Source organism: Petromyzon marinus, chromosome 41 (assembly GCF_048934315.1).
Source record: "Petromyzon marinus isolate PM22_M1 ecotype Great Lakes invasive population chromosome 41, UKy_Petmar_22M1.pri1.0, whole genome shotgun sequence".
NCBI classification, from domain to species: domain Eukaryota; kingdom Metazoa; phylum Chordata; class Hyperoartia; order Petromyzontiformes; family Petromyzontidae; genus Petromyzon; species Petromyzon marinus.
The window spans coordinates 7,852,741-7,972,024 of NC_133707.1; the positions used below are offsets into that span (position 1 = coordinate 7,852,741).

General features: G+C 46.7%; 2 protein-coding genes across 4 annotated transcripts; both read right to left on the reverse strand.

The window, feature by feature from the left end:
• Window positions 1–11,342: 11,342 nt before the first annotated feature.
• RRP12 (ribosomal RNA processing 12 homolog) lies at window positions 11,343–43,671 on the reverse strand. The gene is made up of 34 exons (XM_032969367.2): window positions 43,417–43,671; window positions 41,721–41,950; window positions 41,288–41,371; window positions 40,535–40,611; window positions 40,065–40,170; window positions 38,816–38,932; window positions 38,553–38,691; window positions 37,912–38,039; window positions 36,860–36,958; window positions 36,045–36,136; window positions 34,636–34,747; window positions 33,344–33,444; window positions 32,112–32,226; window positions 30,947–31,089; window positions 30,158–30,279; window positions 29,402–29,466; window positions 28,545–28,707; window positions 27,405–27,562; window positions 26,441–26,508; window positions 25,390–25,483; window positions 24,153–24,311; window positions 22,995–23,075; window positions 22,074–22,182; window positions 21,188–21,295; window positions 20,515–20,672; window positions 19,624–19,715; window positions 18,737–18,922; window positions 18,074–18,246; window positions 17,091–17,219; window positions 16,151–16,203; window positions 15,337–15,415; window positions 15,103–15,179; window positions 14,341–14,423; window positions 11,343–13,624 (listed from the first exon to the last, which is right to left on the reverse strand). The coding sequence occupies exons 1-34, from the start codon at window positions 43,553–43,555 to the stop codon at window positions 13,519–13,521; spliced, it is 3,945 nt and encodes a 1,314-aa protein (XP_032825258.2). The 5' UTR covers window positions 43,556–43,671; the 3' UTR covers window positions 11,343–13,518.
• Window positions 43,672–50,645: 6,974 nt separating this feature from the next.
• Window positions 50,646–112,055, reverse strand: LOC116950892 (uncharacterized). Of its 3 annotated transcripts, none has more exons than XM_076073345.1 (5): window positions 111,923–112,055; window positions 109,233–109,330; window positions 106,347–106,498; window positions 95,378–97,098; window positions 50,646–59,523 (listed from the first exon to the last, which is right to left on the reverse strand). In XM_076073345.1, the coding sequence occupies exons 2-5, from the start codon at window positions 109,326–109,328 to the stop codon at window positions 56,060–56,062; spliced, it is 5,433 nt and encodes a 1,810-aa protein (XP_075929460.1). In that variant the 5' UTR covers window positions 109,329–109,330; window positions 111,923–112,055; the 3' UTR covers window positions 50,646–56,059. The 3 variants fall into 3 exon arrangements, with proteins under 3 accessions (XP_075929460.1, XP_075929459.1, XP_032824930.2); XM_076073344.1 differs by having other exon boundaries at window positions 111,823–112,042; XM_032969039.2 differs by lacking the exons at window positions 106,347–106,498; window positions 109,233–109,330; window positions 111,923–112,055 and adding an exon at window positions 99,738–99,882.
• Window positions 112,056–119,284: the final 7,229 nt, after the last annotated feature.

Here is a 119,284-nt window from a genome sequence, read left to right on the forward strand (position 1 = left end):
CCGTGATTCGAACCCGGGCGGCAAGATTCGTAGTGCAGTACCCAATTCCCTTCACCCCGACCTGTTTCACCCCTACCCTACCCTACTATGGTGCACTGCTTTCGCATCGTAATTTCTGCGAGTATAAACGACGTGCAAATCGGAGGTGCGGGGGAAGGACAACCAACTGAACACAAAAAGCAGTCAAATATAGATTCAGTTCTCAAGAATTTAGTTTTCACTCTATATTATTTTTAAGTGGATAGCTCCAGTGGCTTTCTTAATATCGGGAGGGCGTTCCAGACGGCTCCTGAAGCGCATCTCAAAGCGTGCGATGATTTACAGCAAACTCAATTTTGTTTAATTCCCATGGAACTTTGGTATCTGATCACACCGCCGATACACTTTGTTTAGTTTTCTACTGGAGTGATTAATTATAATGGCATCGCGAGTGCAACAATGGCTGTTTGTGAAAAGCCCTGGAATTGCATTCCCTTGGTACAAACGAGACTCTCGCATGCCATCATTCATCTGCCCGTTGTGCGCGTCCGTGTGCTGTACGAGCGAGGTGGAACCGTGGCCTAGTGGTTAGCGTTCTGCACTATGAACCCGTCCACCTGGGTTCGATTCCCAGCAACGGCTAACGTCAGTGGCGACTCTGCCTTATGTGGGTACCTGGTGCAGTGTAAACATCAGGACTGGGGAGACGAAAGTGGCCGGGCGTGTTGATGATCGCACCACCCTCGTGTGCGCTGTGCTGACCTTCACAGATGCACGCTAACAGCACTTGCCCCAGTGGCCTATGTTGCCTTTATCTTTGTGTGCGTTTGGTTTTTGCCTTTCCCCCCAAACTACAGGTAGTCCCCGACTTACGATATTTTCGACTTACGATGGTCCGACTTACGACGGGGTCGTCGTAACGCATCTCCATCGTAAGTCGGGGACTACCTGTATATTCCAACTTTGTTATCAGCACGCTGTCACGAGGTGACGAAATTTCCAATAAAAGTTCAGTAGCTCGCAGTGAACGACCTCGTGTCAGAGTATGACACCGTATCGTTGATGTTATAGAATTACTTCGTGTGTCACTTTCTTAGTGATGCTGATGTAGAGGAGGTTGAGCTGAATGATTGCGTTCAGGAGTAGTGGCGTGTACCGCTGCGAGACCTCCGTTGTGTTTGTGAATCGGGGCATTGAGCCGTTATAGGTGCCGGAGTCACTTCTGGGTGACCCACAGTCGCTCAACGGAGAGTTTTTAATTTTAAATTTCTGCATCATTGAGTATCCGCATCAGCTGCTGCCATGTGGTTTGTCCAGTACATAGAGTGCAGGGCTTATGGCCCAGAAGCTTCACGGAAGATCAAAGCCAGGGAACTTCTGCGTTAGATCTTTCATGAGCTGTTTGTGTCATCTTGTGAACTCCATTTGGCTTTCTGAGAACTTTAATGGACTTCTTGATCGTTTTGTTTTTTTCGCATGTAAAACTGTATCTTTTTTTCTCAGGGCTGGAATTTACTGTGGTGGTTAGCACGCTGCGCTACGAACATGGCGACCCGAGTTCGATTCCCGCTCACGGCTAACGCCAGTGACGATTATCTGAACTGGTGCTGGGCCTCCTCTAGATCGACTCGGCCTCAAAAGAGTACCTGGTGTGTGGTGTGTAAACGTCACCACTGAGGAGACAAAGGCGGCCGGGCGTGGTGCTGGTCACCCACCCCCTCGTGTGACGTTCCGACCTTCATATGTGCTCGCTAACAGCACTTGCCCCAATATTCTGTTCAGGGATATTTATCCGTATCCGCGTGGGTATTACGCCCCTCTCTCTCTCTCTCAATCCTCATCACTTCTGTATTTTACGAGATTACAGACACCTTACGTAATGCCACGTGGTCTCGTTAAATCGAAAACGCTGGAACTCACACGGTCAAGACGCCCGCACTCTAGAATTCACGCCGCAAATCAATGACACTGCACAGGAAACATTAATGGACATGTTAACAATGCCCTTTATTTATCCAGGAAATCTTAACCGATTCCCAAGACTTATTTTCAAGAGGGCCCTTCTACATTGGGATGTTTGACCAATTCCATGAATGCTTGTTTGGCTTCGTGTCGAAGGAAACCCGAGTACAGTACCTGGAAAATTTAGGGGGGTAACACTTGAAGCTCCAAACAGATGGATTCAAGAATCCAATGCTGGACTGCTATCAATTGGCCACTTTACAGCCCAATTGCCTACAATTACCTCTCATTATTCCCAGGGAGTTTCATATCCAAGTGCCAACCAGGCTCAACCTGCTTAGCCTCCAAGATCTGACAAGATCAGGGACAACAATGATGAATTGACTCAGGCACAGAAACGCCGCATATGTTTCAATAATTCTTGCAGAATAGCAACGTCGAGTGCAGTGATTGTGTGGGCAGCTCTGCAGAACAAAACAAAAAACCCTTGTTCGCACATAATATCCTTCACAGTGCCCTTCCAAACGGCCTGCCCCCCCCCCCCCCCCCACACCAACTAACATCACTTGCCCCACGTAATGTATTTGCTCTAGCCCACGAGTCTCGTTTGAGTCTCGACGCTCATTAACAGGAGGGTCGTGCTATGCGACGTAGGACCAATCCAATTTTGAGTGGAGTGGTGGCGCAGCGGTTAGCGCACTGCTGTAAAAACCGAGCGACATGCGTTAAATTCCCAGCCACGGCGAGTGATATCTGAAAAGGTCCTGGTTACCCCGCTGATCAGCATGGTGAAGTATGCTCAAACAACCCCCATGACCAACATGGAGGTTGTTATGGGGACAGCATCATAATTTTAATAGAACAACAAGTACATTGTGTCCTTGAATTCAGATGTGAAATGGAGAGAATACACATTATTTGATTTGAAGTTTTCGTGACTGCAGGAATCCATACTCTCTAGTTATTTCGGTACAGTCATGATGACGGACACGCTTTTGTTGCGACCGAAACGTCGTGTTCTTTTATTATTATTTTTTCTACCTACGTGACTTTACCGAAAGAACCAGAGGGTGTGGAATACACACTGAAGAGTGGACTTCACCGAAATTGCACTGCGCAGAATATCATAATCGCCATCAACATAGATCATCAGCATTGGCATCATCAATTTGCATCGTTGTGAATATCATCAACACCGGAATCGTAATCATTACGAGCATCGCCATAAGATGAAGAGAGGCCAAGACTACTTGCTGTACTGCCTGCAAGTGTGTCCCATGCGGGCTCCAAATGGCTGTGACTCAGCAACGTCACCTTCACGAGCGACCAGTGTTTCCATATCCATATTGAGCGACTCTGGGAGACAGGCAGAGTGGCCGATATTTGATTAAAGGGGACATGTGCGTTCTGGTGCTACGCATTGGTTGCGCACACAGACACGGGTACACGTACACCACAACAACACCGGTGTTATCGATCATTGTGGGAGCGAGCATGTCAGAGCACGCGCGCGTACGAATGCGATTATCTTTTGTCCCTTCAACAGTGGATAGAGAATGCATGATGATCATGACTGTCATGATGATGATGATATGCACAATGATGATAATATTCATGATGGATGACGATGATGATGACGATGACGAATATGTATGACATTCAGAACTGTTACTGACGATTACAGTGATGGTGATATAATCAACTATGAATATTTATGACAAGGATTATATTCACAATGATGACGATGGTGGTTACGATACAGTTCATAGCCATTATGATTATGGTAATGATTTTCACAAGGATCATTCATGACTGCACAAGGGTCCAAATGCCACCACCCTCCCCCCTCCCTCCACCCCCCACCCCAACATGTTTGTGACCAAACGTGCCATACACGTGCAATGGTTGTATCAGATTAGACAACTTTTGAGCTCCGGGCATATCAAGAATACACGAAACATCTTACTTTAAATCCAGCAACTATCCTAAAATATTGCTCCGATTGGGGGGAAAGGGGATCTTTTGACTTCTGTTGGAATAACTGTCCTGATAGAATTATTCCTGGGAAACCCAAATAACTAATTAACATGTTTATGTATATATAAAATAATCACACTCCAACACAGAAAGAGGGATGGGAAATTACATGCAAAGAATGTGATGTAGAATTCAGCAATTTTAATAACGGCGTAAATAATAAACCATGTGCCGTCGCGCTTACAGATTACACGCTCACGTGAGATCGTGGATAAGACCCAACAACTCCTGCCCAGAGAACAGTCCCAAATAGCACAATGAAGCGTAAGAAATCAACTCCATTGCATTAATATGGAAGGAAGTAATTGGCTTCAAGAAAGGTTTCCCGGGTACGTTTTGTATTTGCTCATTTCCTTTCGGATAGGAGCACCCACATTCTAGAGCGCCATTTCCTTTTTTTTTTCAAAGCCAAACATTAACATTTGGTCGAAGATCGTCCTTTCATCACCGCGGTGCGATAAGTCTGACCGTGATAAGGCAAATCAATAGGAGCTGCCTCCACTTGCTTAGTAAGTAGCAGTGGAGTTGGAAGGCCTGCATGACAGATACACAGGGTAGGAATGACCAATGCACAACTAAGGAATGGATAATAGATTAATATACATATGCAGTATATTCACTGTGAATCTGGGCTTGTTCAGAAAGTAGGTTCATATAGTTGAACCAAGTGGGAGAACCTGGGACAACTGGTACAGGTGTGAACTTGAACAATTTGTGAAGTACAACTGGAGAGAAACCTTAAACTGTGAAAGCCGCAATGCAGCCGATTAAATACCACAGCTAGGAGGAGGCAATGTTGTTCTTGGATTCCGCCAGATCATTTTTTTTATTTTGGTGATCATATTCAGAGCCATTATTTATTGTTATGATTATCATTAAAATCATCACGATGATGATAATATGAACAATTATGATGAGGACGACCTTACAAACATATACTTAATATTTGCGAAAAAAAATTTTCAGGATCAAAAATGTCCCTTTTGTTTGCTTCACTTTTCTCATCCCCGCATTCCTTTATGAACAATTCCCACAATTCCTACACCGTTATTATTTATATATATTATTATTATGCTTGTTTACCAAGGAAAGCCCGAGACTCATGACTCAGGAGGGTCCTGTCCAGTTGTTTTTTTCTAATAGGTAGCGCTGATTGTTAAGGGTAATCCGAATTGAGTAACTATTTTCCAAAATAACTTCCTCTCTTACTCCAGTATCAGTGTGCACAGCTATTGCGTTTACAGGCGGTGCGTCTGCACCAGGGCATATGTGGACCCTAGGGGCACAGGCGTTGTGTTATGAAGGAGGAGGGAAATTTGATAGGAGCCACATGTCATACCTTGCACAAGGACCCATGCCAACGACGTTATGCCACTGTCACCTTGCCCTCCCATTTCTGGGCTGCTCAATGACCTGGGAAGTTATTCTGCTCCTGCTATGCTAGCTGAAGTCCATCATTCAATAGGTTACGTAACTTTCATTTGTTAAACCAGGGGATAATTCAACAGACCAGGGGAGTCTCATTTGCAAGAGTGACCTGGGGCATTCGTCTGCCAGTAGGGGGCGATGACTGCTGCTATGGATAATCCCAAATGAGCAATTTGGCGAATTTGGCGAATTTGGCAAATGTGGACCTTGTTGACGCTGGCACACAATGGCGCACCCTTGCAAATTATGTCACGGGCTCTTTTAACACGCACCGTGAAGCAGACGGCACGTAGTATTGTTTTGGTTATTACGCCCGGAGCAATAATCAGAGCGGCTTCTGGATTCGGACCGGAACCTTGCTCATCTCGACAAGGAACATGAACCATCACCAAAACGACTTTTTGCTGGCCATCGAACAATGACGGTCACCGCATCGCGCGCTTTCAGATGCGCTTCTGCAGCCGTCTGGAACGCTCTTCCTATATTAGGAAGCCACTGGAGCTTCGCACTTTTAAATCATCTAGATTGAAAACGAATTTCTTTAGAGCGCCTTTTTGTGTTTAGTCTGTTGTCCTTCCCCCGCACCTCCGATTAGCACAGTGGGCTACGTACGGCGCCAAATAAGTTTAACATACGTACATACATACTACGAACCTCTTGCAACAAGCGGTGAACTATAGTAATAGGTTTTACCCTTTAAACTGGCACAAAAAACTGACACCTTTATTCAAGGCATCATGTCTGCAATAACCACAACACAAGCAGTCAACATGCAAACAAAAAGACAACTCTGATAATGATATTCACTGTCCTTGAATTTGATTGGTCCACACCCGAGACGGCTTTCTTTAGAGCCCTTAGTCTCCACTGGTGTTGGACCAGAAGACGCCAAAAGGCGTACAACTCAAAAACAGCGCACTATCAGAGTATTGAGGGCTCGGGGTGAGCATTTACATTATGAGACCTCCTTTGCCAGTAACAAGATATAGTAATAGGTTTTTACCCTTTTAACTTGCATCAAGCGGTGAACTCTTGCATCAAGCGGTGAACTCGTTGCCACTGCGAGGCCGCCCGCGTCACCGCTAAATGCCTGTGGATGTCTCGGTGCCCCAGACAGTCACAGGGCAACCGCGCCACTTGAAATGTGAATTCACTGCGGGCTCTTTGGATCACGCAGCGACGTTTTGTTGTTGCTTCATCACGGTGGGCTGAGCACACGTCTCAAAGGCTCAAGCGGCCAGCTGCAAACAGCACTATTGAGGCAATGAATGGATAAGAATTCATACAATTTTCTTAAAATTGAGCAAGGTTGTTATTATTGTTATTATAAGAGCCTGGGAAAAGAGCCGATGGGAGGGAATTCCAAAGTCGAGCAGTGCGAGCGGAGAAGTGGAGAGTGAAAATGACGTCCACCTGCAGCAGTGTGGTGGTTGAACGCGATCTCTCTGCCCACTGCTGCAGTGATGCTGGCAATGAGCGTGTGCTGCGAGTCATTCGAATCAGGTTACTTCAGTTACAATGTCAACAGAACACGAATACAACGTCGCCATCATAATACACAGATTGATAGATCAATAAATTGCAGGCATGAACGCAGCGTGTGTGTTGGCAAGACTTTGGGGGTCCTTGGTGCCGTGTATGAACAATAGCACTCTGGGAGACAAAGACGGATGGGCCTGTTACTTGCCCGACCACCACCCCCTCATGAGCCGTATTGGCCTTAATAGACGCTCGCTAACAGCACTCATGCACTCCATATGAAGCAACAGAAACGAGGCGGATCTGCCTCTGTTCTGTAAACGGTCTCAATATCATTGTGATGTCCTGCAAATGCGGTATTGGAATATAAGGAGTTGTATGCGTTACCAGTTCAGACTCTGTGCCAGGATAGTGGACGACATGCACACACAAGTCTACACGTACAGCCCTTTTGTCAATCCACTGCTGGACGAGGGCCTCTATGGGCCATATTGGTTTGTAGGGGCGGGTCATTTGACCAAACCTTCATCACGCTCAATCAGTAAGGCACCACATCTAGAGATGAATTATACGTTGTGATCGTACTGCGTTAGCAGTGGTGTACAAAGCACAAATAACATTCGACGAAAACCAATCCCTCAATAACAGTGACCTTAAAAAAGAAGGAATATATGATAGGCGATGTTTAGAGTAATTAACCTTCTTCTGTACAGCAGAGATGCCATATGTGCTGTGCAAAACGGACATTGCCTGTAATATACTGTACTCATTCTCTTTAGGGCAGTCATAGCTATAAATATACAAATGCATGCACCATATGTGTACACACATATGGTGCATGTGCAAACACGATAAATCATTACCCCAAAGGAACTTCAAGGAAGATGTAGCCAACCAAAATTCATACAGAAACAGTACAAACATGTGCATGCTTACGCATATACGTGCGTGCATACATACATACATGCACATAAGTACATGCATAACATTTTGCATGGACACACATACAATGCACACCACATGATCATCATAATATAGGTCACTCAATGCCTCATTTAAACATACATGCATACATAAAGAGTCAAACATATACGTGTTTATTACGTACACAGTAAAACACAAGTGCATATGTGTGAATACACATGCGAACGTATAAATGCGCACATATACACGCATGTCGTATGGGAGTGTCAAATACAATGACATGCACAATGAAACACATTCATACGTGTACTCTCATTATTACGTGTGTGTACACGCATGCACATACACACCATCTTGTGTATACACATGCTTGGACATACACCTATGCGCACACACATACGCCTTCTTGTGTACGCGTGCGTCAGACAGTCAAATATGTATACATACATCATTATGTATGTGTACTTGTGTGTATTACGTACACACGCATTTACACACTCACACACACACACGTTGCTCAGATGAACACACACGTCCACATGCAGGCTGCTCAGGTGCAGTCAAACGCAGTGAGGTGCAAGCAAGGTGAGACACTCGGAGCCCTTCACCTGTGTCATTATGTCGGGACTCCCGAGTCCTTGCGGTGGAGTCACGTCCATGATCGATCCTGCGGCTTCTGCAGTCTCAGTCTCACCAAAGTCTGTCTCCCTCCCTTACACCACCACCAGAAACAGCACCGCCGCCAACCACCACCACCACCACCTGCGCTCTGTCCCCTCCTTCTCTTCTTCCCCGATGCCGCAGCCCGATGATGATGATGATGGAACCGGAGCCAGGAATTGCGCACCGAGAGAGACGATGGAGACCTGACGAAGTGGCTGGCCAGCTGGCTAACTAACTTGCTATCGATCCGGCTGGCTGGATAGCTGATTAGGATGTATGTCTGGCTATCTGGCTGGATGTTTGGCTAACTGGATGGCTAGGTAGCTGGCAGGCTAAGCTAGCTATCAGGCTGGCTAGCGGGCTGGCTAGCCAGCTAGCTGTATAGCTGGCTAACAAGCTGTCCGTCTGGCAGCCTGTCTGTCTGGCTATCTGGAATGTTGTCTGGTTTGTCGAATGGAAGAGGGAGACACTCACTCACCGGTGTCTCCCGCGCACGCAAACGGCACGGAGAGACGGGCGCAACCACGGCGTGCGACCGGCGCGCAGCCGATTTTGGTCTGCCGAGAGGAGGCGGAGTCACGGCAGTGGTGGTGGGAGCGAGGGTGCGGGATGGGTGACGTGAGGTGGTACGATGAGATGTGACGGGGTGTGTGGAGACGACACAGGGGGTTGGTATATGATGGAATGGGGTGTGATGGTGTGCATTAGACTATTGGGTGTGGTGTGTGAGAGAATGGGGTATGATGGTGCGTTAGACTATTGGGTGTGGTGTGCTAGAGAATGGTATGTGATGGTGTGCGTTAGACTATTGGGTGTGGTGTGAGAGAATGGTTTTTGATGGTGTGCGTTAGCCTATTGGGTGTGGTGAGAGAATGTTTTTTGATGGTGTGCGTTAGCCTATTGGGTGTGGTGTGAGAGAGAATGGTATGTGATGGTGCGTTACACTATTGGGTGTGGTTTGCGAGAGAATGAGATGTGATGGTGTGTTAGACTATTGGGTGTGGTGCGTGAGAGAATGGGATGTGATGGTGTGTTCGACTATTGGGTGTGGTGTGAGAGAGTATGGGATGTGACAGGTGTTAAGACTATTCCACAGCTGCACCTAATTTACCTTTATATTGAGATGGTGAAAGTACAAAAGTGGGCCCAAGCCCACTTACCTACTGTTCTTAAATCAATGTCTCGATCTTACCCATGATCTCTAATTCATGTGACCTCTTTCTGTCTCAGGGTAATTCCAAGCAAGACTGCACTTTTCAGGTTTTGCACCATTATCTTCATCGATGTCCGTGTTTCTGAGCCACCTTTTAGCAGCACAAAGCACATGATTCAAAACATACTGCAGGGCAGTTATTTAAACCCACTCCCAACTCGTCCTTCCCACACATTTAATCATTTATATTCCAGTTCACCCTCATCAAGAGTACACATACTCTTGGTGTTTTTCAGTCGTGTCCCTCCAAATAGATATCATTCGTTTCAATTGTTAATGACTTTAGTTCATATTCATCTTCAGACTTGCTTCGGACTATTCATGCTTCATTGTCGTTACTTTATCCTATGTTTTGCTTTTGTAATATTGGTGACCCAGGTCGCTATTGTAAACGAGGCTCATCCTGGCCTCTTGAGTTCTCACTTATTTAAATTCCAACTAATTTATGCTTATAGATCGCCTTCACTCCAGGTGCTGACCATCGTAAAAACCCGGTGACAGAACAGAATGATTCAGATGGTAGGGGGCGTGCTACAGGCATTGCGGAATGAATGACAGCGATAGAGGGGCGCTTCGGAATCACGAGAGGGTTGGGGAGGGGACAGGAAGGAGTAGAAGGGCGAGATGAGGGAAAAGAATGGACAATATAATTTTAAATAAACCAAGGCCTAAACAGTTAAAACATCGCAAAACCATAAATACGTAAAACATTTATAAACTATGGCAGCTATACTGAGATATTAAAATGAACGTGCCATGCTGTCACACAAGGTATGCAGTGACCGCAAATTTTTCACAAAAAATGTGGACGCGAGGAACAATGGATGAATGGGAATGGAGAAACTGTGAACCTCGGAATTTTTCTCGGAGTCATTAAACCGTTCAATGGGAGCAATATAACGGGATGGCGGCGTGTTAAGACTGGGATTTGTGCGCTCGACTGATAACCGGAATGTTATGGCGAGATCGTGGACGACGGTATGTTGGTGAATTCGTTCGGCTGGCTGGAATAATACATGAAGATGTTGTGTAACTTGGTGAATGTGTTACACGGGACTCACATGGTTGCACAAGTGAGGTTTAAGTGTGGCCGGTGTGTGCATAAGAATTGTGAAAAAAGATTTGGACAATTTTTTTAAGATAACCGAATATAGACGTTAAAGTTATTTTGTAACCGAACGTAGCCAACCGTGCTAATCGGAGGTGCGGGGAAGACCTTTAACGCAAAAATATACAAGCGCGTCTTCTCTGATATGAAATGATTGTATATTACTTCATCAACCCAGTTCGAGCAACAATGCCACATCGCAAATGCCCTCTTGTGGTCAAGGATGATTGAGGCTCGTAGGTGTCCTTAATACAACTAATTATTCCTCGCATTATTCAGACATTTGCTAATTACATGCTATAACTCCTGATACGTCAGTTGAGGATTATTTTGACCATACTTCACCAAAATGACCAGTTAAGGGTGAGGGGCCAGGACCATTTAAGATTTTGGCCAGGGTTGGTGAATCGAACCTAGGTTGGCTGGTTCATGACACATTTCTCCGACTTCGCCAAAAACACACCGCTCTCCTGCACCCATTGACACACGGTGGTTTAACACAGGCAGCAAACGGCATGAAGGTTTGCTGAGGAAGGAAATCAGCCAGTCTTCGTATACTATACGGAATTTATTTCTAAACTTGAACTGTACACAATGAATGCCCTCACATGCAAAAAATAGATGTCAAAAAGGAATTGGTAAAACATGCAAGATGAAGAAAACTCGCATCTTGGTACAACACATGTTTTAGAAAATATGAAATACTGTAAAGTGACAAAGACCTCAAGGGGGTGTTTAAATACTGGAATAAAATAATACGCGGTACATCGGAAGACTCCCGCAGGCACTACATGACAAAACCAAAATATAAATAAAATGACCAAAATTTACTCTTGCTTTAATTATCGATGAAAGCTACCATTCCAAATTGTGTTCTCGCAATTGAGGCTTCCCAGCCCACCGCAGTAAACGTTTCCAGTTACACTCGATCAATGAAAAATACCCTGGCAGCAGTTGCGGATACTTGATGCTCAAATCGCAAATTGAAACATCTCCGGTGTGCGACTGTGGTCACCCAGAATAGGCTATGGAACATATAACGGCTCAAAAACCCGATTCACAAATACAATGAAAAAAACATCACAGCAGCGATACAAGACTCTGCTACTCCTGATCCAATTATTTAGCTCAACCACATCAATGTAAAATTGTAGTTGCTCTACCTCAACATCAGCCAAAAAAATCATGAAAACGATTGTAAAACACGACGAAGACCAACTGCGGTGGAGTGGGTGAGGAGAGACGTTTGTGATACCCAATGCATAATCGCCCCAATTAACATTAACCTGAAAAACACCGCAATATGGACACGTTTGTGCGTTTGTACATTTGATTGTTTGCATGAGCAATGTTTACACCAGATGTGGAACCTATTCCTTTGAGGGCCCAATAGGACTTTCAAAGAATTTTGGAGGCCGCAAATATTAGTTCGCAAAGCTTTGTGTGAACTAATAATAACGCAATAACGTGCGTGTCGACCCAACACAAACAGGCCAAAAGAAAGAACCAAAGAGTATGAATTCCTGCAGTCACGAAAGCTTCAAATCAAGATCGTTTGGGGGATGTTTTGAAGTTGTAGGCTTCAATGTGGCTATGGGCCGTATGAAATGTAAGTCTAAGTTATCCACCCCCAGTTACAGCGGAGTGGCTACGATGCATATATGCAAGGCCCCTTTGCCAATACACTGCTCGATGGCCTCCTGATGCCGTGCCAGTCATTGGGGGTTGTTTGACCATACTTGACCACCATACTTGACCAAAATGGTCAATGCGGGTTGATAGAGGCCTAGAATCAGTTCAAGTTTCACTTGAACTGATTTTAGCCATGGTTGGGAATTGAACAGCGGTTACCGGGTTTCCAGAGGGTAGTGTTCTGCGTAATAATATGAAATAATTGGGTTGAATATGTGTCATTAAGCCCGCCACCACTCAACACACCCAATTAGTAAATTATGTAACGTAAACAAAAGATGCCCATTTGTTACGAGTACAGCACAACGGTGTGTTGTAGAGTAAACCCACTACAACATTTACAATTCGAGTACAACATTTCGCCAGTAATTACAATGAGACTCATCAGGCGACAGCCAGAGTTGTAAAGAAATCCTCCTGTATCGGTCTTAAATAGAGATAAATGTGATGTCGTCACTTGTGAGCCAATTAGGTGTGAAGACCAGAGGAGGAGGGTTAATGTATGCATATAAATTACAATAAATTACCTACGTGTAAAACAAATGTATATTAATGCAACTTATTTATCCAGGAAAACCTTACCAAGTCTCAAGGCTCCTGCAATTCCTTTTTGAATAGTATTCTGCATGTGGGAGAAAACGGGAGGGTGCAGAGAAAACCTACGGATACCTGGGGGATAACACTCAAGTCTTCCCAAGAGGGATTCACGAGACCAGGCGCTGTACACAGCCATCTCCTGGCCACCTTGCAGGCCAATTTGATTGTCAGGTGGTGGTTTTGCTTTATAGGTGACCATGTATGTTTGTTCCAACTTCTTTCGTACCGCACGTAGCCAACCGTGCTAATTGGAGATGCGGGGGGAAAGGCAACAAACTTAACACAAAAAGCGGTTGTCAAGAAAGGAGTTTTCGATATAGATTTTTCTACATGTGAAACGTCAAAAGAACCAGAAATACTGACAAATCTGTAGGGGTGGCAATCCGCCTGTCGAAGTCGTTACAGCGTGTAGGGGGGGGTGAGGGTTTAATTGGGTTTATTTATGTTTCTTGTTTCTCGTATTCTGCCTTTTGCCCTTGGCAGCTCCCTTCTTCGTGGCCTTCACCAGGCCCTTGAACTGGCCCTGCATCTTCGCTCTTTTTCTGCAGGAAACGATCGTGAGACAGGGACGACACAAGGACACATGCACCCGTACATTACTAACACGAGCATGTAAAATGCATTTCATCTCCTTTTGGGCCGTTTCTCTCGGACGCCCAGATCGTCTTTTTAAAACTCGATGTACTGTAACGCGCAAGTTAATTTAGCGTTATTGATGGGAATACATATTACAAAGTCAATGATCAGATTGTCGACGCACACGTTTAAATGTCAAATACGATACAACCCTTGCGCGTCTTCGTATCTGTAAAACTCTACCATGTAGGGGACTGCTGAGCCCTGCCGCTGGTGCCTTACGATTGGTTGCTGATAAACCAATGACGTCGCAGCGCCACCTCTTGCTGTGCGCGCGTGGGAACATTTGCGCTGGCCAATCGGTTCAACCCTTATTAAAATCTGTCTGGATATATTATAATTAACAGGTTTATGTTTGGGTTAGATTGCGTAACCCATCACCACCGAACACAGCCAAGTAGTAAGGTTTGTCATGGAAACAAAACGTGCAAATTAGTTACTGCTTCAGTAAACCCACGCCATTTACAATTTGAGTGTGAAATTCCGCTGGAAATTATAACCAGCTTCATCGGGTTATTAGCCAGAATTGAACTGATTAACAACAGCCTTACCACCACCCCTCAATTGCAGATGAATACAAATTTACAAAACCACAATGGTCATTTTTTTTTCAATGGCACACCTTCGGTTCAGCTGTCCCTTGTCAAGCGGGACGTAGGCATAGGGATCCGGTTTTCCCTTCCTCTTCACATCTCCGGCTGCTCGCTGTGGGTCACAAGAAACGAGCACGTACGTACCCACACGCACACGCGATCTCACGTTAGCGCGAAGCAAGGGGGGGTATACACGCAATGTGCATGGCTGGATTGAATTACACACCATTGATTTTCTGATCGACTCATATGCCATCCACTCTTTGCTAATAGTGGCCATCTGCTATTGTATGCAGATCATTTGCCAGCCAAGCCTATCATGCCAGGTAACTTTAGTAGCCCTGATCGACTCAGCCTTAAATGAGTACCTGGTACGCTGTGTAAACACCAGCACTGAGGCAGACAAAGTGCGTCCGGGCGTACTGTTGGCCACTCGCCCCCTCGTGTGCTATGCTGGCCTTCGTAGGTGCTACTTGCTAACAGCACTTGCCCCAACAGTCTGTTAAGGCTAGAGGGGGTGGTGGGTCTTTGTCTTCGGTATGCGAGTGTGCTTGCGTCTGTACGAACCTTCAAATGCATGGGCATGTGAGGACGAGCGTATGAACATCCAAGTCTGCGAATTTGTGCGTGTAAATATGCAAGTGTGAGAGCATGCGGAAAGTTGCGTGAACAGGAGCATGCGAGAGCGAGCGAGTGTGGTCCGCACGTAAAGGCGCAAGCGTGTGTCCGACCGAGAGGGCAAGCATGAGAGGGAGCACAATCATGCCAACGAGCGTGTGTGCAAAACTTGCCTTGGATTTATACGCGGCTCCAAATCCGGGAGCCTCTTTCTTCCCACGCACGGCACGGTGGATACCACTACCACCAGCTGCAAGCAGAGAAATGATTCAGCTCACGGCATGGACCCCAAAGAGGTGTAGAGCCTCAGTGGTCGATCCCCAACCCCCCCACCAAGTGTCAGAGAACAATCGAGCAAACCCCAAGGCCTTCCAGTGGAAACCAACGCTGAGGAGGCGTTAACGCACCTTTGTATCTGGGTTCATCAGCGCCATCGTCTCCGTCATCGTCCTTCGCCGCCAGCTTCCTCTTCCTGTTGCTCGAATTCTGCATGGGACAGCAAACCGCCGCCACGGGCCGTTAGCGATGGCATCGAGATGGGCATCCACCACACAGTGGTCACCCGCCATCGTCAGCAAACTGTCGGAAATGTGCCAAAAATCTCTTGTATATTTTCTTTAAAGACAAGTCTAGAAACTACATTAGGGGCTGTAATACGGTCTTCCCTAGCTTTATGTGCTGTATATGCGGCGAGCCTATTTGTACCGAAAATCCGCTGTATGATGCGGTTTGAATTAATTTTTTATGTGGCTATGCGGTTGGTTGTGGGACAATATTGTGTGTGTAATGTGTGTGTGTAATGTGTGTGTGTACTGTGCGCTACTCGGCAGGCAGCTGTCTCCTCGTGCGGTTTCGCTTTGTGTGCCCTTTTGCTGCAATGCATCTACGACTACCGTTAATAGAGGGGGGGGTCTGTATCTCAAAGCGGTGCGGTGCTCATCATGGAAAGACCATGACTGATGACGATGGCAATGACTGTATGCAGTTGACCCCGACCAGGATTTGAACTTGTGATCTCACGATTGATTGAGGCCCATGTGCCCTCCCGACCGAGCTACGTCTCGGCTATATAAAATGACAGCACATTGTTGGAATAATAAGTTTCCCTTTCTTAATTAAACATTTCACACACTGCCACTTATTAATCGTTTCGTGCCGATTAATTGCGTTGCCTAGTTAGCGAGCGGCCGAGCAGCGTACAGTTTAATTAAAACCTCTCACCTTTCGCATGCCGACCTCCGCCATCATATCCGCGAGCTCCTCGTCCTCGTCCACTGTCGCGACACACACGCAAGCGTCAGCTGTCTCGTGCACACAAGCAAACCCCAATCGCTATGGCGGCCTCATTATTCATTAGCATTCATCGCCAGCAGCGATGATTAATCCACTGCTGGATAGAGATTCCTCTGGTACAGACATGGAAAGCTTCTGGAACCACAGTCGAAAAATAGATGTTAAATAATGTAGAAGCCAGAGGACATTCCGGTCGCACCCCAAGGTGAACAGGAAATGGCTCTGACTCCCAGCCACGTAGCTTTACCCGGGCCTGCCCACCATCATAAAGGTTCTTAATAACTGTGAGCAGAGAGTCAGGGACTCCAAAAGCACAAAGAACAACCCAGAGCTCAGGCCTATTGATGATATCATAGGCCTTGACCATGTAAATAAAACAAGAGATGTAGGTCCTGTTAGGATTCTCAACACCTCTGCTGTAGCAGTCAGACAGAAAATATGGACCACCCCGAGCCTGAAACCACATTGGGGCACTGCAAGCCTCTTCTCAGCGTGCCTAACAAGGAGAAATTGAATAATCCTTGCCAGAACCTTTCCCGGCACACTGAGGGAAACGCCCCTGTATTTCCTACAGTCTGTGCGGTTCCGCTTCTTAAAGAGGGGGACCACCAGTGCATCCTTCCAATCCTGCGGAACACGTCTAGTGGTCCAGATAGTTCTTATGTCATACAGACACACACACATACCTCATCAAATACTTATCAGTGTCGAGGCCTGGTTAGTCGTTGGATTTAGTTTGAAAACTAATTTCTTTAGAAGAGCTTTTTCTGTTTAGTTTATTGTCCTTCCCCCGCACCTCCGATTAGCACAGATGGCTACATACGGTGCGAAAGAGGTTCAAGCATGCACTCATACACACATATATTACCTTGGCCTCTTTTCTTTTTCTTCATCTTTTCCTCCTCTTCCTCCTCATCTCGGATGATGAGACGTCCATCAGAAGAGAACTTGAAGTCGTGCTTTACGTGACTGCGCTGGTTTTGCTCAGGTTTGGTGGCTGAGACAGGTACACACACAAAGACATGAACACATACACACATTAGCATGTGTCAACCTGACATAACGTTATCCAAAAACCTACCTTCTTGCCTATTCTAACTCACCATAAACCTTACCCCTGTAATCTTACCTACGAGCCAGAAATCCCACCACTAAGTCAACCATTCCTCCCAGTTCTATGCTTACCCTTAACCCCACCCACCAAAACCACGTTGTTTACCGGTGGTTAAACAGGGCAAGGTCTAGCCATGTAATCACTGAATTCAATAGTAATGTTTATGGTCAAAGACTTTCTCGAGAGGGGTCTGCACTTGGGATGTTTGGCCAATAACGATGATGAGAGATCGAGCAAACTAGAGAACACAGAGAAAACCCACACATGTATACGAGGTGTAACCCTGAACAACACGACCAGCCCCACCTAGCCACCTCGCAAGCCCACGACAGCAACCATTGGTAAGCCCTGGGGCGCTCACTCACCCAACTATAGCCCACTGAGCTATAATAGCTCTGTTTCAGAAGCAACCTTGCCAAAAATGATAGCTCACTGAAGTGGCTTATCACGTGAAAATGTATAGCAGCCAAATACTCTAAAAGCACATGTTTCTAAATGTGGAGGGAAAATCCGGAGAAGCCGGAGAAAAAACCACGCGACCACAGGAATAAAGAAATGCAAACTCCGAATATACAGCAGTCGGGGTCGGAATCGAACCCACGACCTTCTGCACACCAGGCGAGGTAGTTCAACATCTCGCCACAAAACACAAGATGGAACGTTGTTTGCTTGGTGTCGGGATGGGGGAGTGGTGGGGGTGGTGGGGGTTCGGCGTAAATAACGGCGCTCGTCATTACCTAGGACTCTCTGCGCCACGCTCGGGTCGAGGAAGTCAAGGGGCTCGTCGCCCTCGCCTTCCTGCAGCCAGGCCTTTGCGGCTTTCGGGGCCTTCTTGCCGCCCCGGCCTGCAGACTCCTCCCCCTTGCCACCCTCCGGCTCCGAGTCGCTGTCAGCCAGCAACTGATCCACACTGCGGAGCGCGGGACACAAGCAGCATGAGGTAAAGCTCAGGACGGGACGCTAAGTCGAGCGATTCAGCAACATTTTTTAAACATTGTTGCTAAGTTTAAAAAAATCCCCCCTCTAGTACCCGATTATTGCGGGCAAGTTTAAAAAAAATATATATATAACTATTTTTTATTTTACCAGGTAAGGACCACTGAGCTATATAGCTCTTTTTCAGAAGCGACCTGGCCACAAATGACAGCTCAACGATTTGGCTTCTCATGTTGAAATGTATAGCAGCCAAACACTTTAAATGCACATTTCGAAATTTGGAGGGAACAACCGGAGGACCCGGAGAAAAATCCACAAGACCAAGGGGAGAGAGACACGCAAACTCCAAATATACAGCAGGCATCAGGGTGGGGATCGAACCCACGACCTCGTGTACACCAGGCGAGGGAGTTAACATTTCGCCATCGGTACGACTTGACAAAGCGGGCGACGAGTCAACTTACTTGTCCCGGACGCTGCTGCGCCTGGACTTAGCGTCGTCCGCATCTCCGTCATCTTGATCGTCGTCATCGTCGTCACCGCCGGCGTGCCCCAGAGCACGGTTCTTGCGCGCTCGTTCCTCTGCCTTGCGGATGTTGACGAGCACCTTGTGGTACGTCTCCGGCACCATGCTGTCGATCATCTCGTAGCTGCCCATGCGTGCACGCACACACACACATACACGCAGTGTTCTATTTAGTATCCTTGATGATGATGATGTGATGATAATGATTATCAGGATCAGAAGATAATAATTCTGATAATTTTTAGGGTCAGATATTGATGATGATAATGATCAGATGATGCTGAAGATTATCAGGTGTTGATGAGGAGTGAATAGTGATGATCATAATATTCAGGTTTGGGAGTTTCACAAATCCATGTAATCGACCAACCCGATCACATACACATCCCAACATGCAAGGCCATAAATAATATACATTCCAGGCAAGGTAAACCCGACCCAGATAATTACATGATAGCAAGACATCTGGAGAAAGTGGTGGTGCAGTGGTACACGTATTGCACTAATGAACCTGGTGTGCAGAGTTCAATTCCCGGCCATGGTTACATCAGCGAGATCACCAACTCGCACTGACCAGGATGGCGAAGTATGGTCAAACAAATATCATGAACAACACTGTGTGAGAAAGATTTTACGAAGTACTGACTGAAAACATGAATGACCTGGCCAGCCAAACCTCTCAGTACAGATTAAACAACCCCGACACCTGGCCAATCGGTTCACCACAAGAAAAATGGCTTTTACAGCTTTAGATTTTTGTTAGACAGTCGATCGTTGGCATGCCGTGACCCGTGGCCGCGCTCTATTTAAAGTCTCAGCACTCACCCGAACTTGCGAACGAGTTTTGTGAAGATGTTCTTGACCTTGGCGCGGAAATGTCTCCTGCTGTCGTCTCGCCAATTAACAATGCCCTCCACCTGTGTGATGCGGACACACACATATACACACATATACACACACACATACACACACATACATACACGAGACATACAAAGGCATTGATTCCCCATCATATGTAAGCGAGCACCTATTAATGCCGGTAGGGCAAACCATAAAGTGGGCAAGCACCGCACACAATCCTAGCTACTATATTCTTGGGTCTTTCTGTAAAGTCACGTAGATATGTTCAAACAAAAATAACTAAAAACTACGACGTTTCGAACGCAACACCCCACACCCCCCACCTTTTCCTGAAGACGACCGCTTGTGTTGCGATCGAAATGTCGTAGTTTTTTTGTTATTTTCTTTGAACCTATCTACGTGACTTTACCGAAAGACCCAAGAATATGAATTCCTGCAGTCACGAAAGCTTTAAGTCAAGATTTAATCCAAGCTACTGTTATGTGCCCACTGCTGCTCATGTTCAAGTTGCACAAGGTATTACTTTTAGCGCCTCTGACCAAATCAAGAGGAATGCTCCCAATCTCGTCAAATTTCTGGAAGCTCAGCAGAATTGAGCCTGGTTAGCTCTTCGACAGGCCGTCAAAATGTACAACAGGTTGTTATAGGCTGCTGCAGGACCACGTGGTGGGCCAGCAAAACACATCGTCCACAGTTCAGACATCTGGACTGTGTTGAGTATAGGTGGGCAATGTAGATTAAAATAATTATGAATCTCATTATATGGCTATCTGTTGTTTAGGTTACAGTGCGAGTTGGAAGGGGGGGGTGGTGGTGGTGGTGGGGTAGGCGGGCGGGGAAGGTGACGCCACTTACGATGAGCTGCACGTGCTGCGCAAGCGTGCGCACGTCCGTCACAAAGATGACGACCTTGAGGAACCCGAGTGCCGACTTGACGACGTCACGCGTGTGTGACGACAGCAGCAGTACCACGTTGGACAGCAGCTGAGACAGCACGCTGCCCTCCAGGTGGTCTGCGAGTGGACGGGCGCATTGGTCAGGATCACTTTGGAATGTACGCACGTGTGCTGAACTTATTTCGCACCGTACGTAGCCAAAGGTGCTCATCGGAGGTGAGGGGGGAAGAACAAACTAAGCACAAAAAGCAGTTCAAAAGAAAATCTTTTCAATCTAGACTTTAAAAAGTGCATAGCTCAAGTGGCTTCCTAATATCGGAAGGAAGAGTGGTCCAGACAGCCGGAGAAGTGCATCTGAAAGCGCATCTCAAAGCATGCGATGCGGTAATAGCCTTTGTTCGATGGCCAGCCAAAAGCCACTGCTGCGACTGGTCACTAAATTCATGAAGGCAGCGTCACGTGACTAGTAGCCACAGGCATAGCGGAGAGTTATACTGGATGTGGTGTGCTGGATGTAGAAATATTTTCCAGGTCACTGACTTGGACAAGACCCAACTGAACTTGAGCCCTGGGGCCTGCGTGAGAAGGCCGCTGACGAAACAAAACACGCGTGAGTGGGGAAGATCACTGACCTTTGAACTCGAAGAGGATGCGCGTCAGGGCGAGCACGGTGCAGCTGATCATGGTGACGGAGCCAGCAAGGCCGGCGTAGACGAGGGCCAGGTAGCGCCGCAGAGCCTCTGTCCCGCGGAGAGGTCAGCCCACGAGGGGAGAGGTCAACACCGCTCAAACAACAGCGATCATTTTCAGTAAAGGACACGGCCGAGCATGCGAGCTCATAACATGGGGGCAATATCAATAACACATGGCTGAACTCAAACCCCACACGCATAGGCCCAGTCCATTACACACTGGGAAAATCAACCGAGCGTAGCTGAAAACAATGGCAATGTCGCAACATTGGCCACATACTGGCAAAGCCAATTATATCACAGGGAAGTCCACCATGCACAGGTGGAGTTACGCAGCATACAATGAGGCATCGATTAAAAAACAAATCTCATGCTCCCCATGCTTGCATCAAATAGCACGTGTGAGAAGCGGTTATGCCACATGTGAAGCATACGGAGGATATTATGTTTAGGCCGATGGCATGAACAAAAATCTACAAACAGGACAGTAAAAGTTGAACCATAATGGAATAATTTTTAAAACAAAGTACAGACGATATATTATATTACGGTTATACAACCATGACCCAGAATCATAGCAATTTACCAAATCGATAGGGATGGGGGGGACAGCAGGGGGGGGGGTGTAGAGGAGCAGGGGGCAGAAGTTGAATCGTAACAAGCTGAACTACTAACGCGCAAACAAACCAACATGCGCACAGATGAGCTTTGCTGCCAAACGACGATCGCTTGGGACCAAATTCACAACTGTCGATGGGAAAACTCCCTCCTCCCCTCCCTGCTTAGCATTGAGGCTCTGCCCACGTCTTGCGCCGTGGTCTCTCACCTGGTTTGTCGTCGGGCTGGAAGCGCAGGAAAGCGTGGCCTATCTCGGCAAGCAAGTTCAGGGAGCTGGTGCGGGCGCTCACCGCCACCTCCTTGGTGCACAGGATGACCTGCAGTGGCAGCACACGGACACTGTCGCGTTGGCGTCATACCAGTGGCGAAGCCACCGAGGACGCGCCCGGCCTCGTCAGATCTCACAAGGTCAACCAGAGGCGTTGAGCATGGTTAAGTGCGCGGAATGGGTGACCTCTGGTGCACACCAGGGTGCTGTCGACGCACGGTTACGAGGGTGTGTGTAGATATGTTGAACTCCTTTTGCACCATACGTAGCCAAACACTCTAATCGGAGGTGCGGAGGAATGACAACAAGCTAAACACAAAAAGCAGTTCTAAAGAAATGAGTTTGTTAATCTAGATCTAAAATTGCATAGCTGCAGTGGCTTCCTAAAATTGGAAGAGCATTCCAGACAGCCGCAGAAGCGCATCTGAAAACGCACGATGTGATGGCCATCTTTATTGGATGGTTAGCTAAAAGCCGCTGCGAGGGTGCTGAACAAAGGACTCAAAAACCCAAAACGCCAAGCAGCTAGCTACAGATTGCACCGTTACGAATTTTAGATAATAGTTGACAAGTTTCTTTAATTGAGCATGGTTCTAAGAACTTGCGTACAGAGACGATGGTAAGGGATTCCCAAGTTTTGCAGTTCGAATTAAGCAACATCAAGAGGAGTGTGTTCAGATGCCAGAAGACGGCAGTGCAGCAATGGGCGTGGTCCCCAGAGAGGATTTGCGGTCACTTGCTGGATTTAGTGTGCGGGGATTGACGATCTGTGTGGAGCTCTGGAGTGTTATACCCTCCCGGGTATTTCACGAGCGAGCACGCTCTAGTGGGCGCTCCTAAAAAGTCAGTTTAAAGTCTTACCTCGGGGATGATGGCCGTCAGGAAGTCCTCCCGATCGGCCGAGAGCTGTTTCACCACCAGGGCCAGGCACTTCAAGCGGGGCTGAAGCGTGCACAGGCAGACACAACGCGTCGTTCGCAAGTCAGTTTTGCCTGGTACTGTAGGAGCAACAGCTGTTTGCGAGCGCCTGTTATGGCCGACAACGTGCTTGACGGGATGGGGAAAAGTCTGAGATACCATTCTAATAAACATGGAACGTTGGGCCAACTGTTGCAAACACATCCCATTCGCTCAACGTGGGCCCAACGATGATGCAATGTTGCCCTAACGTTGCACGTTTACTAGGACGGATGGCTGCCTTGCGTTTGTTTTAAAATAAACGTGTTGTATCGACGCACGCCCCCGCCTGGTCACTCAGGTGGGGCAGAGCGCTGAGCTAGCACTGCCCAGAATCTGGGTTCAACCGTAGTCAGCCGCCTGCGATTCAATGAGCGAAAAGCACCGCGTGTGAGAAGGAAACCAAGGTATGGCAGTCCTACATTGAGCGACACCTAATGAGGCATTACCAAGACACTGCCTATACCGAGTAATACCCTGCGATGCAGCCATTAAACATCATCAAGGTCATGCTTATAATGAGCAAGAGCTTATGATAGACAATTCCAAAGCATTGACTATAACAAGTTATATGTTACTGTCTATTACCTACAATGAGTGAATTTAAAAAATACAAAAATATTGCCCATGGTGACAATTGTGATGCACAAAGTACAGATTTCTCACTTGATGCTGTAGTAGATGCGTTCCAAGAACACACACGGTACACACACAATGTCGATCCACGTCCGCCCGCGCAGCGAATTTTGGGTCAAAATAGGCGAGCCGCATATACAGCATGAAATCGAACAAACCAAACTCGCATAGAGCGAGGAAAACCTGTACCACACCTGTGATGTAGACGGTGTGCTATGCGGAAGAGCTATTGCCCACAGGGTCACCTATTGTGTCCTTTTAAGGCCACACAGACGTGTTAAGTTTGTTGTTGTCAACTGTGCTTGTGCACCCACTGCCAATGGCAGCAGCAACGATCACAAAATCATCGACCGCTCCTGACGAGCCATCCCCCGGCAATACACGCGACGCCGAGCTCAACGCGGTATCGTGAGCTGGGGGCGGCACCCGCTTGGCAGGGGAGGCGGTGGAGCGCAGGGAGGTGAGCAGCGCCTCCTGCAGGGACGCGAGGTGGCCGAGCACAAAGTTCTGGCACGCGGGACGTTCGCCTGCGCACGCCTCCTGCACCACGCGGTACGCCTTCTTCTGCATGCCCACGTCTCGGCTCTACAAGCACACACAGAGATTTCCCCCCCCACACACACACACACACGGCCTTTTTCACAGACTTTTAGGACAAGTGTTGTCAGCGAACATCTATTAAGGCTTGCACGGTAAATGCGGGATTGGGTGGTTAGCGAAACGCGCGGCTTATTTTGTCTTCCCATTGATGATCTTTTACGTGCCGCACCGGGTAATTTATTGTGTTACGGTTGAATCAAGCTAGCAGAGGACCAGATATACGAGGTTCGTTGTGCGGTACGCCAACCACTAAAGCGACCGCTCCCCGCCTGACACAAAGATAAAGATCAACCCGTATAGCGTTTAACAGACTGTTGGGGCCAGTGCTGTAAGCGAGCAGCACCTATGAAGGCCATAACGGCACATGAGGAGGTGGGTGGCCAGCACCACGCCCGGTCACATTTGGGCTCCCTCTTGGCGATGTTTACACACCGCACCAGATGCTCATTTGAGGCCGAGTCGACCGAGGGGAGGACCAGGACCAATTTAGATCATAGTCACTGGTGGTGGCCGTGATCGAGCCCAATTCACCAGGTTCGTAGCACAGCATGCTAATCGCTACCCTACCGCTCTCCCCGCCCTACACAGGTACACACACACATATGCAGATCCACACAAATTCCCTGTATAGCCACCCAGACTGTGTACGGATCTTATTGCTTCACTGTTGTAACTGAAAAGGGCATAGGCAGCAGGGCACAAAGTCAGCAGTCTCGCGCCACCGAGCCACCTTCATTGTCAAAACCACTGTAGCGAGCGTCCCCTAGCGGCCGTATTCGTTTAGAACGCAGAGGAATCGCTTCACAGTAAAACGGAGTGTGGGGACTGCCCCAGCAATAATTTAAAATGTGCAGTTTATAAACTTTACGATGCGCAGGTAAGTATTGCTTTACACATTTCTATATAAATAATTCAATAATTAGTTTTCACTGCTGGTGTAGCCTGGCAGCGCCAGGCCCCCCCCCAGTTAACCAGCCGCCGCCTTGAGCTAAATCTAACCACCCGCGGGCCCAGCAACGGGCATGACTGTGCCGCGCGGCACGCCGCTCTACGGGAGACGCACCTGCAGGTGAGGCAGCACGGTGGCGTAGATGTTCGCCAGGTGAGCCTCATCCACGAACGGCGTCATCACGACCACCAAGTCCATCACCAGCAGCCTGAGCACGGGGAACAGAGGCAGACCACTCAAATCGCCACGGTCCAAACATTGGAGGGGTGGCACCCAATAGTACTTACCATTTGCCGAATGCAATGCAGGTCTTCTGTGAATCCGAATTAACAGCTAGTTTGCAATGTTTTAAATGATTTTTTTTTTAAAATCAAGTTCTACGTCGTGTTGTGCTTCTTAGTCTGTCTCAACCCTCTGTGTGCCTGTTGCCATATCTATCTCCATCTGTGTCTCGGTCTCTTCCCTCAGTCTGTCACCGTAAACCTCTGTCTTGTTCTTCTTTTTGCCTCAATTTTCGTCTCTCTCAGTCTCGTCTCTCGTGACGAGAGTCGTCCCTGTATTTCGTAGATCCTGTCTGCTGCGATGCTCTGCTAACTTTCTGCTCTGGTTCCACAGCAGGCCTTAGTGGCCATTCAACTACAACACCACACAGTGCAAAAAATAAAACCACATCAGCTTGTTTTAATTTGGCCAAACACAAATATTGTGGGGGAAGGAAAAACACTAAATTTAACAGATATTATTCACAATCATTTTTTTTAGGTTAGATCGCGTAATTGTGTCGTTAACCCACCACCACCCAACACAGCCAATTAGTAAGGTTTGTCAGGGAAACAAAAAAAATGTTGTGGGTTTACTCTCCAACATACCGTGTGTGTACTAAACTAGCAACAAATTGGCACATTTTGTTTACGTGACAAACCTTACTAATTGGCTTATTGGGTGCAGGTGGGTTAATGACACATTTATATTTATATGAACTAACTAAAAAAAAACCTTTATTATAAAAAAACTGCGGTATATGGTAGACTTCGCAAGCCAAGTGAAGAATCGGTGACACCGTCATCCCTGCTCCAGACGGAGGGCCACTTCTTCACGAGAAGTGGCCGGCTGTGAGAAGTGGTCAGCTGTGACATTCAGGACGCCTGTTGGTGGAGATGCTCACCTGACCGCGTGCTCCGTCTGGGGATTTTGGAACTTGTCGCTTGCCTTCTCGAAGAAGCTGCAGATGAGCTGTGAGGAGCGGAGAAGGGCACGCACAGTAAAACACACGATTAACAACCGACCCCCCATTTCAGCCGTCCCGACATCTGCAGCGAGCGCTGTTAGCTAGCGACTATAAAGGCGAGGCCGGGAGTGGCACATGAGTGGGTTTATGTCGCAAGCGACGCGCATGCGTGACTTGGCCACCTGTGTATCTCCCCTGCCAAGGTGCGGAAGCTGTGAGGAGGCAATCGTTGTGCACCATGCGGGCACGCAAGGGGAAGCAGCGGTACGGTGTTGAGCGCGCTACGCTTCGAGCCCTCCGTGACCTGACTTCGATTCCCAGTGGCGAGTGATAACCAAAAGGGTCGTGGCACCCCCTCCCCTTCACCACCATGCACGGAGCAGTGAGAATAACATTTGCAAAATAACCCTCCTAATTGACAGGGTGTGGAGAGGCTGCCATAGAGCCGAAGGCTCCTTCCTATAGGATGATCAGAATACATGTAGGAAATGTAGGATTCATCATTAATTCCCAAGAGCCACAAACAGTCAGAATAAGAAATTATTTGAGATTCATAGGATTCATTATTAATTCCCAAGGCTCACAGAGGCAGACTAAGTCTCCTTTAGGGCTCTTATGCTTCAGCATTAATGCCGGAGACTCACAGATGGAGTTCAGACAGTGGTTAATCTGAAAGGAACCCAAAAAGTGCAAAAAAACAAAAATCGGTACCAAACAAAAATTGCCACAACAGGGGAACACGGTTTCAGCGGGGGTGGCATGCGCAGCAGCAGTAGCAGCATCGGTCGCGGCAGCAGTGGCGTCGAGCACAGCAGCAGTGGCATCGTGCGGAACAGCAGCAGTGTTGTGTGCAGCAGCAGTGGCGTTATTAGCAGTGGTGGAGGCATCGCGCTGGAGGCACCTGCTCATCGGTGATGGAGAGGAAGCTTTTGACCGTCTCGAGCACGGCGAGACGTGCGCCGTCGGGCGCCCCCTGCGAGGAGTCGCCCTCCGTGTAGATGTTGAAGAAGATGGGCAGGAAGTTCTTGGAGAAACGGCCGACCTCTGCTCGCTCGTCGTCTGTGGGGGAGAGGAACCGGGTAAGCACTACGAGCAAGGTAGGGCCTTGTGCCGCAGACACAGCTGCCACTGGGGGTCCCCCGTTTCCCCCGACCCCCTCCCCCCACCCCGTGGCTAGATTTCATCAAGGTGCATCGAGATGTACTGCATGGGAGATGCAGAATAGTAAGTGATGATGATGGAAAAAGAGCTGCAGACCATCCGTGCATGTTTTCCTCTCCCAATTGCATTCCAAATTGTGCAAAGGACAATTTTAAATGACACAAACGTTCATTTGGAACTCGTGCAGAATGCAGTGCATCACACGTTCGTTAAATATAGGGCCCTGAATCTGCCCCTTTGTCCCGTGGCGTGACACCAACAGTACAGCTGGAATAAAGCTAGAAAAAAAAAACACGTTTTAAACGTAAAAAAACTAATTTCAGTACACAATTGTTTACGATCAAAACCTGCACCCAGACTGTTCCAATTTAAGCAACCGGATGCCTACCATGTGACACTTGTTAAGACAGGGAAGCCGGTCCATCGTGTCCCAGCACAGGGTAAAGTCACGTGGGGTTAGAGGGGCGCAGGAGGAACCAGAGAGGCGGCAGTAGCAGCAGGGAACCGTGGGAGGGGCGGCAGTAAAACCAGTGTCTCATGGTTTGAGCCCCGTCCCACGTTCCCTACGCACCCCCCCCGCCCCCATCCTGCCTTCAGACTCCCACTTGCATTTGCGGCCACGCATGGAGTGAGACCAGTGTTACATGGTCGCGTGGCGCTAGCCAGGGCGAGGTGATCTCTGTATAGAGCCACAAGGCCTGTCGGAAGACAGAATACGGTGCTGTTAAAAAGCATACCGACGAAATCCTCAGCGGCGCCCAACGATTCATGGATTAAAATCGATCGTTGCGCTCGGGATACAATGTCAGTTTGCACAAATAGTCCAGCCAGAATTTGAAAGGGGGGGACACAGGAGGTGGGCATAGGCGGTTCGTCTCACCGGAGGAGCAACCCTTGCCGACGAGCGTACGCAGCGCCTGGCACACGAGCATGCGCAGGTCAGGACGCTCGGTGAGTGCCGTGCCGAGCACGCGCGCCACACCACGAAACGCTGGCACCAGGTCCACGGGGTTCGTGAAGAAGCCTGGCAGCAGCGACCACACCTGATGGGCGTCGACGATGACAGCGGCGGCGGTGGTGATGATGGCGGCGGCGGAGACAAATGGAGAAAGGGGACGCATCAAGGTGACGTCAGCACGTGGCTCGAAGATGTTCGCTATGCGGTAACGGTAAAACCTCTGGAAGCCGCACTCGGCTAAGATGGAATTCGGGGTAAGTTTGGAAATAAACCCGAACTAAAGAAAGATGATTGAGATGCCACTACATTTAGACACCGTGTAGATTCATAACATTGTTTTCTTTAGTGTTGGATAAACACGTGAGACGTTATTACGTGTAAATGTAATTGAAGTTCGGGAATTCTTCATTTAATTATCCAACCCCCATAACTGGATTTGTTTTTTTACTGTACATTCGTTTGCGATATAGGATCGGAGCGCACACGCAGGTTAGACATGTCCGACTGTTAAGCGGGCATGGGCAGGACCCGTTGCTTACAAGGGATGATAGCCGGCAGGTCGAGGACTGATGGAGTGGCAGCTCAAGAACCGAACATGTCCAATAACAGATGGGAGCGATCATCTCACACATGCAGGTAACTGGATGGATAACTGCATCACAAGACTGAGGGATGGTGACAGAATGAGGACACGTTCATCCAGCAGTCGATTAATAATGGCTGCTGATGTTGATGACGGTGGCATCAATTCGTGTGACGATTCAAAAGCCCTGGCTCACCTGCCACTGGAGTGTATCAAACAGTTTGGCTTGCAAGTTCTTTCCAGCACTCCTGAGTTCCAAGGCTAGAGCACAGACACGCACACAAGTACATAGACAGAATACAAGACAGCAGCTGAGCATGACCACAACCAATTTTCATCGTCCACAATAAAGCGTACGTGTCGTTATAATCTGGAACGCATGGCGTGGTGGCACGGTGGTTAGCGCGTGATTCGAACAGCACTTGGTTACCAGCAGCTTCAATGTATGTTTGTGTATATATGTTTAACTTCTTTTGCACTGTAAGTAGCCAACCATGCAAATGGGAGGTGCGGAGAAAGGACAAACTAAACACAAAAAGCAGTTCTAAAGAAATTCGTTTTCAATCTAGATTTACAAGTGCAAAGCTTCCTAATATCGGAAGGAAGAGCGTTCCAGATGGCCGCAGAAGCGCATCTGAAAGCGCGATGCGATGACCATCTTCGTGCTCAGGTTTGGTGGGGGGAAGCACGGAATGCCAAACTGTCAGCGCGACCCTCTTGCTCAACAGAGTCACGCGACACTGGAAATCACACGGCAGAATTTGTGGATTCCGCAAACTGGAGCCATGTGCCACTGTTACCCATACTTCTGAAATGACGAGGGTCGTGGGCGGCTCCAGTGAGTGCCAAGGGTATATAAGTGACAAAGGTCTGGGGGGTGAGGATGCTTAGGTCAAGAGTCAGGAAGATGAGGTCAAGACGCTGGGCGGATGGGTCAAGCGTCAGCTGGTACCTCTGCTCTTGAACGTGGCAGCAAGGGGTAAGAAGTAGGAAGTGAAGAAGTGAATCTCAGTGTTGCGGATGTGGTCTCGCATTACGGGGAGCAGCCACGAGTGTGACAAGTCCGGTGTCTCCCTGCAACACGCACGTACACAGAGGCAACGATCACATTTTCAGCCTTAGACTATTGGGGCAAGTGCTGTTAGCGAGCACCTATTTAGGATAGCTTGGCATGATATGGCGTGGTGTGGCAGTGTGACACCAGGTTCAAGTGCTAATGGTTTCACACTGTACCAAACCATAATTTAAAGTCAAATGACCCAGCAGGAGGGCCATGTACTGGTTGAGCCACCGTCCGCCGCTGATGCAAGCCATTGCCTCGAATCAGACCCAGGCTGCCGGTTGTATAGCAGGGCACGGACCACTGCATCACAGCTCTTCACGAACACCCACAGATTCATGTCCGTGTGGCCGTCTGACTGCCCTCTCTCCTAGTTGGCCTACCAGCTCCTTCCCCCTATAGATCCATGATAAAAAAATAAAGGCTTCGTAAAATCAGGCACAATCCACTCAGTTTGGAGGCGAGTGCACCCAAGGGATCTTGTGAGATGTACGGGACACAAACCACAACCGTAACATTCCGGAGTCCAAGGCGGCATTGTTGCCTACCCACACATTCACAGAGGTCTATCGACAAGAGGGACCCAACTCTCAACCAAAGGTCTCCAAGTAGGGGATGCAATGATCATGAACGTTAAGTTTGCCGCGCTCGGTTTAAAAAAAAATCGACGGAGAAGCTCACTCGGTGCCCGTGATACCCAGCGGCAGCGCTTGGAGCAGCACGCAGGGACCCATGCTCTCCACTGCTGCCCCGATGGCCTCATCCAGCTCAGAGACATGAGCAAAGTGTCCGCTTGCACGCAGCTCGCCCAGCGTCACCAGGCACTGCGAGAACGTGGACACGGAGCACGGGGAGAGAGCAGTATAAAACACCGTGGACAATCGAGTACACATCGCAGGCTAATCATCCCTTCGTTCAACGAGGTAGACGCGTTCCTGAAAAGTGCCACGTCAAGTAAAACAACCCGTTAAGCGAAATAATTTGCACGTTAATTATGAAACGATCGAGTTTGCCGAGACACGATGTACGCACACGCAGTAAGATGGCAGTAGAAATAACCGAGGGTACACCGCCGCGTCACCGTATTATTCCGCGCGCTGTATCACACCGCTCAGCCGCGCAGCTCAAGAAAGTTGTTCGTTGTCGTCCACCGAGACCCAGCGTTATAACGCGATGCACGTTCCGCGTAACAACGGCGCACGTTGCGCGAAAAGTGTTGCCTCACAGAAGAACCGTGTTGCGTGAACAGGCATTAAGCGGGGACTTAAGAGTACAACATAGCGACACAACTGGGCCGTGTTATTAAGATAACTGTGTTTCGAAGAATATATGGGTGAAGTGGTGGTTAGGTGGTTTGAACTGCGCTATGAACTCGGTGAACCGAGTGATTCCCAGCCATGGCTAACATGAGTAGCGAGTGAGATCTGAACCTATCCAGGGTCTCCCTCTAGGTTGAGCAAGCCTTAAATGAGGGCCTGATGCAGTGTACAAATCAAAAGCATTGAGAAACAAAAATCTGGCTTAGTGTGGTACAGTATCACCTGAAGCACAGTGCTGGCCTTAACAGGTGCTTGCTAATAGCACTTGCCTCATCAGCCTGTGTAGGCTACATGGGGGATATTTGTTTTTGTGCATGTAGATTTGAGTATGTAGGGGGCACAGCAGGTGCTTTCTGCCAGTCAGTCAACCTATGGCACACACCTGGGTCTGTTCCTCCTTCGACACTTAACGTGGCCTTAAAGTGCACATAGGCTGGCACAAGCACCATGGTATAACATCTCCGTCACTTAGTGGCGAATCACAGTTGTTGTTGTTGTTATTGTACATGTATGTGCATTGCGCACACCTTGCTCATGATGGGGTGGCACTGCTGGCCGAGCACGCGGAAGAACGTCTGAAGCAGCTGCAGCACAAGCTTCCAGGCCGCGTGGTAGCGGTACTTGAGCCCATCCTCCACCGCCCTGCGCCGCGCGCCGCCACCATATACAACAGAAACATGATGCGGAGATATCAGAAATTCGGCACGCGTAACCGACATTTTTAAGCCTCTTTCCCAGAAGCAATAAATCATGTCAAACAGCCCAGGACACGTGGCCTGTGTGTTTATCTACACGTATGGAGCTGTATAAGGAGAATTGGCCAAGCATCCCGATGTAGAAGGACACCTCCTGAAAACGAGTCTTGAGAGATTCGGTGAAATAAACAAAACGCAAGTAATCATTTATATTACTTATTTGTGTGTTGCTATTGACCCCGACACAACGAGACATCCCAAAGTTGTTCCTATCCTTGGCTGCTCAGACCCCTTGATAAAATCATCACAGAGTCAGTGATTGGACAGAAGCACAAATGCAGTCATCACAGCAGCCTCATTACACAACATCCTTTATGATAATCTTAGAAAGACACTGCGGTGGCATTAAAATAAAAAATATAATCCGTGACATTTCTGGAAATTGGCTCTTCTTCATTACAACTCAATAGTCTCAATCATCATTGGCTTCTAATTTCTCTCAATAATGTTCTATTGCGTTTATATATGTTAGATATGTGTCTATGTTTGGATATGTATATGTGCATCTGGGCTTGTAGGCATGCCTGTGTGTACGCGTCTTTGTGCGTCTGTGTGTGGGGAGCTATGGTTTAGCATACTCTTTGTGTCTTTCGGTAAAGTCATGTAGATGGTTTAGCAGTTAGAATGCTCTCGGCCAACATCAGTGATGATCATCTGAACCGGTGCTGGGTCTCCCTGAGGTCGACTCAACCTCAAATGAGTACCTGGTACACTGTGTAAACATTATAACTGGGAAGACAAAGGCAGCTGGATGTGGTGCTGGCAACCCACCCCTCCGTGCGCCATGGAGGCCTTCATAGGTGCTTACTAACAGCACGTGCCACTAAAGTATGTTAAGGCTACACGCGGGATCTTTGTGTATGTCTTGTACATGTGTGCATACACACACAAATCTGTGTGAGTGTGTGTGAGCACACGTTGTTCAAACGGCAGGTGCCACTGTGTACGGGTCTTTGTTGAAACGTCTCGGGCTATTGGCTCAATAGGCGGAGGGGGGAACGCACCGGAACATCTTTAGCACAGGTGTGTTCTGCCCAGGAGCAGCTCCCTTCAGCAGCACGCCCAGGTCCTCGACTTGCGGAGCCACGCACTTCTCCAGCACCGTCTGCAACAATAGAAATAATGGCAGCCAATAAGTGATTGTCCTTCGAAATACTTAACCATGGCTTTGGGAGGCTTTCAATCGGCAGTGGATTAACCATATATGATGATGAGTAAATAACATTTGTCTCCAAGAGCCTCAGGGTGCTGCATTGCAATGTTTATAAAACTTCCTGTAAAATTGTGGTGCAAATAAAACAGTAAAAAGTTCTGCCAAATTTTACCAGAACTTCAGCAGCAAGTGCTGAATGCGAGCAACGAGGAAGGAATGAGGGCATAGATCCATCACATTGGTTACCATGAACCATGATGGTGACAATTAAATTTACTGATGGTGATAGCTATACAAATAATTTGTATGATCCAGATTACCATTATGATTAAGATGATGATGGGCAATGATGATGCAGATTACATTGATGATTCAGCTTATTACTATGATACACGTGTAGTGACTAACTCCGAGACGATAAGACTTGGAGGCACTTCTTTATTAACAAGCACCATCGGGGCTAACACTCTTAATAATTAGTCCGTCTATTGCCGGCGACGCTACTCAGTCAGGACAGTCGGTAGGCTGCCTGACTCGCGGCGCCCCGAGATGGTGAAGACGGAGACCACGACAAGGAGGAGAGTGATGAAGACGACGAGAAGGATGGTGACGAAGACTTCAGCAGCACGACGGGGGTCCCCCACTCCAACAACAGCCCCGAGGTCCCCTACAGGGGCCCCTCTTATACTCTCAGCGTGGCCTCGCTCCGACCCTGGCCATGCCCCCTTTTTAGAACCTACCAGCGGGTTCTTGGTGTGCCCCTTCTGTGACCTTTCCCCTAGATCCCCCTCTGGTGTATATCCTCGCCTGCTGACGTCAGGGCTGCCGTATGCCACAGATCCCCTTCCCCGCCAGCAGAAAGTGCTATGCTGCAACTCTATGCCACTACACATGTGTTGGCAGTGGTGCACACCCCACCACATTCGTCAATAACACTGTGGCCTTAAAATAAAACATGTAAAAAAGGTGACATTTCAGGCAATGTTCTACTCAGGGAAATTACCCGAAATGCTGCCTAGTATATATTAGTTCTTTAAAGGCCACTGTTAATGATGAATGTGTTGAGATTTGTACTATGATACAGATGACGACCATGATGTTGATGCTGATAAGATTGGAGATCGGGAGGCGAGGCCAACATACCTTGATAGCCTGGGCAGCTGCCACAGCGACCTCTGACCGGTCAGACAGCATGCAGTTCATGGAGCTGTTGACCAGTCGGGGGAGATGGCTCAGGCACAGCTTGCCATTCAGCCTAAGTAAAAGCAAACACGGAGGGACATGTGTCAGAGATGCATATGCAGTGAGTTCAACTGAGTCGCAGACATACTCTTTGGAGGCAACACATTTCTTTATACCAGCACAAAGGGGTAACTGCCCCTTCACCAGATAACAACCTCGGGTAGTGGAACACCAGGCTAACTACACCAATTACACCGTAACTAGTTACGTAACCACCAGGCTAACTACTCTAGTTACACCGTAACTAGCTACGTAACCACCAGCCTAACCACACTAAAACACTGGGAGTAGCTACAACAGACAGGACCCCAGCTTGGGTCCAGGTCCACGTGTTGGTGACTCTTCACGGACGTCGAAGGTAGATCTTCAGATGACAACAGCAACGATGAACCCCGGTCCCTCTGGGCACCCGGCTTATATCCTCCCTGGTCGTGGCTGGTTCCGGCCTTGGCCACGACCACCTTCTCAAATCCTCTAGCAGGATCTCGCCCCGACACGTGAGCACCCCTAGCCCCCCCACTTGGGGCCCCTGTGTAGACTTTACCAGTCATGTGTCCTCCGGGGTCAACCAGAGTGCCATGGCCTATAGTCACCCCATTCCATGGCTGACACTCTCACACCCCATCCTCTAGGGGTCAGCACTGCACACGGAGCGCGGTGCCACACAGTGCTCACAGAGCCCCTCTAGGGCCGGTACTACACCCACATATACGGGGTATCCGCGATGTGAGTACATCGCACGCCGTGCCTCTCCAGGGCCGGCATTACCAGTGACATCCCCGATGTCACTACACATACAAAACGCACACAAAGACCGACCGCATAGCCAAACAGAGTGATTGAAGCAGGTGCTGTTCGTGAGCAACTATTATGGGTGGGCATGAGGGGGAACTTTACGTAGCACCACCTTTGCCTTCCCAGCGTCGCTGTTTATACACCGCGCCACGTGTTTAATTTCAACCAAATCGACATAAGGGAGGCCAAACCTAACTCAAGTCAAAAGATTCAATGCACAGCACACTAACCACTATGCTGCCACTCCCTTAAACACACCACAAGCACAACAACCGCCATCCGCGACTAAGTGACGGCGACATTCATCACAGCACTGGAGCCAGGCCAGGTGCAATTTGAGGTTAAATCACGTGTCAATGGCACACTGGTGGGAGGTCATGGGATTGATCCAGGTGTCATGGGTCTGATATTACTGGCAGGCAGATGCATCCCACCTGTACTCCCTATGGCACCACAAGCACACACATGCGTCCACACACACACACCGAGTGTGAACAGAGTGGAGTTGCACTCACCGAGCCAGATTGACGTGTGCACTCTCCATCACAGCCAACCAGGCCAGCATGGGCTGCACGTCATTCATGCTTGGCAGGTAATCGTACAGAGCCTGTGTTGCAAAAAAAAAAACGCCAAGGGGTGCCCCCACGGTTAGCATCGTCGAGGCACTCTGTTTTCGTGTTGTCCGGCATGATTTCTGAGGTTTCCCTCCACAGGCTGATAGCTACTTCAGGAACTGAATTCAGAAAGTTCCCAGCATGTGTAGAGAAAAGTCTCCAGTTCGGTCTCCCGGTGCGGCAATTGACAAAATGGTGCAAGTTTCCGACCGCCTCTGTTCACCCAAAAGTATAAAACTTTTTATTTTACCAGGTAAGGTCCACTGAACCATAATGCTCTTTTTTCATAAACAACATGGACACAAATGATAGCTCAACGTAGTGGCTTAATGTGGAAATTTATAGCGGCCAAATACTCTAAACGTATGTTTCTAAATGTGGATGGAAAATCCAGAGAACACGGAGAAAAATCCACGCTGTCACAGGGAGAACATGCACACTCCAAATATACAAGCATCAGGGTCAGGACTGAACCATGTCAATGGAACAGCATGTTGTGTGTGGTGGGGTACAGTGTGCGTACTACCCCCCGCCTTCCCAAGAAATCTTGACCTGCACAGAATAGGCACAAATACCGTCTTAAGAGGGGGCACTCTCTAGCACTTCCTTAAGTGGAGACCCTTCCGCCAGCAGTCGCACGAGCACAAGCAAATTGTAGGGCTGCACCTTTACCTGTTTTGTTTGTATGGCGTGAGTGTGCAGCGAGAGGAGGTTACCGTGATGAGCTGTGCGTTGAGCTCCGCGGGAAGCGTGTGCTGCTTGGGCTGCGCTGCGAACAGCGCGTGCAACGCCTGCATGCCGCGTGCAGTCACCAGCTGCTCACGGCGTGCACAACACACGGCAACAAATGTACAGACACACGCAAGTAGACGCTTACACTCGTACAAAGACAAATATCCCCCCCTTATAGCCTTAGCAGACTGTTGGGACAAGTGTAGTTCAAGAGCACGTCTGAAGGCAAGCGCAGAACATGAGGGGGAGTTTTGTCGCCTGCACCACTCCCATATGCCTTTGTATCCCCAATGCTGATGTTTATACACCACACCAGGAACTCACTTATGGTTAAGTAGACCTAGAGGAAGCCCAGGACCAGTTCAAAGTCACCACTTTTATTGGTCATTAGCAGGACTTGAACTCGGGGCGCCAGATTCATAACGCAGTACGTGCTAACCACTTTGCCACGGCTCCCCACAATGTGCATACACAAGACACAGATCCCCTGTATAGCCTTAACAGACTATTGGGGCAAGTGCTGTTAGCGAGTTGCTAACAGCATGGCACACAAGGGGGTGGGTGGCCAGCAGCACGCCCGGCCGCCTCCGTCTCCCTAGTCGCGATTTTTACACACTGCACCAGGTATTCATTTGAGGCCGAGTCGACATAGGGGAGGCCTAGAACCGGCTCAGATAATCGTCACCAGTGTTGGCCGTGAGCAGGAATCGAACTCGGGTTGCCAGGGTTCGTAGCGCAGCGCGCTAACCGCTACACTACCGCTCCCTCAACCCACACAGGCACACACAGATTATTATATACCATTGTGATGTTCATGGAAACCCTTCATAATTTATCCAATAGCGACTATACATTCCGTGGGCAGAGCAAATACATTCAAAAGTTCAAACGTATTTGAAAAGCGTTCATGAAAAAAAAGAACAATGCGGGCTGAGCCCACTTGCCCCGGTTCATGAACTGGGCCGGCTCACTTCCCAGTGGCCGTGGGACCAGAGCGGTGGGCGGTAACGGCAGAGTCGCCAAGCGTCCCACTCACCACGTGGCCCAACGCGAGCATGCGCAGCACGCTCTCGCAGCACGCCTTGAGGCTCTGCGTGGGCAGGCAGGGCACCACCTCCTTCAGCAGGCCTAGCACGTGAAGCGTGGCTGTCGCGTCGCCCGTCCCTAGCAGGGGTTTAGGCACAAAAGAGGCAGCGTTCATTTAAAGGTCAATGACTGCAACGAGTGGATGCAGATTGTTAAAAAGACGATTGATGACGACAACCCCACCCCCCCCCCCCCCACCCTATTGCGATATGTACGAGTTGGAATGAAGATGCAGACTAAACTAATTTAGTTAAGCTATTAACAGTGATCGGTTTCTCATTCGATATTTTTTGGAACACTGCTAAGCTGGCTTTGGATTGAGATTATTATCATCATGAGGCACTACCACTCGATGTAAAAGGTCCACCCTATCCATAATAAACCGATTTTATTGTATCCTATATATTCATATCATCTCGTGATTCTTCAGTATCTTTAAGACAATCAATACAAGGCTAGATGGGGATTGTGGTGCTAAACTAATCCACCGAACAGCGTTCCAGACTGTTCTGGATGATATTATGCAGTAGTTATTAGATAGCAGTGCACCGAGGAAGACAAAAACACAGGAGGCGACCCTCGTCCACACACCGCCGTTCTCCTCGATCTCGCGCACGCAGAACTTGGCGGTGCTTGGAGCGGCTGGGTGGTGGGGAGGAGCTTCATCTGCGAACATGAACTCCGAGCCCCTGATCACAGCGCTCACAGCCTGCTGGCCAGCCCGCCGCACCTGTGCAAGAGAAGAGGTTACCGTGATGAGAGAAAGTACGCACCCCATAAGCACACATGTATACACCCACGTACAGACGGCGATACCCGGACACATAAACAGTCACACACATACACACATTCACCTTGGGCTTGGTGTGCGTCGCGAAGCTGAGTAGGGCGTGGAACGTGTTCATAGTGGAGGCATCGGCCCAGACGGAGAGGTCCTGCTTCCTTAGCAGCACGGCCGTGCATGACAAAATCTAAGCAAATAAAGAAAATAAATATTATTATTCACAGAGGTGGAGTGGTCCGTAATAGAGGTTTTCTTGGGTTAGATCGCGAAAATATATAAATGTGTCGTTACAACCCGCCACAGCCAACTAGTAAGGGTTGTCACGTAAACAGAAAATGCCAATTTGTCACTAGTACAGCACACCGGTGTGTTGGAGAGCCAAGCCACAACATTTACAATCTGAGTACGCCGTTTCGCCAGTAATTACAACTAGCTTCATCAGGCGACAGCCAGATTTGAGAAGTCCACCTGTTTCGTTCCTTAGAGGCGCTCTTGCGCAAAGTGGGGGGGGGGGATTACGGAGGCCACGTACATTACGCATGTGTATTACGCGCACCCTTTGATCTTGTCCTTCCTGTCTATTGTGTGTATTAAAATAGCCGTACCAACGGTAATCCCTATTGAAGTAAAGGGCTCACAATACACATGCATAATATACGTTGACTCGTGATCCACCCCCCACTTTGCGCAAGAGCGCAGAGGCGTGGTCACCTCATCTACGCCTCTATATAAGGAAGGAAACAGTTAAGACCACTCCACAAATCTGGCTGTCGCCTGATGAAGCTAGTTGTAATTACTGGCGAAACGTCGTACTCAGACTGTAAATGTTGTGGCTTGGCTCTCCAACACACAACCGGTGAGCTGTACTAGTGACGAATTGGCACGTTCTGTTTACGTGACAACCCTTAGTGTCGGGTGGTGGCGGGTTTTCACGACACATGTATATATTTACACGATCTAACCCAAAAAAAGACTCTATTATGGATGATATTGGTCGCGAAAGCCTACGTATTGAAGGTGGAGTGGTGATGCATTGATTAGTGCACCGTGCTATGAACCCGGCAACCTGGGTTTGATTTCCGAACATCAGTGGCGAGTGGAAAGTGAACGTGTCCTAGTGCCCACCTTCACCAACCCGCATCGACCAGTGGGAAAATTGCGGTCAAATAACTCGCACGAACCACAGGGTTGGGCGGAGGCCCTCATCCAACTGAGCAGTGACTATAAAAAAGGTCTGCACATGTACATGACGTAGTGAAGGCCCATGCTAGATATTTGAGGACCGAGCACTGGAGAGAACGCAGGCGGATGGGACTCACCCAGCGGAGCACAGTGCTGGTTGCCGAGTTGGTGTGAGTCGACATGAGGTCGACAAACACCTTGGAGATGTCGGAGAACTTCTTCTTCAGCACCGAGGAAGGGACTCTGCACACACAAACACGCATGGGCAAAGGAGCGATACGTGAAGCTCGACGCTCAATATGAGGTCACGTCGTGAGGTGGTCGGACTATTGCTCAGGGGGGAGCCGATGCTGTGTTGGCACACTACACCAGCACAGCTCCGAGGCTTGAACCGAGTTTCATCTACACCGTGATGAAAATGGGTTAACTTTACAACCTAGGTTTTCGCAGCAACTCGTAATTCAGGGACATGGAGTAGCATTTAATGTGTAAGCATTGCACGATGTTGCTGCTGCTGCTACTCTCAAAAGCAGCATCGTTAATCAGCCACTTGGCCGGGTCACTCGAGTGCGAGTAGTGGGCTCTCCGTGTCGGCTGCATAGCTCACCTCTTGATGACCATGTTGAGGAGATAAGCAACAGCTGCCAAGGATTCTTCGCTCTCGATCGTCTCCAGAGCGGTCATCTGGCAACAGAGAAGCATTTCAGAGAAATAGCTGAAGAGAAGTCTTGCCCGGGATGTGGTCCGGTGCCTCAAGTGCCATTAATTGCTGTGTATGGGATATTAGATTTGAGTCTTGGCATCTGCCTGTGAACGGAGTTCTTAAGTGTAGACAGTAGATGGTCTCTGCCCAGTTCAGAATCTTGACTTCCACATACAGGAATCCGATGAGCTATAAAGCTCTTTTTCACAGATGTTAAGTAGGGGTGGGTCAGAAAGTTACAACAAACAATACAAAAACACGAGAGGAGTCAACGACTGTACAAAAAATGTAAATATGATTTTTTCAATTCAGGTGAATTATCCCAACATTAATCAGACCATGAAAGCAGTGAAGTAGCTTTCAGGTGTGTAGGGGGTGCAAATGCACTGGGCCTCAAGGGCTGGATGGGCTCAAGAGTTGTGTTAAACAGACAGGGCAGAAATTCGAAAGGAGACCCCATTTAATCCCTTGCAAACAAGCCAATGCCAGCCATTATTGGTCAATGGATGAAAGCACACCCTTCATGAACATTTTTTGTTAATTGTCATGGAGTAAAATATGATTTTAAAAGATCTGTAATGAATATGGAACTTCACAGTCACAGATTTAACTGCCACCTACACAGTGTTTTATATCTTGCCAAGGCGAAGTACTCACAAATGCCGCAAAGTACTCTGTCTCGGTCTCGGTGCCTCCCTTTGAGCGAATCACTTCCGTAACGGCAGCCAACACAGCACAGATCTGGTGGAAAGAGAAACAAGCAGTGGATTAATCATTGGCTGATAATGATGAAAACCCAGTACTTGTATCACAAGCGTCGCCTCACTACTGGATGAAGGGCACCCCATGCCGTTAACATCCTGCAATGCCACACTCCCATTTTGCTCATGCGGCACATTCTCTGTTCTCCTTTAGAGTCCATTCTGTAAGACATCACCTCTATTCTTGTTCATTCGTGCAGGGTAAATTCCAAAAGCCTCGCTTTCGCTGACACACTATTTGTTTCAACACCTTATACATCCAAATAATATATTAATGTGTGTGGTCCACATTCACGCAGCACACAATCATACAGCCGCGACAAGGGCACCTCCTTGTGCGCTGCCGAGCTGGACTGCCAGTAGCGTTGCACGCGGCCAAACGTGGCGTTGGTGATGTCGGAGAGGCCGCTCAGGAAGGTTCCAGCCGTCCGCTCGCTGGCGGCATCCTGGGCCGGCCCCACTGTCGGCGTCCGCTCGCTCGCCGGCCCAGCAGACGTCGTGGGGTCGCTCTGAATGTCATCGTGCAAGCGCAGCGAAGCCACGGTGAGGTCGCTCTTGCCTGCGGGTGCACACACCAGCCGAGAGGAACAACAAATATTTAGCTTCACACACTCTAGGGGTAAGTGCCGTTAGGAAGCAAATACTAATGCTGATTAGGAGGTGGCCGGGCACACTGAGATCTTTAGTTCGAGTCGAGGCAGACGCCCATGCTTAAACCGAGTTCTCAAGCGTTGCGAGTTGATGAGATCAGCTCGGTCACCAACTACTGCACAAAAAACCCACGAAACTCAATTTGTGCTCAGCACTTAATTTGGCTATATTCGAGCACGTGGTTAAAACTATTGGCTCGACTCCCATGCGACGAACATTACTCTCGATGGGAAGTGCTGCCGCCTTCCGATTGAACGAGAGTTCACGTGTAGGTCTTGTCTCAAGAAGTAGCTTTGCGATATCAACTTCTGTGGGCTGTTCTAACACGAAGGGGTTCAACTGCTCAGCGATCGTTTTAAGTAATTACTTTTGATTATGAAATTACGCAGATAACACAAAAAACGATAACAGTACGAGACGAAAATGGTTATTTTCCTGATACTGTACAAATCATGTCCAAGAATCGCTGGGGGGATGTGAATCATTACAAACTTTACTTATCATTTGGTCACATTTTGCATATAACCACACAATCACAAACATTACTCCTTTAATACCAGTTGCAAAATAGTCTATTGTTTGAACGGTTTTGTATAAAACCAAAGGAAATATATGTATGTTTAACTTCTTTCGCGCGGTACTTAGCCAAACGTGCTAATCGGATGTGCGGTGAAAGAACGAAGTAAACACAAAAAGCAGTTCCAAATTAATGCTTTTTCAATATTTCAGAGTACTTTGATCGCATCTCAAACATAGCGTTCCACTCATCTAGTCGAGACCCCGTGGCAATTGTTTATGCGGCACAAGATCTACATCAATGTGTTCACACATGTAGCCCTTTGCCAATCCACTGTTGGATGAAGCCATCCCAACGCCGCCATATCCATCGTGGGGGGTAGTTTGAGCCACACACCATCATCACCACGCTTCTCATTGCAGGGTTAAGGTGCCCAGGCCCGGTTCAGGCGATCTCTTTCCACTGCGACCTGCGGCCAGGAACCGCATTCACGTAGCCGGATTTAGCGACACCGTGCGCGAACTTATACAATGGCTAACGAAAATGTAGAAACTTCACAGTACAGATTGGTTCACATATCAGCACTTAAGTTGGGCTTCATAAACAGCATGTACTACACAAGTATTTACAGAATTAAATAATTTACGTTTTTTAACGTTAGCGGTAAAACAAAACAAATATTTAGACTATTTACAAATCCAACTCGTGTTCCAACAAGAGCCAGATCACGTGTATCAAAAATTTAGCCGCTGAGGCCTACTCAGATCATACAAATCTTACGCCTTTCCTTGCGAATTGCAACGAAAGTCGGGCGGAGCAGCCGGGCGATGCCAAGCCAAAACCCATCGGCCTCGTACCTTTGCTGCGACCGTAAAAGCGACTGCGGGCGGCATCGCGATGTCGGCTCGTGGCGGGGTTGCTACTGCTGCTCTGTCCCTTCTTCCAGCGAGGTACTTTGCTGCTCACGCCCGCCTTGAGTTTGCCGTGTCTCGCCATGGCTCCCCCACACGTGGGACTACAGGGAAATCGCGTTTGCGGCAGTAGATGTCGTAAAGGAAGATTAAAAAGTAGGCGTGGTCTAGACGATGGTTTGCTTTACGGCAGTCGTGAAGCTTTGCGGCACCACTCTGCCCTATTTTTAAAAATACAGAATCCGAATATTATTGGTTCTTGCGGTAAAGTCACGTAGAAGGGAAACAATAAAATAAATAATAATTGCTTTATTTTATTATAAAGTCACGTAGAAGGGAAACAATAAAATAAGTAATAATTGCTTTCTTTTATTATTTTATTGTTTCCCTTCTACGTGACTTTACCGAAAGAACCAATAATATGAATCCCTGCAGTCACGAAAGCTTTAAATCAAAACAGAATCAGAGTGTTTATATTGCAGGAAGAATCCGATGAGCTATAAAGCTCCTTTTTCACAATGTCACATTGTCGCCATGTGGGTCAGGTCGATTGGACCGACCGGTTAACCCCCGTGAGAGCGCAAGAGACCACAAGATTGTGGTTTAATTTGCAAGGATTAACTATTATTCGATTCATTTGTTGATTAATTTTTTTTTGCGTTTGTGGTTTGTGTCGAATATTTCAGAGTTGTGGATCTATGTACATTTGTATATTCTTGGTTCTTTCGGTAAAGTCACGTAGAAGGGAAACAATTAAATAATGAAAATATAAAAAACATTTTATTATTTAAAATAATAAAATATTGTTTTATATTTTTATTTTGAATATTAAAATATTGTTTTATATTTTTATTATTTTTTTGTTTCCCTTCTACGTGACTTTACCGAAAGAACCAAGAATATGAATCCCTGCAGTCACGAAAGCTTTAAATCAAAATACATTTGTAAAGTTTAAGTACACATCGCTTACTAAGGGGCCGTCCATAAATGACGTCACGCACCTAGGGGGGGGGGGGTCAGACATTTGTGACGATGTGTGACGAGGGGGGGGTTTGAGAAATGTGACGTCACATCAAAATGCGCAACTTTAAATAAATATTGAATTGTTATAACCACACTAATTGTTATGACAACACTCCTACAATATCAGAGTGCAGCGCCACATTAAATACGCACTACAATGACGATATTTTAAATCGATTTGAAGCGTCTTTTATTTTCAAAATGGAAATATCGTTTTGGGGTGAGGGAGCAGAGCTTTGTGACGTCATATTTGAGGGGGGTCTGACTTTTTGTTACGCCGTGTGACGAGGCGGGGGGGTCAAAAATCGTCCAAAATCGCGTGACGTCATTTATAGACGGCCCCCTAAACCACCCAATTCCATCGATTGTCTAGAGCAGGGGTGTCCAAACTTTTTTTCCCGAGTGCCACATACAGAAAAATATACGAAGGACTGGGCCACTCACTAGAGGTGAGGTATACTGCCTCACTTCTCATGCACTAATATTGGCAAAATCAATCAAATGCAGGTAAATTACGTTTAATAATTGAACATGTTTGAAGAAAAAAAGCCTCCATCATAGCTCTCCATTAGTAGATTTTCATTTTATTTTTTACAAAAAGGTTGGCAGGTCATTCTCTCAGTGACAGCCTCAGATTGGTTCTTAGGGTGCTGATCCCCCTTCATTGTCCTGTATGAAGGGAGAGACAAGAAGAGAAATAGGGGATGTGGATATTTCAAGCTTATTACACAAATAAATTATTGGGCTTGTTAACACATAAACTAACGTTTGTTAAAAAATTGTCATCAACTTTAATTGACTGAATTTATTAAGTAATTGTGCTTATTAACAAATGAAAACTGTGTGTATATTTTTATCTCACCTGTAATGGGAAGAATGTTGCGCTCAGTGGGAGCAGTGATGCTGCGCTTTGGTCTGAAGGATAGCTGGCAGGTCAGGAGTAAGTTTGGTGGTTGAGATGCGAAGGACGTCACGGAGATGGCTGTCGGTCGTTCTGGTTCTCAGCCTGCTTTTGTTCAGCGTTAACAGAGAGAATGTCTGCTCACGGATGTATGTTGAGCCGAACAGACTCATAATTCGTTTTGCGTGGCGTCTCATCAGAGGAAACTTGGCCTTTTCCAAGCTCCGGTAGAAGTCAGGTAGGGAGAGAAGCTGATGCTGAGTCTTGAGAGAATCATCACACTGAATTTCGATCAGTTCTAATTGCAGACTCTCCTCCACTTCTTTTGCATCCATTGAAAACGGACCCGCAAATAGTGTGATTTCCTTCTCAATGACAGAAAAATCTTGGAAGCGCTGACTGAATTCTGTCATGAGAGATGTGATCACAGACACATATTCTCCCATTTTTGCAGAGAGCTTGGCATTTTGAAATGCGCATTTGATTTTGGTCAGCGTGGGGAAGTGCGCTACATTGAAGTTGCGCAGTTGTGACTCGAAGAGACGGAGCTTCGCACGGAATGCTTTCATGTGCGCATACAGCTGTGGTACCAGCTGCTCTTTGCCTTGTAGTCTCTTGTTCAGGGTGTTGAGATGTTCAGTGAGATCAACTAAAAAAGCCAGGTCTGCCAACCATAAAGGGTCACTGATCTCATGGAGAGGTCTGCCCTTTTCTTTGAAAAACTTGTCGATATTTGATCTCAGGGAATAAAACCGCTGCAGCACGGAGCCGCGACTGGGCCAGCGCACTTCAGAATGGTAGAGTAGGTCCCCGTATGCAGCATCGACATCAGAGAGGAACGCTGAGAAATTATCTGTGGTAAAGCCCTCGTGCCCGAATTATGTTGACAGTTTTCACAACTGTGTTCATCACATCGTCAAGCTGGATTATCTTGGCACAGAGGGCTTCTTGGTGGATGATACAGTGCATTTTGACAGCCTCACCTCCGCTCTCCCGCACCTTGGCACTCACTGTAGAGGCCTGTCATTGCTGGAGCCCCATCCGTTGTAATTCCATACAGCTTGTCCCATTTAAGTCCAGCCTGGTCAATTGCATCTGACACAGCTTCAAACATGTCCTTCCCAATAATAAAGTATTAAAGCTTTCGTGACTGCATAAAATTACTCATTGGTTTTTTCGGTAAAGTCACGCATGTAGAAATACAATAAAATTATATGAAAACAAAAAACAATCACGACGTTTCAATCACAACGCAAGCGATCTTCATCAGGTGTCAAGAACAAATCACGGAGGTAAATACAACAAAAAGATGAGAGACGAGAATTCAACAAACCTGAAAAAACAATATGTGAAGCACATCCAGTCAGGCCAACAACACAGTCAGACACTTCCTGGCGGACCACGAATTTCAGAGAGTGTTAAATTTCGTGTTCAACCTTTGGATTGCACATACCAGCATAGATAGAATGAAAAATACGAGGTACATGGTCAGTAGAAATACATATACAAGTCCACCAAGAGGTAAGGAGGGAGGAAAGACGGACAGGGAGGCAGAGAGAGACGGGGGGGGGATGAACAGAAGCTTAAATAGGAAATAAGGTTGGAGAGGGGGAGGGGCCAGAGCGAGAGCGGCAGCTCAAACACGCACATCTTACACATACAAAACGTCAGCTCAAACACGCACATATTACACATACAAAACGTCAGCTCAAAAAAGGACCACCTCTTGTAAATACAAAACGGCAGCTCAAAAAATGACCACCTCTTGTAAATACAAAACGGCAGCTCAAAAAAGGGCACATCTTACACATAATTACAACGGTAACTTACATACGTGACTTTACCGAAAAAAACAATGAGTAATTTTATGCAGTCATGAAAGCTTTAATACTTTATTATCACACTTCTACGGGGAAGTTGTTGTCCCCACTAGACTCTGAAGATTGAGCAGTTCCTCCATAATGCAAAAATTATCATCAACTTCCCGCATACAAATTTACAGCTGTGCAGTGTTCGTAGCTTCTGTGCTCTCATCACATGCAATCGAGTAAAAATCGAAAGCACAAGCTTTATCTGACACTTGCTGTTTCAAGTGAGCCGACAAGTCTTCAATTCGCCGCACAACCGTATTTCTGGACATACTAACATCGTTGAAATCCTGCATTTTCTCCGGGCACATTATTCCCACGACTTTAGTGAGGCACTGTTTGATGAAGTCACCGTCTGAGAAAGGTTTCCCGTGTAGGGGCAATGAGTCGAGCTACTTCATAACTGGCCATTGTTGCATTTTCTTGAGCTTTGTTAGCACGGAAAAAAAAAACCCTGCTGCTGCGTTAGCAGGCTAGCTGCCATTTTCTTTACCTTCTCTCTCCGCTCGGCGCCAGTGTAGGACGTGAAGGTCTGATGTTTCGTTTCATAATGCCGTCGTACATTGTACTCTTTCATCACGGCAACACTCTCATTACAAATCAAACAAACACACTTCCCCTTGGTTTCTATGAAAAAAAATATCCATTTTTCCACCGAGCCTGAAATTTTCTGCACTCGCTTGCAATCTTGCGTCTCTTCGGTTCCGGCATTTCTGGTGACCCTGAGCAAATTTTTTCTTCGATTGCTTGCTTTGTGGAGACGCTGCCTTGTTCAAGACAATAGCGCCACCTAGTTTTTTAAACTAAGAAGAGCAATACAGTGGGCCATAATCCATTACATTTTTAGACTTTGATACGGGCCAATAAAAAATGGATGGCGGGCCGCAGTTGGCCCGCGGACCGTAGTTTGGACACCCCTGGTCTAGAGTTTAAACTGTAGACTCTGGGCAAATATAATCTTACAAGCTTGTTTGCTCGTCCTAGGACGGAAGCTGTAATATTTACGAAAAAATTTAGCAGAGTTACATTGTATCTCGTGTAAATTTAATGGCAGTGAATCTTGCACAAAAACTATGTCATAAAACACCTCACTTCATCTTGGAAAATCACCGAGAAATGTCTATTTTAACATAATGTAGAAGCATATATTAGACTTACCTTTTGTCTCAAGTGCTGAAGAAATAAATAAACACACCAAACTCATACTCTTTGGTTCTTTCGGTAAAGTCACGTAGGTATAAAATAAATTAAATCACGACGTTTCGGGCGCAACACAAGCGTCCGTCATCAGGTAGGGCAACCACAGCAAGAAACAATTGCTGAAGTGGGCAACAGAGGTGCTTGTATCAAGAGGCTATATAGGTAAGAGAGGGGGGGGTGGGGGTGCGGGGTAGGGGGAATGGGGGGCTGCAAGCACGAGAACGCCGGGGCTGGGACGTAAGAGGGGCTGGGAGTAGGAAGCTGCAGAAAACTGGAGATGCGGATATGAAGGCAAACTATAAAGCAGTTAAGGTTCTACCTGGTTAATAACATCCTTCCAATGATTGCTCAATTTGTATCCATCTTCTCGGTTGAAGTTACGTCTATGTTGATATATCTAGGTGGCTTCATGAACAAACCTTTGATAGCAGCCCGAAGGTTTGCAGAGCACCTTGGTCTCGGGAAATAAACAATATCATGAGAGCCCGCAGCGTTATAGCAATGGTCAGCCACGGCGGAGGTATTAGTCCTGCCGTGTTTCAGATCTGCCTTGTGCTCGCGAGCACGGTCCGAGACATGTCGTTTCGTTTCCCCAATGTAACAGCCACCACAGGAGCAACTTAGTTTGTAGACTCCAGGATATTGCATGTCAGGAATGACATCCTTCACAGATGGGATTAGATCACGGATTTTGTGTACTGTTCTGAATCGGACCTGGATCTTGTGTTTGTTTAAGATTTGGGAAATCTTTTTTGGTAACGCCTGCTTTGTATGGTGACGTGATGGTTTTGTTCGGCGTATCAGGGGGTTGTTTCTCCATGGTTGAAGAAACAGCTTTGCGGATAATGTGGTCCGCATTATCCGCCGTGCCCTTTGTGTGTTCGCAGGTGCGACCGCTACTCAGTTCATTCTTGGGTACAAGTCCACTGGACACGGTGATGGTGTTACCGGTTTGTGACTTTCGGAACCGGTAAATTATTCTTACCGGGTTGTCATTGAACAAGCCTCGTATATTCTACACACCCCGGTAGCCGAGTCACAGCACACCTGCTTTCTGTGTATATACATTGTGTATACCCTTCATAGGAATCTCCCTTGGTGCAATGGTTAACATAATGGACCTGCAATCCAGAGGTCATCGGTTCTATTCCCCGGCGCGCTCGTTGGAAACAATGGTTACGTTTCTTAACCCCCCCCATCACCCTGTCAACTTAGGAGCATAAATGGGCACATCACAGTCAATCGGCATGTTGCAAGTGGTGTGCGGTAAAGTGTGGGTACTCTCACCTCTTCCACAATGTCTGGTCATAGTGGAAGAGTTAGCCATAAATACCCTCTAGTGGAGGCCCTTGTTGTCACAAGGGCAGTGGCATGAACAAAGGCTACACCTTTACCTTTTAACGGACATGCCTCATGATGATATGACAAACATTGCACACAAATATGCTCCACATTATCATCAACTCCCACTGATCGACATGGCGATGTATGGTTTAATAACCCCTACAACCAAAACGCTGTGGGGAGGTGGGGGTCTGATCCACTTGTGGAATGAGGAAAAGTAAGTTCAGTAGTTTAGGTGAACATATTCATATTATCTTCTGTTACCTCCGATTTTACCCATAGTACGTAGCGAAGCAGCTTCCTAATAGTCGCAATTTTTCTGCAGAAAACATGAATCGTGATTGAGTAAAATCGCAGATAACCCCACTGATAATTTGTCTATACAAGTCACCGTGTCTCCCTGTCGATATGAACATCGGGCAGTGCTCATCTCTTTTGGCATCCCTGGACCTGTGGGTAGAAATTCCACATTACTCTAACGGGGTTGGGATATGGGGTGGAGCAGTGCTTCACTGGTTAGTGCACTGCACTTTGTGAACCTCGCGACCCGAGTTCAATTCTTGTCCACGGTTAACATCAGTGATGAGTGATATTTCAACTTGTCCATGGCTTCCCCTCTACCTTCACCAACCCGCACTGACCAGAGTAGTCAAGTATTACCAAACAGCCCCCATGACTGATAGAGTGTGGGCAGGGCCTTCAACCAGCAGTGGATCGACAAGTGGTGTAAATTATTACTGGGATCACTCCCTTCAAATAATGACTGCTGTTGACTTTCCACAGGATGACGGAAGACCCATGTGACTCGTGCATAGGAAACATTTGCAGACACACCTGTGTTGGGGATGTGGTTCATTTCAAATGTTTATTTTGTCATTTATTTTAATGGGATAACATAGCAGTACCACACGCAATATAGTTTTTTTTTTAAACACGGAAAGTCTAGTTGTCTCATAAAACTGTGAGCGGTGTGCATGGCAAACGTATTTTTATGACGCAATAACCATATGGGTATAAAACAACGACAAGAACTAAAACATTTGAGAATTTCTTCATGACGTCTTAAAGGCTGTGCTTCAAATCCCCATGTCAAATGAATAGTCCTACAAGCCATTTATTGGTTAGTAAAGCATTTGTGCAGTGATTCAGGCACGTTTAAACCGACACAGTAATCTCCAAAATTATTAAAATCCTCTCGTCTGTACATCCCGTCAAACAACCTTACATTTATACCGTCCACATTGAGATTCTCAAATCTCCGTCTACGCCTTTCACAGACCCACTTCTCGTACTTCAAAAGCACCTTCTTAAAAACCCCCCTCTTAATGTTTGCAAAACACCGTCTCGAGAACTGCAATTGTTAGTCCACTCATAATCATGGGAAGGAAATAACCCCAAAGGGGTGACGCTCTGCGCGAACCCTGTGCGTGCGTATGCACAATGTCCGGTGCGTATGGCCACCATCGTTGCAGTTCTTCTGTTTTAGCTTCCCCACATTTTATACCCAATCACAGGGACTGCTTTTAGTTATCAGCTTCACAGGCTATACAGGGTAATGTGCCGCAGGTGACTCCATCGAGTGCATCACGATTGGAAGGTTGCGAGTTTTAATCTCAGTCGAGTAACGCCTCAACCTTTACAGAGTTAATATCAGTACCATTGTGTGAAAGCTAAGAATACAGTTCTGGAATTCAACAAATGAGCCAGGAATCACTCGTGGAGTCTCAAGGCTTTCTTTTTTGAGAGTCTTACATTGGGACGTACTGTATGGCCAATTCCATTGCTGTATGTGGGTTTTTTTTTACATATGGGACACTGCGGAACCTTAAGAATTGCCATCCTGCCATTTCACCGCCTTGCCGACCAAGTCTATAAAACTAAACTTTGTATTATTTTACCAGGAAAGACCCACTGAGCTATATAGTTCGTTTTCAGAAGCGACCTGGCCACAAATAATGGCTCAACGAAGTGGCTTATCACGTGTAAATGTATAGCAGTAGAATAGTCTAAACGCGCAATGTTTCTTAATATGGAGGGAAAAACTGGAGGACCCGGAGAAAATCCACGTGACAACGGTGAGAACATACAAACTCAAAATATACAGGCGTCAGGATCGGGTTCGGGTTCGAGCCCACGACCTCCTGTTTACCAGGCCCAATGCAGTTAACATCTCGCCACCGTGAACACTGGACAGTCTTTGGAGAGACTGCTCACAGTCATGGGAATGTGAAATATACTTCACGGACTCAGGCTTGCTAGCACTCGCCATTACACGTTTGAGCATGGAAAACTTTCAATTTTGTAAAGGATGTCAGCTTGCATTATAGCATTATTTATGTTATGCACAATGATAGAAATACTGTAGTGTAATACTTTTTTCAAGTTGTAGCTCTCCTTGCAAATTTATCTGATACTGCTAGGAACATAACACATTCCCTTAAGCTAATTTGACTTCAGCACATTTCCCATTACCTTCTCGTATAATCATCACAAACATCAACAAAAAGTTAAACGCCAAATATGTATGTTGCCAACCGTGCTAACCGGTTATTTAATTGGCTTTTGCTGGGAAAAAAATGCTCCTAACGGCAGGCCAAAGCTTGTATTCAAAGACTCATAATTTGTTATGGCGTTAGTCCCTGAGAGACCACACTGAGGGTCTAGATTTAACAAGTGCATCATTACTCACGTTATAAACACTCCAGCACAAAACACCGTTGCGAAACCCTTTTAAACCTATTACTATACCTTTTAAACCTTGGCTGAAAATACTTTTACCACTCACATCATGGGTACTGAATTCTGATGGCAAAGAAAACAAACTGCTAGATATTCCAAGGAAGAATGCGTCGATTCGTATGATAAAAATTCACCTTTGGCACGTGTGCCAAATTATCCAAGTTGTGCATGTGAGAATCGATTATTTTAAACGTCTATAAAGTTTGTTTGATCCATATACGCGTGGGCTGCACCAATGATAATGCAGCTGCAGGAGTTGATTGAACTGCTAAATGGGGATGAAGCTGAAAACAAAGTACACGTGCATGCAAGATTGAAGAAAAAAAGACTTGGAATTAACCGTTATAGTGACACAACGAGAGAAAATAACACAATACAATACCACCCCATGGGACTTTTAACCAATTCGATTTTGGTGAATTGTAAGGACACAATGAAACAATAATATTGTGTTATGGTAACGCAATAATAACACAATTATAACATTATTCATCACAATGACGCGGCTAGTTGCATACCAAGTTACACCTTATCCACTGTACGATTCATAAACGGGGCTCATGTCACACGCCAAGCTATTGGAAATGCTAGTGGATAAGCACAATGAGGACTTATAATTAAAATTTGTAGAATTATTGGGTCAAAAGGTTTTGTTCATGAATATATCTCTCCGTGTACAAAAACTAAACGTCACAAGCTTTTACGCGACCCGTCATTCATTGAGATTGGTGGAGCTAAGGTTATTTCTCTAGACAAAAACACATACAAATGTACACGTGTTCGCCAATGTTTTGAGAAATATATCATTTTAACTTGATTCTAATCGACTATTTTATTAAAACGGGTCGCACCAAATCGGTACATTTTCCTGTGCGGAAAAGTGGTTCGTCATTTGTTAATAACACAGCTGGGGAGTCCTCTGAGCCTGTGCTAATACACCGCTGCACGAGGACTCCCTTAGATTTCACTCCAACCTATCTATTATCTATCACAACACTTACACCTTGTCTTCCACCATGCCCGCTTTATGGTCAAGGGTATAGACATGACTGAAATACATGACAATATTGCATCACAACCAATACCATGGGTGCCACATACCACCGTCACTTCTGCCCAAACTGGCAGCAGTTGCAGAATCGACAGCTCCCCCCTCAAGGTCTTTCTCCGTGAAGATTTGGGGTTGGGAACTGATTCAATAACTACTTTTTTTTAATCGAATTTTCAGTCTCATTTGTATTTTTAGTTTTTTCTCCCTCTCGTTTGTACAGCTGTTTGCTTACCGGCTTAAATCAAACATGAACACGTCATTTGTAAATACTTTGCATAATCATAAATAATCGATTGATACATAGGATTTGATACATACATTTTCAAGCATAAATATTTTCATACAATTGACGTGTCGTTAAATACTCAATATAATGGTCAAGAGGTTTATAATCTCAGCTTTTCGCTTTTTAACATAAATTCCCTGTTAATTTGAGATGTGTTTTGACCTTGACGCAACAAAACTGCTCTTGGATTACTTGGTAAGACACCCATTTGGTTTACACAGAAAGTTCAGACCTCAGGGACCACGCACAAGTCTGTCTGCTTGTGTGCACCGATCGCTGATGGTGAATTTTGAAATGGGTGGTTGCACTTTTAAATCCAAATTGAAAACTCAATTCTTTAAAACAACTTTTGTGTTTAGTTGTACGTCCTTCCTCCGCCCTTCCGATAAGCACGGTTGGCTACGTACGGTGCGAAGAGGTTCAACATACGACCGTGCGTTTGTCCTTTCCACGTGGAGTTGACCACCCTCCCATGTGACGAGACCCTATTTAAAAATAAGATGACTTCCCTGCAAGCGTCACCAACCTCACCGAGCCACCAGTTCCTCTCGTTAACAGACTTTTATTCGGGGGCTATTTGGTGTCCAGCAGAGGGCAGTGCTGCAAAGTCCATTGTGCTGTGCGTATGTCGATACCGGGATTCCCCCATTATTTACCAACTCGCTATGCGCAATTTCGGCTATCCGCGAATCGCATCTGGAACTCGACACGACCACATAGAGAGAGAGAGAAAGAAAGTGATGAGATTTAAAGTAAGTTCATTTATGAACTATTATTTAATGCTTCAAAACGGATTTTTCTTGTCACTTGATATTTATTGTAGCCAATTTTCATTTTTTGTGTTATTATAATGTTCATGTATTTAATAGTTTTTTTTAAATGTATTTATGTAAGGTAATTCATTACATACTTTGCTAGTCACAAACATCTCCAGAACGTATCCCTCGTGAATAGCGAGGGAATGCTGTACCGTACTCATTCTCACATCTATGGTCCTCAACCTTCACAAACCCGCACTGACCAGCGAGGTCAAGTATGGTCACCCAAACCCCACGACCAGCACGGAGTGTGGAGACCTTCACCCAGTCGTGGGTTAACAAAGTGCCGTACTTGTATTGCGATTAGGAATACATAAACAGGTAGGAAAGGGTTTTATTTAATTGAAATAAATTAACATTTAATATATCAACCAACCAGCCAACCAACCCAACCAAATAAAATGTATTCCAGTAATGTTTTTAAACGAGCTGGGCTGATTTCAAATTCGGTAAGTCCGATCACCGGGGAGTGGCCTGTCCAGTTGGTGACTTTGTATTTGGGGCAAAAGGCATTTAAAAATATGGGGGGTCCAAAATGTAATTGCAACCAAGCCTAATTTCTGTTACCCACAGTTCACCAAAGCAACACATCATAGTTTTAAACCAGTTGTTCAGCTTGTGTGAAAATAACACTCGGTGATGAAAATATAATTATGCAAGCTCTGCGTATACATTTTCACATTACCACAGTCAGAAATAGGAAAATTAGTGGGAAAGTGGATATTTTATAACACCCCTCCAAAAATGGTGCATGCCAAAATTTACCTTGTGCAGCTGCAATTATGTACAAGTACATGATGCTAATGATCGAACAAACCATATTTAAAAATTGGTGTTTGACAAATATTTGTTTTATTCAGAGGCCGAAGCTCTGGCTAATTTTACGTTTCGTCTGATTCCTTTATTCGTACTACGCAGAGAGCAAGACAGTGCCTGTTATGGGATCATCATTCAGTCAAGTGGCACACGTCACATGGTGGAAACACCTGGAAGCGATGCCGCACACCTTCAAATATCATTGTCATTAACCACTAGGAGGCGCTGCTTTCATTCATGCAAGCGAGTGTGTTTCACTCTAAGTAGGCTGCAAGAGCAGAGCTCATTAAATAACTGTGCAAGTGCAAAACCAAAATTCTATGCTTTTCTATACTTTATTGTGAAGTCACAGGTCACCGTGCCGAGTCACCATATGAACTTACTCAGGCTTCAAATACCAGTCATCAAGCGACACTGGCTCATTAGACACAGCAGAGCATTAACTCCACGCACAGAAGCCATTGGGTGACCTCATTTTTAGTAACTCATAGAAAATTAAATTACCCCTGAAGGCAGTAAACGGACGCAGGTCCATGAAAGGGCTCAATTGGCAACCCCTGGCCTCCACACTTGGGCCTGTGCCCCGTTCTTCTTGGCTGAGAATGACGGTCGAGGCGTGGCCACAAGAAGTGTGGCCTGGGTGACCGGTCTTCCCAGCGACACTTGTGGGGGCTCGGCTGGGAGCGGGGGAAGCTGAGCACCAAACCCGATGGGTCCCGCAATGTCGCCCGCGTGGCCTGGGTATGGAGGTGGCTGATGTCCGCCCGGGTAGGCGGGCGCCAGACCAGTGGGGGGCGGCTGCTGCCAGGCATTGACAGCCGGGATGGAGGGCGCCCCGCTGGCTGCCGATTTGACCTCCATCTGGATGTGTGAAGTGACGCGGTGCTGGTGAGGAGGCGTTGTCAACTGAGAGTCATCCCCGGATGTGTAATTAGTTGGCGGCACAGGGCCATTGAGGAGGGATGACGCTGATACCAAGGGCTGAGGCCTAGCGCTAATTTGGGGCGACGACATCGCTTCCACAGATGTAGAAATGCCGTTCATTTGCTGCGGCAAGACTGTGGCAAACGACTTGGTTGGCTGTTGTTGTTGAGGTTGCTGCTGAGCCGGCTTCTCCACGCTCCTGACCTCCATCTGCAGCTGGGTCGTGACCATGGCTGGTGCCTGATTCTGTGCAGCCAAGTGCGACCGCGTCGCCTCGCTCGTCTGCGCCGCAGTTGGAGGTTGCGCGTTCCTCGGTAGCGACTGAGCCTGTCGACCCGGGCCGCCTGCTGGCGCCGCCGCCGGTATGGACGGCGAGAATGAAAACATGGCCGAGTTGAGCTGGTAGGGCTGATGCTTCATTACGTCCAGACTCTCCATCTTGGGCTTAGGTTTCCCCTTGGTCTTGGCCGCCGCCGGAGACTTGGGTGAGCTCTGCGTCGCATGCCCCTTGGCCGCCGCGAGTGGATAAAAGGGTGAGAGTATGGGGTTGAAGCCGATGGGGGGCGGCGCGCGAATCTGAGAAGAGTACTTCCAGGAGGATGGCAGGGATGGCGTCGGAGATGGGCCGCGCATTTCCTCCGCTGGAGACAATGTCCCATCCACGATGTACTTCTCCATGCGGCTCTGCCTCTTGGCGAAGAGCTGTGCACCCTTGCCCTTCATCTGCGACATGTCGCTGGCGAGGACAGCTGCCGCCGACTGCGCTGCCTTGTTGCGGGCGGCCACCGCGTTGTTCTCTGGCGAGTAGACGAACCGCGCGCCCTCCGCGGTTGGCTGTGCTAGTGTTGCCTTTATCTGCTGCTGCTGTGGCTGCTGCGGTAGCTCATTGCTGACAGTATCAGATGCCCGATAAGTGGGGATTGGATCGGACCTGGTGCCCGCTTGTGCCTGATGACTCCAAGAAGGTGCCTGGTTGGCCAACTGCGTGTATGCCTCGTAGCCCTGTACCTTTGCCATCGGCTTCGGCGCAACGGGTGGCGGGGACTTGAAGCCCTGCGCCTGTGCCTGCGTTTGCCAAAAGTTGGACGCCTCCGCCCCAAGGCCAAGGGAGTCCTCCTCGGGCCCCACCTCGAATTGGCCCTCCGGCTTGGTTTTGTCATCCAGGTTTTGCACGAGGGACAAGAGGTCAGGGTTGGGCGAGTTCTTTGGCGGTTCCTTGAAGGTGAACATGGCCTTGTTGCCCTGGTTGCGCTTCTTGGCCTCGGCCAGGATGCCGGACCTTGACGCGGGGATGGAAATGCGCTGCTCCCTGGACGACAACTGCTCAACTGGGGGCTCCGGTGACCAGATCGCAGAGCCACGGTCCCTGTCGGTCGACGTTGACGCCGTGTCGGTGCCGAGCCCATTGAAGATGGCGGCGGCGTCTCCACGCTGTTCCTGCTCCGTGGGCTGAGCGAACAGGGGCGGAGGGAGGATAACGCTCAACACTGGGGTCTGCTGCTGCTGCTGCTGCTGTGGCAGCGGCGTCACGGGCGTGGGTGGCGGCGCCTGGCTGTGCTGCTGCGTGCTTGCGAACCCCGCGGGCTGCGCGTACGGGGGCGGGGGAGGCACGATGATTGTCGATCCTGCGAACGCAGATTGGGAAGTGACCGGCTGGTAAGCTGGGGGATCACCTGTGCCGAGAGAAGGATTATTTGCGAACACAGGCTGCGATACTTGTGGACTGGCGGGGGAGAAGTAGCTGTTGGAGGGGCCGCCCTCCCTCGACTGCTCGGCATCAGGGGAACTCCATGTAGATGCCGGTGCCGGATTGGCAACGGGTGATGCCTCTGCGTAAGACCCTGCTGCTGCTGCCACACGACTCCCATGTTGACCTGCGCTGACCCCGCGCTGAGGACTTTGTGCCGAGACGTAGTTTATGTTTACCGAGGGCCTCTGCATCGGTGCGACGGCTGTGGAGGCCACCGGAGTTTCTGCAGAGGTGACCGTGGCCTGAGCGCTCACTGCGGGGTGCACATTCACTTGAGCGACGCAGGGAATCTCCGGTGCCTGACCCTGCCGCTCTGGATGATTAGCCCTCAGTGGGAGTTCATTTCCAGCAACCTGGTTGAATTGTGCGGTCATCTTGGGAGCGGGCTGCGCGGCAAACGGCGTTGCTGCACGGTTCTCGATGGGACCTGCGGGCGTGAACGGACGGGCGGTGCGGTTCACGACATTGGCCACCTGCTTGGTCTTGATCACCACCTGCTGCCTGTGCTGCTGCTGCTCCTGTTGGAAGCTGTCCACCTTTACAGATGACCTCATCATCTCCTGCGCCATGCTCGTTTGGGGCACACTCGCCACCGAGCTGCTGTTAACGGTCATCTGCTGGAATGCCGTCGCTCCGTTACCAACACCGGGGTTGCCGGTGCTCGGATGAACTTGATGAGCAGGCGGGGCCTGCATCATGGGCTGCACGAAGGCGCACGAATTCTGCGGTGCGGCGTTATGCAGCTGAACGCCGGGTGGCGGGCCCTGCTGGGAAGAGCGAGGTTGCTGCGCCTCGCCGCATGCCGGGCGCTCGAAGAATTTGGCCCTCGCCTCATGCGGCGCTGGGCCCGAGCACGGAGCCGGCAGGTCCTCCGTGCCGAGGAAGACCCACTCGTCGGGTGCGTCCCCGTTCACGGCCGGCTCCGCGCCGGCGTTCCTCTGCCGCTCCTTGAACATCTCGGCCCCCCTGCCGGTGAGGCCATCGATCGTGCCAAGCTGGGCGACGGCGGAGGCGGCCGCGACGCGCGCTCGCTCGGCCTCCATCTCCTGCTCGAGGTCGGTGAAGGCGCTGTCCTCGTCGAGGTCGGACTCGCTCGTGTACGGTGCCGCGTCCGTGTCAAGACCAGCGTCCGTGTCGACGCCGCCGTCTGTGTCGTCGCCCTCGCCAAAGCTGACGAGCGTGTAATGCCTGGCGCGCCGCCGCCGCTTCTTGAACATAAGCACCCCCCGTGAGTGAGGGTCCGGCGCTTCGGTGAGCAGCGACGCGATAGTCCGGCACTTGGTCTTGGCCTCCTTCACCTGGCGATCGGACGAGCTCTCGCCGCGATGTAGCCCTGGAAAAGAGAGACGAGGCGGGATGGAGTGAGCCAAAGACAAAGGTGCCCTACACAGCCTACACAAGTGGTTGGGGCAAGAGCTGTTAAAGAAGCACCAATGAAGGCTGGCACGGTGCACGAAAGGGTATGGGCAGCACCACGCCAGGTCGCCTACATCTTCCGAGTGCTGATGTTTAGACACACTGCACCAGGTACTTATTTAAGGCCAAGCTAACTTAGGGGAGGGACAGATAATTACCACTGATGGTAACTGCCGGGTTCATGAAACAACACGCTTGCCACTATGCCACCAATCTCTGGAACAGGAGGAGGCACTGGATTGCTTAGCAGTCATATCAGTGCTGGTTTTGCACGGTAAGTAATCCTATTCCTGCTCTGCAGATGGGCAATGGTCCATCTTCAGAGTGTTATTCATCTAAACGACCATGGACTCGTTATTGGCTGAGTCGACACAAAGCCGGGATTTTAACTCGCAACCTTACAACTTGTGAGTGGAGCGCTCTGCCAGACAGCACACCACTCAGACGCAAAATATTTTACTAGCAGCGTTTATGACGACAGCGGCGAAGTTCTTTCCACCAGTGCTTGTGCACTTCTGCCAACACGGGCTTTTAGGTTTGTTTGAAATTGAGCACAAGAGGCCAGCCAAGAGGCAAAGAGAGTGGGAGAGACGAGGACACTAAACATAGCCCGTGTGGCTAGTGACGCAACGCAGACGCGTTGTGGCGTGATCATGAAAGCCTTTCTGGCTCTGTGGCTGTGGCCCCGTGTGGTTGAAATGAAGTCGTGATGCCACCTGTTGCCGAGTGGTTTTTAGCATGGGGCCTCTCGCTACGACCCCTAGGAGGGTGGCTTTAGCAGGGAAGTTATGGGTTTCGGCGATGAGGCTTAAATTTGGGAGGATAATATACACGTATGAAAGGCAAAGATACACTATGAAAGGCAAAGGTACACGTATGAAAGGCAAATATACACGTATGAAAAGCAAAGATACATGTTTGAAAGGCAAATATACACGTATGAAAGGCAAAGATACACGTATGAAAGGCAAAGATACACGTATGAAAGGTAAATATATAAGTATGAAAGGCAAAGATACACGTATGAAAGGCGATAATACACGTATGAAAGGCAAAGATGTTTTTTCTCCAATAAGCTTTAAAGACTGCCGGGGAACAAGTACTATTGGCCAGCACCTTTTTAATTATTAAGTGCAAATACATATTTATTTACGAACACTCTTCAATATAGTTTGTGTATATCATACTTGTGTACAATAAGCAATAAGCCCATCCAAAGCTGGTAAAAATTTGCTACAATTCAATCTAAATAGTTAATACACAAGCATTACTGAAATGTGGCAATACTTGGGTTGTAAAGACATTTACTGAAATATTTAAGTTGGTTAACCCCAAGCAGTCTATAACAAACATTAGTTTTTTTCTCAAAAGTCTATGATCAACTTACCTATGTTACTGACCTAAAACCTTTTCAGTGACCTATGACCTTCTGACTCCAATGAGACAACATGTCAACACTCAGGTCTGTGGCAGTGGAATCCTGTAAACAGATATACAGGCACGTGCTTTACACACTTGTGTCCATGAACCAATCCTCTAATTGTGCGCTTGCTAATGGCCTGCATGGTGCTGTGCCAGAGCACTCACAATCCGAAAATTGAGAGAAGACATTGTCCCTTTGCAGTTGATAAAATATATACCACTTTGTGGAAGTCAACAACGGTTGTCTTCTGGAAGGACTTGGCCCCCGACATAGGAATGTGGGATTTCACCACTGGCATCACGTTGCCCAACGTTCATTTGTCCAGGGAAACAAATCAATGACTAAACGATTTATGGTGACTGACTTCACTGCCGGAATCTTCCAAATTACAATACAGTACAATTACAATGAAATTTAGGCGACCTAAGTTTGATTTCCAGCCATAGCTGATATCAGTGATATCAATCGCAATTACTGAAACAAGGGGAGCCTTTCAATGGCGGAGCCAGGATTTTCAGGTAGGGGGGGCAACCCCTCCAGCAATGAAAAATTATAGAGTTGTTAGTAAGTAAGGACTTGTCTCTTGCTTTTTATTCGAGGCGTGTGCGGTGATGGCGCAGCCATCGATCGAGGGTCGAATTCGAACCGCGTGGTGTGATCGGCATCGCGCTCGCTGAAGGTGAATGCCTTCAGGGAAGTCGTGGACTCTGTATACGCAACTGCGCACAATTCTGCGAGTCACTTGTAACTGCTGTGCCGTTACTTATTGCCAATTATGGACTCAGACTATTGTCCAATCATCTGATGGAGTCCCTGGCACGTAATAATAATATGCTACACAGTGGCAGTGGGGGTCGCAAAATGCCAATTTATTACTAATAAACCCCAATGATCCGATAGAAATTAGGGATTTCGATCGGATCATTGGGGGGGGCACGTGCTACCCCCCCCCCCCCACTGGCTCCGCCAGTGGAGCCTTTGTTTCACGATGGATTGGCAAAGGGCTGTTCTTTAAAAAAATATAACGTCATGAAGATTGCCACGATATTGTTTCACGATATGATACAATGATTTTTCATGACAACGATTATCACAAAATCATTTCCCCTTATTTTGCAATTGTTTCACATGTATAACGCCTTGTGTTTTATGCTGTGCTGTACCTCCAATATGAACAACGTTATTCGACTGCAGTTCAATTAGCGTAAGCTTGCCCTAGCCCTTTGAATCTTTGTGACTTTATAAAGTTTTCCATAACGTTCATGAAGGAAATAGTGCCAATTACACCGTGACGAACATGATGATGTCATATTATTGCCATGCTGTTAAACTACTCGAAAAAGCTAAACTCAACACATTCAACACATGTTTCGGGCAATGGCCCTTCTTCATAGCAGATGAAAAGGGACTTCATAGCACACCGCACCTCCGATTAACACAACTGGCCATTGCCCAAAACATCGCCTCTTATATATTTTTTATTCTTTTAAGGCCACACACAGTGTTATTGACGTACGTATGTTGAACCTCTTTTGCACCGTACGTAACTAATCGTGCTAATCGGAGGTGGGGGAGAAGGACAACAAACTAAACACAAAAAAGAATTCTAAAGAAATCAGTTTTCTATGTATGTATATTGACGAATTTGTTGTTTTTGTTTTGTGAATTGTGCTTCTGCACGAGCAACAGTATCACCAAATAATTTTTAAAAATTTTAAAAGCGCTAATTTAACCTTATGGCGGGTCCCGAATAAACATAAATCTAAATTGTAAATAATGTATTTATTTTTGGCGACTACGTCCCACCACGCACACAAACGCCGCGACCCACCTGGCGCGGATCATTCTGTTGTCATGTCGTGTCCAAGCGCAGCGAGAACAAATGTGCAGAAGAGCTGAACAGGCGAATGCACTCCATGCTCGGGTATGGGCAGGATAATAAATCTTATCCAAAGCTGCTCAAACTGCCTACATGACTTAAGTCCCTTATTTGTCATAACGGTATGCATAATACAGTGAAACTGCTCTCTTATCTTCATTATTATTTGTGACCTACCAATGTCTGAAGCCAGGATCAATCGATGACAATCCTATTACCTGCAGATATTTAACAGATGAGATGCGTCGCACCGTTAATTCCTCCTGTTTGATTATAATACTTCTCTTGTCCGTATGCATCTGTGCAGATAGGTTTCTTTTTTCGGTTAAGCCATAGTCCCCACATACTGCTCGTATCAATGCGGATAAGAGGAGCGGCGACCCACTACTCTGTAGAGTAACATTGGTATAAACGCTTGTTACAATATGAACAGCGCATTTAAAACGTGTACTATTTTATGTACTGTTTACAAAGTGTGTTCACAAATCCACACTGAGAAACACGATGATTAACAGAGGGGTGTAAATTATTTTTTCTATAGTGTATTTAAATAGAAGTACTGCAGGTAAGTAGTTTTCAGTTTTAAAGGCATAGTTTAACAAGACAACATTTGCCACCATCCTTCAAATCCATTGCTGAAAAAGAGCAACGTTTTTGTTAACATTATAATATAATGTTTATGCGAGAGCCGGGGGCTTATGGGACTCCGGGGTCCCGCCATAAGGTTCAATTATCGCCATAACATTCATTCATCATCAGCAGCAGGAGCAGCAGCAGCGCAGCTCCATTGCAGTGGCATCCGCATACGATATCCCACGAAGGCGTCCCCCACCATGAGTCACCCCTAACATTAGCAGACGAGTCTCTGCCATCCGTGCCTTGCAGGAGCGAGTATATTTAACACACGCGCCACAGACGTCAGTCGAGAGGCATGCGGGCCTGTCATGCCCTCGCCACCTGCCCGTACGCATTGACCGCCTCGTGCACAAAGACAAAGGTCCCCCATATAGCCTTAACAGACTGTTGGGGCAAGTGCCGTTGGCGAGTAGCACCGTTGAAGGCTTGCATGAAACACGAGGGGGTGCGATGGCCAACACCACACCTTTGTCTCCCCAGTGACGGATGTTTTTATACATCGCACCAAATACTAATTTGAGTCCGAATCAACCTAGCAGAGGCCCAGGACCAGTTCAGATAATTGTCACAGGTGCTGGCCATGAGCGGAAATCGAACTCGGATCGTAGGGCTGTTAGCGCAGCACGCCAACCGCTGCACTAACGCCTCGTGCACACACATACACACACGCGCGCGTGCGAGCCAGGCGGTACACTCCCAGTACTCAAAAGCTCTGGAGGAGAGGGTTGGTGAATTTGCGGAGTAAGGGGTAGAGTGCGTGGTTTGAGTCCCGAGGCGAACCTGGTTAATACTATATAAAGAGTAGGCCGTGTGTGCTGAGGTCATGTTTCACATTTGAGAATTTTGATACATTTCTTGCAAATTGCTTAAATGAGAAAACCACATATCTGCATTGCCCCCTATAGGCAGACGAAGTGCCCGAATTAACGTATTGGCGTATTGGAGCATAACACACTGGTCCTCATAAACAGCAACTGCGTCCGTGCAGTTGCCATTGCCGTTGATCGAACTGCCGACTCTCCTGCTGACAATGAAGCCCGAACAGACGCTGCAGCCGTTGCTGACGCTCCACCAGAAGAAAATGCCTGAGCCATCGCTGTTGCCGCCGACTGAGGTGCTGCTGTAGACCTACCAGGTAAAGATGAGACCCGAACTGACAATGTCGCTGTTGCCCTTGAGAGAGCTGCAGACTCTCCATCACAAGTTGCCTTAGATTCAACATGCAACGCGAGTCATAATCTTTTGATGCCACTGTCCGCCAAAAAAATTATTCCAGAAATTAATCGAGGAACCGTCCGACCAAGTCTAGGGCACAAGGAGTCAAATCCGTCTTTGGAACACGGAGCAGCCGATCGTCAGACTGTGAAGCTTTTCTAACCAGGGTTGCGAATCGCGGGTAAATAAACAATCATCGCAACAAAAAAAATTATACCGCCCACCACTGGTGTACCACCAATACGTTCAAATGCAGGCCAATATAGATAGCTGCCACCAGTCCCCGGCTGTAGGACACCTCAATATGTACTGCATGGGAGGTGCATGATGATGATATGCAGATCTGTGAAACTCCCAAGCCTCATGGCTGCAGGAAGGACTGAAGATAGCAGTGAGGCAAGTGGGTTCATGGAGCTATCTGTTCGGATATTGGCACATTGTTCCCTTGCATGCATGAGTCTTCTCCAAGGACTCCACTTTCCTCTCACTATATGTTGAGTTAGAGCCCTATGATCTCAGTCATTTGAGCTAGTCATCCGAGCTGGCTTTGACCAAATCACACAGAATGTGCCCAATCTCATTATATTTTGGAAGCCAAGCAGGACTGAGGCTGAATGATGCTTGGATAGGCCACCACCATACACACACGGGTTGACAGAGGGCTGCAGGGCTTTATGATGAGTAGTTCAGCAACATGTATTATTGTACTGTAATTATACATTCCCGTGTCTGTGCTCCATACCTTCACTAACCCACACGAACCAGCATGGTAAACTATGGCCAAATCCCCTTGACCTGTGTGGGGTTGGAGAAGTCCTCGTCTAACAGTGGACTGAAATTGAAAAACACAGAACAATCCCTAATCTCACCCCAAACAAACTCATCAAGAATCAAACCAAATCCAGTTTTAAAATGATTGGCTGATGCATTACGCGATCAAATACAACATCCACGGACTGTTTTGACAGTGTTGTACAAAGCTGGTCGCTGGCCAGCTGTCTCTTCAGTGCTGATGTTTGCACATCACACCAGATACTCATTTACTGCTGAGTCGATATAAAGGAGGCCCATGACTGGTTCAGATAATTGCCACTGATGTTAGCTGTGGTTGAGAATTGAACTTGGATTGCTGGATTCACAGCACAGTCCTAACCACTGCGCCACAATTCCACCCATATATATACGAGACAATACCAGGTTCCTCCATAAAGCCTTCATAGACTTTTGGATCAAGTGCTGTTAACAAGCACCTATGAAGGCCAACACGAAACACACCAGGCCAGTCGCCTACACAGTACATTGAGCTGCATAAGCAAGAAGCCAGCAGCAGAATTAATAGGACCACCTTGTTGTAACATTACACAGGGTACCTTTACAATTATCATCATCAGCCATGATCAATCCATTGTTGTATGTATGTTGAACTTCTTTCGCACCATACGTAGCCAACCGTGCGAATCGGAGGTGCGGGGAAAGAACAACAAACTAAACACAAAAAGGTTGCTGCTAATTGTTGGATGCAAGCCTCCATAAATCCATCACCGTTTTTCATGGTCACCCGGTGTGTAATAATCCACCTACACTCTGAGCTGATTTCATCGCTCCATATTCTCATTTGACGTCCTCAATGACGCACTTTACATTCCTGGCCTGCCACTCCATTCTTATTCTAGACCATCGTGAGTCTCAAGGACTCAGGGAGGTTCCGCATTGGGATGTTTGGAAAAATCACTTTCATTGCTTCAAATTCGTCAAGAAAACAGAGTTAGGTGAAAACTCATTCTAATATTCCTGCCGTGTGTGTTTCTCTGTGACTATAAGCCCATTCGTAAAGTCCCAAACAAGCCCCATTGACGCAACTAAACTAAACCTTTACATTTTACCAGGTAAAGCCCACCAAGTTATGAGATTATTTTAGAAGCGACCTGACCATAGGTGATAGCTCATCATCGAAGTGGTTTATATCATCATGTGGGAATTTAAAGTAGCAGCCAAATAATATCAACGCAAGTTGATTCTAAATGTGGAGGGGGAAATTTGGCGGAAGCAGGAGAAAAATCCACGCGATCATCATGGGGGGAGAGAACGCATGGACTCCAAATCGTCATGGTCCAGGATTGAACTTCTTCAATACCAAGCGAGGGAGATGACATCTCCTCACCACCACAACTGTGGTACATTTTCCCAATTTAACGATTTCCCACATGTAAAGTTCAAGCGGACTTGTCCGCTGAAAAACATTTTCAGAGGTTTTCGCCATACCAGGATAAATCCGATGCATGCCAGTAGTTTACGTACAAAAAACTATTCAGATACAGTAGCGGACAGTAGGTCATTAGCTTACTGGCTGTGCTGTCACCTACTGGCCATCTCATAGCCAATCAGTTTGAACGTCCTGTACTTTTTTCTACAGCCAATTATTTGTCAAAGCTACTCAGAATTAATCTAATCTAGATTTGAAATGGTCTAATTATACGGAGTCGATGAGTATGAGTAGATAATAGTGTACGAGTATCATACATAATCTTAATACATTAATAGAGATTACATTGATACAACTGTACGTTCTGTTTTAGAGGTCACAGGCAAGGCATGTGTCCTCTAAATACAGGACTAAATCATGGCTTGGGTGCCCCTGGTATATCCATTTTCTTAACAAAACCCCATTATTTCCATGAATACCAAACCTAACCCATCGACAGTTTGCAATTAGAACAAAAATAAATGTAACATGGAGGTTAACAAACCCACCACGAAACCACTGACAATCACAAGCAAATACTGGCATTACAATCTAATGCTACCTCAGCATAGTATAATAACATTAACTCTACACTGCTGGTATTTAGAATCATGTATACTGATAAGCACTTCATATCATTACAAACTCTTGTTATATATGGCATTTTATATTAAGCAAATTGCGTTACTACAACAAAGTGTTGGCGTATCCTAAATCAGTCAGGCTCAATGTCAATCTTGATTTGAAGCTTTCGTGACTGCAGGAATCAATACTCTTTGGTTCTTTCGGTGAAGTCACGTAGGTGGGAAAAATAAAAGATCACGACGTTTCGATCGCAACGCAAGCAATCGTCATCAGGTGTGAAACAAACACAGACCTCCTACGTCAGCTTTCCTCCTGCTGTGTTTGTTTCACACCTGATGACGGTTGCTTGTGTTGCGATCGAAACGTCGTGATGTATTATTTTTTCTACTTACGTGACTTTACCGAAAGAAACAAAGGCTCAATCTCCTTTGAAAATGTAAGTAGTTATATTGCATGAAATCACAAGTGCATCTAAAATTAAGGTATACATACACACTCCCAGAATATGTCTGCATACGGCATGCAATAACAAGCAGACGAATCTAGGTACATTGCACGGTATTGTCATTACAGCGTGGGTCACAGAGCCTGACTAAACTAACAAGGTGTTATAATCCATGCTGCCGCAGACAATCAGGAGCTGAGTATTCTGATCGATTTGAAGATAACGGACTTACTGCAGAGGGCAGAGCACCTGACACGAAATGCTAAGATAGGCATAATTGTATTAGGAAGCCACTGGAACTTTACAAATTTAAATCACGATTGAAAACTCAACCGCTTTTTTGTGTTTAGTGTCTTGTCCTTCCCCCGCACCTCTAATTAGCGCAGTTGGCTACATACGGTGTGAAAGAAGTTCAACATACAAACAATTTGGGCCTTCACAGTTTCTGAACATTCCACACGAAGCAAGTTGGTGCGAGACACAAAAGATTCCACTTCATCGCTGCGTCTCAAATGACCGCATGAATCCTGTACATTCCGTTACCTTTGAATTGACCTTACGCACGTTATCTTACATTGTGTACGGTCACAAGCAGCCCAAGTTCATACATTCATTACAAAAGCTACAATAAAAATTACAAAGTATGACTTTACAAATCCAAAGTTAGGAAATCATAAAGGTAAGACTATCATACATTTTCTGTGTGCAGCAATTGCACGAAAGGCTATCACAGAGCTCTGCTTATGGCAAGGAAATCACGCTTATGTTGTTTATCACAGTCAAGGAAGAAACAATCTGTTAACCACAACCGACAGTCACTTTAGATTGTGTGCGTGGACTTTGGTAAATAAACCGTGGCATCGTCCGACAGTCAAATGAACACTAAATGAATTTACGGTGAATACACTCAAGTTCGAAATGTATACATCAATAATACGTTTTGAAATCGATTCTCAATGGCAACGTGTTTATGAGCTTAACGACCACGGGTTTCAAACTAGCGGCTGACTTATGACACACATGAACTGGATTCATATGGTTAGTCAGATCACTTAAGATCTGTATACGCGATAAATAAGTTGTATAATCTATGTGCAACAATGCTACTCGTTAACTTAACACTCGCCGCTTTTCAATCTAAAACATTACTTATGACAAAAAGAAACAGCGGTGAAATGAATTCGGTCATAGGTAGCCTAACTACATACTCTATAGCACAATCGGTCATAAATATCCAAACTTACACTAAATAAATAACAAAATTCAACATGATGGTCAAAAACATTGTAGTCTTAGCATTTTAAATATGTATATTGGTGACATTTCGGGCTACGACCCACATTCACACAGCACATGAACAGCGCCGTTGGCGAAAACGTCGCCAATTAAACAATTATTCTTTTAACGCCAAAGTGTAATTGACAAATGTGGTCACTTTTGTTGTTGTCAATCGTGCTTTTAGCACCACTGCCAACGCAGCAGCAGGATCTCCAAGTAATTCATTTAATATACATTTAATATATATTCACAAACTACACAGCAGCACAGCGGTTGAGTATGGGCGCTGCTGGCATTCTTAAAATACAGCGAGCAGCCTTTGCCCTGTGCGGTCGACGCGGATTTGCGAGCCACCACCAGCAGCAGCATCACACTGAGAGTCTTTCCCCTACCGCCTGGGGATCTCCAACAGCCGCGGCGGCGCGCGAAGTTCCGAGATGGGGGGGGTGAGAGAGAGTGCGGAACCGAGGGGGTTCCCGTCGCCTCTTATCCTGTGGCCCCCGCGGCCACGCGCGGCCCAGTTTTACACGCGACGGTGGTGGCGACGACGACGGCGGCGGCGGCACGCGCCCGCCTACCCCGCTCGTTCGCCCTCCCGCCCACATTCACACACACACACGGCACGCGCGCGCACACACACATGGCACGCGCTCCGTTCACGCGCACGTGCCCACATTCACACGCACGCAAGCGCACACACACACATGGCTCGCAAGCGCGCACACACACATGGCACGCGCTCCGTTCACGCGCACAAGCGCGCGTGAACGGAGCGCGAGCCATGAGTGTGTATGCGCGCGTGTGAGTGAGTGTGGGGAGCGGTGGTGTAGCGGTTAGCGCGCTGCGCTTCGAAACCTGGCGACACGCTCACGGCCAACACCAGTGACGATTATCTGAACCGGTCCCGGGCCTCCCCTAGGTCGACTCAGCCTAAAAAGAGTACCTGGTGCGGTGTATAAACATCGCCACTGGGGAGACAAAGGCGGTCGGGGGTGGTGCTGGCCACCCACCCCCTCGTGTACCGTTCCGGCCTTCATAGGTGCTCGCTAAAAGCACTTGCCCCTACAGTGTGTTAAGGCTACACGGGGGGTCTTTGTGGGGAGCGGTGGCGCGGGGGTTCGCGCAGCGGCGCTCCGAACCCGGCGAGAGACACCGAGTTCTATTCGCGCTACCAAACGCCAACGCCACCGACGGTCATAATCTGAACCGGACAAGGCGGCGTGGAGTTTACCACACTTCATAGGTGCTTGTTAGCAGCACTTGACCCAACAGTCTGTTAAGGCTATACGGGTGGTTAGCATTATGCTGTGAATCCGGAAAATCCGAGTTCAATTCTCAACCACAGCTAACATCAGTGTCAATTATCTGAAACACTCACGGTCCTCCTTTACATCGACTTAGCAGTAAATGTGTATCTGGTATGATGTGCAAATTCGGTATACCCACCGTGAATACGAGACGGTGGGTATTTAATAAATGAAGAGCCACATGCGGCTGCGGGGGCCACAGGTTGCTGACCCCTGGGTTAGTTCACCATGTAGGTATAATGCCATTTTTTGTTACAACCCTCCACCACCCGACCGAGCCAATCAAATCAAGTTGTCACGTGGGCAAATGTGCTATTTGGTTGGATTTATCAGCAAACCGGAATGTTGAAATGTAAGCAAAATGTTTACACTTTTGTACGACGTTTCGCTGTAGATGACATTCAGCGTCGTCAGGTAGAATTTTTGTTTGCTTGAATAAGTGTTTATTGATTTAAGTTAGACACGTTCAGGAAGTTTCCCCTATTCCAACCGTAATCCCACTCAAGGCTCAGGAAGCACTATTTACAACTCAGTATACTTTGATCATTCATGACCTGAGAACATTGTGATGAAGAGAAAAGGAAAACTTTTTTTGTTCGTTTAAGTGGGAACCACTTTTCTAACTTCCGACGGAAAATCAGCGAGTGTCACATCTTATCTGAACCCATCCTGGGCCTCCGCGAAGTCGACTCAGTCTTAAATGGTGTGGTTTGTGATCACCGGCACTGAGGAGACAAAGAGGCCTCGGTGTGGTGCGGGCAACATCATTCCCTTGCGTGCTGCACTGAACTTAATGGGTGCCCACTAACAATACTTGCCCACGTAGTCCACAGGACTAACCAGAGGTCGCGTATTTGAATAAATCTACAGCATATGGGCGAATGGTGTTGCATCGGTGCGATCCAACGCCACAACCTGGGTTCGATTTCTGGTCGTGACACATGTGAACATTCATAATAAAGGTCTTTGTGTTAGATCGCGGAAGTATTATTGTGTCGTAATCCTCTACCACCCGAAACAGCAAGTAAGGTTTATCACGTAACCAACGCGCCAATTAGTTACTAATTCAGCCCACCAGTGTGTTGGAGAGTAAATCCACAACATTTACAATTTGAATAGAACGTTTCGCTGGTGATTGGATCCAGCATCATCGGGTGATTTGCCAGAATAGTGAAGCCATCCACCTGCTTCCGGTCTTAAATAGAGAAAGACGACGTCATCACTGAACCCATCAGGTGCAGAGATCAGAGGCGAAGGAGGGGAGGGGGGTTATTGTAATTATATAATAGATTAGTAATCAGTTAATTAGCATGTGTTTCCTCTATAAGGAATGTAGTTGTAAGAGGTATTACTTAATGACTTACAGGTTCCACTAAGCCTGTAGCTGTCAGAGCGGTTAAAATTATTTGCATTTCTCTCAATTTCAGTGGATTCTCGGCCAGTAATAATTTGTTTTACACAACACTTCAACGTTATCAAAATCAATTGAGTGTCCTGGCAAGCATGTTCTGCAACTGCCGACAGTTGTGTTTGAGAGTATTTAATATTAATTTGGTGTTCTTTTAGTCTCACGCTAATGTTCCGGGAACGCCCGTATGTCCAATATTGCATCTGCCACATAAGCAATTAATTTGATACACACCTTCTGTTGATAACTTAGGCAATTAATCTTTAGTACAAGATACTAGTTTTTGAATGTTGTGTACCGTGCCAAATCTTACTCCGATTTATTATTTTTCCAAAACTCTAACTGTGTCAGTTACTCCTGCAATATATGGTATGTTAATTATTTTAATAACCTGATCGCTTTCAGCAGTATTGCTGTTGGATCTTGGTTTGGCATTCAATGTTCTGTTAATTTGAGCATTATTGTAAGCATTTGATCGTAGCGCTTCTTCAACATGATTAATCTCTCTCCTCACATTTTCACCATCTGACACTTTTTTTAAGACCGGAAGCAGGTGGATGGCTTCACTATTCTTGCAAATCGCCCGATGATGCTGGATGTAATTATGAGCGAAATGTTTTATTCAAATTGTAAATGTTGTGAATTTACTCTCCAACACACTGGTGGGCTGAAGTAGTAACTAATTGGCGCGATTGTTTACGTGACAAACCGTACTGACTGTGTCGGGTGGTGGAGGGTTACGACACATTTCTACTTACGCGATCTAACCCAAGCACCTTTATGATGAATATTGGTCGCGAAAGCCTACATGTTAAACTGACATGTGAACATCTCCAGCATTTCGTATCTGGATCTGGCCTGGGACTCTCCTAGGTTGACTCAGCCTGGTATGGTGTGGTTAACACAGGAACTGGGGAGACACAGGCATCTGGGTGTGCAGTGTTGGCCACATCACCCCCTTGTGTGCTGTGCATGCCTAAGTATGTGTTTCACTAATTGAACTTAGCCCTGCAGTTAATACGGCTATGTGGGACGCATGCGCGCGCATCTGTTGCCTCTTGTTTGTAACACCCAGGATTAAAATACTTCATTGCCTATGAGCAAATCACCCGGCATGTGCCTGCTCTTGTCAGATCCTCGGAAGCTAAGCTGGGGTTGAGCCTGGATAGTGCTTGGATGGGTGGCCACCGTGGACAAACACTATTTTTTTTATCGGCGGAGGGGTATGCAGCATAATCCAATGTTTTACTTTACCTCTATACTTCCAAGTCTATCTTCACCGCATTCACCAGCCTGCACTGGTGAATGTGAAGTTGTGGTCAAACTCACACTGCCCGCGCATTCGCACGGGATACACGGCCTGGGGGGGAGAGTGGGTGGGGGGTGGGTGGGGGGTGGGTGGGTGGGGGGTGGGTGGGGGGTGGGTGGGGGGTGGGGGGGCGTGACGACGGATGAACCCGGCTCAACGGTGTGACGTCATCACGCCGATGTGTGCCAGCCAGCAAAACTTATTTGTAATATAGTATGATAAGCCCCACAACCGACACAGTGTGCGGAAGCCCGTATCGAGCAGTGGACTGACATAGAACTATACATGTACATGAACTATCAAGAACACCTGAACAACCTACCAAGAAAGCGCTTCAAATCACACCAGCCATTCTGAGAAATGGCAGGTGGCACCGACCCATTACCCAGATGGACGGAATCGTGGGACGCACGCAACATAAAGAACCAACACCCCCTCACTGACTCAACAACAGCAAAAGTCCCCGGCTTGTTCAACGTCCATCGAAGACAGTAGAAAGCAATCAAGCGGATCCGTACAACAGGACACAGGTGACGATGATGCAGCCACCTGCTTCACGAGTTGAAGATGAGGGATGTGACCCCAAGTGCGACTGTGGCCATGAGTCCCAGACCGTGGAACATATTGCATTGACCTGTCCACTGAGATAAAGAAGTTCAATACACATACATAGACTTACACAGAGACCCATAGACTCACACAGAGACCCAGAGACTCACACAGAAACCCACAAACTTACACAGAGACCCATAGTTTGTTGTCCATCCGCTGCACCTCCGATTAGCATGGTTGGTTCTGTACGGTGTGAAAGAAGTTTAGCATACATACATCTATTGCGGGAGGAACTTAATTTATCCAGTTAGCATCTCAGGAAGCCGCTGAGTTGATTGCCAAACTTGATGTCCCATTGTAAGCTTCTTTTGTTATACGAAATAAGAAGGAGACCACCATCAATGTTAACAAACACGAATATCATGGCCTCTTGGCTGTAGAGTGAATGTGTTTCTCTTTCAGTGCATAACCTAGCGCTATGATTTGGTGACTCACTTCTAAACAAATCCATAAAATGCAACAGCGGTCCAAGAAAAGGTCTTGTCTGTTTGTTAGGCTTAAGAGATAAACTTGTTTCAAGCCGAGTTGGCATATTATATACATATATTTGGAACTCAATTATCATTGGAATTGTTAATTATCACAGTGAGGAGCAATGTTGAGATTATTTTAAGGGGGAAACCACATCCATGTTGGCCAGTCTACAAAATTAAATAATGGGCTTGAAATATACAAGAGGGGCGGAGTGGAAGAGTAGTGGTCGGCACATTGATGCTGTGAACCCAGTGACCTGAGTGCAATTGATGGCCATGGCTCATGTCAATGGCGAGTGATATCTGAACCAGTGATGTGGCTGCCCCCTCACTAACCCACACTGACCAGCGTGGTGAAGTATGGTGAAACAACCCCCATGACGAACACAGTATTGAAGAGATCTTCATTGACATCGGGCAGGATGTACAGTATATTTTTTCAAGTAGTGGTATCCCAAACTTTCGCAGCTGCTTAAATTCCCTTTTCACGCCATCAATATGTAAACTCCCCCTCCCCCCCTCGCCGGTCTGCACATGTTCACCCCCTCTCTACACCGTTCATCATGCTATGTCCGCCAATTAAATGCTAATTTTTATGCTAATTCCTTTGTCAATTCGCCTCAATTCCTCGCACACAGCTTAAAAGTCGCGGTCTGAGCTTGGCTGTGTTCACTCCAGCGCTGTCCTCGAGACAGTCTGGTCCCTTCACCTGATGAAGGCCACTTGTGTTGTGGCCGAAACGTCGTGAATTTTTTTTGTTGTTTTATACTTTTACGTGACTTTACCGAATAGAACCAAAGAGTATAAAATGTATGTTGGGCTTTACGACTCATCATCAGGAGGCTCCCACATTGGGATGATTGGCGAATTCTATTTTATATGTTTGGTATGTGGGAGGAAACCAGAGCATCTGGAGAAAATGCACACATATTGGGGATGACACTCAAAGCTCCGCACAGCTGGATTCAATAATATATGTTTACATTTCCTTCTGCTGGTAACCTGGCAGCCCAAGCATACCACACAAGGTATTCCCAGAGAGTCTCCCATCCACGTACTAACCAGGCTCAACTTTACTTAGTTTCTGGGGTCATGTGCGATCACATGCACTCGTGGTGATTTGTACTTGGCAGGATCTAGCTCAGGGGTCGGAAACCAAAATAACAAGAAGAGTGATTTTTTTTCTGAATTCGGTATTTAAAAAAAAACAAATCAATATTCCAAGAGCCGCAGTGCACATGAATAAGGTCACGAAGCAGTCCTTAAAGAGCCGCATGCCGCTCCGGAGCTGTAGTTTGCCGACCCCTGGGCTAGCTGGATTGCAATATTTAATTTATGCTCCATATTCGCATAGCCTCCTATAAAACATTACCTGGCACAGTTGCACTTTCGTCATTTAGGTAAATGCACATAGCTTTAATATCATCAATGGGGTTTAGCAGAAGTGTGCTATATAAAAATGCTTGAGACTGGGAAACATGATTTATAAAAAACATATTTTAAACAAGCGTTTATTTGGTCTCACTTTGGTTCTCCGAATTAGCTTCTATTTGTCTTTTTAGATGTTATTGTGATGTACAGCACCTTGAGCACTTAGCACAAAGTGCTTTATAAATGTTATTTATTATGATAATCATTGAGAAGTTGTAATTGAAGTGGGGCTATGTGTTGGGCAGCTTAGGGCAGTACAACAACATTAATTATTGTTCTGCATCTCTATGTTCCCGAATCTATATTCCCCTTCTTCATCAACGCACACTGATCAGTGTGGTGAAGTACGACCACCAACACATACAATGATGAACAAAATTATGATAAAATAAGAATACTGGTAAAAAGGTCCCATAGATAAAACACCTACAAGTGTCATGGCACAAGGAGGCCTTCATCCAGCAGTAGATTGAACAAAGGCTGTAACTTACTATGATTATAAAAGTCATGTTACAGTTTCCACGCTATGTGGTGGGCAGTTTGGAGCAGTACAACAACTTGAATTATTGCACTGCACCTCCAGGCTCCAGGATCTATGCTCCCCTCCTTCATCAACCCACACTGACCAGCGCGGTGAAGTATAGTCAAAATAACCCCATGAGCCTGCACGGTGTGGGGGAGGCATTCATCCATCAGTGTGTTGACAGAAAAATGTCTGTACATGTGCATGTCCACTTGAATCAATGTCTACTTCATTATATGCATGGTAATTGAAACAATACTGTAAATTAAATATTGTGGTGTCATTGCCTTATTTCTCATGGTAGAAATCCCACGTGGCTTTATTACCGTGCCGCCAAGTATTTTAAGATCATTCACAGGGCGTCATCTGTCTTTATCCTTCCTACATTTGAATAGCACAGCAGAGCCATCACTACACAGAGTATTATGTTGAACTTCTTTCTCACCGTACGCAGCCAACCATGCTAATTTGAGGTGCGACAAAGGATAACCTGCACTGCCCTGGCAAATGAGATAACGATGCTAAACGGGTGCTCGTTTAAAATGAGACATGGCAACAAATTAAAGGGATATGGGATCCGACGAATGACGATTCTCTGGGGCATAAGATGAGCAACGAGAAATGTTTGTCATATTTTCCAGATATGAAAACGTTTCCTCTTTGATGACTGCAAGCATCATCAGCATCCTTGCAAGCTCCTTTTGAAGGTGTCACCAAAAATAGATCTCTTGTTTACAATGCCGTCGTGCCATCAACATGACGGAGGCGTGTATTGTAGAAACGCTACATTGCTGCGTCTCTTCATTCTTCTCCATAGTGAGAGTGAGTCAACCTCAACAAAATTAACACGTCTGCATCATCATCATCATCATCATCCGTCTTTTTTAAACTGTCGCGACAAGAGAGAAAACTATTTCCAAAAAATGTCCACGATGCCGATCTGTTCCTTTACAAATGCATTAGCAATTTGGAAAATATTCTAACTTTATTTGCCCTCAAAAGTTTCCATTTTCATCATCAATCACTCTGCATTCGCGCTGTTGGAGCCGTATCATGCGGTGAACAAATGCCCATCATGTGAGAGAATGGCACTGGACAATAATGATGCCACAGAATTATTTTTGGATCACTTCAATATGCCTCACTAACCCAACACTAGAGGACACTCTTTCATGCTCTGTAAATGAATGGCCCTCAATATGTCAATAATCCACCACATGCATTGATGGGACATTGCCCGAAACGTCACCTGTTATGTATTTTTTATTTTAAAGCCAGTGTTATTGATGAATGTGTTTTTTATTATTATTTGTGCTTTTGCACCACTGCCAAGGCAGCAGCAGGGCGATCACCAAATAATTTATCCAACATTCTCAAGTCAGTTTATAAAGATAAAATATATCTTATTCTTTAAAGTTTTTGACACTTATTTTGTTAAGAGTTTTCATAATGTGTATATTTATTTTCATTTTAGGTAAAGCTGGTGAGAAAGAGGCTTAACTAAGGCCCGAGGATTTTCGCCCTGACACAACGGTGCATGCAATCAACGAAGGAAGACAATCTGAAATCTTCTCAAACCTAATTTTCACCCATTAATAAAACTTTCTTAACATTTGACAAGCATGAGTTTACGTCAATAACTTTGCCGCGTGTAATTATACTGTAAATTTGGGATAAAGACATTCTAAGCAGCCAACCCCATGTAATAATTTGACGTTTGGCTTTGTAGAAGATGTAATTTTTATCTAATTTAAAGTAAATGTCCATAATAATGTGCATCTCACTCTCGGTGTATTAACTTTTGAATCACCCTTTATTTATAATAGATAGTCCACAGAACTGGGCTTGGCTGAATGAATTAATCAAATTCATATGTAGTTTAACACATTGTAGGCATTTGCGACTAGCATTATCCATCAGAGTTTTTTTTGGTTAGATCGTATAATTATAAATGTGTCGTTAAACCCGCCACCACCCCGACACAGCCAATTAGTAAGGTTTGTCATGTAAACAAAACTTGACAATTCGTTACTAGTTTCGCACACCGGTGTGTTGGAGAGTAAACCCACAACATTTACAATTCGAGTACGACGTTTCGCCAGTAATTACAACCAGCCTCATCAGGCGACAGCCAGAGTTGTGGAGAAATCCTCCTGTTTCGGTCTTAGAGGGATAAATGTGATACTCTATGGTTCTTTCGGTAAAGTCACGTAGGTATAAAAAAAAGAATAGATTACGACGTTTCGATTGCAACACAAGCGGTCGTCTTCAGGTGAGAGAAATCAAAAATAAATGTGATGTCGTCATTTGTGAGCCAATCAAGTACATAGGGGGGGCAGTGGGGTTAATGTCTGCATATAAATTACAATGGATATGCATTGCCGGTTGGGTTATTCATAGAGTAATCGACGTACATTATGCATGCACATTATGCAAGCACACCATGCATGTACATCCTGCCGTTTTTGGTTGCAAGAAATCGCAATACCTCTTATTGTCTGCTCACAGTTAATCACCATCAACGTATGATGACCTGTATAGGCATGCAGTTAAAGAGTGTATTACTTGATAAGTATACTACTATTATATTAAGTATATTACAGTGTATTACTTTAAACTTGATCATTCTCCCATCAAGACGCTCATACATCGGGCTAAGAAAGTGTGAGATGGTGAAAGTCTAAGAAGTGAGATTAAACATGTTAAAGAGGAGAATAGGTTTTCCCCTTTTTTCTGGCAACAAAACAGGTTTTAAGATGTTAAAACACCAAACTGAAAGCTTTAACAAGGACTCATGTCTGCATTAACCACAATACTTGTGGTCAGAATGCAAACGAAAAACACTGATAATATATGCATTGTCTTTGAAACTGATTGGTCCACACCAGAGACAGCTTTCTTTCGAGCCTCGTCTCAAACTGTGTTAGACCAGAGGACGCCAAACACAGCTGTTTTGTTGCGAGAAAAAAGGGAAAAACCTATTCTCATATTTTGGTACTGGCAAAGGAGGTCCCATGATGTTAAACAGGGGGTGCAATTGAACAGTTACAATGATGCACAAATGAACAGGGCACTGAATGCCAAAACCAAATCAAATAGCAAAAGCGTTGAAACTGATCAAGCAATTAAAACTATTAAAATACCGTACAGTGCGGCAGTAACTGATAAACTAGCCATGTGGGAAAAACAAAACATCCGAGTGAAATTTGGCACGGTACATAAAATACAAAAACTAATATCTGGTACTAAAGATGTATTACCGAAGCTCTCAACAGGTGTGTACCGGATTAATTGCTCCTGTGGAAAATGCCTTCGCACCTGATAGTGACGATATCACATTTATCCCTCTAAGACCAAAACAGGAGGATTTCTCCACAACTCTGGCTGTCGCCTGATGAGGCTGGTTGTAATTACTGGCAAAACATCGTACTCGAATTGTAAATGTTGTGGGCTTACTCTCCAACACACCGGTGTTCTGTACTAGTAACGAATAGGCATGTTTAGTTTACGTGGCATACCTTACTAATTGGCTGTGTCGTGGTGGTGGCCGATTTAACGACACATTTATATTTACGTTATCTAACCCAACAACCTCTATTATGGATCATATGTAGTTATTAATGAATGTGAAGTGCATGAATATTAATAACAATAATATTGAGCTTCAGTTACTAAAGAAAGCCTCACTGAGTCTTGAAACTCTTTTTCAGGAGGGTCCTGCATTGGGATGCGTGGCTGATGCCACCACGAGTGTTTGGCTTATGGAAGGAAACCAGAGAACCTCAAGAAAACCAAAGCATACGCATGGACAAGCCACAAATCTCCATACAGATTCAAGAATCACTTGCTAAGCTGGAGACCTTGCAGGCTCAACAATGCTTCGCTTGCGATATCTGACGAGATTGGGTGAAATCAGTGATTTGGTCGTAATGCGCTACCATTCCCATCATGGGTAGTTGAAACCCAGATTTGGGTCTGCTCGGTGATCTGAGGTCCCTTCCGCTGAGCCAGGTTACCTCTCTATTGAGCCAAACCGACACGAGGAAATCACCATCAATATCAGCCAAAATGAATGCACTGATGAAGGCCTTACGCCAAATTGACACCATCCCCCAGTCCACCCGGCACCTGCACATGAGCCAATCTCACCGCTGAACCTCAGGTCCACAGTGTGGACAGTGTGTACCTAGAGGCCACCTGAGGGGATTTCATAAGCAGCTCCGTGATATCCGCTTCTGTGGGCTGTTCTGTAACACGAAGGGTGGCACTGCTCTGGGTGAGATCTGAATGCGTTACTTTATTTCATGACGAGTGACTCCGACAGCACAATCGGGACACAATTGCGGGGAAATTACACCAACAACAATCAACTCCACCGCTTACAGAGAGCAGATGCAGTGTTTGTTTAAGGACAGTGTGCTTAAGGATTGTGTTTTTTGCCCAATGGCACAAGTGGAGACTTAAAAGCCTCTCAGTCGAGGGGCTTTATTGATGGACCTTCAAAGAACATGTTCGATACCCAGAAATTTGGCATTAAATGTGTGCGCTATATTTGTGCCTTGCGTGAGACAAAGGTATTTTATCACGTGCAGGTCTGGACGGTGTTTGTAATTTAAGCCGCATGCACACACTACCTTACTTTACTGTGTTGTCTATTTGTGACCGTCTTTTTTTAGCCGATGTTGTCAGTGTGCCTCGTGGTTTTGACCAGAAAAGTTGTAAACAACAAAAACTTTCTCCAACTCTAAGAAAAGTGTAATTTGTATATTTCCTGCAGAAAGTGTCCCCCACCCCCCTCCCATACTAATACGAGCCTGAGCGAAGCTCATAAGATTAGACGGGAGAGGTAGGAGAGCATGTGGACGGGAGTAGAGTGAGTGATATTAGATGGGAGAGGTAGGAGAGCACGTGGAGGGGAGTAGAGTGCGGTGAGGGGTAGTGGAGTGCATGTAGGGCAGTAGATTGAGATGGAGACAGGCATAGACAACTCCATGGAGGATCTTGAAGACAGGGAGGGTGGCCTTGTAGTCGATTCACACTTGATTCGGAGGCAATGTACGGATGTGAAGAATGGCAGTGGTGAAGTCTCATTAATGGATGCAGGTGGGAAATGTCTGCTGCAATTTCGTCAGGAAGCAGTGTTTTCAACGCGACAAGCATTCATAATAAAGGTTTTTGGGTTAGATCGCGTTATTTATAAATGTGTCGTAACCCTCCACCACCCGACACGGCTAATCAGCAAAAAAGTGTCACGTTGACAAAAGACAATTAGTTCACTACTTTAGCCCACCGGTGTGTTGAAGAGTGAATCCACAACATTTACAGTTTGAATACGCCGTTTCGCTGGTAATTACATCCAGCATCATCGGGCAATTCGCCAGAATGGTAAAACCCTCACTTGCTCTCGGTCTTAAATCGAGCAGCAGGGTGACGTCATCATTTTACTCATTTCAGGTGCAGTGATTTGAGGCGGAGGGGGGGGTATTGTAATTATATAATCGATTGGTAATCAGTCAATGGTCGCGAAAGCCTACGTGTTAAACGACAAGCATTGCTGATTTCCCACAAACGTGGTACTCACTCAACTAACTCAGCACGGATGATGAGCCAAGTAAAATGTCCACAACGATATAAACGTCTTAACAGTACATGGAATGTTCAAACCACAGCGCCACCTGGCTGCATACGGAGAGAGCACAGAGTGGCCTATTATCCTCATGTTAATTGCCACTTGCTGTGGGCAAAATCTGCTGTATGTATGTTGAACGTCTTACGCACCATATGTAGCCAATTGTGCTAATTGGAGGTGCGGGCAAGGACAAGAAACTAAATACAAAAATCAGTTCTAAAGAAATTACTTCTTAATTTATATTTAAAAGTGCATAGCTTCAGTGGCTTCCGAATATCGGAATGAAGAGCATCCGAAAGCGCACGATGCAGTGACCGTCTTTGTTCGGTGGTTATCCAAAAATCGCTGCGAAGTTGACCGGAGTTTGCGTGATGGTTTTACGCTCCTTGATGATAAAAGTGGTACTCATTTTATAGACCCTCAAAAGACTGAGACAACCCTCGGCTGGGATCGGGATTGTATTTCGAGAGCTTTTGCCATTATCGCAATCGTCCAGATAATCTTTATGACCTCGTGACGTGAGAAAGTATTTAATCAGTTATACAAATTTTATAAACTTGACAACCAATTTTTATATTTAAAAAAATCAGGTTGCATAGCACTGCTGGACAGGTTTTTTTTCAATTAAAAGTTAAGGCTTCTAAGTTTAAACATGTTTTTTTAAGATAATGAAAAAGCTATGCATTACACTAATACAATTTAATACATTTAAATTTTTAGATGAGATTTGAGGGTATTTGCAAGAACATTTTAAGAAATTCTTGTTGACAGTCCCAGGCCGGTCACCAAAAACTGCACAAAAACCCATCAAATTTTATTTGGGTTTTCCACTTCGTTTGGCTAAATTCCAATTCTGACCATTAAAACTATCAGCATGACTGCCACGCGTCAAAATCTACTCTGTTTGCGGTAAAGTGCATCGCTCCTTCGTGTGGACAAAGGCACTCACTTAAAGTGACCTCAGAAATAGTTCCCTGATATCTCCTTCCACATACCGTTCTCTGACATGGTGACACACTACTCTCCTCGGAGAGTTCCGAATGTTTACTTCATCCAAAAGACATGATGCCAATCACACAATTTTAATTATTATCATCATTATCATCATCAGCCATGGTCGATCCACTGCTGAATGAAGGCCTCCCGAAACTGATGCCACCTCTCAAGAACCTGCGATGTAATAATCCGCCCAGTACTTGCACACAAACTCTGCAATTATAACAAATATAATTAAATTGGGATGTATTTTTACTTTTCAACGGTCATCCTGGCCCTCATCATGGGAATGAGGGATTTGCAGGAACGGGTGCCAACAGTCGCCGTGCACTGCTAAGCAGAGGTTATGTCACAGCGTTTATTGTGCTAATTCCAATATAGCGTAGTTTTCTTGCACGTACCTTTACATAGAGATGTTATCAGCCACTGACAAAACAGTGACGCACGCATCCATTACTAAAACATCACATAAATACTACATACACACGCACACGTGCGTAAACACTTTAGGGTTTACAAGCAGGGTCACATTACAAGCTTGTAAAAATGCAAACGTCAAACATGAAATGCACAGAAGCTTTCGTGTAAATGAGCATCAAACAAGAACTGCTAAATCAATCACGTACGAACAGTGATTGTGAAGTCAGCAGTAGTGATCCTACAGATGGACCGGCCCTTACCATGGGAACGTGGTATTTCCACCACTGCCTCTTCAGGGTAAACACTTTCGACGGCCACTACTGTATTAAACTTTTTTCTTCACAAAATCACAACTCCAAGGGCACAGCTGGAGGAAGACGCAAACAAACACAGAAATATCCTTTCAAACAAATCGTGTGGCCAGCGTCAATGTGAGGTGAGATTGGAGATGGGGAGTTCTGTGCACGAGTTGGGGGGAGCAGATCCACCATCGGAACTGTCCGCTGATAGTGGACGTTATAAAAAAACGGAGCGAGTTGACAGAATAACAATGTGCTTAGGCTACTCCGATTAGCACTGTTGGCTATGCATGGTGTGAAAGAAGTTCAACATGCATACTGATGATTTTCTTTGATTACTTAACCTATTATTACACCTTTTTTTTACCGGAACTTGAGCAGCGAGACACTTTGACTTTAAGCGTTCATTTTCACTTGCGCAAAACACGCGCAACGCAACACGCACAAGAAGCCAGCGCACAAAGTCACGGGCAAGAGAGGTCGGAACCTGCCGAGGAAATCTAATCGACAAGCACTCATCGCGGGCATGGGGCATGCAAATAGCTCGGGGTGGGGGGGGGGTTGAGGATGGAAAGAGTGTGCCTATATTTGGAGGGAAACAGGTGGCTCGAAGAGGTGGCAAACACAAGGACGTGTTAAGTCACGGACTCTTTTGGGGCGGCCAGATACACTTCCATCACGGCCACCCAAAATATAATCGCCCGTATGCCCGCACACACGGAGCGATGTAAACGCTAAACTTAGCGGCGTAGTGATGGGGACGGGAGTGAGAGGAGAGGAGAGGGGGGGCTGATGTGGAGAGCATTTGGCGACCTCAGTAACCGTGGTAGAGAGAGGAGAGGGGGCGGCCGGTGTAAAAAAATACCATGCGCTCAGATAAGATGCAGCCAATCGCGCGCGAGCGTTCGTGTCGATATCAGTGACCGCCAAATTAATAAAAACCTAAAGTTAAAGCGTCTTATTCGTGGTTCTTTCGGTAAAGTCACGTAGAAGGGAAACAATAAAATAATGTTGTTTTATATATTTTTTTCTTGTATTGTTTCCCTTCTATGTGGTGACTTTACCGAAAGAACCAATAATATGAATCCCTGCAGTCACGAAAGCTTTAAATCAAAATTTAAAGCGTCTTCTCTCTCTGGTCAAAATATGCAATGCCGCTCAATTCCCTCGGAAATACCAAGCCAGTGGTGGGTAAATTCCACATTACCATAGTGGGGCAGCGTCTGTGCATCTGCCCATGTCCGTATGTTTAAGTGTCAGCTGAACACGTGTGTGTTGGGAGTGGTGGTCACAGGAGTTGGTTAACGGCGCAATGAACTCGACAGCCTAGGTTCGATTCTCGACCATGGATAACACCACTGAGAGTTATCTAAATAGGTTCTGGGCCTCCGCTAGGTCGACTCAGCCTCAAGTGAGTAGCTGGTGCGATGTGTAAACATCGCCACTGGGAAGACAAAGGCGGACGGCCGTGGTGTTGGCCACCCACCCCTTCGTGTGCCGTGCCGGCCTTCATAGGTGCTCGCTAACAACACTTGCCCCAACAGTCTGTTACAGGCTACACGGGGGGATCTTTGTGTGACAACATGTGTGTGCGACTGCACGTGTATGTGTTTTTTATGGAGTGTACAAATCTATGTGTGCATATGTAAATGAGTCCATAGGTATGTTTGGTGCAAGCATATGCGACTGCACGCTGGTGTGTATTATCTTTCACCATTGTTTTAATTCCAGCGAGTCAAGTGTTCTGGTGTGGGGGGGGGGGGAGGCTGGGATGAGGGTGTCAGATAGACAGGGACGTCCGTGAGTGCAGCACAACCCGTCCAGAGTGCTTAATTGTGTGATTGATGTTTGGCATTCGAGTAGGGTGAGAGGCAGGCTACAGCAATGGTCTCCGTAATTGAATTCACTTAAAGGGAGAATGCCAGCAATACGACAAACAGCTCTTATCTATACAGATGCACGCCTATGCTGTGTGACTTGGCATGTGTCCGACACGAGTTTGAATGTTCATGAGTTATGTTTTAATGTCGAGAAATGGATATGTGAAGGGGGCATTGTCTGCTTACTCATTTTGTTGTGTCCTTCACAACAACGCAAATGATGATTGTTGCGTTATGTATCACGATATAACGTTGCTTGGAACGAGGACCCCATTATTAAAGAGAGGGTGCTCGCCTGTCAGGTGGGCACAAGCATTCATTCAAGCAAGCCCGGCTCTGCTAATGGGACACTGTGTGTTGAAACTGGTCCAGAGTTTGCTTGTCTTGAAGCAATGATGCTTGAGAAATGTGCCCTCCCAGAAGGCTGTGGCGATATGAGGCTGATGGGTTGTGTAAGAAATACCTTTATTTGTATGAACAAAGATGGATATGAGGAGACAAAGTCAGCTTAACCCGTAAGCTTTCGCAAACCAATATCATCCATAAGAGGTTTTTTGGGTTAGATCGCGTAAATGTATAAATGTGTCGTTAAACCCGCCACCACCCGACACAGCCAACTAGTAAGGGTTGTCACGTAAAAGAACATGCCAATTCGTCACTAGTACAGCACACCGGTGTGTTGGAGAGCCAAGCCACAACATTTACGATCTGAGTACGACATTTCGCCAGTAATTACAAAGTCAGTTTATTTATTTTCATGATTGAATTCAGTGGTTCCAAACATGTGGTCTTTGGACCATTCGTAGGTCGAAAATCCGTTGGAAGCGGTGCGTGGAACTTCTCATTCATTGCTACTGCACATTGCACGGCTATTTATATTCCACTCATGACTCATTAGGTGACCGGCAGCAATGGTCAGAATCGTTTTAATTATTTAAAAAAACCATGTTATTGGTGAACTGTAATCTACAAAATAATGATGAAAAGTTGGCAGTGATCTGTGGGTCAAGAAATGCTGGGATCATGAAACCGATAAACTTTAAAATGACAGACAAGCGTGCAATGATTGTAACATTCAAGTGACATCACTGCGATGCCACTTTTCTACGTTTAAATCAGTGGTTCTCAATCATTTATGGCTACTGTTGAATTTAGTTTCAACCGAGTACCCCCTTGCCTGATCCAACATAGTTCTGAGAAATAAATGTATGAATAATCAACATCAATAATGTAAGCAATTTAAGCACAATTAATGTGAAAGTCTAAGGCACATTTATAAATCACCTCATTGCCACATACCCCAAGGGACCCTCAAACCCCTGGTTGAGAACCACTGGTTTACGTCAAGGATGTATCTATGCGTTCGCTCTGTGTATATGGATATGTATACAGTTCTCTTGTCATTCAACTGCTGGATGACTGTATCACACAACACCACACGGGCCATGTGAGTTACAATTCACCGCGCTATTCAGCGTGGGTTAAAAAGGCGGGGAGCGTGGACGTGGAAACATAGTGCAGTACAACAATGGATATCGCTGCGCTCCTATGCTGCACAGCACGTAGCTCCACAGCCTATAACAACCTGTTTGTGAGTGCGGTGAGTACCCACATACGCATTATCCAAACTGAAACATGCTTAGCTTCCACGATTTGTTGAGAAAGGGCGCATTCTGGATGATGTATTTATAGGCACATACAACATATGATTTCACGCGTGTTTCATTTACCTAAATCGATACGACTCGACGCATCGTTACACATCTAATCACTGGGCGGGATTGAATCATTACAAGACGAATGAGCGTACACGTTCACAACTGCTCACATTCATCATAATCATCATTCTGAACAGAAGATAAGAACGATGAGAGCTCGTTCAATCTCCTGAACTACGTCATTAACCTGCATATAACTACTTTATATTAAGATTTAAGATTCCTATATGTTGAAGGTATGCACCTTCCTGCCAAAGTAAATTCCTTGTCTGTGCGAACTTTCATGAGAACATATGATTCTGATATGTTCTCTCACCCATCTGTTCCTCTGTCTGCCTCTCAAAGTAATACTTAATTATCTTGTCCCGATGTTGGGCTGAACGTTCACACGGACACGGGCTCACGTTGTTTCCATTCCCCGTGTTGGTTTTACGATGGCAGTGGAGGTAGCTTGGGAATGAGACGGGTGGTGTGTGTGGTTTTACAGGTGGTGATGGTTGGAGGTCACCGATTGCCAGAAAGGGTTGATCCCTATTGCTCATGTCTTGCGTTACCAGGGCAAAACAACGAGGGCACTGGACAAGGGGCGCGGTGCCGGCGGCGTTGGCTGGCAGCGCCGTCGGTGCGCGCACTTCAAAAGGCCTCGCATAACCTCCCAGATAGCCGCCTCTCACCCAGCAAGTAAATCTGGCGCGGCGGGGCTCGCGGAATGTGCATTGACGGCTCCGCATCACGGCTTCACCCTCCCCGACACAGGGTTCACGGCGCTCCTGTTAACCTGCGGAGGATGCGACGGAAGCAAGGAGTTGTGGGGACGCAGCGATGGTGGTGAAACTAACTGACCGACTAACACAAAGCCAGGGACCGATCAGCATCGATACTGCATTGTGCACAGGGGTACATGAATCCGAGCGTAGAACTTTTGTCAGTCCACTGCTGGGTGCGTCCTTGACCCCCGCCATCCAGGTCACGGGGGTTACTTTACCTATACCATACACCCCACTGGTGTGGTCAAAGCCTTATCGACCAGGCTGTTTCAGGTCCCGGTTCTGCCAAAAATGCTACTCTATGCAAGGCTCAGAGGTTATCATGGCCAATGCCACTGATGGAAACACACCTTGTCATTGCTTCCTTCTTTCTGCGAGATCTCACGGGCGTTGACCTCTTAAAGTCTGCTTATACAGTTTTGGCCTTTAGGGCTCCCCAACCGACGAGTCGCAACGGTACTTTTTTCAGCTTGTACTCGTACACGACCGCCAAGTAAGCCCCTTGAGCAATGCAGTAGCGTGGTTGGCACGGGCCCTGGAGAATGGCATGAAATGGGCCCCCTCTGGCCCAATTCCCCTCCCTCTCCATAGTCCGACACCTGGACCCCTCTGGCCCATCAGCCCTGGTGCAGTTGTATCACCTGCACACTCGATAGCTACGTTACTGCCCGCAAGTTTTATGTGAATATAAAACCGCTGCACTTTAAAAATTGTGTGAGTGGATTTTAATTGTTTCACAAACCGCTTGTATGCCAGGACGTTGCCAGGCAGTAAAATGCAAACACAAACTGGAATTCCTAAGTTGTTTTTATGTATGTATGTTGAACTTCTTTCGCACCGTACATAGCCAACCGTGCTAATCGGAGGTACGAGGAAGGACAACAAACTAAAAACTAAAAATAAGTTTGTAAGGTTAGACTCAATAAAGGCCATAGGATACACCAGCAGCATTTGTGAATTCACAATCAGTGGACAGGAGGGCAGGGAGGTTCACGTTTTGACAACACAGCGGGAACACCTCCTTGGCAATTTGCCCCATTGTTGGTGATGCAGCCTTCCTCAGGTTTTAACCCAAGTTTCTGCCGAAAGTGAACATTCATCAAGATGAGAATTTAGCCCAATATTGTAAACTACTGCATCTGACTACTGTGGACTTGGTTTCAACTGCTATTACCAAAGAGGCTAGTGCCACTAGAGGGCACTCAAGCTGCACGGATGTTTATAGAATGTTCGCTTTAGCTTAGGGTGGCTCTATGAGTCTGGGTGCTTTCACAGACTCCTAAAAATCATATCAATCACGGGATTTTGTTGGAACGGACCATTCTCAAACACAGCGATGAAAATTGTATTTATTGTATTTAATCTACAAATCAACCTTCATAAGTTGTGTATTCAAATTACAAATGAGAATGACAAACGTCAACCAGTGTGTCCATACTCAATGCGGGCGACAGTCATACCCATTCGTGGCCCGGGATAAAGCCAGGCGCAGACGGAGGGAGACAGAGTCACAGACTGACAAAAATAGACAGGGAGACAGAGACAGAAAGTTTAAGACAAAAAGAATACAGACAGAGAAAGAGACAGTGAGACACAAAGACAAAGATTCCCCGTATAGCCTTAACAAACTGTAGGAGCTAGTGCTGTTAGCGAGCACCTATGAAGGCTGGTACGGCACTAGATGGGGGGGGTGGCCAGCACCACGGCCCGGCCGTCTTTGTCTTTCGAGTGGCGATATTTACACACCGCACCGGGTACTAATTTGAGGCTGAGTCGACCTAGGGGAGGCCCAGAACTGGTTCAGATAATCGTCACTGGTAGTGGCCATGAGCAGGGATCAAACTCATGTGGCCATTTTCGAAGCGCAGCGCGTTAGTCGCTACACTACCGCTCCCCACCAGAGAGACACAGAGAGAGAGACAGACATAGGGAGACAGAGAGACAGACACACGTACAATTTCATTGAGAAACAGAAGAGAACATGGAGGTAGAGACAGAGAGAGAGGGAGGGGGGAGTCAAAGGGAGACAGTGAGATAGACAAGGAGACAGAGGGGGACAAAGGCAGGGAGCCAGAGAATTTATAGATTCTTGAAAAAATAAACGGAAACAAATATAATTTGCCATCAACAGATTTGCAGAATACCTATTTAAGGTATTTGGTAACAGTATAAAGTACTATTCAATACACACATGTGCTGAAGTGGAACAATACAGGTAGTATAAAAATGAATAGACTTAGGTCTGTTTCCCTAATTAAAACAAATCATGTTTTGGTCTATAAGTCTATGGGCCTATAACTTTGTGCTGATGATTATTATCAGCGGGGCTTCTGCACTTGTAAGAAGGAGACACTCGTGGGGAGAGGATTTGCCGAATTTGCTGCATCAATGAGCTCAGGCGCCCGGAGACCCAAACTTCTCCCCATCCCAGAACCCAGGAGCAATGAGTTCGGACTTAAGTTCGCAGAAATTCTGTAACCCCCTCCCTTCTTGATTTGAAGCTTTCGTGACTGCAGGGATTCATACTCTTTGGTTCTTTCGGTAAAGTCACGTAGGTAGGAAAAGAAATAATGGATCACGACGTTTCGATCGCAACAACAAGCAATCGTTTTCAGGTGAGAGAGAGAAGTATGCCGTTGTTCCATTCCATTCATCACCCATAGTCAGTGAAAACGTGTAACCTCTTGTGACAGCATTCGCATAAATTGCTCTTGCGACCCTTGTTAGGGTTAGTGCCTTTTACTGGACTCTTGTCAACAACAACAAAAATACAAAGAAACAATACAAAATAAGTAATATTTTTTTAAAAAAAATGTTAACACGCTTTAATGAGTACGGCAATGGCAGAACTCCACGACTCCAGGATGGCCCCGAAGCTTGCCACAACGTAAGGGGCCGTGGACAATTACAGCCAACGTGAGTTGAGCGTGGACAATTAAACCAAAGCCGAAACATAACATATAAAAAAGACTGCTTTAAAATATATATTTTTCTTTTTAATGATGGAATTGTCATCAGTATGACATACGTGTACCAAGTTAGCAGTCGATACGACATTGGGAAGTGGGTTAAAATTGAGTTACCAGATTTGACGATACAACAGACAGAGTGCGTTAAATAAAAGCGTGTAATAATAATAAAAAAACACACAATGAGCTCAGGCTATCATCGTCCGCTGGGTACTGTCGCCGCTGTCCTGGTTTCACACAACGCATGCTCCCGGCGTGCTGTGGATCGCCACGTTCAGCACGCCCCGCATGCTCAACCATCACCAAAATGCAATATGCAGCTGCGCTCTTCCGTTGGGAGACGAGAAAAGCCACGGCGCTGGAATGCGAAACCCAAGACGGCTGGAACTCTGGGGCGCCGCAAGGCCGATAGCCGCGCCGCATATCACAGCGAACTGCCGCAAGGCCGTAATTATAATATATTAGGGGGGACACAATATGCTTAAAATGTCCCCCCCCCCCAATATATTGCCATAAAAAATAATTGCTATGCTATGTAAACAAAAACAACAATTTACTAAACCTTGGCCACATATCTGGACTTGTCTTCATAACAGGTCCCTGCAGGGTGGGCTGGTAGAAACATTGGAATTTTTTTACACCCAACAGCACGAGATTTCACTTCGTTAAAGTATTGAAAGGGGACGGACGGACGGACACATTAATCTATTGCAGGCTGGTACACTCAGTTTACAACTTCGTTCCTACCAGTATAAATCAATGCATAGATTTCTGTTTATATGATTGTGGTTATGGTTTTACTTTATTAATCCCTAATCTCTGCCATTACATACAATGAAACAAGAAATGGTAAAAAAAGTCAAAACAGAGCAATGTAATACAATACACAATTAGACATTGTTGTAAAAAATACATAAAAAGTCCATCCCATGTGTTAGTGAATGTTTTTTATATTTTAGGCAGGAAATTAATCTTCAAATTTTGATTTTTTTACTTCTGGGGGGGGACCTCCAGACCCCCTGGAAGATTTGGTCCCCCCCAATTTTGACTCCATGGCTATGGTCTTGTACTGCCGTATCGCGCGTAACAAAATCACGTCCGCGCGGTGTCTGTATATACGATCGCGCGTAGCTATGGTACAGCACAATCAATTCGGCGTCCTTTACGTAACCAAGGTGAGGGCCCGCTGAGATTGGGAGGGCTCTCTTTGGGGACTTGGCGATGACGCTCTTGCTTATTCGAATGAAGTCATTTTGAGTCGTTATTTTGGCAAATTTTGCGAATTCGGACCTTGATAACGGCAAGCGTGGCCTACTCGATTTCCAACGACGTCAAAGGATGTCAAGGGGTCCCCTCGGCGAAAAAACTGCAATTTGAGATGTTTCGTTATGCTATGGGTGCAGTATAAATGAAAACGCTATTTATTATATTATTATAAAACGAATGGCTACAGCAGAAGCTGGATATATCAGAAGTTTCCCGTTCCATCCCCCCCCTTCCCCCAATGAGCAAAATAAAAGTTGTGCTCATATAAAAAAAAATCAACACATTCGTCAATAACACTGTGACCTTAAAAAGAAATATAATATAATCGGTCACGTTTCGAGCAAATGGCCCTTCTTCACAGCACAGACAGGCAAAGTGACGAGTGTGTTGAATTTGTTGTTATTTGTGCTTGTGATTCACTGCCAACGCAGTACGTGTATCACCAAATAATGTTTGCTTATATAAGGTATGCTTATATCGAACTTAAACTGTATTCACTTGCAGTATATTCATGGGAAATTCAAGAGCTTTTATATGTTTTTAAAATTGAGATAGAATGTGCTTGTATTACAATATTCGTGGTGGAGCAATGGTGGAAGTGGTTCGCGCATTGCACCATGAACCTGACCACCGAATTTCGATTCCGGGCCATGGCTAACATGGCCCGGAATCGAACCGGTCTTGACTCCCCCCCTCTTCACCAACCCACACTGATCAGTGTGCTGAAGTATGATCAATCTACAACCACAATGATGAAAAAAATAATAAAAATACAGGCAAAAAGGTCCCATAGATACAACACCTCCGCAAGTGACATGGCACAAAGAGGCCTTCATCCAGCAGTAGATAGACCAAAGGGTGTAAATCACTATGATTACACTCGTTATGTTAACGTTTATCCCTGCTCAAATGAGGCACTCATCTCCTCTGTTGGCCCTGTGCCAGTGGTGGAAATTTCACATTACAATGACATGGTTGGTCTATCCAGAGGAGGACCACTGTGACATTTCATACAAAGTGGCACTCATCTCATCGACTCTGGAAATAATTAACCCTAACTGGGGATTGAACTTGCAATCTTCTGCTTTTCGAGTCAATCACTCTTGAGCCGAGCACCACTCAGCTGGATGTCACAATAGGGTGTGGACTTTATCATCAGGAGACAGACTATCTGCCTCAGCAGCAGACCATGCTTTCCCACCTGATGACGGACGCTTGTGTTGTGCCCGAAACGTTGTGATTTTTAAAAATTTTAATTTTATACCTACGTGACTTTACCGAAAGAACCAAAGAGTATGGATTCCTGCAGTCACGAAAGCTTCAAATCAGGATATATACCTACAACCAAATCACCACAGTTTTCCTGATCCTGATAGAATTAGGAAGTGAAGCAGGTTTAAGCCTGGATAGTGCTTAAATGGGTGACCACCATGCCCAAACAGGAAGTCGTAGTGCTGCGGGGACATGTGGTGGGCAGCAGAGGACAGTGTAGAAATACACATTGTTGAACTGTACTTCTGTGCTCCCATCCATCAACAACACGTGTGTGTAAATGCCAACATTTCAGGCAGTGGCCCTTCTTCATAGTACATAGAGGAATTTTCAGAAATGTCGCCTATTATATATATTTTTTTCCTTTTAAGGCAGTATTACTGACAAATGTGTTGATTTTTTGTGCTATTAATGCTTGTGCACCACTGCCAACAGCAGCAGCAGCATCACCAAATAATTCGTTTAACTTGTAAATTTAGACGTGCCTCTGGCCAAAGCTCCCTGAACAAGTGGTGGAATTTCCACATTAGCATGGCAGGGCCAGCCTTGCCACAGTTCGACTGCTGTTGTCTTGCTACAGCTGAACATTATAATTTAAACCGTTTTTCTGTACAAATTACAGAGGAAGGACATCATGGGTCATCTGGCAGCACGCTGCACCTGACACCCACACGATTCCATAGATCTCAGCACATTGCATTGTTATAATCAGGATCTCATTTCAACCAGGTCTGTCCGGATTGGCCACCTGGAAAATATGTTACCCACCCGGCACATCGCATCCAGTGTATCACTCACTGTGGACAATGGCAACTCGTCACGCGTGTACTCAGTCTCCAAGCAACCCCAAAAATATACGGTGGGATATTAATCCCTGGTTACGGTAAAACATAGAGGATGTATCAATGCGCTAACCACTCACACCATCTAACAAAACGCAATGACAAATGGGCTGCATAGTCAATATTGTCGATTTTACTTCAGGCACCGCATCTGAGAACCACACGCAGCACGCGCATCATCCTACACAACACAATGCAGACGCACCAACTCTTCAATACGTGGTGTAAAACCAACAAGGTCAAGCGGTCAAGAGGTCATTACGGCCAATGCTCTGAGATGCCGTCACATCCTGCCATCACTTCCTTTCTTCTACAAGACTCCGCAGTAGTTACACAGTTAACATCTGATCTCCCCAGATCTGCTGTTACAGTCTCATAACGATTGGTCGCTGACATGCAAGTGCCACTGTTTCGGTCACCTATCCCCCATCCTGCACACATGTCCCACCAGTTACACTTGCAACACTTTCTGGCAAGGTCTATTCCAAACTTCCAAATTGCTTACCCTCTCCTTGCATTTGCATGCACCTACATTCAAAAGCCATGTTTATTTTTCAGTTGCTTTGTAATAGTTCAGCTCTCTGAGTCATGGTGTAACAAGACAAAGATCCCCTGTATAGTCTTAACATGCTTTTGGAGCAAGTGCTGCTAGCGAGCACCAATGAAGTCCGGGATGGACCATGTGGGGTGGTGTAGCTATAACCTCGCCCGGTTGCTCTTGTCTCCCAAGTGCTGATGTTTACACACCGCACCAGGTACTAATTTATGTCTATTTTTGGCAGGCCCAGAACCGTCACTGGTGTTGGCCGTGAGCGAGAATCACACCTGGGTCACCGGGTTTATAGCGTAGCACGCTAACTGCTAGGCCACCGCTCCCCACATCACACACACTCTACTCCCACCTTAAACACTACGAGGAAAGCCAAGGAGAGAAAGAGAGCACTTACTCGCTTGCTTTGCCCGCTCTCTGTACGTCGTGGCGAGTCCTTCCGATGCACAGTCCTCCACAGGCCCCAACATAGGCACGGCACCACAATATAGGGAGAGACCCTGCATCCTGTCGGTCGCACCCCCTTTCTCCTCCTCCACTTGCACTGCCACCGGCACCGCCACCTCCACCTGCTCCTCCTCCTTTCGCTCAGCGACCACGTCATTCGATGCAACCCATGCGGGCGCGTTGTCCCAACACCGTGCGTCACGTGAGTCCTCCTCGTTAACCTCCCCCGGCTGATCCAGCTGTGAGGCCGCCGCTGCCACCGCCGCCGACACCACCGCCGTTGTCGTTATCGCCGCCGATTCCGCCGGCCCCACCTCTTCCTCGCACTGCTCTTCGCAAGTGAGCGACATCGCGATCAGGTTGATGTCGGCGGCCGAGGTCAACACCACGGGGACGTCGCCACCTCCAACTCCATTGCTGCCGACACCGCCACCATTACCACCACTGCCAGTGCCACCACCATTACCACCACCGCCGGTACCACCACCGCCGCTGTAACCTCCTACGGTCTCTCCATTTCCATCTCCTCCAGCCCATTGGTCTGTGGAGGCATCCTTCACAAACGCTCCATCTGGCCACTCGCCGGCGTGAGCAGAGTACAGGCGGCTGCTCTGCGTCGCTTTACGGACGGTCCTTTCCCTGCGGACCTCCGTCGGAGGCAGCGATATGGAGAGCGGGGGCGCTGCCGCGATGGTGCTGGCAGCGGCGCTGGCGGAGGCGCGCACCGTCTCGCCCGGTTCGCCGCTCCCCTCCGCCGGCGCTGGCGGGACAGGCAAAGCGCTCGCCAGGGCGCACGCTCCCACGATCCCCTCCGGCGGTCCTAGGCTGCACACGATGCCCTTCTGTACATAGCTGGCATTGCAACGTGCGACGCGCGCAGGGTCGGAATCGGTGATGGCGCGAGCTTTGCGCTCACGTACGCGGCCCAGGTCCGTCACCTCGTTGCAGGGCGACACGTACACGCGGGTCACGGGGGGCGGGACGGCCGCCTGTGCCAGTGGTTCGGGGTCGCCGTGCCTGGCCGTGGAGTCCACCGCTGCTGACGCCGGTCGCTCGGTGTCACCGTGCCGTGCCGTGGCGTGCCCTCTCCGCTCGAGGTCGCCGTGCCACATTGTGGCGAGCCCTGCTATTGACACCGGTCGCTTGGGGTCACCGTGCCGCGCCCCGGTGTTTCCTGCCGGCTCCGGGTCGCCGTGACGTGCCGTGGCGGGCCCTTTCCGCCCGAGGTCGCCGTGCCACATTGTGGCGAGCCCTGCTGCTGACACCGGTCGCTTGGAGTCATTGTGCCGCGCCCTGGCATGCCCTGCTGCCTCAGTATCGCTGTGCCACGCCGTGGCGTACCGTGTCGGCTCAGGGATGCTGTGCCACACTGTGGTCGAACCTGCCGGCTCGGGGTTGCTGTGCCGTGCCGTCGCCGGCCCTGCCGTCTCGGGGTCGCTGTACCACGCCATATCTGGACCTGCCGGTGCCAGTCGCTTGGGGTTGCCGTGCCGTGCCGTGGCGTGCCCTGCTGGTTCGAGGTCGCTGTGCCGTGCCGTGGCCGGCCCTGCTGTTTTGGGGTCGCTGTGCCACGCCGTGGCGTGCACTGCCGGCTCATGCTGAGGAGGCGTCGGGTTCTCGTGAGCGCCGTCGATGCCACGGCTCAGGGTGCCGTCGCGTGGGAAGATTTTCCTGTGCGCATCAAAGGCAAAGGTGACAAGAATTAAATCGCGAGCTTAAAGGACTCCTCCTGTCCCCACACTCATAACGTACACATACAAGGCGGTCATCGCATCGCGCTGTGCTTTCAGGTGCGCTTCTGTGGCCGTCTGGAACGCTCTTTCTTTCGATATTAGGAAGCCACTGGAACTATGCACTTTTAAATAGATTGAAAACTGATTTCTTTAGAACTGCTTTTTGAGTTTCGTTTGTTATCCTTCCCCTGCACCTCCAATTAGCATGGTTGGCTACGTACAATGCGAAATAAGTTGAACATACATACATACTTAAGTATAGCTACAACTACGGTAATAACGTTAATGTGGAAAGAACTAAACATGCAACCGCCTATCACCAAATCACCCTGAACATACGCAATCTTGTCATATGTGCAGAATCTAAGCAAACTTGATCCTGGATAGTACTTGGATGGATGACCCCCGTGCCGTTTTCAGCCAGTATTTACTGTTTATAAACAGACCTACAATGACAACAACAGCCACTGTTCCCTACTTAGATGGCGAAATCAGCAATCTGCTTGTGCAGAGCTAGCTGTGTACTTTCATACAACGTGTAGTGACAAAGTGTCTGGCAGGAAGTCATGAATAATGAGATCCAGAGATCCAGGTGTCCAAATGGGATCCTTTTGCCCCCTGTTCCGGATCGCCACAGCCACTTGTACATGTGAATCATTTGGCGGGACCCTGGGGTCCCGCAAAAATCAGGTCAATAATTATTATATTTATTCAATCCGCCCACTACGTGATCCCGACAGCAATGCGCCGCCCGCCCAGACTCGCGCCAACAAGCGCCAGCAGGCGGCGATCGACACGATGGGCACCACCCCACCGGCTAAACGCAAGCCCCGGGGGGCGCGTCCACAACGCCCTCCGGTCAGCCGTCGCTCCTCAGCTTCTTTGCCAAGGCGAGCCCGCCCCCCAGGCAGTGAATTTAACGTGTTTATGTAATTTTACAACTTTTTACGAAACTTAGTTCCCCGAGTAGCTCTCGACGAGGCCAATCGATTGACACTAGTTTTGTTGTCGGTAAGGCAAGACTCGAGTCGCTACGCGGTTTTTCCCACCCCGGGGCAGTGATGGGACCCCGGGGTGCCGCCAATTACTTCATGTGTTGAACTCCTTGCGCACCATACGTAGTCAACGGGGCTAATCGCAGGTGCGGGGAAGGCCAAACTGAAGACAAAAATAAATTAGTTTTCAATGTAGATTTAAAAGTGCACATGAGGCCTGCCACTTCGAAGCAACCCACAAACGATATTTATCCACCACCAGCAGAAGCATCGTAATCTATTCGATTCGTGCGCATGATGGCAAACACCAATTTGGTTCAGGAGCTAGTTGTCAATGGCGAGGTCCGCTACCCACGACGACATGGCTTCAGGAGAGTGTAGATCTGTGACTCCTCCGTTGGGCACCAGCGGGGAATGTTAGCATAAACGCGTTGGTGAGCGGAAAGCAGCCGCAGGCATCGCATTGACGCGGCAAAGGGGAGCCCTGATTACTTCGGATTATTATTGGATAACGCTTATGCGTGTGTAAACGTGCGGCCATGCCAAAGGCATGCGCGCCACGGTGGTAAGATGTTAACTTCCTCGCCTGCTATACAGGAGGTCGTGAGTTCAATCCTGACCCCGACGCCTGTATGCAGTATATGGAGTTTGCAGTAAGGGACAGGTTTCACATCCCTGATCTAGACACTGTATAGATACAATATCTATTGACAGGTGAGGCCACGGCAGATATAAAACTGCACACAACAAGTGAACAGGTAAACAGAGCTAGAGTCTGGGAATTCGGTATATATTTTTTTCCTCTCTTCCCTGCATAGATCACCGGAATTGAAAACATCCCTTGGTTTGCACAGTAGTCATCCTATGGACAAACTGGCCCTGCCATAGGAATGTGGAATGCCCACCTTTGACTCAGGTCCACCACAGCTTGTTCGAATAGGGAGACACTCTTAATAGGCTTTGACGTCAACTGATTCAAGACGAACGCGGATGGAAAACGTGCATAGGAACAGAAACGACCAGAGCGTTTAGCATCCATAAACATTAGTTGTTCTGACAAATAATAGTCGCATCAAATATCTTCATGCTTAAGACCAGATTGGAAAAGGGATTCCCAGCCACGTAGTACTGTACTGTGTTTAGAGTGTTCATCTCACAATAAGAAAAAGTATATTAACATCCTGATCAACACGGGGTCAACTCAGCGCATCATCACTCCAGAGTCAATGAATGAATACCACTTAGTAGTGAGAAGCTTGCTCTGTAGGGTTCGGGTTAGGGCCGGAACCAAAGATGAGTTGCCGTCACTTTGCTCGCTGGAGAATGCCGCCACTTATAACTGTTGACCGCAGTTCGGTGAAACCCGGTGGAAATCACCGCCTCGAGGCAGAACCACAGGTCGGAGACACGCAGAGCTCTCCAATACCGCACAGAGCACGACTGATAAACCGTTTACAAGACGCTGCAATCTGCTTTTGATCAACGTAACTGAGCAAGAGCCCCAAGCGTAACCCGACAGCTCACAGGGCTGAGCCGTTGCGCATTGAGCAAACATGCCCACTCGCCCACTCACGATACTTACAGCACGGAAACTTTGGACATGGCCCTTACGGAGTCTGCGACAAATAAGAGACGGCGATCACCCTTTTCCGAGAGACGGAGGTTCGATTTCTCGCTCGCGCTCGGCTGTCAGTCCGCCGTCGTGTGTGTCGAGGCGTCTCTCTCTCTCTGCCCCTCTCTCTCTCTCTCCCTCCCGTGGGCCACCCAGACCCCGAAGCCAGCACTCCCTAGCAGCTTCTATTAATAACCTTGACGGAATTACGGGCGTCTGCCGCCACTTTCTCAATCTCTCTCCGCAGGCTGCACTAGCATGTGTGCGCGCACGTGTGAAGATGTGGCCGTTCCTATAAATACTTGCAAAGCCGGCGATTTCTCGAAGCAACTGCCCTGCGCACACGCTCAGGAATGCTTCACGTTAATGTACGGTGAAGAAGAGGAACAACAACAATATATGTACTTCAAAATGCAGGTGGACAGTCGAAGGGTATTTAACGATGATCGCCCATTCGGGATGTAGTGGTCGAGTGTCCGAGTGCTGGTGATAACAACGCCTATGACCCGATCGCCCAGACTGCGCCCACCCTCGTCAGATCCTCGGAAGTTTTGCAGGGTTGAACGCCAGGCACACACAGGTTGTCATACGGCCTGCAGGCCACACAATAGAGGGCCGTGCAGGAAAGTCCATTGCTGTATGGTACTTTGATGCTCCAACGTCTATACAGTGAGGGAAAAAAGTATTTGATCCCCTGCTGATTTTGTACGTTTGCCCACTGACAAAGAAATGATCAGTCTATAATTGTATTGGTTGGTTTATTTGAACTGTGAGAGACAGAATAACAACAAAATAATGCAGAAAACGCATGTCAAAAATGTTATAAATTTATTTGCATTTTAATGAGGGAAATAAGTATTTTCAATCAGAAAGATTTTTGGCTCCCAGGTGTCTTTTATACAGGTAACGAGCTGAGATTAGGAGCACACTCTTAAAGGGAGTGCTCCTAATCTCAGCTTGTTACCTGTATAAAAGACACCTGTCCACAGAAGCAATCAATCAATCAGATTCCAAACTCTCCACCATGGCCAAGACCAAAGAGCTCTCCAAGGATGTCAGGGACAAGATTGTAGACCTACACAAGGCTGGAATTGGCTACAAGACCATTGCCAAGCAGCTTGGTGAGAAGGTGATAATAGTTGGTGCGATTATTCGCAAATGGAAGAAACACAAAAGAACTGTCAATCTCCCTCGGCCTGGGGCCCCATGCAAGATCTCACCTCGTGGAGTTGCAATGATCATGAGAACGGTGAGGAATCAGTCCAGAACTACACGGGAGGATCTTGTCAATGATCTCCAGGCAGCTGGGGCCATAGTCACCAAGAAAACAATTGGTAACACACTATGCCGTGAAGGACTGAAATCCTGCAGCACCCGCAAGGTCCCCCTCCTCAAGAAAGCACATATACATGCCCGTCTGAAGTTTGCCAATGAACATCTGAATGATTCAGAGGACAACTGGGTGAAAGTGTTGTGGTCAGGTGAGACCAAAATGGAGCTCTTTGGCATCAACTCAACTCGCCGTGTTTGGAGGAGGAGGAATGCTGCCTATGACCCCAAGAACACCATCCCCACCGTCAAACTTAGAGGTGGAAACATTATGCTTTAGGGGTGTTTTTTTTCTGGGTGAGAACCTCCTTCCCTCAGCCAGGGCATTTAAAATGGGTCGTGGATGGGTATTCCAGCATGACAATGACCCAAAACACACGGCCAAGGAAACAAGGGAGTGGCTCAAGAAGAAGCACATTAAGGTCCTGGAGTGGCCTAGCCAGTCTCCAGACCTTAATCCCATAGAAACTCTGTGGAGGGAGCTGAAGGTTCGAGTTGCCATACGTCAGCCTCGAAACCTTAATGACTTGGAGAAGATCTGCAAAGAGGAGTGGGACAAAATCCCTCCTGTGATGTGTGCAAACCTGGTGGCCAACTACAAGAAATGTCTGACCTCTGTGATTGCCAACAAGGGTTTTGCCACCAAGTACTAAGACATGTTTTGCAGAGGGGTCAAATACTTATTTCCCTCATTACAATGCAAATCAATTTATAACATTTTTGACATACGTTTTTCTGGATTTTGTTGTTGTTATTCTGTCTCTCGCTGTTCAAATAAACCTACCATTAAAATTATAGACTAATCATTTCTTTGTCAGTGGGCAAACGTACAAAGTCAGCAGGGGATCAAATACTTTTTTCCCTCACTGTAAGCTCTCTCCCCCTTCACCAAATGACAGAGGCAAATACATTAAAATTTTCAATTTAATTTTTAATTACTTATTTTTCTTGTGCATCTTGTGCTCTGTGTGAAAGCCACGTGTAAAATCATTTGCTGAATAAACAAAAAAAACCCTTTACCAACCTGCGGTAAGCAGTGTGGTGAATTAGGGTCAAATAATTGTGATGACTCGCTCAAAAGTGACGAGGCCCTCATCCAGCAGTGGAATGAGTAAAGCCCTTTACGTATCCAGGAAAGCCTTGCCAAGTCTCAAGGGTTCTCCATGTACGCATGTTGAACTTCTTTCGCACCGTATGTAGCCAACCATGCTCATCAGAGGTGCGGGGGAAGGACAACAAACTAAATTCTAAAAGCAATTTTAGAGAAATTAGTTTTCAATCCATATTTAAGAGTGCACAGCTCCAGTGGCTTCCTAATAACTTAAGGAAGAGCGTTCAAGACAGAAAGTGGGCGCGATGCATAGCATGAGAATGTTTGGCCAATTTCATAAACGACCAATTGGCATATCAGAGGAAACTGGAGTGGTCAGAAAAAACCCACCACACTTATTGAGGAATAACAAAACGTCCCGTCAACAGAGTTTAATAACTGAAGGTTTATTTAAAGGCGGCATATAAAGGTAAAGAAGAGACTGCGAGAGTCGAATGTGTGTGTGGAGTGGTTTTGTGTGCGTTTGGTAACCCACGTGAAACATGAACATACCCCATGTAACGATGCACAGATCCATCAAAACAAACTCTTACAAGATACATCCATCGAATTCCGTGCATTAGAAGCGATGTTTTATAGTGAATCGACAGTATTTGCACATGTTATGCTACGCTACATTTACGCTGTTGATTGAAAAAAGAGAAAATGTTTAAATGAGATGGTGAAAATAAGAAACGAAAAATGTATTGTGGAATCAAATCGTGACCCCCAAATAGTGATCATTAATGGAATCGCCGAGTAGGAGGGACGGTGTAATACTGCGTGCCTACCTACAAGGACACAACTAGTTTCTTTAGAATAGATTTTTGTGTTTACTGTAGTTTGTTGTCTTTTCCCCGCACCTCAGATTAGCACGGCTGGCTACGTACGGTGCGAAAGAAGTTAAATATACATATGTAGCTGCGCTATGAACCCGGTGACCTGCTTTCGATATCCGTTCATGAATACCTGAACCGGTCGTCGGTCTCCCCTAGGTCAACCCTTAATCGAGCACCTGGTGCAGTGTGTAAACATCAGCATATGAACCTTATGGCTCTCGCATAATGTCCGTGATGCAGTCATCTTTAGTCTGTTGATGGTCGGCGATGCGGTAATCGACTCATCTCGACGAGCTGTGCTCACGATGCACCACCGCCACGGTGTGTACCGCGAGCGTTCAGGGTTTCGGCGCAATCGTCCTCGCTGTGTTTCGACATCGCGGAGTGTGGCACTGATTTCGGATTGATTGGTACCCCAGTCGCGGAGTGAAGTACACCCCTGTGAAAACTAGTGTCCCACAAATAAGATATTTAATTGTGTATTATTTGGTATTCCCCGGGGTACCGCCATAAGGATCATATGGGAAACAAAGGTGGCTTGATGTGCTGCTGGTCACACCAACGTTTCGTTTGTCGTGCCAGCCTTGATAAGTGCCTGCTAACTGCACTTGTCACAACAGCCTGTGTCAGATATATAGGGGATCTTTATCTTGTGAACATCGGCAAGAGGGAGACAAAAAGTGGCCAAGTGTGGCCCCTGGCCTCATCACTTCCTCGGACTCCACGAAGGTAATAATATCTGCTTGCTAACATGGCTTGCCGCAGCAGTAAGTTAAAAGCATTAGGGGGATCTATGTCTTTGTTTTGTGTGTGCGTGTTTATGTACGTACACAGGCGTGCTTATGCACACACACATACACACATGCGCGTACACACACACACACGCATACATACACACACACGCATGCGTGTGTGTGTATGTATGTATGCACACACGTGTGCGTTTAGAATGGTTCCATCACCATCATCACCATTATCACAAATTTCCAATTCACTGATTGATGGAGAGGTCCCAATGGTCAAGTCATCGCCACCACTAACTCCGCACAGCTGCAACCCATTCCCAATCGCGACGTGTCTCATTTCACAACTCCGTCTCCGCTTTCACGATCCTCCGGACTCTGCCTCCCTCCCAATGCACATTCAGTCGCCACTTCCAAAACCATCACTAATTTTGCGCATCAACTGTCATCTCTTCCACAAACGAGTCCACACGTCATTGTAATTTGAATGACTGTCAACCGACTGTACGACGCCGACTGTACGTCTTCTTCTGCTTCTGTATATTGAAAACTAATTTCTTCAGAACACCTTTTTGTGTTTAGTTTGTTGTCCTTCCCCCACACCTCTGATTCGCACGGTTGGCTATGTATGGTGCGAAAGAAGTTCAACATACATACATACATAGAACAACAACTGTAATTGTTATTTTTAAATATACTGCTCCTGATTGTTACCCCTACCGCAGTAAAGGCAGCGAGCCCAGATGCCCTGGGTCGGTCCCTAATTTTGAGGGTGTATCGCTCTTTGAAATGTCATTTGTACTCTGGGTTCTTGAATAACAATCAAACAAACGCAACTTTTATTTCATACGTCGGCTTTCACTCAAGATCTGAGCTCCTGTCAACAACTGGACGGTGCCGGATGTCACCTCCAGCGAAACGTCCGTAGCCATTTCGATGTTGTGAGATTCCTTTCCAATGACAACACTGACACCACCGGTGGTGGTGCTGCTGCTGAAGAAGAATTTAAATTTGTCACGTTTGATTCAGGTGACACTCATTCATTGCCTGCGCGGGGTGGAGGAGGGTTTACTACACACATTTTGACACGTCCTAACCCAATAGAAACAAAGTATGCGACTGTCATTTTACATTGTGGTGGTTGAGCCCGATAATTGCGTCAGTAGCAGCGGAGTACGTCGCTGTGATTATTCCTCCTTTGTGTTTGTGAATCGAGCATCGAGTCGCAAGATGTTCCACGACCTGTTGTGGGTCACCACAGTCACACATCGGAGAGTTCCCCCCCCCCCCCCCATCAAGTCATGTATCTGCATCTGCCACGATTTGTGCGGCTGAAGTGTAGGCTTTCCCGTAAGCCTCGCGGAAAATCAAAGCCAGTTAGTTGTCACAAGTAAATATCCACGGTACAAATGTGCAGTCACACTGAAGGAGACCCTATAGATATGAAGACAAAGATGCCCCCTTTAGCCTAAACAGAATGTTAGGGAAAGTGTTGTTAGCGAGCACCTATGGAGGCAAACACCACGCCCGGCCGCCTTTGTCTCCCCAGTGGCGATATTTACACACCGCAGTGGGCACTCATTTGAGACTGAGTCGACCTAGGGGAGACCCAGGACTGGTTCAAATAATCGTCATTGATGTTGGTGGCCATGAGCGGGATTTGAACTCGGGTCACTGGGTTCATAACGCAGCACGCTAACCGCTAAATGTCCGCTCCCTTTATATACATACATACACAGACACACAAGTCACATATATAAATATATACAGCATAACCATAGCCGCCAACTTTGGTGAAATCACATACCTGCTGGATAAATGGATCTGTCTGGGGTGTAAGGTGTCTGCTCCGGAAGTGTGCAACTTCAAACAGACACAGTCGGCCTCCAGATCATAAGCGGCAGGTTCTGCGATTTCTTTTTTTATCCAAGGCCCCCTAAAATTGCAGTAAATAATCACGAAGGAATATATGGGGCGCATAGTCAGCGACCAACCGCGTGCCGTGCCGGCCTTCATAGGTGCTTGGTAAACAGCACTTTCCCCCAAATTATGTGAAGGCCATATGGGAGATATTTGTTTTTGTGGGCATGTAAATGATTTGCATAGAAGTTTATATGTTTAATCAGCTGAGAATTCGGGAATAAACATGCCAACGTTGAGCAAACGTTGGCATATGGTTGGAACCATTGGTTCAACGTTGGCCCAACTTTCATGTTTACCGGGGGTCTCATTTGCAACAGTGACCTGGGTAGACTGGTGCATGTATGCGAGTGTGTACGTGTGCAGCGGTAGCATAGCGGTTAGCTCGCATGGCTACTAATCCGACCACCTGAGTTCGAATCCCGCTGATGGCGAACACCAGTGATGATTATCTGAAACTGGTCCTGGGCTTCCCCTAGGTCGACTCAGCAGCTTTAAACGAGAACCTGGTGTGTGATGTGGGGTGAAAAAGGTGACCGGGCGTGGTGCTGCCAGCGTTCACATAGGTTCTGCTCGCTAACAGCACTTGCCCCAACAGTATGTTAAGGGGAAAACGTTGTCTTTGTCTTCTTCTGCAGGTGTGTGGCACCGTGCTTGCCTGGACACGACGAGCAGCAGGGCGCTGGCCCGCGCCTCCATGAGCTGCCCGGCCTGGGCGTGTGTCGTGTCACGGCACGGGTAGCCATTGATGAGCACCAGCTCGTCTCCGTCTCGAAGCCCCGCGCGCCACGCCCGGCTGTGCCTCCTCACCTGGACATCCACCGTCAACGTGACCATCGCCAACATTACCGTCTCTCATCTCATCACCACCGTCCATCATCATCCCCATCTTAATAGATCGCCGCCATCGACGACAATACAGCCATACATCCACCAATCTAAACCATCGACAGAACCATCCACTATCGTGACTATGACCACCATCACCAGATGCATCACCAACACGAACATCAAAACAAAGATGTGTAAGCTTGACACAACACAGAAAGGAGGTGTGCCTAGCACCATGCCAGGTTACTTTTGTCTCTCCAGTACTGATGTATACACACTTCACCAGGTACTATTTAAAAGCTGAGTCGACCTAAGAGAGGCACAGGACTGGTTCAGCTATTTGCCGCTGATGTGGCCGTGAGCAGGAATTGAACTCAGGAAGCAGGGTGCTAACTGCTACACCAGGGGGTGGGGAACGTCCGGCCCGCGGGCCGTATAAGGCACTGCGAAATCATTTAGTGTGGCCCTGCCAAGGCAACCGCAGGCGGGACTCGAAATTCAATAAATCTAGGAGCAAACCTGGAAAAGCAATTGCGAGTAGCAACATCATCAATACCAGCTAACATCATCACACACCTCACCAAAGAGAAGCAGTTCCAGTCATCACATTAGGGGTGAGTTAATTAAATGTTTGACCAAATATAACAGGCTAATTTTTAAGTTGATAATTTTGTATGGCCCGCAAACGATGTTATAAATATCCAAATGGCCCTTGGCAGAAAAAAGGTTCCCCACCCCTGTGCTACACGGACCACAACATCACTAACATAACCACCACTACTTTACCACCATTACTACCAAGACCACCCAGCCAGGTTTATCCGGATCAGCGACCCAAGAAATACGTGTGCAACGTACACACCACACCTGTTCCCCCCATTCACCCCAGAAAACGGAGTTTTACGGTATTAGTCACGTGTCACCTCGTCCATTCTACCAGTGACTGGTAAAATATTCAAGCCTTGTGATCACCGCCACCAGCAACCACCACCACGACAACCATCACAATGATAAATCATCATCACTGCCATCATCAGAGTTCAAATTCTCGCCAGGGTCAGTCAGGTTATTTCGAGTCAGGCCAATTAAGTTAAGAATCTCTTTTTCAATGGCGAGTCAGCCAATGTGGCTTAGCACGTTACATGGTAGATGGAGGAGAGTGTTCAAGGACATTTTATAAACATGACTTATGAATCATAATAAACAACCAGAACTTTGTACTGTGCATATCTAGTAATCAATCCAAAATAACATCATGCATGACACGAGTAAGAAGTAGACGAACTCTCATATTATATTTTAAAATGGCATTTATAACAGCAAAAAATACAATTGCCCTTCACCTCCCTCATCTCTGCTGTCAGTGAAATAATCTATACCCGTAGATACAATTTTAATTGAAACAGTCCAGAACTGTTCACACATTAAAACGGTGGGAAGTCAATTCAATATGGAGAGACTGGTTCACGTGGTAGTAATACAGAATTTGCACTATCGATTCGACAGACGTAAACACCGCCAAATGCTTTTTAAAAAGAGGATGGGAGACAGTGGTGCGTGGTGTTGATTAGGAAAAAAAACATTTCAAAATATAAAACTGCAAAAATTAATTTGTAACAAAAACGGATCCTAATTTTCAGTGCTCAAGAGGCTCTTTACTCTGTAAAGTGTGCGATAGACGTGTTTACCCAGAGGCTGTGTAAACAGGCTTTAAAAAAGCTAAATGCAGTGACGCTCCCGAGCGTTTGTGAGCGGCACGTTGTGTCTGATTGAAACACAATCGGCAGCGAGACATTTGGAGGTCAGCGGTGGCTCGCCTGCGCCCACTATTAATACAACGTGCATGGCAGCAGCGAAGCCGCAAGCAGCCAGAGAGCATCAAACGCTCTCCCAAACATGAAGGAAGATCTTGACAGCTCTTTGTCTATCCACTGCCGGAATTTATGTAAGTGGAACTTCTTTCGCACCGTACGTAGCCAACCGTCCTAATCGGAGGTGCGGGGGAAAGACAAGAAACTAAACAAAAAAAATGAGGAATGTATGCACTTATGCAATTTGTACTGATATACTTTCTTTTATTTTCATGTATTTATTCCAAGTAACTTGCTTACCTTTTTTCTATTGTGTTGTAACTTGCTGACCCACCCAACCCGGCTGTGCATCTGTGACCAAGAGCTTCATAGCTCATCGGATTCCTCAAGGATAAATAAAGATTCTGATTCTGAAGGGGACTCAATTCGGAGTATCAGTTTATTTGGAGTGTAGCCCCGTGGGTTGGGGTTGAGGGGGGGGTGTTTATTGACCATACTTCTTGAACAATGCTGGCCAGTGCCGGTGGTGGTAAAGGGGTGGCGATGAAGACGAGTTCAGACATTACTCGCCAGCGATGTCTCGCCTTGGCTGGCATTTAAACTCACGTCGCCGCCAGGTTCATCGTGTGGTGCGCTAACTGCTTCGCCACCACTTTTCCCCCTCTTATCTTGGAGAGATATATACACGCGTAGGCCATGCGTCTGACACGCGTTGGAAGCTTCGTTAGTGCAGAAAAAATGTCGAGTGCGTCACCACGGCACTTTACGAACATCACTCCGTCTTTTCACAAATTCTATTCAGACTGCGCTACCAGGTGTCGCGGCACAGACTGCAGTGTGTTGGTGTCTCTGATGCTGCAACGCTCCATGTGCGCCACGCATTTGGGGTATGTCGCACTCACTTTCAGCACCCGCAGCGGGCTCCGTGCCTCTCTGCCGCCCCCCAGCCTGAAGCCCCAGGGCGGACCTCCTCCGATCCTCACCACCACCCGTTCCATTTCTGCTGTCGCCAGTCACGTGGCACACGCACGCACGAGCAGCATACAATCGCACACGCGGTGGCGTAGTGTGCTTGACATGGGTCTTGGTGCGATACATAAAATGGGAACCCCTTGTCCAGTTTATCCATGCCTCTTTGTAGCACAGCGCCTAGGCACCTCTGTCCCATGGGCTCCAGGTGCAGGCACCACGGTGGCGTGATGTTAACTACCTCGTCAGGATCCCGACCCTAACGCCTGTATATACGGAGTTTGCATGTCTCTCTCCCCGTGGGTCTTCTGGTTTTTCCCTCCACATTTATAAATATGCGTGTAGAGTATTTGGCAGCTACAAATTTCCACGTGATAAGCCACTTCGTTGAGCTATAATTTGTGGCCAGGTCGCTTTTGAAAAAGAGATATATGTATATATCTCAGTGGGCCTTACGATGTTAAACAAAATAGTAGCTGCACCCACCACCTGTACCCACAACAGCTACGTCACTGAGCATACGGCATGATCATTACGTCATGCGTTTGGGATTTTATTTTTGTTGTCTTTTTACAAACTAATATCAAGCCATGCTAATGAGCATTCTGTCACAAGATGAAGAAATTCACATTGGGCACTCTCGCACAGCTAGCAGCGCACCATCTTGTGTTAGAGATTGGCCATGAAAGAAGCTGTCACAGTGTGCTGCTGCAGAAGTAATTTCAACAGGCTTCCTCATCCCCAATCGAAACACAACTCTTATATGCCCTGCAAAGTTTTTTTGTCGCATGACAATGAAATTATCAAATAAGTTTAATAGGTTGAATTAAGCGAGTAATAAGTTAAACAATGGTGGCGACTTGGAGGGACCTTCATCCGGCAGAGATGAAATAAAAAATACATGTAAATATAATGGACTTTTTTGCGTGGAAGTCAATGGCAGAGACTATTAACTGACTACATTTGAGAATCCAGTTTAATCACAGCTGGCTGTCCGGATTAATGTCGAAGATCTCAGCAGGACCAGCTCAGTGCTCTGATGGGGAATTAGCCCATCCGAGTGGCCCAAGGCCCTTCAAATTTTGGTTTAAAATGCCCACAGCTTATGTAGTCAAGGTCAAGTCAAGAGGTCATCGTGACCAATGCCATAGATGCCACCACACCTCCCCATCCCATTATTCTGCAGATCATTCAGCTGTTGCACAGTCGATACCCAACCTACAATTTCTGCTCTCGCAGGATCCCACTGCATCTGGCTTTAGGTCTCCCTCTGGGCTAAAACGAAGTCCCGTGCAAACACAGTACATGTACAGCCCTTTGCCAATCCACTATTGGATGAGGACCTCTGCCCGTCAAGCAGGTCGTGGCAGTTATTGAGGTCAGTGAGGGTTGATAAAGAATGCCCAGCATCAGTTCGGATATCAATCGACACTGTTGTTAAACATGGCCAGGAATTGAAATTTGGTCTCCATATTCATAGTGAAAGTGCGCTGACCAATGCGTTGCCGCTAATTATGTCTGCCTCTGTTAAATAGCATTCTTGAGCATCGAAATATAAACACGATTGTAACATTGTAATGCAAATAAATGTATACACACCTGGAGCATGACAGTGACACACAACAGCGTATTCATTTGCACACAACTCAACTAAAATGCATGGCAGCCAGAAAAACATTCCCTACCAAAAAATGGCACCTCTCAGATTGCAGTAGCCTTACTACTGCAAACTCTGGAAATGATAAACATGGCAATTCTGGACAGGTAACGATTCATCCCCCAGTGATCTGATGAACTGTCATGATTCGCTGTAGCAGAATTCGATTCTCTTTCGTATCGTTTTTACTCTCTCTCGATTGCATTGTTTGTCATTTATCCTTGTTTTTACTCTTTTTGTATATTTAGCACATAATTTGCATCAATATTGAACGACTAAATTTCGAACTCAAGATTAATCTACACGTGTTTTGCGAGCATGAAAATCGGTTTTGATCGATTGCCTAGTAAATTACGAGTACAATCAAATTTGCAGTCTCTGTATGTTCCTGCTAAAATTAGCAAAGGGATAACCTTGAATTGACGGTGTAAATTCCACAGTGCCATGATGGGGCCCAGGCTCTTCATGGGATAACCGCTATTGACTTCCCACAAAGTGGTGCTCATGTTATTCACCCCGGATGATTACCTGACAAGAAGTTGACTTTTAATGAACGCCACCTGGCCAGATTAACATTTTAGAACCAATGCAAATTAATTTGATAAAGCATCTTATGACATTGTGTATGATTAAACGTGTAACAGTAAAAGCAAATGACTGAAGCAAAAAAAATTTAAACAGAGTATTTTCACTCTTTTCCATCACCTGCAGAAATTGAATGGAGGTAGTTTACGCATTTAGCAGGTCACATTTCGCAGAACTACGCTACCAGAGCTGGAAACTTAAAGAGAGGGCTCACGTGAACGTATCAATTTCATTTCACTGCTAACGTGTAAACACCCGGTAGCTCACGACGCAGCACCAACCGGACACTGGCTCTGGATGCTGCGACACCGATACTCCGGCCCCCGTTTGAGCTCTCCGATGACAACGTGAGTCCCGAACGAATGGAGGCAGAGAACTCACCCCCGCGCGATGGTGGCGGACGAGCAACCTGCGGCGAACACGTCGCTGGCTGCCCGCACCGGCAACAGCGGCGGCGGCGGCTTTTGGGGCCCACGTCATGGGCGAGTTCACGTTACGGGGCGCGCGGTCCACAAATACCTTCCCTCTCACGGGGACAGCGGGCACACGGCGGTGTTTAAATAGCTCGATAAGCTTTGGAGATTTTTTTTTTCAAACACGCATACTCCAGTCTCCTGGAAAGTGCATTGTGTGTTTTTGCGAAGGGTGTGTGAGCGCGCAAGTGTGCCTGTATGCGGAGCGGTGGCGTAACAGCACGCTGCACTATGAACCTGGTCACCCGAGTTCAATTCACAGCCATGTGTGATATCAGTGGTGAATATCTGGACCAATCCTGGGCATGCCCTAGATTGACTCAGCCTTAAATGAGTGCCTGGCGTCGTGTAAACATCAGCAATGCGGCGATAAAAGGCGGCCCGGGCATGGTGCTGACCACACACTATCTCCTTGTGCACCATCCCTGTTGTCAAAGGTGCTTTCTTACAACCCTTGCCCCAACAGCCCATGTGGCTACACGGGGGTATTTTTGTACCAGTCTTGTCGTGTAGTGGTTCGAACATAAGTTCACACTTATTACACACAAAGTGCTTGCCACAAACGCACCACAATACCTTGCTGATCTCGTCAAGGAGCATAAATCATCAAGCAAACTCCAGTCATCCCAACATCAGCTTATGGCTGGCCATCGAGCAAAGATAGTCACTGCATCGTGCGCTTTCAGATGCTCTTCTGCGGCCTTCTGGAATGATTTTCCTTCCAATATTAGAAAGCCACAGAAGCCATACACTTTTAAATCTAGATTTATTTATTTTATTTTAAGAATGTATTTTTGTGTTTAGTTTATTGTCCTTCCCTCGCACCTTCGATTAGCACGGTTGGCTACGTACGGTGTGAAATACGTTCAACATACATCCAAATATTGAGGTTAAAACCTGATGGCCTGGGTTCAGTTGCTCACTGTGATAAATGCCATTGGCAAACGGTGTTCAAATCTAGCCTGGGCCCCACTAAAATGAGACATATTTTGTGCACCACAGTAATTATTAGCAGTGGGAATATAAAGGTGGCCAGGCGGTCATGGTGCTGTCTCCACCACATCATTGTGGGTCGCTAATAGCACCCCAAGTCGCATAGCGTGGTTGGTATGGGTCTTGGTGCAAGGAATGAAATGTTTCCTAGGTTAGTGTCTGGGCCCCTCTAGTCCATGGCCTCCATTTTTTTGCCCCACCAACCCCGACCCCCCCCCACCCGGATAGCTGCACCACTGAACTCTAACAGGAGCCAACCAGCACATGGTAAGCACGAGTTGAAAATAATCAGATGGGTGGCCGAGGCAAAAACACCACAGAGCAATTGTCATCACACATCCAGCACTGAGGTTGTATTGCCTTGTTCATCTATGGACAGTTACCACTACTGCACAAAGCACGAGTTCAACTGAGCTTGAAGAATTTATGTCACATCCCGTACTGACCAGGGTGGTGAAGAATGATCAAATGACTCCCACACACAGCCTACACAAAAGGGCCTTGCACATATACAAGTGTGATGAGGTTTGGTGGTCTGCGATGTCAGATTGCAAGTTCTGCATTCTGCAGCTTGTCGCATTGGTTTCACTGCTGCACAGTCAGGGAAACAAGCTTCTGGATGCAAATGCTGTCTAATATTTAGATACGAGTACAAAGACGGAGAGAGGGCAGAGAGGCTGATGGGGTGGCCAGGGTCAGAGGTTCAGGTTGTGCAGGCTGCAGAGGGGAGGGCGCTGATAAATTGTTGTATTTGACACCTTTTCCGGAAGGAGTGGTGGTGACAGCCAGTGCATTAAAGCTACATAGCTGGAAAGATCAGAGACATTCATTGGGGCACACACACACTCACATCTCTGCTCCCTTTGCAGCATCCACCCCTATACCCCGGAAACCTGCACTGCTTATGGCGATACAGGGTGTGAAGGCCCTCTGGGGCTCATACGGAGACTTTCAATATATTCATTTGAATTTCATATGCTTTGGCCAGATAATTTGAGAAACATGTACAGTATCGAATTCACAGCTGCCAAGCACTGCTGTGACCCATGGTCGCTCCATCCTGAGCTGTGTTATTCTCTCTCCTATTATGTGTGTACTAGCTTGATTGCCCGTCCTAGGACGGAAGCTGCAATATTTACGAAAAAATTGAGCAGAGTATAATTTATCTTGTGTAAATTGAATGGCAGTGAATCTTGCACAAAGTATGTCATAAAACACTTCACTGCATTTCACTGAAGAACTGCATTTAACTGACCTTCAATTTGTTAAAATTCACTGTTCTGATATTTTTATTCTCTTCTGCTTTCGGTTGCTGGGGTTGAAATGAAATGGAATTCGATACAATATCTGGAAAAACACCGAGAAATGTCGATTTTACCATAATGTAAAAGCATAAATTAGACTTACCTCTTGTCTCAAGTGCTGAAGAAATAAATAAAGACACCAAATCCACTTTGTTGCTGCGTAGATTTAGTTATTAGATTCACTTTAAATAAAAAAACGTGAAACTTAATGCAAATTTGCGAAAAAAATTATGTCCGCTCACCCTTCTGCGTGAGTGTAAAAATCCACCCGCTCATGAATATAAGCATGTGGAGTGACGTCACGCGTGGGACACACACATTCTTGGCTCATTATAGTAGAAATGTTGAACTTCTTTCGCACAGTACGTAGCCAACCATGCTAATTGGAGAAGCGGGATATATTTTCCTGACCTCACCTCTCCGCCCTCCAAACTTCTATCCTTTTTCATGTTTTTTTTGCAGCTTTGTTGTGAAAGGCACATGCATTGGTATGACAGGCTTTATCTTGGCAAATGTTATCTGTTTTCTAATAGTTATAAAATTTCCAATAATTTAAGAGTATTTTTGTTGTACTCATATTGCTATAATTCTCTGAAACACGAACACAAGAGATATCTGGGCTTTTGCGTTACTCTTTGGTACCATCTCAAATAGTTTAGAAGCGGCTCTTGTCAGTAACATTAGGGCCCCCAGTAGACTGGTTTATCAAGCAAAACCTAATCAAATGTATTATTACTATCATTTAAGGTCGCGTTGTTCTAAGGCAACCTTGTTTGTTAAGTTATTTGCTGATACTGCTTTGATAGTGGTATACAAGCACACATAAGAAAAAAACACAACATAGGCGTCAATAACATTGCTTTGAAAAAATTAAAATATATAATGGTTCTTCTTTACAGCACATATCAGGGCCATTGCCTGAAACATTTCCTGTAATAGATTTTCTATTGAAAGTAGTATTATTGGCTTATGTGTTAATTTATTTTCGTTTAATAACATGCTACTGGAAGACATTACTCTTGAAGCACATACCAATGAAAAACACAACTAAAACATAATTTACAGCCATTTCAAAATCCATTGCTGGACAAATGCTTCTCCACATTGTGTTAGTCACGGGGGTTGTTTGATCACACTTAACCATGCTTTTCAGTGTGATGTTTTGACTGTGAATTGAACTCAGTTCGTTCGGGTTCTTACTAAAAAATGTTTTAATTTGATGACCTCTACATTCCACAACATAACTTTGTGAAACATCAATATGCCAACAACATTGACTTTGCAGCAACAGTGTCAAAGACGAGTGCATCTCCCTCGTCAAATTACTGTTGTTGCCATTCATCTCTAATAAAGGCACAGAACAATTGCTGGTAAATCCATATGCCTATGGCAGAGCCAGACTTTCCTTAGAATAAACACTGTTAATTATCTCCCTCCACCCACAGAAATATTTAAAAACCGTACTGCGATAAGAAAACAATAATAGTGAGAAACCATTCGGTTGGCACTTGCTTATAGCACTTAGTAGGTACGCAAAAATCTGTCAAAACTTGACCCCTCCTCCCCTCCCTGTACGCACGCGGACTTTTTACCCCCCCCCCCCCACCTGCGTAAGTACGCCTGACGCAACCCCCCCCCCCCGTTTCCTATGCGTATATTGTCAGTAGACCTCCAATACGCAAGCGTACGAATTTGGGTAACCCCCCCCCTCCCCCTTCCATGCGTACGTACTAAATGGATGGCCCCTTAACCTACAATAAGAAATTTGCGAGTGCAAATCCCAGTTGGGGATCAACCCAGCACAAACTCCCCCCCACCTCTGCGGCAAATAAAAACGAGTACCACTCTGAGAATTCACTGGAGATTGCCCTTCGAAATGGTTCCCGCCGTAGGAATGAGGAATTTCCTTCACTGACTCACAGCCGCAAACGAGGATCTTGCACCACGACACTCTAAACTTTTTGTTGAAGCCACGCGTCCTGTTTTGAAGAATCCACTTCTACACGACTCTCGTAAGTTCATCTCGCTACTTCACCCAACACTTCTCTCTCTCTCTGCTTCTATTGCCCTGCTTTTGTTTCCAATAACAATGCGTGCGCCGAGCTTGCGTGCTTTTGTTCACGAGTAACGGAGGTGTTGAGAACATGTGCGCGCATGTGTGTGTGTGTGCGCGAGTGTGATGCAACACACGGCAGCTGTCATCACAGACCTTCACTCGCCCTTCATTTGAGCACCCGTTATCGCTGAAAGCATTTGCCGAACTTGGCGGGACAGCAATGGGAGGGAAGGACATCGGTGTTGGTTCCACGGTGTGTGGCTTTGGCTGCCGTGGCGAATTGCAATTGGAATGTTGATAAGTGCTATGGAAATAAAATGTTCACTAACGGTGGATATATATATTTAAAGTTATAGTGTAATGCAATCTAAAATGGAATTGGCTTGAGCTACTAAGTTGAACCCCACTAATAAGGAAGTCTAGAATGATCGGCGAGGTTGCTAGTAAAGGCATGCTCAAGCAATTTACCTATCTAGGGTGCAGAGTGCATTGGGGCCATGGGACAGAGGGGCTCAGATGGCAGGCTACAAAGCGGGGAACGGGGAAAGGCAGACGGGAGCTTCCATTTAAATGCTTGCACCAGGGTCCATGCCAGCCACTACTATGCCCTGAAGTGCAGGGACTTAAAGGTGGGGTTGGTGGATCACGCACTGATCATGTGTACATGACCTACACTTGTAGGTGCCTGGAGGAGGCAGCCTTTAAAAAAAGACAAGGAACTTGAATTGTGAGTACATGCAAAACTGCGTGGGGCCTGCAGATGGTATATGGTTGGACTGCGAGGTGGCCATGAGATGGCAATATAACGAAATGATTTTTGATTTTGTGCAGAGCTTTGAGTGTTACCCCCTTGAATCAGAATCAGAATATTTATACTGGAGGAATCCGATGAGTTATAAAGGTCTTTTTCACATATGTTCAGCATGCCTGGGTTCCTCCCAAATGTCACTCATTAATACGTGACCAAACATCCCATCGCAGAACTCTTCATCCTGAAAAATGATACTGTCTTTGTAAGACCTTCCTGTATAACAAATTATTGATTATCTTATTTTATATTTAAAGAGCACCTTAGCTCTAGGCGCTTTATATAGTTGAAAAAGCGGTAACATGCAGTGTTTTAGATTGCAGCATTTGGTCATGTCACTACAAGCCACAAACTACACACCACTGAATTAATACTCACCACACTGACAACTTACACTGCTCACCTAATTCCATTCACTACACTCTCTCACCAAACAATGGCGCACCCAGACACTCACTTCTCACGATGCATCACACACTCGACCACTGGGCAGCATCTATCTCCATATATATAAAAGGCAAAGTTGTGAATGTGTCTGTTCAAAATGTTTAGCGTACTTCCCGACATGCAACAAACTTGAAATTTGCCATGTGAGTACTTTCTAGACTGTACACCATGCAAAAAATATAAGAATACACTTTTTTTTGGGGGGGGGGGCTCAATAATGTATTTATTTTTTGCACGGCAAGTGAGCTGTGACGTCAAATCTGTCATGTGACCCGCGCGTGTGGAAGCGTAACGCATTGTAGTGTAGTGGTTAGCGCGCTGTCTGTGTGTCTGTGTGTGTGTCTGTGTGTGTCTGTCTGTGTGTGTGTCTGTGTTTGTGTGTCTGTGTGTGTGTATGTGTGGAAGCGTAACGCATTGTAGTGTAGTGGTTAGCGCTACGCTGCGCTACGAAACCGGTGATCTGAGTTCGATTCCCGCTCACGGCCACCACCGGTGACGATTATTTCAACCGCTCCTGGGCCTCCCCTAGGTTCACTCCGCCTCAAACGAGTAACTGCTGTGGTGTGTGAACATCGCCACTGGGGAGACAAAGGCGGCCGGGCATGGTGGATCCAAGTCCCGGGCGAAGCCGGGTAGTACAGCTAGTCTATTATAAAAGCTTGGCTTTCTGCTGAAAGATTTATTCTACATTCATCCTTATGTTTTGAGTCGCTTGCAGAGTCAAGGACCTCAGGCTGGAGACCTGAGGTATTTTCGGTACAAGGAACGCTGCACTACGAAGTTCGCCTCTGCACCTCAACAGGACAGTTAGCAGGAATAGTACGTGGACAACTCAAATTATACTGCCGGCTATAATTATTGGACCTCGTAGTGACTGCGCTCCAACACACACACACACAACACGCATATCGGTACGAATAAGTTTGTTCCAATAAGTTGTGTTGCAAAATAGGTTGCCATCCCAAGGTGGTGTGTTAACTATTAGCTAGTCGTGAAAAGCATTGTTCTGTTTGTTGAACCGCATGAATACGGTCGTTTAGAAGTATTTTAGTCATTTGTTTTCTTTTATCACGTAATATTACCAATGAACTCATTGATGACACACTAAACATTTATTAGCGTCTATGTTACGAATCTACATACTCACATGAATACTATTGTTTTGAGATATTACATTTAATGACACAATATTGCCCGCGAATTCATTGATGCCCCATTGGCCAATTGATAAGCATCTGTTAGCCAAATCTACATACTCTGCACGTACCCTATTGTTTTGGGAAGATTTAGTTAATTGCATCTTACCAATGAACTCATTGATGACACACTGAACATTTATAAGCACCTATGTTACGAATCTTCACACTCACATGAATACTATTGTTTTGAGATATTACTTTTAATCACAGAATCTTGCCCGCGAATTCATCGATGTCCCATTAGCCAATTGATAACCGTCTGTTAGCCAAACCTACACACTCGCACATACACTATTGTTAGGGACATTTCGTTAATTGCATAATCTTACCAATGATCTCATTTATGACACACTAAACATTTATAAGCACCTATGTTACGAATCTACACACTCACATGAATACTATTGTTTTGAGATATTTCTTTTGATCACAGAATCTTGCCCGCGAATTCATTGATATCCCA

Excerpts from the sequence above, each read along its gene's own strand:
- LOC116950892 (XM_076073344.1), bottom strand. The coding sequence starts at position 112,021 with ATGACGTGGGCCCCAAAAGCCGCCGCCGCCGCTGTTGCCGGTGCGGGC. Across the intron at positions 109,331-111,822 it reads GCATCCAGAGCCAGTGTCCG|AAATGGAACGGGTGGTGGTG; the intron begins GTTGGTGCTGCG and ends TGGCGACAGCAG. Across the intron at positions 97,099-106,346 it reads CTGCTGCTCGTCGTGTCCAG|GAAAATCTTCCCACGCGACG; the intron begins GCAAGCACGGTG and ends TGATGCGCACAG.
- RRP12 (XM_032969367.2), bottom strand. The coding sequence starts at position 43,555 with ATGGCGAGACACGGCAAACTCAAGGCGGGCGTGAGCAGCAAAGTACCT. Across the intron at positions 40,171-40,534 it reads CTCAACATGGTCATCAAGAG|AGTCCCTTCCTCGGTGCTGA; the intron begins GTGAGCTATGCA and ends TTGTGTGTGCAG. Across the intron at positions 19,716-20,514 it reads CGCAGCACGTGCAGCTCATC|GTGGAGGGCATTGTTAATTG; the intron begins GTAAGTGGCGTC and ends CGCATCACACAG.